This window comes from Haliotis asinina, chromosome 1 (assembly GCF_037392515.1).
Source record: "Haliotis asinina isolate JCU_RB_2024 chromosome 1, JCU_Hal_asi_v2, whole genome shotgun sequence".
In the NCBI taxonomy this organism is placed as follows: domain Eukaryota; kingdom Metazoa; phylum Mollusca; class Gastropoda; order Lepetellida; family Haliotidae; genus Haliotis; species Haliotis asinina.
The window spans coordinates 100,622,363-100,740,046 of NC_090280.1; the positions used below are offsets into that span (position 1 = coordinate 100,622,363).

Sequence of the window (117,684 nt, forward strand, 5' to 3'; positions counted from 1 at the left end):
TGTTTATCCGTCTTGCATTTGATTGGACGGTCATTGGTCGCTGAAAAGTTGCCTGACGTGACCTTCTACTAGGTTTTGTTAGACTCAGTGGTGGAGTGTAACGAAATACACTGAGATTAAGTTTACTTAGACTGGGGGCCCGTTTCACAAAACTCTCATAAGCCTAAGATCTCGTAACTTTTCTCGTCGCATTTGTACCTGGTATACTGTAACATAGGACGTGCAACTGCTACGAGAAAAGTTACGAGATCTTAGGCTTATGAGAGTTTTGTGAAACAGGACACAGGTCTTCACAGATGCCCTTACTCAGTGATATTCTTGTGGTCTCACAGTATAAAACAGCTTTGACCATACTAATACACACACCTCACACACAACTCTCACACAACTCACACACATACAGGCATACACTCCCTTATTTATCATCCAAGACCGTGTTCCACAGGAGATATCGCTTTTGTGAGATCAGTCGATATCTCCAAGGAGATATTGTTTTGACAGTAGATTTTGTACTATGTCCTGACAATGCTATGATGTCACGAAGTTGATGATGTCACATTGCTACACTACAGATCTATGGTAGTGCTGTGTTCAGAGATGTATATTTTCCATTGAAAACTAATGAAGAATGATTTTGGATGATAAATAGAATCTCAAACTTGTGTCTGCTGATATCAGTTATATCAACACTTGTTGATAAAGGTAAAAATATTTGTTACTTTAACAACTCATGTTAAGAAATGATCTGTAGAATTTGTTGTAATTTTATTTGTTTATTTGTTAAGTTTTGTTAAGTTTTGAACTATAAGCTGATGTGTGAAGACAAACTGAAGACATTTTTGTTCAAAAGGTATTGTAATTTTTTTGTTGGTAGTCTAAAATGTCTTCAGCCCCATAAATGACTAATGAGTATGTTTATGACACAACTGTCTAGTGATAGTAGGTTATTCAGTGTATTGACAATGTACAAATTATTTTCCAAACTTGTTCCAAGAGTACATAATGTACAAACCAATGCTCTAGATCTGTGCCAATGACAGAGACGCATATTGCATATCCTGAATCTCCGGTGACTCTTGACTGCAAATTTCTCTGTGTTTTTTTTTTTGGAAATAACATCTGAGAGTTTGTTAAAATCAAGTATTTATTGATGGAAATAATTCACTTCTTTATGTGAGAACACAACGTTTCGGAGTTAATGCTTACTCCTTCATCAGGTGATGAAGGAGTAAGCATTAACTCCGAAACGTTGTGTTCTCACATAAAGAAGTTGATATCCATAAAAATCTTCATTCTTATGTATTTTCATTTCTAAATGACATTCAAAGAATTGATACCCTGGATGCATCTACGGCTAAACCCGATAAATTTTTCACCTCCCTTGGCTGGCTTTTTATCCAATCAGGTGTGTATGCTGGGAAGTTGAGCGAACCAATCACAACACACTTTCGCTTTTTAAATTATCTAACCGATTAAACTTGGCAACACGAACCATGCACAAATTCTCTGAAAGAGGCAGAAGGAGTTCTTGCATGTATTTGTTTAAATTTTCGAAACTATCAATGTGTCTGTATGATTTCTGCTAAATCTGAGTCGCACTGAGAACAAACCTTCGCAGTTTCAACCGCTATCTTTATTGACACTTTCAAGTTCAGTTGTAACGGCGGCTCAGAATGCGAGCCAGCCAAGGGAGGTAAAAACTTTATCAGGTTTAGCCATAGATGCATCCAGGGTATAGTGGAGACTTATCGGAACGTATACCCTGGAGATATCGAGAATGCATTCTACCTATATGGTGTCAACCAAGTCAGCGTGCTTTAAGATCAGTTTTATAACCAGGATCTTCATGGGTGGACTGAAAGGTCATATTTAGTGAACTTATGACACGTTCTCATGTGCCTGTCTGTTAAAGGTTTACCTCTTTATCTCGGAAATACAAGGTCTAGGGGTTTAAACTGTGTATAATTATCCAAGCTGTACACTGACCTGTACACAACATTCCAATATAGCATTGCTTTCACTGTTGAGTAGCTGTTCATACACACATATTGTCATCCTTCCTGGGAGAGTGTAAGGTTAACACTCCTGAAAACATTAAGGTGGTGGATGTACATGTATTTGCTGGAAACATTTTACATCACATGAGAATCTTCTCCTGTGCACTGAGGCCCCATTCTCATCCCATAGAGGTTACTAGTCAAACCTTCCTACGAACCTCTGTTCTAACGTGGCCATATTTCATGGTTCTCATACGATCCCCTTGTGGCAAAAAATCGCAACACAAATTATCTCCCCTTTTCCTATCCAATCTGACTTTGATTCAGCATGACTAATACAGGCAAAAATCGTACAACAAACAACCCTATTCCACCGGGGAGTTCTGTTGATGTGACACACAAGACATTTAATGGCCAGTTTGTCTGTTGTCAACAAGGGCAGTGAAGATGAATGAGTTCTGGCTAGAAGAAACATTTGCGCATCGCACTAGGGAAGAAGTTCTAGTTTTGCCAAAGCACACAGAAATTACAGAGGCCTTATGAACAATCATTTTTGAAACACTGCTGATTGTTCAACTAAATCTGAGTGCAAACGATCACAAATCCTGAGCACTTGCACCATGAAAGGGCCGTATTTGAACACAGGTTGGTAGGAAGATATGACAAGTAACGTCTGTATGAGGAGAATGCTTAGGTCCAGGTATTGTGAAATATACATGTAGAATGCCCTCCTTAACACAATAAAGTATGATTTAATCATTTTTATAATCAATATTCTTGTTCATCGACCATATTTCCAATTACCAATCCTTTCAGCCTGTGCTAATGACACCCCATAGACTTTCCAATGTGGCTGTTACACAACAGTTATGTGCAAATACAAAGTAACAGATCTTCAAGAAGGAACTCTTTATTAAAAATCTATGAAATGTTCTATGGTAAATCTGCTTGTATACAAAAACGTATCAAACTAAGATATCCAAAAAGCCATTCCTTAGCTTTAAGTTTGGTTCACAGATAAAGTATTCGCTGTCATGTTTTCACTGAAATAACCACCATTGTCATACCTATGTCAAAAATAAAATGCTTTGCTATCAATGAACTTATTGTGAAATATGAAAACAATCACATACTAACTAAGGGTGGTGGGATAGGCTTGTGGTTTTGAGTGTTACCTCGTCACACCTTGGTTCAATTTTCAATACTCACCCCAAACAAACGCTTTCAAAGTGGATGAGTGAGTTAGGAGATAAACATACTGTGTTGGGAAATCAGAGGTATATAATGAAATTATAATAGCTCTAAATTTGATTTAAAACCGAACGCGTAGCGTGAGGTTTTAAATACAAAATTTAGAACTATTATAATTTCGTTGTGTACCGCTGATTTTCCAACACAATACATTTATCTCCATTCTACCATAACCGTGTTATTCTGATTTTAAACAAGTACATGATGTGCTTGAAAATCAGAGGTATATAACGTAATTATATGCCTCTGGATGACTTTGATTAACCAATCACAATCCAGTATTCACTGAAGTCATGGTAGAATGTGGATTTACGACAGTTTTAGCAATATTCCAGCACCATTAATGCATTGGCCAATAGAGATGGGCTTCTCATCTTGTTCCCAGCAGGGATCAAACCCATGTCTAAGGCACAATGAGCGAACACCTTAACCACAAGGCTATCCCACTGTCATTCTCAGTGACAAAAGCAGGCTGAAACTACCTGATACTCATCACTATGTTCTCAGGGGCTGATATCTGGCCTCATATCTAGTTTACAAGTATCAGTTTATGTATTGTAGTGAGTGAGTGAATCTTGACAAGGTGAGATGAATTACTTCTTCGTTTCCCCTTGCATGTTTCTTGGTCAACATCAAGAGGCAAATGGCCATTTGATTTTTATCCATCAGTATCTTCAGAGTTTATATATCACGCAAGTGATTCAAACTAGTTGATCACACTGGCAGATTATGATGGGTGTGCCCTCCCATTTGCCTATTTATAAAACTACCAATAAACTTGCGTGAAAATGATCTGTGCATCGCCCAGGACTACTGTAAATGATGATATTGATTATCACATGCTTTTTCCATAGGAATCCATTACCGTCTTACCCATGAATACATAGGTGCAGTTTGCACTGTAGTAGCTACTGAGAGTCTGTCAATTGAACTACAGCCTGTTACCAGAAGAGCACTTCAGTTACTGCATTTGTGTATCATAATTTCTTGTGTCTAATCCTCGTGGCTTGCTGGATTAAATATTGATTCAGTCTAACAACAGCTGAGAAAAAAACATGCAGACAGCTGGGCTGGTATGACTTAAATGAGTTACACACAAATGTATTTAATTGTTAGAGTAGAATAGGCCTGAAGGGTGGTGGCGTAGCCTGGTGATTGAAGTGTTCAGTCATCAACCCGACGACCCGGGTTGTATTCCCCATAGAAGGTGTGAACCTATTTCTGGGATCCCCTGCTCTGATAGTACTGGAATATAAGCCAATGGTTCTCTAGTACTGTAGAATAATCTTGACAGATTACATGTTTCCTCCCCACATTTATCCATTTTATATAACATCTTGTTTGAAATGACTTGCTGATTTGTGACAAATGAGGAATGGAGACCAATGTGCTCAAATGATGAAGAGTGCTTAAAGCTGTACAACATGATGAAGTATTATCAGAAGATGAAATGTACTTTAGTTTACCAGGCGTAACATGATTTTCACTCACTCACTACAGCTGCACAGTTAATAGAGAAACATAGTGCACCATACAATTCTAAGATTAAGTCCTTAGAGAAGGCTTCACGTTGACACACTGACTGACCTTCTTGCACCATCAATGTCTGACCAATCAGTCCCAAACAACAACACTCATTCTTGTGTCCCTCTTAATAGGACCACAATGGTAACTCTACGACCATAAAATGGTACAAACACATGATGCAACCACATTTAACAAGAAAACTACCATCAAAGAGCACTTAATTGAGACTCCTTTCTGCCTCATGACAAAAGTCACAAACAATATGTCACAAACAAACAGAAACTCAAAACACCTAACAACGGAAATATTACTGTACTGGGATTCAAGATTGATTGAATCCTGCTCCTGATCCTCCTTTATCGGGGGACTTTATCTCTACAGGGATTCAAGATCGAATCCTGTTCCAGATCATCCTAGTTTATCAGGGGACTATATCTCTATTCAGTCATGACAGATACAGTAAACTTTGCTTGTAACTCATAACAAACTGAAAGAACCATGTGTTTCTGTGCCAGGCACTTGCAGCATATTGTAATGACCTATGGTTGTAAGCAACTAAAATGTATGTCATTCCTTGAGTTTGTTACAACTGTGGTCCACCATCACTGCTTTGTTTCCAACATTCAAAAATTCTAAATATAACCAGCCAATCAAATCACATATATAAGCAAGAGTATTTGTGTTCAGTGATACAATGCAATGGAGACCGTGATGATTTTATACAGATCTGCTCTGAAACCAGTGGACACATGCTTTTGTCAAGAGGTAATGAAGACAGATAGGAAGATTTACATCACACCAACATCACGGAAGGTACTGGTAGTATAAATGGTCTTGTAACCTTCCCAGCACACTTCTTCCAACTTTGAAAGTAATCAAATAAGTATATACACAATATCATAAATTGGGCAGATTCTTCTTGATGAGTTCAAGCATTGCAGCCAACACTAATACAAATGGATATGGTCAATCATCAAAATATGCTCAATAATTTGTCAACTCCATAAAGTAAGTTGTTCTACTCTAATACTATGCCAAAGATCAGGAAACACATCTATAGTAGGTCATGCCAGGTAAACATCCTCTGTCAGTAAATAATGTAATTGAGTGGACAGAGCTTTCTGTCTGACACTGTATTACACAGACCATCATACGTATTTTTAGTTCAATACATCAGGTCCAAATGCAACAGTATGTTTTATATGTTCTGCATACCTTTTTCACATAGCAAAATGATTGAATCTAACTCGAAATGTCACCAATGAAACTTCTGGATCAAGGATACTGTGACCTCTACAGTATCACCTATCAAGTGCCCCTTTGTGATCCCAAACTAAACAAAATAGAATACTATTTGACACAAAACAACTTCCATACATCAATTATAACATTTCAAAGGTAAGATTTTGGACACTCTTTGGGTGTTGTTCAACAATGTGTAAATTTACCTGCTCACAGAACCAACTACTGCAGATGACTGACAAAGTATAAAATGGAAATCAAGGTGCATTACAGAATTCACCACACAATATTGCTATCGTAAGATTACATTAGTATGTAATAAATTAGAATGGCAATTACAGATTTCCAACATAGCTTTTAGGTGGCCATTCTGAAACAGCTTGACACAGAACATCATTGGTAGGAACAGCCATGTGAAATATCACTGCTGAATTGGGACTCTGAGTATACATACCATCCATCAAAAAGCTTAAACTCACAAAACACCCACTGTGTGTCACGTCTATAAATATGGTTACATCAAAAATGAATTTCTCAACTGACATGGATGAACCAACTGCCAACTAGTGGTGGGAATCAGTTGTGATATCAGAATCAATCATCGATTACAATCAGATCAACCCAACCAATCAATCATCAGTTGATAATGGGTTAAATTAAATCACAAGAATAACCTCTAAGTACTAAATACATTACACAATATCATGTGTTTGTTACCGTCTCAGACTTCTAAGGTAAGAAAGTACAATTCAGAGACAGATGGTTCAACATGAAGAGGTACACAAAAGAAAATAAAAATAATGTTCTTTCATGGTTTATCATTTATCATCAAGAGCCTCAATTATCAACCATTCAGCACCAAAAAGACCTAAACAGACAGCCTTTAAAAGACTTATCAAAAGGGAGAGTTTTCATCAATTTCTTTTTTAGGCCATCATCTCACTTTGCACAAGTACAAAGCGAAAACTATATCATAGGATTGTGTAATTTTACTCAGAGGTTTTTTGCTCTAAAAATGCAACCTATGTCTACAATCAAGACTAAGGTTATACCCTCATGAACATAGTAAACTGAAGTTGTATGCGCATAGAATGAGGTCAAAAGCACGTCAGTTTGTGTTGATGGCCAACTCCAATATATATGACAGCAGGCAAAACAAAGAACATAGACAAATCAATTTTCTGCCAACTACATTTCGTTTCAAGGCATGGGTACACACGAAATGATTATGATTTCTGTGAACAATGCAGACAGAAGTTGTAATTCTTGGTAACTTCCAGTTGTCTAGAGTTGTGTATTCCGTACTGTTTTCAAAAGAATTATTAGGGACAATCAATTATGAAATTCTGCAATTGATTATGGAAAGGGTAACCAATCAAATATTGATAGTAATTGATAATCAGAACACCATTACTGCCAACTTTATGCAGGTGAACTGCGTGAGGATCATGCATTAAATTACCAGAAAGCATGAGCAAATATCAAGCACGTCAACAGCTGCATTTTGGTGTAACGTTTTGCTAAGAATTTGCAAATTACTGAATTCATAACATACAAATTTGTTTTACAACATGTCAGTTCATACGTAAACAGTACGTTTAAATGGAATGGAATATTTTGAAAAATTTAGTTTAGCAGAAGTAAGTGGCTACATTTACACTAGTGAGTCTAAACCTATGATTGGTAGTACATATAAAGTGCAAGAAAAGCTGTCTGACAGAATTCAGAAGAATGTTTCTAACATAAAAGTCACATAAGGCTTGAAAATAGAAATATTTAGGTCTGACAATAGCTACACATAAACCTGAGTCCCTTATCATGCTCAACAGATCTCTGACTGGCATTCTAAAAGTTGGGTAGCTCCATAAAAATAACCTTCATCCTTCATGTTGGACACAAAAAGTTGAGTAATTCCTGTCAACAGATTTATCAGTATGGTTTCACTGGTGACAGTATGAAAATTCATGGTCACACTGGGGTGTTAGTACTGGTGGGAACAAATGGCTTCTAAGGAAGAGTAACAGACTGATGAAGAGTAACACACAGCCTTGCCAGACACACAGGGCTTGACGTAAGCTTGTGTCAGTCTGGTGAGCAAAAAATCAAATAACTGTCTCCAAATGATCTTACTCAATATTTACTCATGGAAACAAATAAGGAAACACATGGAAGTGTTTCTTTATTCTTTTCCTGGTTTCTTCACCAGATATGTAATGCATGGTGGGTGAAATTCTGGAAATATATACAGGAACATTTGTACTGTCATGAGTTCCCTCACTTGTTTCCATGAGTAGACAAAAGGAAACATTTCAGAGCCACACCATCTTTAACATTTTAAAACAGAGAAACTTGTAAGAAACTTCCACTAACATGTCATTAACAAGTCTTTTGCTAATATAAGATTAAATGTATGACATTAGCAAAACAGGTTTGCTGGCAGATTGAGTTGTACCACAAGATCACTGATACATCAATGAAGATCTACGTGACAATATCTGACATTAAACAATCACTCTTCCACAAAGAGTTTTTGACAAATACAGATAACACACAAAATCATGTTAATTTTCAACTTCGGGAATGTTCATTATATATAGATGGGGTGGGTGGGAGGGTGATTGATTTGATTTTGTACATAATATGCAAGGGTGTCAGTGTGTGGGGGTGTCACTCTGACTATAAATTGGTGTGGGGTTAAGGGTAGGGGTGACCATATGTCCATATGCATTGTACATGCTTCTCAATAAATATCATCATCACCCTTATAGCCATTAATTATGAAAGAGTCACTTATGTTGGAGTACTCACTGGATTACCTCTAGTATGCTGACAAGGTGCTCAGTGAAGTGGGGCTCACAATACAACAAATATACCATGAAACTGCTTAGTTCTGGACCACAATAATCCGGAAACCAGAAAATTATTTTTCACATAGACAAACAAAATGCAATAAAGAGGTAATTTTACTATATTTCACCTTGATCCATGTCATCTGGAATGACGCTGCATTGGGATAGAAACTGCCACTTGTCCATGAGTTCAAGACAAGCAAGAAATCCAGATGAATTGTTTTTCTGTCCCCTAAATCACCTGGGACTTGTCCAGTCGAGTCTGTGGACTAGCTGGATGCGACCAATGTTGCCTACCTCTGCTGTACTAAGTTTCAGTTAATGCACATGCAGCCATCTCTGTGTATATCCAACTTTGCGTAACTGGTGAAAGCATCTCCACATTCACACACAAAGTGCTTGGCCACCACACAATGCTGTTGTAGCTCTGTAACCTTGGCGAAGTACAAGTTGCAGTGAGAGCACTTCAGCCACACCTGATGGCCGATCTTATGCTGGTCCAGTAGTTTCTGAGTCCTGTACCTCTCACCACAGATCTCACACCTGACATACTTGGATGGGCCAACTGTATCTTCCACTAAGTGTCTACATTCATGTAGTTCTAGGTCACCCTCATTTGTAAATACTCTCTGACAAACTCTGCAATGTTTCTTGAACCCAACATTGATAATGGTTTTCTTACTATAGTTCCTGGCTCTGTTCTTCTGGTTACGTGCATGCTGCTTGAGATGACCAGTAGCAACGGTCTCTGAAGCAAATGTCTTGTAACAGAGTGAGCAGACAAATCTTCCCTGCCTGGATTTCTCATCTCTGTCTGCTGGCCTGTCACAAGCTTTCAATGACATCCTTCGCACACCTTTGCACATGCTGTCACCATTATCCAAATAATCCTTAAAATGTGTTTTTTCTTCTTGTCCTCTTTGAAATCTCACTTGTTCTGGCACATACAATTCCTTCCTGGTCTTATACAACATTGGCTTCTTCCTGTTAACCTCGGATGATGATAAGTCTATCTGTCCTGAACTTCTTGAACATTCAAAAATGTCCTTGTGACTGTGATCTTCATGAGTTCTGAGATCATCAGAAATCTGTTTATCACTGATTTCACCTGCACATTCATTTGCTGCATCTTGTTTGCGTTTTCGCCATCTCTCACTGACATCAGATGGCATCAGCTGGAAGTTAAACATATCCCAGCTTTGCTTTGGCTTGCATACTGTTTTCATCCTACATTTAGTACTTGCTGCAATTCTATTCTTACCAAGTTTACTGTTTAGGAAGTTCTTCCTTTCAGCTCTTGCAGAATCCATGATATCAAACCTTTCATGTAACAGTTCTGAACAAATCTGTGGCTTTTGGGACCTTGTGCTGTTATCTTGTGTAATTCTTCTTCTGGAGACGTTTAATGCTTCTTCTTTCTGACTGTGTGGATCATAAACCATGCTACTGTCGCTGTAAATGTCAGTCTGAGGCATGAACTCATCATCACTCCAAACCAGGTCTGGATGTCTGGAGACATCACTCATGATTAAGTCTGTATCCAAGGAACAATCCTGGACCACAGCAAACTTTGTATACCCGGACTCGCTCAACTCTTCATCCTCACGTGAGTCAGTGTCGGACCGTTCTAGCAGTGTTCTGGAAAGTTTATTAATATCAGACAATGAAACATTCGAGTCTCGGATATTCATGGATTCATTTTCTGTACTCTCTTGGTTGCTGTTGTCCAGTTTTTGTTTAGCCTGGCTCATCTCTGATACATTTATGGAAGTTTGACACAACTTTGTACATTCAGTTTCAGTGGGAGCCTCTGCTACATCAGACATCACTTGACTTTGTTGCTCCTCATACAATTCAGCTATACAAAGATTACCCTTATCTTCTTCATACTCAGAAAAAAGTACATAATCATCATGATGTTCATCTTCAACTGATAGTCTTTCATTTTCACTTGTATCACACAGTTCTGATATCATTTTATCATCAGAACTAAGAACATCATTAGAGAGATAAGTTTGATCCAACGAGACACCAGTTCCAGATTCATTATCTGCACACATAGTGTCATTATCAACATACACATCTGTCATACATTTATCTCTTCTACCACTTCTTATGAAACCTTGATCCTTGTGAAATTTGCCTTTGTTGTTTTCAGATGTCCCATAACAGGGCAGAGTTGCTGCTTCTGTGTGAGCATCAGCTGCAACATATACTTTAGAGGCATTGTCTACATCAGCCGCTTCCACAAAAACACCTGCCACAGATGCACTGGTCACAGAAGCACCTGCCACAGATGCACTGGTTGCAGAAGCATCTCCCATGGGTGCACCTGCAGATGCTTCTGGGGAACAGCTCTTGAAGGTCAGCTCCTTCTGAACCTTATTTTCACGTTCCACAGCAATGTTAGGTCTCTGGATGTTAGTTTTCTGACTGCAAGCAGCAGCTGAGGCTGGTATTGACAACTGCTGTCTGTTCATGCTGGTCAAATATGAGTGATTCATTGTTTTCATTGGGTGAGGACCTGAAGAAAGTGACTTTTTATGACAGTGTTTCTTTAGCACTGATGAGCCATTTCCAGTGTCATGTATCCGTTCATGCTTCCTGCGATTCCCAGATGAAGAAAACGACTTGTTACAAATGCGGCAATCAAGACTAGTCCCTGTGAAATGGCTCCTCACGTGTTTGAATGCACCAATCCAGGACAGGATCATCTTTGAACAAATGCGACACTCCCAACCCTTCTCAGTCTTAATAATGTAGTCACGGACAGTCACATTTGCTGGGACCATGGTTGACACTGTCAGGTCAACACATCCATACTGCTCATTTCCTCCATGGTTCTGCACATCACTTTTTGGTGGGTGCATATCATGCTGAACGTCATCAGTCATTGCTTGGCAGGTGTCATGTGCCATGTCATCACTGGTTGGTTGGTGAATATCATGCTGCATGTCATCACCAGTTGGTTGGTTGATGTCATGCACAATGAGATCATTGGTTGGTTGGTGAATGTCATGTTGCATGTTATCACCAGTTGGTTGTACATCATGACGTAACACTCCATCCTGCCCTTGTCTTGGAGCACTGCAGTGTTCTGGAAGCAAGTCCTCATGACAGTATCCACCTTCTCCCAGAGAACACTTGAGACGATGATGCACTTCTGCATTGTGTCTGCCTCTAAACCGCACAAGGCATGACTTACACCTGTACCAACTACCAACTTGAATGAAGCCATCTTCCACTGACCTCAGACCATTTTGAATTTCAGTACCCAGTCCCAGGCCATTTCCCGGAACCGTCTTGTCAACTGGTTGTGAATGTGAATGCAATTGCATTTGTTTTCTGCCTTGCAACTTCTGACCACAGACTTTACAACTGTACCAAGTTCCAACTTTAACAAAATCCAAACATGGTGGACTAGGGTCAGGACACACTGTTTTTTCATCATCAGGATTCACAACCTTCAGATCATGAGAGTGATTCTTCACTTGTTCCTTCCCCCGCAAGTTTTCACCACAGGTTTTGCACCTATGCCAAGTACCAACTCTTAGGAAATTTGATTCCAATCCAGTGACAATGTGAATTTCCTGTTCTTCGGATTTCTTAATTTCATGAGCATGGGAGTGATTTTTCAGCTGTTCTTTCCCTCGCAAGTTCTTACCACAGATTTTACACCTATGCCAACTTCCAACAGTAAGAAATTCAGATTCCAGACAAGAGGTATTAAGAGATACCAGTTCCCCAGTGTCAGTCTCCTTACTGTTCTGTTCATGAGAATGTTTCTTAATCTGTTCTTTCCCTCGCAAGTTCTGTCCACAGATTTCACACTTGTACCATGAGCCATCCTGGAGGAAGACCAAGGAAAGTTGGCTCATGGCATCACCATACACCTGTGTTTTACTACAAGGCTGATGATCTGAAAGCGTCCCCAATTCATCATTTCCTTCTATTGTCTGTCCTTTAGGAGCAATGTCATCACCCTCCTCACAAATCTTACCTTGCTCCTGTACAAGTCTGTGTTCACTGCTCTGTACATCGACACTACCTTGCTCCGACAGATTTGTCTTCCTTTGTTGACTTTGACACCTTCTCATGTGCTTATCTAAAAATAACCTTCGCTGGAAGTGCTTGTGACACAGTGTGCATGTATGATCGGACTTCTTTTCAAAAGATTGCCTATCAGTCTCAGCACTGGGACAGGACTGGCATTCCAAGGTATGTAATTGGATTCTTTTCTTCCCCTTAAATGTGTATTGACAGCCAGAACATCGATACCAAGAGCACTGTTTCAAGTGGGATATCCTTTGCCACAATGCTACACTATCTTGCGGTGCTTTCACACACAAACGAATATGTTGCAAAAACCTTTTCCTTCCTCTAAAGTGCCTACAACAATGTTTACATTTATACCAAGATCGATTTTTTGTGTCGTTGGCCTCATATGCACTGAGACTTGTTTGCAACGCCATCACAGTGGGAGTGGTGATCTGTTTTTCACCTTTACATTTACTATAATGTCTTTGTAGTTTCTTTCTACCCTCGACCTTGAGACCGCAAAGGTCACATTGATGCCAAATTTGATTAGAACTGACAACTGACTCAACATCCTGATTTTCAACTGGACATTCTGGTGAAAGATGAGGCATGGCTTCATCAGAGACTATGCTGTCCACTGATCCTTTACATTGTTCAGATTTAGCAAAGTGTGTGATTTCGGGCATGCTTGGCTTGATCTCACGTGCTTCATTAAAGCCTTGATGTTTCAGTCGAACGTGTTCCTGTAGCTGTGACCTTCCTTTGAAAATATGATCACAGCTCTGACAAGTGAACCAAGGTCCTAGTCTAAGATGTTTAATTTCTGTGTTGGATTTTACAACAGAACTGCTACACTGACTTGTGGAATCAGCAAACACAGCACTGCATGGAGGAATTGATGAACAAATTTTCATAGTTTTGGCCATGTTCCTTATTCTTGTCTGGCCTTTGTGGGCAGAGAAACCATGTTGGCTGAGGCTTTTCTTTCCTTTAACTCTCTCTCCACCCTTGAACCTAGATGTGTTTCTCGTAACCACTGTCTTAGTCTTCATGAAACTTTTGTGGAGGAGCTTCATGTGAGACCTCAACTGTGCCTTACCTCTCACCTTCTGTCCACAGTCTGAGCAATGGAACCATCCTGAATATTTTATTGCATCAGAAGACCTGACGGCAGACGACACCGTGAACCTGCTGCAGCTGGTACTAGGTCTATGTCTTGTAACCTCTGTGCCATCACCATGCTTAGCAGCAGGCATACCATCACCTGATGTCAATCTTTCCATATTGGCTTCAACATGTGAAAAAGTATTAAGTGGATCACTTGTGTTAGCAGCAGATGTACCAATCCCTTCACTGCAATCCTTTACAGTCGCCATATTGACTGACTGTATATCAATCTGCTGCACTCTTGTCCCTGTGGCACCTGGGAGATGGTCGGTGTCGAGATTTAAGCCATCCATCTCAATGACATTATCATCTGCACGTCTGAGTTCCAGGTTCCAAGACATCATATGTCTGATATGGTCTCAGTCCTCAACACCATCCAACAAATCAGTCCTTAGTGGGGGAAATTTTCCTTGGTGGTGAGCAGAAACTTGAGACCAAACCTGGTTTTTTCCTGCTGTGAAAACTGTAGCCGCTACTGTAAGCTGTAAGGCTCCCTCAGGACCTGCAAAATATATAACACTGAGCTAGTTACTTTGGTTGTTACATCATACGGGGTGCGATTTGGGGCCTGCACTCGATGCAACCTGGCTAATGGGCCATCCTGTTACTGAAGGCAACCAGCACCAGCGATGTATAACATGCACCAGTACAAAGTATAAATAGCAAATTCATGTACACTGTCATGTAATACAGTATTTCAGAAACAAGCAACAATACAGGTACTAACGAACCGGATGTTCGAGCTATCTAGTCAGCTACATTTTAACATCACACTGACGTGTTTCAGTCTTACACTAAGTCACAGTGATAATAACTGGGGGAAGCGAGTTTAGTTTTACTCCGCACTCAGCAATATTCCAGATATAAGGCAGTCGTCTGTACATCTTCGATCGAGTCTGGACCAGACAATCCAGTGATTAACAGCATCAGAATTGATCTGCACATTTGGGATCCAATGACATGTCAACCAAGTCAGTGAGTCTGACCACCCAATCCCATTAGTCGCTTCTTATGACAAGCATGGTCGCCTTTTATGTCAAGAATGGGTTGCTGTAGGCCTATTCTAGCCCAGACCTTAGCCGGTCGATAACTGGGTGCAACCATCATGGAGGTGTACATTAAGAATACTGAAATGTTGCATATGAACACATCTTGTAGCAATGAAACTTCATGTAATGCATTACCATCACTTGATGCATGTTCAGCCAGAAGTCAAGTGGGTGACTAACGCAATTAAAGTAAGCAGACCCACAAAAATGCCTGAAAGCAAACAAATAAATCCATATTAAGTGATCGGAGATAAATACATACACAGACAAAATGGAGAAATGTGGTTGGTTGCTTGCTTGCAGTTGGTTGTTGCCATGGTTACCATTAGCTGATATTTCCGCATGCTGACATCCTTGAATATTGCCAAAAACGCTATTTTCAGCAACTGTTTACACACTGTTGTGACATTCTCCATGTGCATCACCCGGAAGTGAGCGTGGGGAAAAAAGCATTTGGAATCGCTCGGGTACAAACCGTTGCATGCCTAAAAGTTTAAAAGGTATGTTTGAATGTCCACTTTTGCGATTTGGTAAGCTGTGTTCCGATTGGTCAATCTCAAAAGGTTACCTGATGTGACCTCCTATTAGGTTTTGTTAGACCCAGTGTAGGAGTGTAACAAATAACACTGGGGACAGTTTACTTAGCAGCAAGTCTGCTATTAGCATGATATGGAAGAGGACGTGCATGTGCGTGCCCATTTTACCCACCCACACACATCCATCAGCGTTAACTCACTCTTCATCATGGATGTAAACCATCTTTGTGGTGTTTACAATTTATGTTACATTTTCTAACACCCACTCAAGTGGAATAAAAGGCAAGAAAAATCAACTCTAGTCTAGCCAGTGCCACTGTAATTTTCTCATGTAATCATCAGATGATAGTTCGTCTCAGTGTTATGACCAACAGGGTTTCAGACAAGCAGGGAAAGGTCTTTCTGACAACTTGCAATATTATACTGCATAGTACTTTGAAGGGCATTTAGAAGTGGAATGCAAAAGTAAAGCAAGACTTATGGATGTCAATTACGTTATTGTGAATAACACAACATTTTAGAGTTTATGTCTGCTCCTTCATCAGTTGAATCCTGCTTTTCTTATACTATGTAATAGTTGATATATATCATGCATTTATCCATGCACGTTGCATGCTCAAAGCATTGACATATTACCCTTGGTCCATGAGTACAGAACACTAACTATGAAGAATAGAATCGGTCACATGTTACAAACATAATAGAAGTCAGATGTCTGGTCCACATGACCACAGGTTAACCATGTCAGCAAATCAGACAATATTATCTACAGGATGTCTCTATGCCCAGCAACACAAAGACACTGTAATCTTCATACCTTCGTAGAAAACTGAATAACAAACCAAAAAAGTGAGTTTAGTTTCATGCCTCATTCACCAATATTCAAGCTATATGGTGGCGGCCTGTAAAGAATCGAGTGTGGACCAGACAATCCAGTGATCAACAGCATAAGCAACAATCTGCGCAGTTGGGAACAGATGACATCTGCCATCCAAATCAGAGTGTCTGACCACACAATCCCGTTAGTTGCTTCTTACGACAAGCATGGGTTACTAAAGGCCAATATTCTAACCCAAACATTCCCAGGTACGAGCCAGAAAATACAATTCAGATGGTACATAATGTCTGATGATAACTGATCTCAGACTAAACATGTTCACTGGATGCCTATGAAGGGATTCTGTGTATTTTTACCGGTGATTGAAATAATTATTCAACTCAACCTGACAGCCTGGTTGGTGGTCCATCTTTCTTAAATCAATATATGACATGACAATTAAAATGGAAAGATCTTCCAGAGAGCATACTGAAAGTAGGTCAAAATTTAAAAATTCAGCCAGACAATCGGGCTGGTGGAGAAAATTTCCAGGCAGACCGACTCAAAATTTACTGGCCACGGGCAGTCGGGCAGGTCATTATTTCGATCACTGCATTTACTGTTCACAATACCAATGTTCACCGATAGCTTCAGGGGTAGTTTTGTACGCCCGAATCAACAATGAAAAACACATCAGTTTGACTGTATGTCTTTATTGTACAACCTTTGTTATGATAAACAAATTCATTTCTAGTAGGTCTCGCCTAACACAGTAGAGTGAGTATAGTGCTAAACACAAATGGTAACAATTATAGCCTATAATAAGCATTTCAATGTTTTCAAGTTTGAGCATGTTTCCCTGTGGTTTAAACCTATACACAGGTGAGGTGTGCCCCATTTGCCTTATTAAACTGTCTTTCAATTCAAAGCAATGTCAGTCCCATAATGAAATCGTGCCATTGAGTAAAGAAGTATGTTATGAAAGCTCAAGGTTAAACGTATGGATGGTGGCAGCCCATTAACCATACATTTTTTATAGCCAGATTTGAATTTCCCACTGTATCAGTTAAGTGGCCAGAGGTAGTGCATTCCCATAGAAACAAGCCAGTGGGTGCGTTAAAAGTTTTATTCTGGGTTTTAGATTTCAGGCAGGATGTGAAAATGACCCCTTTGCCTAACCCAATGCTGTGCAGGGATAGGTTTGTACACTTACTGATAGTGACATCAACATGCTGAAGATCTTATTCTCAGAAAAATAAGCAAAATGTGAAAATTCATCTATGCTAATCAATTTAATCTCTTTTGTCATCAAAATATGTAGTCAAACGGTTGTTGGCCATTCACCACTAGGTACATTTTTATTCTGGTTGTATATTCCAAGGTTATCCTTTGACAGGCACCTAGAGCCTATACCAGTCCTGTAACTCATGGGCAGACAACATCTACACGGCTGAGCATTAACGACTGGCCTGGGAGACAAATCAGAAACAGATGGTTTTTTTTTCGTTTTTTTTAGGTTTACACCCTAGTTGTTCACTTAAGCTTTACTGATCAGACAGGTTAGTTTGCAGCCCTTATTTCTATATCATTTCTAAAGCATACAATTTCTTATACTTTAATCCTATGTCACTTCGCACAGAGCATCATGAACATCGCTTGCACTGTGATGTTCACTAATTTTCAGATACCCAAGTTTATTTTTGAGCCAAGCTTAATTTGTGCGATCATGATGCAAATATTTCTGGTGCCAATCGATAATGAATCATACTTTCTAACATTAAGTACTGACTAAAATGAGCACGCGTCTGACTGCAAGCGAAAGTCCCAAACTAAAAATTTATTTCTTAATTATTACCCCACTGTACCATCATCTATAATCTACTTTTGGTTAGTTTGGACATTGACCTTGACCTCGTAATCTATAGTTTCTTTGGTCGCACACTTTCTGGCGCAAGAAAATGTTGTCAGCCACTCATTGTTTCAGGGAAGGCTATGTATTTGTACACTCCTTCATAATTAAACACTTACACACAACGTACAGCTTCCAATCTCAGCGCGTGTTATTGAAACTGCTTCTTCTGATCTTGTCAGATTCACTCCAGCACCACGTGTGCCACCTCACAATATCACTTCAACAGCGAGAGGAATCGCTTAGTGGCACTAATGCTGGCCATTAATTGCTCAATACGTAATTCGGAGCTTCTGGTCCCGTTCCCTCGTACAATAGTAAATGATTTGCTGATTCGTTAACAATATGGCTTAAATGATCATAATGATTTCAGTTAAAGTAGTTACTATGACAGTTTTGCAATTTAGGGTGATGGAATTTACTTAAGGTGTTCGTGGTGAGGGGAGCTAGATTAATATGGGATTGGGTGTAGAAAGATAAGAGATCAATGTTCAATCACTAGATTGTATGGTACCTTATTTACATACAACCGTCATACAGTCCCGAATTGGTGAGTGTTTGTTAAGAATATGCAGAAGAGGTTCAGAGTGACAATTGCATACGCACATCATATGGTCGCTACTGCTTGAAGACATGAGGTACAAACAAAATATGCAGTACTGTGACTATTATCAATACCCGCCCTATACATTCGCAGAAATTTGCCCTTGTAGTGTTTATTTGTAGTGCAAACCAACCCCGCTTCTCGCTAATACCTTGGTCAAAGCAGTGTACACACCTGTGCAATGAAATAAGCTGGTATTTTCACATAGAATGCCTAGCCATGCATGCTCATTAGCTTTGGCTCAGACCTTGTATTCATCGTTCATTGTCAATTAATGAGACAATAAAAAATATTTTATTCACTGAAATATTGGCGCCATCATAGGACGGGAGGTAAACATATTTCACCGACTGTCATCCCAATATGCAGACTGGAAGTTCGCAGACGCCTAGATAAAAACTATATCATTTAAGGTTCAACGAACAGATTAGCTACAACCTTTTACTTACACGTAATGAAATAGCCCAAATGAAAAAGCAAGATAAAGCCCTCTCGTCAAATGAACCGGAGTTGGCGGCATCAGATTGAACACATTGTCAAAAAGACACCCAAAATGAATGGTACATTTAAGAAATTACAGTTCCTGCAGAACATACTTTTTCCTCAGGATTTACACCCACCTGTAGTAGGCAACCTAACAAGCCGTTACTGTGAGACTCCGATCATTTTATCCAACCATGCATTACAAGACTGGGGTACTAGGCCAATGTAATCTTATATTCCATCAGCAGTTAAAATGTGGAATAATATTCCCCGCTATTAGATACTGCGACTCAATGACATCATTTAAGTCTTATATCCACGTGCAAGAAAAATGGGCACCTAAATATAATTCATATGGAACAGGGAAGTTAAGCGGTTTTGCACACTAGATTAAGATATAGGCTATGATGAGAACACTTAATTGTCATTTATTATGGAATAAATGTTGAAAGTGACGCATCGTGTCAGTGTTTCCATGGATGTAAGAATGTCCACTGTATTCTACTCTAAGGCGCCCTGTAATATCCTGCTCTAAGTACCACTGCTCTGCACATACTGTACGTTCTGGATACCTCACATTTCGATGACGGCTAGTCATCAAGTCAAGTCAGAGCCAGAACATTCAGTAATTAATATTATTCCTGCTCAGATATCGAGGATGCCTATGCTTGGAAGAGGCGACAAACGGAATCGGGTGGACAGGCTCGCAGACTTGGCTGACACGTCATCGTATACGAATTGCATAGATTGATTGTCATGCTGTTGACCATTTGATTGTCTGGTCCAGAATGGATTATTTACAAACCGTCGCCATATTGCTGGAATATTGGCGAGTGCGGCGTCACACAACAACCAACCAATCCTACCATGTGCACATATATGTGTTTGGTAATCCTTTGTTGTTTTTCTTCTGCATTCGAATACATACTGATGATGTTACCGATGCGGTGTGTCATGTTGACAATCTATCATTATATGGGATTGTCATTATCACTGAAATGTAATCATAAAATTAAGTCCTCTTTTGTCATAATAACTCTCCGTCTGAAATAGATTTTTACTGTCCGTCCCATAAACGTGTTCAGGAGCTCTTTATAAGTCTTTACTCTTATGTGGAATCGCACACATATCTGCTTTTGAGCTTCCAGAACAATAACTCTTACACTGCATAAGCACATGAGTTCATGTCATGTAACATCCCCACTACGATATATTTTGTCAATATTAGTCTTTGAGACGCCCCCTTAAAGTATTGCACAAGGGACATCACTCTGACACATTCTAGTACTTGTTTCCCTCAAAACGTAAAGAGTGCCAAACATGGCTGACAACAGGTAGGATGTGTCCGGAAATTTATGTCACAATATCTATTTACATAATTAACTCGAATTCTGTATACACAAAGGGGTGACCGTATGACACACCTTGGTCCTTTATAAAACCAAGCGATGAGTTCAATGTATATTTGTTTGGTCAAATATTGATTCCAAACACGTCTGTTGTTGAAATAGTTCAATATCTCCCGTCTGTTTCAGTCATTGACTGAGTGAGATGGCAGTTAAGAGACTTTGATTTTCCAATATATGAACGCAGTAACTATTTTTAACATTTTCCTTGTATGAAAAATATTATCTTTTAAATGAGTTTCTAGCGACTGTGTGACAAGGTATAACAACGACCCCAACGTCCTTTTTAAGGAAATAGAAGAAGCATTAGAAAGCTCAGTAAACATGGTAAAAAGATGAAGGTTAACATCTAAGTGTAACATAGCTACAGTTTTTTCATAATGTATTAGAAATTTCTTAATTATTCATTCACTGGCATCATTGTTAGAATATGTTTATTGTTAAAATATATCTGATGTTGATCCTGTAAAGCTGTATACGTTCACTGTGTCACAGTCAGTCAGTGATTTGAGCCATTCTACTAGTCAAAAGCTTGAGACTAGACAACAGACAAGTTATATGTATTGCTGTTTGATAGCAGATATGGGAAATTGGCAATTGTCTTGTTAGTCTGCTTTCTTTGGCTGTCACTACACCTACACCCCCTGTTCTTTGTAATCTAACACATTTGCTTTGATGGTAGATTTGGATGAATATCTCCAAACAAGAAACCAATTTATTGTTTTCTCTTGAAGTCACGAACTTTTTTTCAACTAAACTGTGTCAAGGTGGTTTGAAGGATCATGTTCGAATCGTCACACATCATGATCATCAACCTGTTTTCACACTATGTCATAATTCACAGAAGAAAGTCCTGCAAGTGACTGCAGTGACTGAGATGACATGTATGTGGTGCATTGTTAGATTAGTCACCTCTGTCTGAGAGGAATAGCTAGGGGCACAAACGTAGTAAGAACGAAGATGACTTTTGTTCAGCAACACATTCATGAACACCCCTGAGGCATCTGACATGTCCACCGAGATCTAGAGATCAGGGATCGTCCAGTAATCAGAGGTACTCAGTTTGCAGACTTAAATCCCCACAAGACACTAGATTTGGGGTTAAAATCCTTTTCTGTCTGATTTTACGTCTGTCAGCATCATATGTGTGTTTCAGTGTGTGAAATTAACGCTAGGCCTGTAATCCCTGGCAAGTAGAAGTTTAACAGGTCCACTAAATGTTAAGTATTGATGGATAAGTAAATATACAAGTGTTATTTTGTACCACTGAAGTATAAACATGACTACATTAATTCACATATTATGCTTGAATATTGCTAAAAGTGGCATAAAACTAAACTCATTCAATCACTACTGTGGTGTAGTGGGAAATCTTGAAAGGTTCCTTTCCCTGGTATTTGAGGGTTGCACCAAAATGTACGGAACATGCTTTGAATCATGATTTCCTGGGGAGTTTACCTGGCATGCCCTGATATGACTGGAATACTTGTCAAACTGGTATCAAAACCCACCTCACACAATATCACCGGTGCAGTCTAAACTCTTGGAAGATCCTCTCGATATTGTGACAGAAATGTTCAAATGCATTAGTCAGACAAAGCATCGAGTCAGGTACTGTCACTATTGGGAGCTGCAACATCAACTGGAGACCTGTTTCTGTTCATTTGTTGTTTTGTTTAATATGTTATGTTTTAGAATTGGTCCCTACTAACCCGAGGTTTGTGTTAATATTATGGACAGCACGATGGATGGACTAGTCATTGTCAGTATTGATTGCATGTCATAGTAACCCATAGGTGAAGGATGGTGCTCATAATGTCAACCACTGGATTGTCTGGTCCAGATTGAATTATTTGCAGCTACTGTCATAAGCTGGATTTGTCCTGAATGCTGTATGTAAGAACAAGTGGTAAGGTGTTTGTATCAAGTTACAATAAGTGACTCCATCTGATTTAGGATTTAGAGAGCATGTTCTGCTGTGACATGTTTCCTCATAATGACCCGCCACAATACAGACATTCAAAAGTTGCTCAGGTGTCTGTCTTTGTGTTTTCAGAGGGATGCGGTTTCCTGGTCATCAGCAGCCAGGCCCAGGTAGGTGTGGTCACTGTGTTCAGCTGCTCAGTCTAACCAGCTGCAATAGGAAGTAAAGGGATTTTTGTGGTCATATGAATATTTATTACCTATGAGCAGGGCTTCAGATAAGGGCTGTATCGGCATATGTATGGATAAAAAATATGCATGATGCGGTAGGAAAAAAATCAGAAAACATAGCAGATACACACCACAACAATGGTGTATGGTCTCAGAATTTATCTGAGAAAAGTATTGCTTTATTGTTTGCACATGAGCAGCAAATAATGTTGTAGTGCATCTATGAAACCACAGGCACACTGTAGCGCAAATGGGGTTGCGCAGCGCAGAGAATCTGACCATTACTCATATATGCGAGCGAAGCGAGCAAAGGTTGGCAACGCACTTCCCTCGCTTCGGTTCAAAAAATATTTTTCATGCCAAAAGAAAATCTCGCCACCATCACAGGTACTCTCCCACTTCCTCATTAGGTTGTGCTCTTAGATTTCCAATGCCATATTTAATAATTACTCATGTGAAATATGTTTTATTCAACTCATGGTACATCAGACCGTTCTTCGCCTCCATTACCCCTGCCAGCTTCCGCTTCAAAGCAGTGAAGGAACAGGTTATTATTCCATATGGAATACATAAAAAGTTACCTCCCGTGCTTCATACGCCTACTATGCTAGAAGTGTGTTTATTGTAGAATAAATGTTACAAAAGATCTAACAATTTGACACTTATGACAAATACAGTCTGACAGAATCATGATACAATTAGGCAATAATGTATATCTTCATAATTTCTGCTTATTCTTGTTCCTTCACTCCGTTGAGCCGGAAGCTGGCAGGGGTAATGGAGGCGAAGAACGAACTGAATACCACGAGTGGCGCTTAAAATGTTGAATAAAACATATTTCATGTGAGTAATTATTGAGTATGGTGTTGGAAATCTAAGAGCACAACCTAGTGAGGAAATGGGAGTGTACGTTTGATGGTGGCAAGATTTTGTTTTGATACAAAAAATACTCTTTAAACCGAAGCGAGGGAAGTGCGTTACCAACCTTTGTTCGCTTCGCAGGCATACATGAAGACTGATAATTTTTCACTATGCAGCGCAACCACATTTGCGCTACAGTTTGCCTGTCATGAAACGTAACATGAGAATACTTACAGGCCAATAAATTCCATTCAGTATTCTAACTTTTCCCAGTACCCTTATGTTGGAAAAATGACTCGTAGGTACTCCTCATGTTGGAAAATTATCTGGATCCCTGCTACGAGGACAAAACTATTGGGGTTCACATTTTTCAACTGATGCCCTAGGGCAAAATATCCCTTTGTCATGGTGATGTGACATCATGAACAATGCCATGACATCACATTCTTCACCCAGTCTACGTTTGAAAGAAGATTTGGACTCATTTTCCTCAATTGGATGATTTAGCTTAGGTGATGATTTAATGAGCAGAATATTATATTTGTGCCCATACCATACTATGTTTACAACACTCATGCCTAAATATCGTTATATCTCTTGCTCTCGCTTGGGAAATACCAAAGTCAAGGCACTCTTGTCATAAACCTAGTATGACATTGGCACTCATATAGTATTTTCTACATGGTGAATCCCTTATAATACAGTGATACTGGAAAGTGCTGGGAGATTAGAATGTGGTGGGGGACAGCCTCCGTGGCGTAATGATTAGAGCATCTACCTGGAGAGTGAATGGTCACGTGTTTTATCCCTGACCGTGTCATACCAAAAGACATGAAAATACAATGGAAGCCCTCTAAACTGACGATTGTTAGACCTGATATGGAGGGCTTGTCGGTTTAGAGGAATTTTTCCTTTTCAACCTCAGAATGATCTTCCGTTTGCTGTAAAGTACGACTGAGCATCATGTTGATAGTCATCATATTCTTTATTCATAAATCTAGCTTGCTTGACAGATCTAACCATCCTGACAACTTGAGTGACTTTCAAATTGTGATACGACAATTAATTTGTAATACAAGTGACACATGCCACTCACCAATTTACCTCACCCATTAAGACCTAATCCGTATCCATACTCTTTCCATCAGGAAACATCAATGACCTTAATGCCGATAGTAATTCACTGTGTTGTTAATACGCGTTCAGCCAATCAGTCAGTCAACAGGAGAGCTGAGATACCAGATTCCGGTTTAGAGAACATTGAGGACTGTACACACGGTCATTAGGTGGTCCTTCCTGTGCCGAAATAGGGAATAGACTGATGCTGGATTAGAGGGCATGTAACTGAAAAGAAAATTAACTTATTTTTCCTTATCCTGACTCATGCTTATTGCTTATCGATCTCCTCTTCCTTAGCAAAGGTAGTGGAATACCTGAAATCCCTTGAAGTCCCCTTCTAAAAGAAGTGAACATAAAATACACTCACCCACATGTTGCCTCCCCTTTTCCCGTGCAAACGGTCAGCTGACTGACCATGCTTGTCACTCTCTCCTTATCGCCCGTCGAAGGCGGCTGGAGTTACCTGGAGTCTCCACTACGAAGTTTTTCAACTATTTCGGTCCTTTAACTATATTTATGTCGTATGCGGTATTTGGTTTATGTATATGTATCACAATTTGTTTAGTTGTGATTATTGGATGTTGATATAGCACATATTTCGTCAATCGAGACTTAGTCTCCGTTGATGAAATCATGTTTACAGTGTAGATTACGTCTGTCAGCGGTTGACCTGCATTTAGTTTCTCCGGGGTGTATGCCCTTATGTTCTTCCACTATTTGCTGTGAATTTTACAGAAATGTATCTGTTTCAGAACTTATTGTATAAATTCGTTCTTTTCACAGGCGTGTGAGGGACAGACAATGCCGACTTTCATTAGTCATGTCTAATCGGATGATTTAGATTTGGGTAACCGTTTTTTCATGAACCAGCGAGTCATCCCCTAGAACACAGAAGAGTACTTCATCGGAAACGGGGCCGTTGCAGTCTAAGGAGTCTAGATCACCATCGTCGTTGAAGACGAAGTCATCTGCAATGAAGCCATTGCAGAATCAACATTCTTCAACGAAGAAGTCCTGTGGTGATGGGATCGTCCCTCTACAGGAACAACATATCTACGATGAGTCGCCGTTGATGCTACTACATTTCAAGCAACATAGACTTCGTCAGCAGCCTTGGTCATCGCAGTAGACATCTCTATGATGGACTCAACACAGCTGTTCGACACGGACGCCTTCATGCAGCATGAGCTTGGAAAGGTCATGTTGATGAAGAACGAAGACTGCAGTCTTCAACTATGTTGACAGCTGCTCCTATATTGGCCACGACTACTCAGAATTCACATCATGGATCATGACTTAGTCTCACCATCCAAGGACCGCAACTAACCCAACACTTATAGGATGAGGAAGGAGGACATGCGTTGACGTTTCCGATGATAGCGCTAATGACTGAGAAGTTATCTACAGCATTCAAGTCAGCATCCAAGTTTCCACGACAACATATGCCACCTTTCAACGCTCGTCGCTCGTTGACAACGGTGCTCAAGCAGACAAGTCAGCGTTGCACTAACAAGTCCAAGTTCTCCAGAGTCCAGCAAATGAGAGATAAGAAGTTTAATACCGGAGCGTCCAGGAGGTAAACATTGAAGATCAGGGTCGGAACAATTGGAGTTTTCCACCCTCAGCCGTTCCCATACAACCGTCTCCAGTGGGTGAATGTCTTCAACTTGACTGGAAGAAGCAGGGAATTCTCAAAATACATCACAGAGATTCTTCGAGATGACTGCAACATACCACTGCAAACTACACCTCCAATCACAAGAGATGACGGTATTATCTTCGGCGGAAAAATTCCGACACACCTACCTGGAAGACAAATCTACATCAGCTTCAAGTGGCGGAAGTTTTTTCGCGCACTTTACTCATATAGACACATGCTCGCCAAACAGCATGGTTACGGATAAGCCTTTGTCAAGCCAATGATTAGAGCAAGTTCTACTCTCTCCGTTATCACTACATTGGTGATAATGTCTACTCGATCTGCTCATGTCACCTCAGGATATGATCAGACAAAGACGCCTACTACTACGTCTATGACAGTGGTTCCTGATCATGGTTTCATGTCCTGACCGGTTTATTACGCTGGACATCTTGAGACCATACCTGCTATGGTATACCCGCCAGTCAATGTCTGCGCAGGAACTTACACATTAGAGCCGGTATTCAACAACCATCTTTAGGGAGACATATCTCTCCAAGGATGGAGTGCCCATCTAAACAACAAGGTTGCAGTAGGATTCTGGAAGAAGGAAGATCGAGCTCTTCACATCAACCAGTTGGAGATGAAAGTGGTGATGCATGTTATCCATCATTGGTCGACAACACTGATAGACAAGCTACTGATGATCCACATGGACAACTCAACAGTGGCTTTCTACATAAACAAGCAAGGGTCAATGAGATCTCCTTCTCTACTACACCTGACGTATTTACTCTATGACGTGGTCGACAGTCTGAATCTCCAAATAAAAGTATCTCACATACCAGGAGCCTGCAACACCACTTCAGATGCCTTATCTCACCCTCTTCGTCTATCACCAACAGAGTATATGCTGCATCGAGAGATGTTTCAACTAATCAGCTGGAGGTTCCGATCACTGCAAATAGACTTATTTACAACAATGTTTAACTAACAGACAGCAACCTTTGTGTCACCAGTACCAGATCTGTTAACTTAGGCATCAGACACTCTCAACATCTCGTGGGAAGGATTAAAGGCATTCACATTTCCCCCTCCAGTGCAGCTACCAAGCGTCATCGAGAAAATCAGACAGCTGCCAAGGTCAACCAAACAGACAGTTAAACATGCCTGCCTTGTCTTCAATACTTGGACCTCATGACTACTGAGACAGCTGAAGGTAACATATCTGCAGATAGCAGAATATTTATGTCTCTTACGACATCCCAGAGCTCTGAAAGGCTCTACATTATCTACATACTTGGCAGCTCTCAGTTCAGTTGTCACCATGGAAACGGGAACCAAGCTGACTAAAGTACCCGAGCTACTTGCCTTCCTACACTCCTTCAAGTTGGAAGATCAACAGCATGGGATCAAAACATCGTACTTCAACATCTCACAAGTGATGGGTGCGTTGATCAGACCTCATTTGAACTGCTAATTCAGGAGACGCTGTTTTTTACTTGCCTTAGCTACAACAGCACGCATGTCAGAAATTCATGCTCTAGACTTCAACCGCATGAGGTTTGATGCAAATTATCAACAGACAGTCCATCCGGATCTACGATGGGATTTTATTACAAAAAATCAACTGCCAGGTCAGCAGGATAGACAATTCCACATACCAGCATTATCTTCAATCCTGGAACCTCATGATATTCAGGATTTATTATTATGTCCAGTTAGAGCATTGAAGATATACCAGGTCTATGTACCAGGTTCAGAAGGCAATGTTTCAAGCGTCTGTTTATCCCTATATCTACTGAGACAACCACGAAAATATCCCGCAACACTATCTCAGTGTAGATCAGAGCTGTTATGTTGAGAGCCTATAAAGCAGCAGGACTGGAACCTCTACAAGTTTCCAACCCACACGAAGTCAGAGCCTTGGCCTCTACAACAGCGCTACATGGGAATTGCTCGCTATCAACTATAATGGATGGCTTCTTTTGGACGTCAAACATGGTGTTTGCCAGCCATTATCTACGAGACATAGCCAGGGAGGACGTGTCTGGCACTCATCAGTTTGGGCCTCTTGTCGTTGCTCAGCAACTAACAGACGCCTTAAACAGATTAGCATGAGTGATTAGGAGCCTATACTCGTAATGAAGATACTTGTACATGAAGAGGGGTCGCAACTAGTCTTGATTACAATATCTTGACATTTAGTTGCATCAGAAACTAGCAGAATGCTAGTTACTTTTGATGTCACCACATTCCAGTCAACGAAGCCTTCTGCTGAAGACAAGTTTGACTGGATGTGATCCTCCAGAATCTACAATGAATATTAGAAGAGCAGAACTGCATTATTGCCGTTTCAAGTTCCCGTTGGGGGTGGAAAATTATTGGACGTAATTTTGACAGCCAGCAGAATCCATCGTGGCCTGATCCACCGCGATTTCTGTCGGATTCTGTAAGCAATAAGCATGAGTCAGGATATGGAAAAATATGTATTTTTATGAATAAAATTGATATTTTATACTTATCCTGACTCATGACGAAAAGCCCTCCCAGACGCCTCTCACAGACACGCTGAATTCCTATAATTCCTACCCGTGAAGGTCCCGGGGTAGAATAGGCCTTCAGCAACCCATGCTTGCCATAAAAGGCGACTCAGCTTGTCGTAAGAGGTGACTAACGGGATCGGGTGGTCAGGCTCGCTGACTTGGTTGACACATGTCATCGGTTCCCAATTGCGCAGATCGATGCTCATGTTGTTGGTCACTGGATTGTCTGGTCCAGACTCGATTATTTACAGACCGCCGCCATATAGCTGGAATATTGCGGAGTGCGGCGTAAAACTAAACTCACTCACTCACTTACTCACTCTTATAATTCTCGTGTCGGGCTATTTACAAGGAGAGAGTAACAAGAATGGTCGATCAGCTGACCGTTTTCGCGGGAAAGGGAGAGGCTACACGTGGGTGAGTGTATTTTACGTTCGCTTCTTTTGGAAGAGAACTTCAAGGGATTTCAGGTATTCCATTACCTTCGCCAGGGGAGAGGATATAAGCAATAAGCATGAGTCAGGATAAGTATAAAATATCAATTTTATTCAGAAAATTACATGTTTATGCAGAGACCAAATCCTAGTGCTGATATTGAGAGCATGCCAGATTTGGGGGCTGCCAGCTCCGAGGGCTTCCATTTCATGATATGTGCTGGTCCCTGCCTAGTGCTTGGCATTAATGGGTACAACAAGGACTGGTCACCTTTGAGTCAGCATAAAGTGTCTGACTAGAGTGTTCATGCTTAACTGGCGCATGATATCTCAGTGAACTAGCATGTGGGAGGATGTTACTTCTCATATTACACTTCCAGATATATTTGGTTTATAGTCCGGCAGAACGTTAACATGACCTTGCAATTTAGGTCCCACAATAGTTTTTGTATGATTCCATTCCAACAGGCACTATAGATGAATAAAGTATCGGATGCCACCTTGGCACCCTTGAGGGTTTTGAAAAAATGGGGTTTTTTGAAAGAATTTCCCTCTTTTGATAATCGGCTATATTTGGATGGTTACAAAGAAACACATCATGAGCTTTACAGTGATTAAATATATTATATATACTTGGTATACAACATGTTATCACAACTGTTACTTAGTACAGTATTAAAACGGAATTATGGGATATTTTTTAAAAAACTCGTTTATCCAGACAATATTAAATAACACATTTTACTCTTAAATAATGTTCTAAAAGTAGATGAAAGAAATTATTTTGTTGTGAACTTCTGATATGAAGGTTGTTTACTTCTTCTAGGAAAACAGGGCAAGGAAACTTATTACAGAGAACATTTCAGATGTTAAGAAATCAATTGTATGGAGAAAAGAGTGTTATGGCATATTCAGGTTAATTTACTATTATTGTTTCATATAACCTCATGCCTGAATTAGGAATGTGATTATAAATTTGAAATCCATGCCCACATTGTATGATATATAAAGAATGATTGTTACTTAAAATGCTAGCAAGGTGAAGAACTTGCATCATAGTTACGCAAATCAATTGGAGTCTTTACCCATGAGTGAGAGTCACAGGCGAAGTCTGTTTTAGTCTCTTGGTTAAATGGATTAAAAATGTCAGTCACTTTCATGGAGCACTCTCGGTGCAGCTCTGGTGTGCTGGTTATAGCAGTCATCACACCCTGCACATTCACAGAACATTGTACAAGGAAGTCGAGCAGCAGCACATCCACACTTAGCTGAGGTACAGTTTTCACAACAACATTTCAACAGTTTGAGAATATAGTCGTAAGCCGATGGGGTTCCTTGTGGTAGCAGCACTGGAAGCAAAGTCTGGTTTAGAGTGTCTTTCATCCAGCCATGCTTGAGAGGATCTCTTGTTGGAGGATCTTTATCTAAAGCATGTTTCCAGATGCAGGTCTGCAGGTGTGCCCTCAGTGCATTCTGCACAAATGCCTTCTGAGTAGGCGGCAGTGACATAATCTTCACAGATGAGAGAGCATTTCTTCTTCCAACTTTCGATTTCCACACCTTGAATCGAAGCTCATGCATTGAAGAAGCAGAGTGTCCATAACATGCCGACAGAAATGACACAGACTCTTGTATGATTTCTTCAATGGAAGCAGACAGATCCCCAACATGACGAAGATGGTAATTACCTTTCAACAATTTCACAGCAGTAGATTTTCCAATACCCCAACACTGAGCCACTGTCACATCCTGTAAGAGCATGAGCTGCAAGAAGATTGGGAACAATGGCAGAATATTTCTCAGCTGTGGCTTTAATGTCAATGCACTTCTTGTTCACTGATGATGTTGACTCCATGCATAGATGACACGTTAATTGTTGACACAGGTAGAAATGTAGCAGCAGCACGAATACATCAGTATCATCACAAATCACTGTTATAGATGAATTGGGAAGTGACTCTGCAACAGATACCACTTGCTGTATGATGATAACATCAGCCTCTTCATGGGTTGTCCTGAGATCATGTCGATGAATCAATAAGCCATTGTTGACCTCCACTGGTACCAGGGACCTTCCCGTTAAAACTAGCTTGTGTGTGCAGACTTTCAGTGATTCTCTCATCTCTTGGAGACAGTCTACTACAAGATCTATCAGCTGAACTTTGTTTAAAGTAACTGTGAGTAGAATTTTCTGTGATGGGAGGGGCATGGATAGATAAATCCTGTGTTGTCTGTTGACTACTTTGTCCCGTGATGATCTAGTGATACCTTTGATGCTATATTCAAAGTACCTGTCAAATATAAGGTATACATCAGCTTCTTTCATTTTCTTCATTATGTATGACACAACGTTGTCAATGAAATCTTTTACTTTTCCATCTTTTGGCCAGTGAACCACCCACAACATTGCAGACCCATCAATGATAATGCTTTTTTGGTCCAAGGGAAGACTTTCTGATAGTTCAACCTGCAAATTGTTCTTCAAATTAGATTAGTTTGTGGCTGTTCTCATGACACCTTCATCCGTAAACATAGAAGTAGGTACTGGTGCCAACTCAAATGTTAAGACTTGGGCAATGTTGAATTTCTCTCCCTGCGGCTTGAAGTCCAATGATTCTGGAGTAGAAAAGATTTGTATCATACAGATTTGAAGATCCAACCTAAACATGATTCTTCAAGACGGCCATAGTTTTTATCTTCTTTGACAAAGGTCTATGGAATCCATCTGGCCATGACCTTTCAAATATCTCCATTTCTTCCTGTCCTATTTCCAATCCCTTATCAGCATTCACAGAACTGTCTGCATATCTGCCACTCACAACCTGCAACAGTTTGTCTGTGGAGAGCTGTGACACATCTAATGGATCACTTGACTCTTGGAGTTTCTGTCGAATGTTTTTTCGATCTTTTGCATCTGCTGAGATTCGGCCCTTCATTTCTTCTTTATGAATTTGATCAGTTGATTTATCCTTGTTTGTCTTATCAAAGATGTCATTTGACACAACACTGCAAGTATGAAGACTCAAGGCCCATGTCTTCAAAGTGTTTGGCTTTAAGGTGATTCCAATGATGCCATCTGGACCCTTTCCATATTTCATGAAAGTCGTCTCAATCATCATGTCTGTCCATATCCCATTCCATGTCCCAGGTGTATGACGTGTGACATGTTCCCCTTTTAGAAATTTCTCAAGCAGTTCTGGATTGAGATCTTCTGCTGTTCTAAGATAATACAGGCCCTAACGTGCATAGTTCTGATGTCCAGCTGCAAAGAAATAGGGCATCATCAGCTTAACTGCAAGCAAATGGAGTGGCCAATCTGCTTCTTTTTCAGCTCTGACAAACTGTAGCATCAGTGACACTGGCTTGATCAGCATATCCAACCACATTCGCGTTGTTCTGGCTTGTCTTGCCCTGTGTTCCAAGATGTTAAATAAGTCACCTGGTGTGGATACCTCTGTTACTACGTTCCGTAATAGTTCTTCAACTAGAATTCTTAAGGCTCGTAAATTTTGAGGATATCTCTTTCCTGACAACATGTTTGCTACATCCCCAAAAGAGCTCTCCATAATGTCTGACAGTCCACTTCCAGCCATCAGTGTGCCAACACATCCAAAAAAGTTCATAAGGAAATGCATTCCTCCGAGGCGCAGAAAAAATGGCTGAATCTTTCTGGGTATGCCCATGTTATGTGAACTGCAACCATGTAAAGTTGTTGATCACATGTGAAAACAACAACGTCTTGTCCAACTTGTTTTGTTAGTATGTCAGCTTCCTTCATAGCCGTTAACATGGTGTCAGGATCAGCTGGTTTCATGTCTATCAAAGGAGTGTAGACTGAAGTTGTTTTTGATCTGACTGTGTGACCTTCCCTTCTATTCAGTGCGCTATTATAGCCATTCCATTCTGTCGGATTTTGCTAGCATCAATAATAGATGTGATGCGCTGTGCAGTTGAATTAGTTGTCAATTTCTGATTTGGGGTACTACAGCAACCAACTATCTTAAATATACATTCTTCAACACCAGTCTGAAATTAAAGAAAAAAATGCTATATTATTTCTCTTAAAATGCACAAAAATATAATTTGAACTTTTGAAGGGAAGTTGAACAGAGTATGTTGAAAGGTCCTACACAATGAAAACAAATGTTTACTAAAAACATTAGCATTATATTATAGCACCTTGCTGGGTTCTTTTTGTAGAAAGCAAAATGGTTCCTTTAAGGTTGATTTAAATCATTGTAATGGTTGTTGATCACAGGAAAGTAGTATCTTCGATTCAGTACTATCATTGTGATGCTTCTTATTTATCACTTTACAGAAAAAAATAGTTACAAACTTTTTCATAATAGAATAGTCAATTGAGTCTTTGGCTGCATGAATAGTTGCTCAGAAAGTAGTACACCCAGTTTTCATCAAACTATCAATTCAAGTGAATGGGGACTTTTCTTCTATGAGAATCTTTGAACATTGTTTGCAAACATGAAGATATGAATGCATATATATGTGGTTCTGGTAAATTTCAACATCAAAGAAGTTTAATGCAGCTTTCAACTGATAGTGATGCTAAGCCTAGCAGACGATGCTTCACAAGTTCACATCATTTTATCATAATTATTTTTTATCACATATCTTTGATACAATTACACTGTTTTACAGTGTTGTACATGTTATGAATTGGTTGGACAACAAAAATGAGTTACCATTGTGACATAATATTTGTGCAGATGATGTTACAACTGGGTAGCTAATGTAAACAGACTTCACAGGAAGTTCTCCATTTTGCCCTACTTACCTAACTACTTATTGTGCCACCACATGGCCCTCTGTTGGCACTTGAGTTGTCAGGGGCTGCATCTTCAAACATGTTTTATTCAAAACCCTCAAGGGTGCCAAGTTGTCATCCGGCTGTTTCATGATCTACATATATTAAACTTATAAAACCAGCAATAAAATACTGTGGGACCTAAAATGCAAGGTTAGGACTGAAAATTGCATTCAGCTACCGGACTATTATGGATTACAGTTTGTGTACTGGACAAAATAAGTTAGGGATATTGATATTTGTTTTGATTGATATTTTATCAGTGTGTCATTGAGTCGATAAATCATTATACCTAAGTTCAACATGTACATTTTTATATTCCTAACTATTTTTTTTTCAAGTATATTTTGTTTGTTATGAAGTTTTTGTTTGCATTTCCTAATACACTTAAACTCTGTTTATCCGAATGTTTTGGTTACACTTGGAAATCGTCTGGATAGCGAGATGTTCAGTTAACTGGATCAGGCAAAACAAACTGTGAAAATTGAGTGAAATCGAGTTGTGAAAATTTGTATAGGTATGTATGTCAGTAAATCAGTAGTCAGTAGTAATAACAGTGAATCATCATAACATATAAGTGTATTGATTTTAAAGTTGCATTTCTTGCGAACATTTGACATTGTGTTGAAGTAAACTTCTGGCCGGTATCACATGACTTAGATCACGTGGCAGGCTATTTTTAACTTACATTGCGATCGATAGTAGTGGTCGATTGTTAAGTGTTATACATATATATACACAATATAATCACAGTGTATTGAACCACAATCCTATTAAACATGTGTTTTTGTTATTGATTAGATGTTCTCACACCCTCTAAATCCTAATTAGCAAGTGAAGTGTGTGACATGCACGTCCACACAGATCTTTCCATCTGGATAAAAGGATAATTTTTGAATGGAAATCTATGATAATGGTTTGAAAATTCTCAGTCCGGGTCCGGAAGCACTGGGCCAGGTTTAGCAAGTACAATTAATGAACGTAAGTTTTGTTTCCCATAAAAATCATTCGGAAGGCTATGTTTCTCAATATGCAAGGTCTGAGTAAACAGGCTTTCACTACACATGAGCAAATAATTCCATAGCACTCCATTTCTTGGTTTGCAGTTGCCTAATATCACTGGAACCATTGTTGTAAACTTTTTTGACATCCTTTTGTTTTAACTGTAGTATTTCAAGGCAGAATTGTGCTTTATTACACTTTACATGTATTTTATAAATCAAAAGCTTGATATTATTAGGTTTGCCTATCAACAGACAAATCTGGGGCTTTCAAATACGGAGACAGAACTGAGACTACCAACTCAGTCGCCTGACATCATGGTGTAGTAAGACTGAAATGACTTGCTGCGTCAGCCATATTTATGAAGTACAGTTTGCTCAACCCCTATGTATAGTGTAGTATAGCACACTTCACCCACAACTATTATAGTTAAGGCATGAGGAGGGCATGCATTGTAGGAATTGTGAATTTAGCCATGTTGCTGCTGAATTGTGAGTCAAACTGAGACATTTTATATAAAAAACACAAATGTAATGCCTCCCCCACTGATGTTGTTATTGTCAGCCGAGTAAAGCAGCTACAGACAGAGCAATGAGCTTCGGAATAGTTTATAGGAGGTGTATGAGGTGACGACAACACACATGCATTGTGATGTCTGCTACCAACTTACGTGTACTTCTAATAATGAAGGTGCTGATTAGAATGGTCTAGTGACATCAAAATGATGTGATTTTTTTTAGTGTTATTTTAGGACCTGTTTCAACATGTATGTGTGATATTAACGGTATATAAACTGAAAAGGTCTGTGAACTTGATCATCCAATTTTGTGAGTTTCTTTCAGTTCCTGGCTATGGAATGATGCCCAACATGGGAGGGCAGTATGTAGGGATGCAGCCTGGCGGATATCCCATGATGCAACATCAGATGATGGCTGCCCCCGGTGTCATGCCGCAGATGTTCCCAATGCAGGTCAGTGTAACAATGGAGGTACAGTCAGTGTAGCAATGGATGTACAGTCAGTGTAACAGTGGAGGTACAGTCGGTGTAACAGTGTAGGTACAGTCAGTGTAACAGTGGAGGTAGTCAGTGTAACAGTGTAGGTACAGTCAGTGTAACAATGAAGGTACAGTCAGTGTAACAATGGAGGTACAATATAACAATGGAAGTACAGTCAGTGTAATAATGGAGGTACAGTCAGTGTAACAATGGAGGTACAGTCAGTGTAATAATGAAGGTACAGTCAGTGTAATAATGGAGGTACAGTCAGTGTAACAATGGAGGTACAGTGTAACAGTGGAGGTACAGTGTAACAGTGGAGATACAGTCAGTGTAACAATGGAGGTACAGTCAATGTCTCTGTAACACATGTCCGTCAGATTCTCAATTTGAATGAAAACCCCGGTTTAATTTATAGACTGCATCTAATTTGATGCTAAAATAAGAAGCATTCTTTTTCCTAAGTTATACTTCACACCATAAGCTTGTGGAAGTTTGCCCAAATGTCAGTGTTGTTTTTGTAACTGTTAGGATGATTTTAAAATATTTATTTCATCAGCAAACACAGCAACTTTCAAACAGGATATAGATAGATTAATGCCTCTGCCTTCACTTGACTGTGTATTTTATTCTTGAAAATGGTCAGGTGATGTGGTCTTGAAAATGCATGCTTGATAGGTGCATTAATGCAAGTAGAATGATTGAAGGCCATTTGTTACTCCTATATGACACAGATTTGACCACTTGCCAGTTTAGTACAGTTTATTATTTAATATGATACTCATGAATCATAATTGGACAAGATGATTCCATTATTGAAAGAAGTGAGGAATGAGCAGTATCTCAGACGATACTTTGTAGACAAGACCTGGTCGCCCTGAAAACAGTTGTGTCAGAACCTAACATTATAGGTAGCAGGGCATGAAGTCATTCCACAAATCACATCCTTGCCTTGCTGATGGGGTGTGGACAAGGCATCCGAGGACAAGGACTTTGGATCAGAAGATCTGTGGGCTCGAATGCCAGCGTGGTCCTCGAAAACTTTATTGCAGCTACATATATATGTTTCATTTTTTAATTTTAGTATGAAAACACTGTAAATTAGAAAACCCTGCATGATTATATAATATGATGTGATTCACTTGACCTGGATTAATTGTCGATTTTGCAGCAGATGGGAATGAGAGGAGTTGCCCCTCCTCCCTACACCCCACAGATGGCGCAGAACTTCCGGATGAGGTATGTACAGGTCTCCCACATGGGCAGGGTTGTCTGTTAGACATGAGCACAGATGACAACATCTATGATTTTATTGTAGTTGCAAGGAATTTTAGCTTGTAACCAGGCCAATACAACTGCACTAGAAATTCTATGAAATTTTACAAAAATTCATTAATATTCAGATATATAGACCAAAACATGTTTTTTCGTCAATTAAATACAATTTTGTAAAAAGAGACTATATGAAATGTAATGCTGATAATTTGGAAATCTTCTGTTTGGGGGGACGTGAAACAAAGGTTCCACTCTTGATTAGTGTCATTATCAGAATCTATCTTGAGTTTAAGTATTTAGTTGACTACTAAATTTATGGTCAACATACTAATTGTTTTTCCTTGTAAATACTATTTGCTACACTTTTGAGTTGGCATGGTCGCCTGGTCACTTGAGGCTCCTAGATTTATGCCGAGTTGCGTTCCTTTGTTCCGATGTGTAGGTCTAATGGCCAACTTCTGAATTTTGTGACTTATGCTTGATTTGTCACTTATCACACATGCTATATAGACAGTCATTTTAAGATGAAAATATGCATGATTTTTCAGAACCCCAAAAATGCTACTTACAAATGTATTCTGATGTATATTAGAGGTGACTATTGAGACAGAAACAACTATTGCAATACCAATAATCTGTTACAACATACTGTTCTCGTAGTGTATCACGACCATCTATAGCAATACTATTGCAATAGGGATTTTTCTCTAAGAATTGTCTCATTTGAGGTCATTTCAAAATGAATGTATAGTTTATATGAAATAAATACAAGCTGTTGTATTTTGAGTCTTTTTTCGTAACTGACAAAAAAAATCTTGAAACCCAGATCAAGTTTGTTTTAAGAGGTAACAGGGGCAGATAACTATCAATAAAAGTGAACAAATGAGGTACTTCCTGTATTTTGTGCTGCACATTTATCAATGGAAGTCAATTATTAAGCAATGGTAGTCACACTTTCTATTGATGCATTGACAGTTTTTCATTTCTACCACTGATTAATTGCTATCTGACATTCCATAGATGCAATCCATCGATAGTTTGTTTGATGATTACTGCCTTAATATATACACGCACAAATTTCAAATGTTGCATACGTTGTATATATTGTATATATCTGTCAAGTAATGAGAGCTATGTGTAGAGCCTTCAGTCACTGACACTGGAATCATGATCCATATCATATTTCAACCATTTTCCTAGTTTTGTTACAAAAGTTGTTACCTGGTTACCAAGGTACAGTGAAACCCTGATAAGTAACCTACTCATAACTGGCAATCCTAGATAGTAAACATTTTTCTCTGGTTCATTACCATCATTACTTATCATTATTTCATATTGGATAAGTGAAATCGAATAAGTGGCAATTTCATTTAAGTAAACCTTTCTCAGCTGTTCCTTCAGACATGTTATAACAGAAACATCGAAGTGGCAATACTTCGAACAGTCCTGGTGGATTGGCTCAGCAGCAGTTAACATGTTTTACCTGGCATCACCCGCCACTAAAATAGCAGATGTTATCAACGTAAAATTTGAAATTAAACATCACCAGACAAGATTACATACCATTTCAGTCCTAATTTGTTTATGTCAGGCATTGTATTATATGCAGGGATTGCGATTACCATGTGTATTTGTCTAGTACAGAACTATAGCTGTTAATAACAATCAGCTGTGCACAGATCCCTGGTGATCTACTGGTGATTTAGTGAAAACATGCCCCTTAATACAACGGGTTATAGCTAAAACGGCGCCACAGCAGAATGGCACCTAAATCGTTTGGTGAAAATGGCACCATATTGGCGAAAATGGCTACTGATTGATGGGCTAAAACGGCACCATATATAAAATATTGTTGTATGACTTTATTGTTATGTTGACTTTATTGTTCTATTTTTTTTATTGCTTAAATGTTTAACTGTTTTATTTCATTTTACATCAAGTTATCAAGCATTCTTTTGGGTTGTTTGGTGGTCCTGAATAGATACAAATAGGCCGGTACCACAAACTCGATGAGTCCATAAATCACACTGGTCGCAAGACACAGCATGTTGGTTTCTTCGCACAGTCTTATTGCATACAATACAGTGGTGAGACATTGTGATGAATGTGTAATGGGTACATTTCTTTCTTTTAAGTACGGTTTCATTTTGACGCTGAGTTTGAGTGAATCCAGTTGAGTAAGTGTACTTAAAACATTGAAGGGTGCGATGTTGTGACTTTCCAGTTACTGTCGGCAGAGTAGACTCATTTATTATCTAAACATACTGCAATCCGCTTGGGTATGGGAAGCAGTTTCCCATCACTGTTGGCAGAATAGACGCATTGATCATCTAAACATACTGCAATCCGCTTGGGTATGGGAAGCAAATTCCAATGCTTGCAGTATAACAATAGTTATGGTGGGTGTTCTGTTACTTTGTCGGTGACATGGTTGGGTGAATGTTGATGGGCATACTTACCTAGACGCATTTATTATCTAAACATACTGCAATCTGCTTGGGTATAGGAAGCACTTTCCCATCACTGTCGGTAGAGTAGACGCATTTATTATCTAAACATACTGCAATCCGCTTGGGCATGGGAAGCACTTTCCCATCACTGTCGGTAGAGTAGACGCATTTATTATCTAAACATACTGCAATCCGCTTGGGTATGGGAAGCATTTTCCCATCACTGTCGGTAGAGTAGACGCATTTATTATCTGAACATACTGCTATCCGCTTGGGTATGGGAAGCACTTTCCCATCACTGTCGGTAGAGTAGACGCATTTATTATCTGAACATACTGCTATCCGCTTGGGTATGGGAAGCACTTTCCATTCACCGTCGGCAGAGTAGACGCATTTATTATCTAAACATACTGCAATCCGCTTGGGTATGGGAAGCATTTTCCAATCACTGTCGGTAGAGTAGACGCATTTATTATCTAAACATACTGCAATCCGCTTGGGCATGGGAAGCACTTTCCAATCACTGTCGGTAGAGTAGACGCATTTATTATCTGAACATACTGCAATCCGCTTGGGTATGGGAAGCATTTTCCCATCACTGTCGGTAGAGTAGACGCATTTATTATCTAAACATACTGCAATCCGCTTGGACATGGGAAGCACTTTCCCATCACTGTCGGTAGAGTAGACGCATTTATTATCTGAACATACTGCAGTCCGCTTGGGTATGGGAAGCATTTTCCCATCACTGTCGGTAGAGTAGACGCATTTATTATCTAAACATACTGCTATCCGCTTGGGTATGGGAAGCACTTTCCCATCACTGTCGGTAGAGTAGACGCATTTATTATCTGAACATACTGCAGTCCGCTTGGGTATGGGAAGCATTTTCCCATCACTGTCGGTAGAGTAGACGCATTTATTATCTAAACATACTGCTATCCGCTTGGGTATGGGAAGCACTTTCCCATCACTGTTGGTAGAGTAGACGCATTTATTATCTGAACATACTGCAGTCCGCTTGGGTATGGGAAGCATTTTCCCATCACTGTCGGTAGAGTAGACGCATTTATTATCTAAACATACTGCAGTCCGCTTGGGCATGGGAAGCACTTTCCCATCACTGTCGGTAGAGTAGACGCATTTATTATCTAAACATACTGCAGTCCGCTTGGGCATGGGAAGCACTTTCCCATCACTGTCGGTAGAGTAGACGCATTTATTATCTAAACATACTGCAATCCGCTTGGGTATGGGAAGCACTTTCCCATCACTGTCGGTAGAGTAGACGCATTTATTATCTAAACATACTGCAATCCGCTTGGGTATGGGAGGCACTTTCCAATCACTGTCGGTAGAGTAGACGCATTTATTATCTAAACATACTGCTATCCGCTTGGGTATGGGAAGCATTTTCCCATCACTGTCGGTAGAGTAGACGCATTTATTATCTAAACATACTGCAATCCGCTTGGGTATGGGAGGCACTTTCCAATCACTGTCGGTAGAGTAGACGCATTTGTTATCTAAACATACTGCAGTCCGCTTGGGTATGGGAAGCACTTTCCCATCACTGTCGGTAGAGTAGACGCATTTATTATCTGAACATACTGCAATCCGCTTGGGCATGGGAAGCACTTTCCAATCACTGTCGGTAGAGTAGACGCATTTATTATCTAAACATACTGCAATCCGCTTGGGCATGGGAAGCACTTTCCCATCACTGTCGGCAGAGTAGACGCATTTATTATCTGAACATACTGCAATCCGCTTGGGCATGGGAAGCACTTTCCCATCACTGTCGGTAGAGTAGACGCATTTATTATCTAAACATACTGCAGTCCGCTTGGGCATGGGAAGCACTTTCCCATCACTGTCGGTAGAGTAGACGCATTTATTATCTGAACATACTGCAGTCCGCTTGGGTGTGGGAAGCACTTTCCCATCACTGTCGGTAGAGTAGACGCATTTATTATCTGAACATACTGCAGTCCGCTTGGGCATGGGAAGCACTTTCCAATCACTGTCGGTAGAGTAGACGCATTTATTATCTGAACATACTGCTATCCGCTTGGGTATGGGAAGCACTTTCCCATCACTGTCGGTAGAGTAGACGCATTTATTATCTGAACATACTGCAGTCCGCTTGGGCATGGGAAGCACTTTCCCATCACTGTCGGTAGAGTAGACGCATTTATTATCTAAACATACTGCAGTCCGCTTGGGCATGGGAAGCACTTTCCCATCACTGTCGGTAGAGTAGACGCATTTATTATCTGAACATACTGCAGTCCGCTTGGGTGTGGGAAGCACTTTCCCATCACTGTCGGTAGAGTAGACGCATTTATTATCTAAACATACTGCAGTCCGCTTGGGCATGGGAAGCACTTTCCAATCACTGTCGGTAGAGTAGACGCATTTATTATCTGAACATACTGCTATCCGCTTGGGTATGGGAAGCACTTTCCAATCACTGTCGGTAGAGTAGACGCATTTATTATCTGAACATACTGTAGTCCGCTTGGGCATGGGAAGCACTTTCCAATCACTGTCGGTAGAGTAGACGCATGTATTATCTGAACATACTACAGTCCGCTTGGGTATGGGAAGCACTTTCCCATCACTGTCGGTAGAGTAGACGCATGTATTATCTGAACATACTGCAGTCCGCTTGGGTATGGGAAGCACTTTCCAATCACTGTCGGTAGAGTAGACGCATTTATTATCTAAACATACTGCAATCCGCTTGGGTATGGGAAGCACTTTCCAATCACTGTCGGTAGAGTAGATGCATTTATTATCTAAACATACTGCAATCCGCTTGGGTGTGGGAAGCACTTTCCAATCACTGTCGGTAGAGTAGACGCATTTATTATCTAAACATACTGCAATCCGCTTGGGTATGGGAAGCATTTTCCAATCACTGTCGGTAGAGTAGATGCATTTATTATCTAAACATACTGCAATCCGCTTGGGTGTGGGAAGCACTTTCCAATCACTGTCGGTAGAGTAGACGCATTTATTATCTAAACATACTGCAATCTGCTTGGGTATGGGAAGCACTTTCCAATCACTGTCGGTAGAGTAGATGCATTTATTATCTAAACATACTGCAATCCGCTTGGGTATGGGAAGCACTTTCCAATCACTGTCGGTAGAGTAGATGCATTTATTATCTAAACATACTGCAATCCGCTTGGATGTGGGAAGCACTTTCCAATCACTGTCGGTAGAGTAGACGCATTTATTATCTAAACATACTGCAATCTGCTTGGGTATGGGAAGCACTTTCCAATCACTGTCGGTAGAGTAGACGCATTTATTATCTGAACATACTGCAATCCGCTTGGGTGTGGGAAGCATTTTCCAATCACTGTCGGTAGAGTAGATGCATTTATTATCTAAACATACTGCAATCCGCTTGGGTGTGGGAAGCACTTTCCAATCACTGTCGGTAGAGTAGATGCATTTATTATCTAAACATACTGCAATCCGCTTGGGTATGGGAAGCACTTTCCAATCACTGTCGGTAGAGTAGATGCATTTATTATCTAAACATACTGCAATCCGCTTGGGTGTGGGAAGCACTTTCCAATCACTGTCGGTAGAGTAGACGCATTTATTATCTAAACATACTGCAATCCGCTTGGGCATGGGAAGCATTTTCCAATCACTGTCGGTAGAGTAGACGCATTTATTATCTAAACATACTGCAATCCGCTTGGGCATGGGAAGCACTTTCCAATCACTGTCGGTAGAGTAGACGCATTGATCATCTAAACATACTGCAATCCGCTTGGGTATGGGAAGCACTTTCCAATCACTGTCGGCAGAATAGACGCATTGATCATCTAAACATACTGCAAGCCACTTGGGTATGGGAAGCAAATTCCAATGCTTGCAGTATAACAATAGTTATGGTGGGTGTTCTGTTACTTTGTCGGTGACATGGCTTGGGTGAATGTTGATGGGCATACTTACCTAGTAAATTTTTTGTTATTAATATTTCAGCAAAACACTAAAGTCTACTTACCTAATATATGTGTTTTTATTTCACAAAGTCTACTTGATAAACACTAAAGTGATCATATTAATGTTCATCCAATGTTCACAAAACACTAAAGTCATCCTATCAATGTTCATCCTTTTCAAATTTTATATGGTGCCGTTTTCACTCTAACATTTGTGGCCATTTGTGGCCGTTTTTGCCAAGTGGAGGTTCCACTGTGTCCAAATTGTGCTGTTTTCGCCAGGTGCCGTTTCGCTTTGATGACGTTTTAGCTTGCACCCAATACAACAGCAGGAAATTTTTCATAATCCTGACTCATGCTTATTATGCATATCTCCTCCCTTAATGCGAAGATAGTGGAACACTTGAAATCCCTTGAAGTTACCTTCTAAATGAAGCGAACATACAATACACCCATTGGAAGCCTCCCTTTCACACCAATACGGTCATATGACCAGCCATGCTTGCCACTCTCACCTTCATTGCCAGAGGAGGATGGTTGGAGGCACTTTGGGTCCAGATATGGCGATAGGTTTTTGCTTCCATTTTGGTCCTATAATATAAATTGTGTGTATTTGGTTTTTGGATTGTGATTACTATCATTATTATGTAAAACTATTGTTGAATTTATTAATTTTCATGTGTTTTGGACACATTTTCTTCAACTTAGACTTGGTTTCCGTTGATGAAATCGTGTTCCCAGTGTAAACTACGGCTGTTGGTGGTTGATCCGCATGTAGTATGTCCTTCATGCAAACCTATTTGATCTTGCACTGTTTACTGTGAACTTTGCAAGAATTTATCTGATTCAGAATTTGCATTATATTTATATACTGTTCCAAAACGTGCAAAGGACAAACAACCTAGGCTGTTGCTAGTCATGTCTAAATCGGTTGATTCTTCCTCTTGTAATCACATGTTGATAACAGTTGATATCCTCCGGGACATTACCATAGAGGACGTTACTGGCATTCACCTGTTTGGGCCACTTGTTACACAACAACCAATGGTTCTGCAAAGGCGCTGAGTTTCACTTGCACTTTTATCAGTTGACTTTTCGGGATCAAGACACTCTACAGAGTATAATGGTTGAGAGTCCATGGGGATGTCTTGAACAGGCTAGCATGAGTGATTATGACCCTGTACTTGAAGATACTTACACATGAAGAAGGGTGGTGACTGGTCTTGATAGAAATATTGACAAACAGTTGCATTAGACACTAGCAGAATGCTAGCTTCCAGTCAATGAATGATAATAAATAATAAATGCTTCAAAGAGACAAGTTTGACGGTATGTGATCCACCCATCTCACAGATAAATACTGGTGGAACAGGACCAAACTACCTCTGTAATAGTTCCCAAAAGTGGGGAAGTACTGGACATACTTGTAATATGACAGTCATCAGATTCCAGCGTGGCTTGACTCACCACTGTTTCCATCGGATTTTGTAAGCATAATAAGCATGAGTCAGGATAAGGGAAAATATGTATTTTTTTTATTAAATTGACATTTCATGCTTATCCTTACTCATGGTGTCAAGCCCTCCCAACCACCCTTCTCAGGCACGCTGAATTCACTGTAATTCTCGTGTCGGGCTCATGAGATTCATAGAGAGTGGCAAGCATGGCTGGTCATGTGATTATTGGCGGGAAAGGGAGGCTCCCTATGGGTGAATGTATTGTATGTCCGCTTCAATTAGAAGGGAACTTCAAGTGATTTCAAGTGTTTCACTATCTTCGCATAGTGGAGGGCGATAAGCATAATAAGCATGATTCACGATAAGTGTGAACTATAATTTTCTTTCAGAAAATCACATTATTCTTATCTGTATAGAAATAAATGAACGGATCAGGTTTCTTTGATACAATGGGGTTATGATGTCTATTTACTTTACTTGGAAATCTGATACAACTTGCTTTGATGGATAAGTTGCAATATGGATAAGCAGCAACTTTTGACATGGTCCCTTGGAGTTTTACTTATCTGTGTTTCACTGTACTATTTCCTTCACTATGTGTCAGAAGTGGTGCAGTGTCGACACGCCCCAAGAAGGAGTTGAGTGAGAAGGAGCGACAGTTCCAGGTACAGCAGCAGCGTCTCAAGCAGTTCGGGAAACCCGGTGCCATCACTGCTGATGCTGACAGACTTATTGCCAACATGTTTGGAGGGGAGAAGCCCAAGACTAGAATGTCCCCTAAACCTCAGCAACCAAGTGAGACACCAATATTCTGGATTTGATCCTTTATCTTTCATCCCCTGCTGTGATATTGCTGGAACGTTACCAAAAACAGTGTGAACTCACTCACTCTAATGTAGTGTTTTTCATCTAAGATGGGAACAATTTACTCATCAGTTTTGCCAAAATAATTTCATCAGGATAAACTTAGCACCTAACTTTCTTAACAAGTGTTTCCAAGGAAGATGTTTGGAAACCATTTTTTCAATCAAACACAGCATTCCATAATGTTTCATTGCAGCCCCTAAGTCAACTGAGGACGACGGATTTGGTGACTTCATGCAGGGACCGTCTCTCCCATCTGGACAGTCATCAATGGCCACACCACCAGCTAACCTAGCTCCAGCAGATGGTGGCCAGCTTGGCCCAAGCATGATTCCTCCCGGCCCAAGCATGCTTCCACCTGGCCCAAGCATTCAACCGCCTGGCTCTAGCAGTGACATGATTTCAAGTGGAACAGCAGGGTCAAAGTCTGAAAAGAAGCTAAAGGAGGAAAAAAAGGGTGATTTTAAAATGTTAATTTCATGGCTAAATACAAATTGGAGGGCAGAGATGATGCATAGAACTGTGATGTTGGATCTTGTGGACAAGCTCGTGACAAAGTCATGATCCTTCATCTACAATGTGAAGAGTTGCATAGTCATGTGGTGTTACAGTACAGTACCACTGACTGACTGACTGACTGACTGTGACTGACTGTGACTGACTGTGACCAACTGACTCAGTGACTCTGACTGACTGACTCACTGACTGACTGACTGACTGACTCACTCACTCACTCACTGACTGACTGACTCACTCACTCACTCACTCACTCACTCACTCACTCACTCACTCACTCATATTGAATACAGGGATCAAGACATGAATATGTACATGGGTTGGCTCATTTTGTATTTTATTATGAAGATGATCAGGCTCTCTGTCTTGGTTGACACATGTCACCATATCACAGCTGTGTGGGTAGATGATCATTCTGTTGTTCATTGGATTGTCAGGTCCAGACTCAGTTATTTACCGAATGCCACCATATACCTGGATTATTTACAACAAACAAACCAAACCCAGTGTATGAGTGATGTGTGACTGCCCTAATTGCGACCTCCCTGTCTACAGCCCCTGACCTGATGGCCATGATGATGGAATGCTCCGACCTGAACGCCCCCCAGAAAGCCAAGCAGTTCCACAAACCGTCCCTGAAGGAGGTCCACATAGAACATCACACAAACGTCTCCTCATTCCACCAGAGTGGCTCCTCACGGCAGTGGACAGGCCATGACAATCTGGAGGGACTCTTTGCTACAGAACGTGAGGCAACAAACATTTCTCATATTGATTTTGTATCCATATTATTGCCAGGATATCCTGTTGAAACCACTTCCAGATGGGTAGTGATCCCCGGCAGCCTCTGCGTTACATTAGAGGCAATTGTTTAGGTTAGGTGTCAGCCTGAATTGTCTGACATACTCTACTGACATGAATCAGTGCTCATTATCTCAATTGTTGATTTTCCTAATACAGGCTGAAAGGTTTGTATGCTGCTCTTTTGAAGTTGGAATAGGAATTGAACAGTAGACACAAATGAAAAGATGGAAAGGGCTACAAAGACTGAAATACCAAGTGGGCTCCTTTAGTGAGACAGAAATGTATTGAGAAAGCAAATTCTACAGAGTCTGTTTTCAGGTGTGAGATCCAGGATAACGCAGTGTGAACAGAAATCGTTGTTGGGGTTAATGTCACTCAGAGAAACTTTGTGGGGGAGAAGGGTGGTTGTGTACCCCCACACCCCACTCAATTTCCACCCCTTTTTTTGAATGATACATACAAATATGTTCATGGGTGTAATATTGAAAATTCATCTGCAGCCAAAGAGTTTAAATGATTATATATATGACAACTTAAATTAGCCTCCAACTTTCAGCTCCTCCTCCAGCTCCGGTTGCCAAGACGACCAAGAGACGTCACTCATCTGGGGCAGGTAAAACTGTGGTGGCCAAGACAAGCGCTGGTTTACCTGTGTGGTGTGAGCTACCTGACGATCAGCTTCCCCCTCTCTACAGACAGGTGATGGAGGCAGCCACAGTGTGAGTAGGACTGATTACATAGCACCTTTCGGGATCTTCATCTCTTTGATTATAAGATTATACGAAGAACGGTGAACTTCAAAATAACAAGTAATTTTTCCTTACCACTGTGCTTCTGTTAAAGATGTCAATAGAGAACTACATGGCAGTATTTTCAACAACCTTTTAAACCATTGAAAAAGTCAGACCATGAGTTTTATACACTTTAAGCAATATTACATCCCCCTCCCATAAAACCATGGGTCTAAAAATAACAAAAAGCAGATATTGTTGGGTAGACAGTATTCATTGCCAGAATGTAGTTTTCTGAATAAAATTGATATTTGATACTTATTCTGACTTATGTTTGATTGCTTATCTCCTCTTCCTTTTATGGGAGGGGGATGGTGTTGGGGATAGCCCAATGGTTAAGGTTTTCGTTCACACACTGAAGACCTGGGTTCAATTTCCCAAGTGGGTACAGTCTGTGAAGCCCATTTCTGGTGTCCCCTTGCCATGATATTTCTGGAATTTTGCTTAAAGTGTACAAGACTGAACTCACAGTCTGACTTTTTCAGTGGTTTAAAAGGTTGTTGAAAATACTGCCATGTAGTTCTCTATCTTTAACAGAGGTACAGTGGTTGGAGGAGCAGAGAAAACAGACACATGCTATACAACAGCACAGGGAATGACAGCATAGCAGGGGTTTTCTCATAACTATTTGTGCAGAAAGCCAGTAATAGTACTGATTATGTTATGTTCTCTGTGTAGTAACCATCTCTCACGCCTTCCTTACAGAGATGGAAAGATTGAAACAGATCGTGTTTATCCAATTCTCATGCTGAGCGGCCTGCCCCGGGAAATGCTGGGTTTGATCTGGCAGATGGCCAACAAGGACACTCCAGGGCAGCTGTCAAAACCAGAACTGTTTGCCATACTGGCCATTATTGCTCTCACACAAGTAAGCCATATGATTATATGAAGACATATTTGTCTTTTATGTCAAATATGTCAAATATGTCAAATATGTCAAACATCATCATCATCATCATCATATTTATATAGTACACATATCCATGTCACTAGCATATGCTCAAGGCGCTTCTTTTTCCCTTTGATCACTGGATGTCAATCTCTGTGGCACATTGTATCATTAGTGTCAACTCTTTGGGGATCATACAACTTCTGCAGCCACTAGGTGGCCCGAGTTATTGTGTTTATCTCATCCTCATGAGTTACCCATTCACAGCCGGGTGGACTTGGATACATTGTCGCAATACATTGTGCATTTGTGCTGCATGTTGCTGTACCTGCAATTATGTGTTTGCACATGTTCATTTGGTCATTATCTGGTCATATACCTATGGATTCGTGGGTTCTTTCAAGTGCAGAGAGTTGACAAAGTTGACTCTAAGGTTTTTACACCTGGTCACACCTCAAGCTGGATCACTAGCATAGGGCCTTAGCCAGTTCACCCACCACTCCCAATATCAACACAAGTTAATAAAAACCTGAAGATTGCTGAATATATTCAACAGTGTTCCTTTGTTTATGTTTGTAACTTTTCGTAACTAGTGTACCAAATACTGCAATGTAAGTTCTACTGCTTGTTTCTTCTTTTTTAACAACAATTGAACATACTCCTTCCCCACTGGCGACAATCTGGAGTAGACAATCTGCTTGTCATAAAAGGTGGCTAACACTAGTAGCAGAGTCAGATAATCAGACTCCCATATTTGGTACATATCGTATTCCTGTTGTGTAGAACAATGCTCATACTGTTGATGAATGGATTGTTTGGCCCAGACTTGATTATTTACAGACAGCTGGAATATTGTTGAGTGTGGCGTTAAACAACAAACAAACAGAATAAACACAAGTCTCTCCCACTCTTTGTCAGCTGCACAGGACAGTTGTCTGCTTGCAGGTGTTGTTCTTAATTTTTTAGTTTAAGATAACCAATAAAAAGTTATAGAATCATTTGCAATGTATTTATTGATGTATCATCGGACAGAAGTAGCTGATTGTTTCCAATGTGGTTTCTCTTTCAGAACAACTACACAGTTGCCTCTCTGGACATCCTCTTGAGGTGTCCTCAGCCACCAGTGCCATTCCTTGGTCCACAGTCAGTTGCCATGCCAACACAACCAGCAGCCAATCAGGGTCAGGCTCCAGTGGTAGGTCAACCAATGGGACCACACATTCCTGGTAACCAGCCAACAGTGGCGCCCAATGGCGAGTCCATGATGAACAATACTCAAGGACAATGGATGGACCATCAACCAGTGACTCACAATGCAGCCACAATTCCTCATACAAGTTAGTCAGATTCATTGTTCAAAGTTTGAGATAATGTTGTTAAGTGTCTGTTGATTTGGTATATATAAAAGATCTTAATGACAAAGTTGCACTCTTAGAGAATGCCATGTTGATCATGTTTAACTTCAAACAATGACTGAGATTATAAAGCTTTATGTAAATCTGACGTTGTTGTCCTGACACATATTTTCTGCTTGTCTCTCTCTTAGTCTGAGAAACAGTGGAAACTTTCTGTGATATGTTCCCGAGAAACAGTTAAAACATGTCATCTGGACATACCCTTCCACTTTATCTGGGGTTAAGAAGCAATTATTTTGAGTCAGGATAATTATAGAATATTAATACCCTAGGAAATAAATGTTTGTTAAAAACATTCTTCACAGAGTTGATAGAAATTTATCCACACATTGAACATGGAAAGACTTGTAATATGTTGCTATGACAATGACAGTTGTACCACTATTTTGTTTCAGATGTTTCAGCTCAAGGAGGTCCTGCCATGCTTCCTCCTAACCACTTGGGTCCTCCCATTGGTTTCCAGCAACCTCCACCACCATACCAAGCCCCGCCTCAACAAGCCCCACCCCCACAGCCTGTCCCCACTGTCCCTGTGGCAGATGATGATTTTGCTGATTTTCAGACAGCACCTGTGTCTTCACAGCCTGTCAAAAAGGAGACAGGTAGGTTGTGCTGGAAGGTGACATTGGGTTGGAGGTTCAGAGGGTTTGAACCTTTAGAAAATGACTAAAGACCATATTGAAGCTAATGTTTTGCATTGACAGGGCCAAGAGTGGGTTCATGAGGTTTGAACCTCACTTTGAAAATTCCCCGATGTTCCTATGGGTAAAGTCTGTAGGACAGATGTGACCTCCATGATGTATCATACTGCTCTGTATTATCTCTGTTTCAAATCTATGGGCCAGCGAATAGAGTGTTTGCCTTGACTGCAGGTCTATGGTTCAAGTCTGTGTGTGTCAAACCTGGTGTCTTTTGAAGATAGTATTTGTTTACTTGCCTAGCACTTGACGTAATGACTGGACACTTTGGATTCACCTTTTTAGTGACTAAGAAGGGTATCCATGTCACAATGTGCGTTATATTTCACAGGATGAGCATGGTAAAACTAGGTTAGTTGCAATATGTACAGACTCCCACTAATGCCTGTGATCTAAATAAACACTAACATATTCCACTAGACCTCAGAGGAAACCCAGCTAGCATTATTGTAGAACATGATGAGAATGCTTTGAATATGTTCATAGGGGAATAATGGAACTTCAAGTACATACAGGGATGAGAAATTTCCGCGGATCCGCGGAAATCCGCGTTTTTTTACATCCCCAGGGTCATTTTTCTGAAACGTCTAAATATATATACAGTGTTAATATTGATTTTAGAAGCCATATTTAGTGTGTAAAATGCCAAAATCCCAGGAGCTTCCGGGGGCCTTCGCCCCCCTGGGCCCCCAACCAGGCTCCGCCCTGGACCTGGCTGGCCCCCAGACCCCCGACTAGTTTTCAGCTGTAAATGAAAATTTCCATTCTCATCCCTGTACATAGGATTAACATCAAGTGTTTGCAATCTCATTGAAATCGGCACTTTTACTCCCGTTCCACTTTGATGTATAGATCTCATAGATCCTTCACAGGAAGTTGAGACAGTTGATGCTTGTCAACAACCTAGCAGCATTGCTTCCAGATTGTTGTATGGGAGGCCAAAGCATTCTACATATCTGATTTTTTCTGAAAACAGTATTAAACATCATGTACTGAATGGAGTCTATGCCTTCTTTCTTTGTCTTCATTGAGCAGTGAAAGCTGAAACATGGAAGCCTTCTTACGAACCATGCACCATACGTTCCACAGTGTCAGAGACATTGTCAGATATTGGTGTAGAGAGATATAAGGGGATGTAGTGATCTTGATGTGATTGATTTGCTGTAACATTTGGTTAGAAATAACACCAAGGGACCATCGTTAACCACATTTTGTGTAAGATGCACAGTAAGTACCTGGGCTCCCCGAATAAGTTTGTTAATTCATCAGTGTGTTCTAAGCATGTTCGTACTAACATAGTTTATTGTGTGTGGCGTGGTGTTTTGTTACACAAGGTTTTTGTTTCCAGATGACAGTTATGGCGACTTCATTGGTGGTTCACCTGCAGTATTACCAACACCACCTCCCCTCAAGGAAGAAAAACCACCGTAAGTATTAGAAGTCCAGCCAGTGACTTGTATCTGGTTTTAGATCATCGTTTAATATCATCAGCTCACACATGTGAGATCCCTTAAGTCTTTTTTTGACAGATACATTGCACTAAGTGGCTTACGACCACCTTAGTGCTATGCGAAAATACACCCTGGAATTTACATTAATGAGGATCATACTCCAGGTGACCAGAAACTTGTCACGGATTTGAGTACCTTTTGTTCTTAGTCTGTTTCTCAGTAGTGCCGGTATTGGCGTACAACATACGACACGATGCGTCACAATACTAAAATTGTAGTCCTGAAGCTGCAGTACAATGTGAATCCTGTTATATTAAGTGTCGATACAATGTGTATCATAATACCAAAATCTGTAATTCTAACACCAACTGTGAAACACCTTAAGATCAAAACAAAACCAATTTTAGATAATATCCTCAAATTCTGCCAGCGTTGTTTAATGTCCGTTTGGAAACAAGATAATTAATTTTATATAGAGAGTTTATGAATGTTAATAATATGCGAACGCCTTGTCTGACACAGTTCTTGATGCAAGAACTTCTGAGAAAACGTTTTCTGATGAAATGGAAATATGTAACCATATATTTTATGCATGGATCATGATTAAGTCTTGTTTTGACAGATATCGTTGTGAGAGTCTTTTTTCTGTAAATTGTATTATTGATTAAGTAATAATTATTATGGGTCATATTCAAGTTAAACATCAATGGATCATGGCCCACTTGAAGTATAGCAATTAGACGGCAGTGTAAAACTTTGATTCACTGTATTGGCGGCCCATGAATTGATGCATTGATGCATATCAATGAAATGTCACACCACTATTTCTCAGGTTGCTAGCTCAGTCCTTACACTTGGTAGTTTTGCATCTCAGTAAACATCTAAGACCTTTGTACATTTTGGCTTCCTTCCTGATGAAGCTGACATACTTGAATGTGACAGAAATATTACTCAGTGTGCACATGAACCACTGTCACTTGTTCGAACTTATTTAGACCAGCTACGTTTGAAACTTCGGCCTTTGAAGTTCCATGAAGTTTATGCTTCAAAACCCTGTATCCAGACTCACTGCTTATTCTCGGAGCACTACTAAAATACCAGTAATTGCTGCCATTTTCAGGATGTTCTTTTTCAAGCAAACTGACCAAACCACAATTGCCAAAGATGAAAAATAGATCCTTGGTACACAGTTTTATGTGTTGTACCCATATAGGAGATGTACATATCTTTACCTAGGTATGTATCTATAATGTAGGGCGAACATCTTTAACTTCTAGGCTTCATCACGCTGCTGAATGAGTCAGTGAGTGAGTGAGTTTAGTTTTACGCCCCACTTAGCAAATATTCCAGCTATATGGTGGCAGTCTCTAAATAAACGAGTCTGCACAAGACAATCCAGTGATCAACAGCATGAGCATTGATCTGCGCAATTGGAACTGATGACGTGTCAACCAAGATAGTGAGTCTGACCACTCCATCCCAATTGTCGCCTCTTTCGACAAACAAAATCGCCTTTTATGGCAAGCATGGGTTGCTGAAGGCCCATTCTACCTTCATGGGTCTCATGATGCAGCTGTTGAATGGAGGTACCTCATCCCTTCTAAACATCATTATGGTGGCAAGTGAAACTGGTACTTCCATGAAATCCCCTAAAAGTCATTGTCAACTAATAACTGGCTTTATTTCCATAGTTACATCATATCAGCTCCAAAGCTGGACCCAGAGATGGAGACAATATCACCGGATGACAAGTACAACTCCAATGTCAGGAGCTTCTTCTGCAGCAGCGATTCCTCCACCGGTCAGTGACAAGCTACTAAGACCCTCTTGTACTGACTGTCCTTGTACTTGGAGTCTTCTGTGTTAACAACCCTTAAACCTGGTACTTCCCCAGTGGTCTGGTTGGTATTGACCTCCCCTGCTCAGAGCCTAATCTGTTCTTGGAACCTCTTGTATTTGAAGCCTCCTTTGTGCACAACCCTTGTTACTGGTACTGCCCAAATTTCTGATGGTCAGTTACCTCCCTTACCTTCCTCCTTTACTCTGACAATCCTGTATGTAAAATCACCCATATTCAGAACTATGTGGCACAGACACATGCAGAATGGAAATGACAATTCAAGTAAGTCATAGCTATCCCTAGTGGTATGCTTAAAGAGTTATCCCCCTTACCTGTGACGGCACCGCATAGTTGTTGAAAACATCCCATAAGCTAAGTTAGTTTGAAATCCATTTCCGGTGTCCCCCTGGTGTGATGGTGCTGGAAAATTGCTGAAAGCGGTATAGACCATATTTACTCATTCACAAACTCCCTGGCACTGAGAGACTCCCATTTTTAGAGCTTCCTTTCTTGCAACCTGCATTGATAGAGCATCACAGTAAACTGTCTACAGTGAAATTATCACAAGTCCCCATAGAAATCTCCATTTAAGGGGCATGTTAAGCAGTCCCCCTTGTCACTACCCAAGACACCTGCCCTGTCCCTCAGGGAATCAGCTGGATAGAGACAAAACAGCGAGTCCATAAGTGTGATCCGAATGACCAAACCGACCAGTATGTTATACATAGATTCAGGAAAGAATTCTCTGATCCACAATATTTGTTTTTTCTCTTAACCTGGACTAAAATCTAAGAAATTTTCTTTAGAGACTTATAGTTAGTGGTAGAAATCTTTTACCAGCTTTGTGCAGCCCAAACTGTTTCCTTCAGGCACAAATATAGGCCAGGACTTGCATCGTCATCATTTGAACATTCCAATTGTTGTTGATGAAATGTTAATGAGCTCTTCCAGACATACTAAACAACTAAACAGAAGCAGTGGGAAAAGCCTGCTCAGATACTGCAACAGACTAGACACAGTTATGTCCTTCTGGCCATGACTTTATTCTTTTAGGTTATTTACTTTTCCCTGAGGAACTTTTTGTGAAATGCTTTGTCACTTTTACATTGATGACTTGTTTTTTTCAAACTTTTGCTGTTATTTTTTATTCTTGTATTTTCAAGGTAGACTTAGTCAGGAACCAAAATATTTTTTATTTCTTGTCATAGAAACCATCTTTATTGCCTTACTTAGTGGTTATCAGTCCATACATCAATAACGTAGACATCACGGAAAGTGTAGTGCTTTTAAACTGTAACTTTGTATTAAATGATACCAGCTGTTATTTCTCTAACTACTGCTCAAAGTTTGGTGATGATGTGTGTCTGCCAAGTATTACTTTCTTTAGCTGTTAACTCAGCCATTTCTGCGTGCTTCATTAGGGACCATGATAAGCAGATTCCATTTTTTGTGCAATTTAACATATAATACATTTATTGGCTTAGTTTGATTTTTTTAAGCGTTGATCTTTGACCTTTATGTACCTCAGTTTTCTCAAGTGGGTATTTTTTATTTTCTTGTTACTTTTCAGAAACTGCAAGCCTATTACATATGAATGAACTAAGGTGTGATGTGTTTAAAAAATTGTAATATTACTTTTCAAAATTGCCAGTAACTTGAAATTTGTATGCCAGTATTTTAGAAGTTTGGTGATTTAATGGGATGGGAGGTTGGGCATTGATTTTCCACAAACATTAACAATACACAGATGTTGTCAAAAGTCAGTGTTTTCAGATGTGAACTTGAAATAGGACTCTGTTGCTTACAATCCTCGAACAAACAAGTGTGACAACTTCTTTATCTTATGTTCTAACATTCTATATCTGAAAAATATTTCTCTAAAATTTCAAGTTTAGCTGGACTGAGAGTAAATATTATGTCACAAGCTCATTAATTTGTCCGTGACCTCTGGTTTTGTAGGACCAAATAACAACTCAAATGTAGTTTTGTAAGCTTGTAAGTATTGTCATTGATGATCAGCCAACTATTGATCTGACTTCGAGAGTAATAACCCTTTGTCAAAGGGAGGCTACTCAAGTCGTGATGTTTGTTTGAAGTCTGCCTGGTCAGTTCACATTATTGTAAGTTTACAAGTCGCAGTCACACATCCCACTCAGACACAAGTCATCAAAGGTGATGCGCTTCTCTGTTCAGCATTGCTTCCCTTGGGTGCATTATTATAGATTTTCTACCATGTTTGTCGTCATCATCATTATCATCATCATCATCATCATCATCATCATCATCATCATCTTGGGTCATGAGAATTATCGTCAGGAGTGGCTTAATGGGTAAACCCATCATGCTTACAAGACTAAACTTAGATTACTGAATATGTTTCCTTTTGTTGCTGTACCAGGTAGTGTTGACAATTTTTTATGAATATGGACACTGACTGTGCAAACAAAGGAATTAACAGTTTCATATAAACATCATCAGTTATTAAAAAAGGCACATTTCACAAAAACACAATGGTTAAAGTCTATGTGTTTCTGTCTAGATGCCTGATTTTGTCTGTTGGCAACATTTTAAATTTTATTTAATCTTGACATTGGCCGATTGAGCTTAGTCACCAGATGTATCTTTTGCTACTTAATTACTTGCTTATTCAAACTAACTGCTTGTTGAAGTTGATCCAGTAGTCTGTATTTATGAGAAATCTAGTCGCTCTTTAGAATGAGTAGTTGAGCCAATAATCTTCAAAGGATTAGCTTTGAGATGAATATAGAAACAAATATTCCCAGTAAACAGCGAAGCCTCAGCTTTGATTAGTGATTTTTTACTGTCACTTGATAAATTTTCTTCAGCAAACATCAGCAACTGTATTGTAAGATCTTCAGTCTGAACTTGTGTAATTTTGCTGATGAAATTGATTGATATAGATATTAATAAAAGTTAATGGCTACGGTAACACATGATCACTTTGGACATAACTCTTCATTGCAAAAAAATTGGGGAGGGGGGAGTGGTTAAAGCATTTGCTTGTCATGCTATGAACCTGGGTTAGATTCCCCACATGGGTGCAATGTGTAAAACCCATTTCTGGTGTCTCCTGCCGTGATATTGCTAGAATATTGCTAAAAGCGGCGTAAAACCCAACTCATTCACTCATACTATGACAAACCATGACTGGCAGTTTCATTGTATTCTATGACAGCTCCCTCGGCTAATTTGATTTCCTTTGTTGAGTGTAACTTTATTTGCACTGTTTCAGCCCATCCCTCTAAGCACGACTCAGATCCGAAAGGTACTGCATGTTAATTATCTCCCTTGTTCCCTCCAGGTGTTCCGACTGGGTGCTTTGTTTGTGTTGCCCGATGATGTTTTGTCATGTTTTGGCTTCTGAAAGTGAGCATGTCATCACATATGTTTATTTCAGTGGTTAAGGATGAAGATGCTGCCCTCACATGTGACATATGTCTTTTATTTGGTTTAGAAATTATTGGAAAAGTACTTGTTTTTGTATATGGGCCATAGCAAGTTTTAAACTTACTGCCCAAATTGCAATCTTTTCCTTAGTTCATATTTAAATACAACCTTCCTCTTTAGTACAAATCATCCTTTTTAATGCATTCAGGTTTAGAAGGAAGAAGGAAATGGGAATGAACTTCAGTTTTACAGAGAGGCGGTGTGGTAGCCTAGTGGTTGGAAGACCCAGGCTTGAGTCCATAGATGGGTACAATGTGTGAAGCCCATGGTGTTCCCCACAGCAATATTGATGAAATATTGCTACTACCAGCAGTGTAACACTTAACTCACTCACACATTTTCATAGGTATAGATGTGTCGAATACAGCTTAGACAACTGCATATATTACACAATTTGAATTTGGATTTTTAGAGAAATGGGAAGTAAATTGTTGTTAATGTTAATTATGAATTTGAACCTTGTTGGAATACTAGATAAGAATCGGTTCCTTTTTGCAAATGCTATCTTACTAGACATGTCATCTTGCTCAGTATAGCTGCTCACTGTTATCAGTCACTGGATTGGTCCAGATCTGATTATTTAGGAGCTGCTGTGTGACAGCTGAAATCAAACGATCAAATTTATGATGAACAAATGTGACATATTAGATACTGATACTTTCTAGTGATCTGAAAAAAAACGATTAGAACATCATGATGTATTGGTATTGTTTGAAATAATACTTTCTGCATGTCTATTCTTAACTCTGGTGACAAATTTCCTTTTATTCTGGTCAGGATCATAAAAATGATATTATTTATAAAAAGGGAATGGATTTGAAATAATGAACCCAACATTCTAACAATTTTTAACAGGTTAAGGAAGTAATATATGTAATCACAATGCATGCATGTAATACTGATATGTGTTACAGTACAATTGTTTGGATTCTTTGAAAAGTGCGTATACTGTTACCTTTTAATCATGACTAATGGTTAAGTTTGACGAGTACACGAAGAAACCCTCCAACTGAATATTCACCTGCTGCAAGTGCCTGTATCCTCCTAACTAAATAACAGAGGTACATTTTCTTGCATGAACATTACATTACCAGTGGACTGTTTTAAAATTAGCATGTTTTTCAGATTTCCTTGCTTGAATATGCTACAGTTGTGTGTTTTTCATGTTTTGTAGGTGTAGTTAAAGACTGGATTGTTGAGTTTAGTTTCTCTTGGGTTTGATCATTGAATATGTTGACATTGCCAGTAGTTTAAGTTCTTTAACTGATGGCAACTTGTAATGTTTGAATTGACATATCAGCGGTTTCACCTGTGAACTATTTAAAGTTTGACTTTTAGAGGTCATAAATGTCTGCAAATTGTTGTCAAACCAATGACAGTTCGGGATAGAAGGGGCACAGGGTATACTAGTGGTTAAAGAGTTTGCTCATCATACTGAAGACCTGTGTTTGATTTACCTCATGGATACAATGTCTGAAATGCCTTTCTAGTGTTCTTAGCTGTAATATTGCTAAAAGCAGCGTAGAACAAAATTCACTCACTCAATATCAAGGTTAGACACAAGTACAAGTCTCGGTCTCTGAGTAGTGAGAAAATCTGGCAGATCTAGTTTTCTCTCCAGTGCTACAGTGACATCTGCCTCAGTTTTCACTCAAGCCCGATTATCATGCCTGTCACACACCCTCACTCATTTCTCTGACACCCACCCCCTTCCCATCCACCCCCCTGTCCCCATTGTCACTCTCACCCCGTCCTGATGACCACCTCCTTCCTCGTCGTCCCAACCCCATTTCCCCACCCATGCCTCACCTCTATCCGCGTAGCCCCACCTCTATCCATGTAGCCCCACCTCTATCCATGTAGCCCCACCTCTATCCGTGTAGCCCCACCTCTATCCATGTAGCCCCACCTCTATCCATGTAGCCCCACCTCTATCCGCGTAGCCCCACCTCTATCCATGTAGCCCCATCTGTATCTCTGTAGCCCACCTTTATTCACATAGCCACATCCATATCCCTGAACTCAAGGTCCAAGTGAAGCCCATCCCTATCCCCATTATACCACACTACCTTCGTCCCCAAACTCTCTTCTAGTCCTACTACCCCAATCCCCATTACTTCACCCAACAGCTCCTGTCCCCAATCTCCACCCCATCACACCACTCCTGTTCCTATCCCAGCCCCTCCCAACACCTCCCCCACTCCATTATCCATCACCCAACCCAAATCCCCACCCCATCAACCCACTCATATATTCCCATTCCAGCTCCTTTAACCTCCTTCTGTCCTTATCACCCAACCCTCTCCCCATCCCCCAATCCCCACCCCATCCCCTTCGTTTTTATCCCACATCAAGCTGACACCCTATAGCTCACTATACTGTTCGCAGCATTTGAACCGCTCACTCACTTTTATCCAGTTCTTATCCCTATCTTGCCATGGTTAATACTCACTATGAAAACAAGGTGCCAACACAAACCTGCAGCATGTAGAAAGATGTTTGTCGGTATGATCCACACTCCCATGCTTTTTGCACAGGTACCATGAACAGTAATTACTGGTTCTTATCTTGAACAATGTGTTCGTTTGCATGAAGCTTGGATTATGTTCTGTTACGCTTGAGGTCCTTGGGTTCAACACATTCTGCAGCAAACAATCCCGAATACTTTCATGAAATAGATAATTACCATATTTATTGTCATTTTCATCATTTTCACATGAACGCTATTTTCTTTTAAGAACTATTTAAAACAATATGTTCAAATTATTTATTTGGCAGTTAAGAAATTCAGAACATTTTGTGTTACAGTTTTATTTTCTGACCTAACTGATGAGGAATTATCATAACCTAGGGGTTGGGTGTGAGCACCCCTACTTTTTTCAGACGACTAATAAGCTGACTGCTTCTGACTTTGATACAATGATGTGCAGACTGTCTATGGAGACCTTTTAGCTGCAAGCCAACTGAACTGGTCATTTATTAAAACATAATGTGTCACATACTGCAAAGTATTCTAACATGCCATGTCCCTCTTGTGTTACATATAGATATAGCTAATAAACCAGGCCCACAGTTTCTTTCAGTATGTGCAGAGATGACTAAATTATGCTCCAGATAATTATTAATCCAGTTTAGATAGTCCTTATTGAATTGAAGGGTTGTCTAGACAGTTTTGAATACTTCAGGTATCAGCAAGGAAGATCTAGGTAGGAGACAGTTTTGTCCTCTCTAATATACAAACTCTGAAGACTAGTGAAAGAAGGTTTCTACAAGTCTTTCAAATAACTAATGTCAAATAGCTACTGACTCTTATACTGAAATTTTCAAGATTAGGAACAACTACTCAGTACATAAATGAGAAAGATGTGTATTTATTATTTCATACACATTCCATCATTATTAGCAGACATGAAAAAAACTGATTAATTTTCTCTATTTGCCATGCTAATAGAATGTGTTTTACAAATTTTGGTTGTAAAATGTGGTCCCTAGTACACTGAAGTTTAAATGCTTTCAGTCACTTGTTTTTGCCCGTTCTGACACAGATGACGAATGACCTAAAATATTACAGCATTCCATATTATACAGGATGTGGATGCTGTTACTGCCTTAAGATGTATTGTTTCCTTAAAATGATGTGTATATTTGAGGAACGGAAAATCTTTATGCATAGCATGAGAAACGAGAGAAATACATGTTAGATGTTTAGCCGTTAGTAAGTTTTTCCTCTAAACAATTCAAACTTTTTTACTCATATCCATAGTATTTCGTAGGTTTTGTCAGCACTTCCTTCCTCCACCAATGATAAACCCAAAAGTTATATTTTTCCACAACCTTGCATAAAAGAATTATTTGAGCTGTTTTTAAGAAACAAATTTTGCGCATTGACGCACGAAACTAAAGAAATTCTCATGCTGCAAATAGTTCGCATAGTAGAAAAATGGTCAGATTCTTAACAAGAAGGCAACAAGGTTATATGCTGGTACAATTCTTCATGATGAAGATGGAAGGACGGATGGACAGATGGACAGACAGACAGACTTTATTTGGCTCAATTGACTCTAGCACCTGTATGACTGTTACTAAGCTTCATCTGCCTTATGCCTCCAGGACACAGCACTCCCAGCCTGGAGGATGAGGACTACACTGACTGCCGGGACAGTAGTCAGGTCAGTACCTCGGAGCAGTCAGAAAATGAAGACATCCGAGCATTTGAGTCCTACGTGGAGGAGTTCCATCGTAAGAAAGAACTTAGAGAAAACCAGAGTCCTAAGCACAGATCTCTTGCTCCTCAAACAAGTCATATTGTGCAGCCTCAGCCAAAAATCCCAGTTTTACCTTTACCATCCATGCCGCCTTCATCACAAGCACCAAGACCCACAGGTTTGGATGACTTCACAGATTTTAAGTCTGCATCTGGTGGGTCCAGTTTGTTCAGACCTGTTTCAAAGAATGTATACGCAACTCAGGCAGCCCATGCAGAGAAGACCGTGACTGCAGCAGCTGAGAAGCTGGCCAGTGAAACAGAGTTCACTGACTTCCAAGAAGCTCCTCCAGTGGGTGAAAGAGGAGGTACAGTGGGTTCTTCTGATGCTGACTTGATGGGGGAGGAGGACAAGTACAATGCACTTCGGGTCCTCTGCATTGATGACGTTTCTGAAAAAGTTCAGTCAGAACCTCTGCCAAAGCAGGAGGACTTTGCCAACTTTGATGAACAAGCGGAAGACTGGTCTGGGTTTACGGAAGCTCCTTCAGAGTCCACTGATAAAGATGTTGGCAGAGGCCAGTCTTCAGCTTCTATTGATAATGCCTCAATACTAAGTTTGTTTGGTTCTGAACGAGGGGAGGACAAGGGAGAAGAATGGGCTGACTTTGAAGCTGCAAGTGTGCCTGCACCTGTGGAGGAAAGACCAGCTATTAATGAAAGCTGGTCATCTTTTACTGATGGTGGGTCAAGTGTTGTTGGAACTGATGCAGGTTTAGACAAGAAGGCCACTTTGCCAGTTTCTTCTGATTTCCAGCAAGGTTTTACTGCGGTTTTAAAAACTGATAATGACTGGGGTGGATTTGCTCAGTCAGACATTCCAGGTACTGAAGTTCCAGAAATACAAAGTGACTGGTCAGACTTTCATACTGTACAAGATAATTCCAATATACTGACTGTTAAGAAAGAAAACTTACAAACTATGGAAGTGCTAGGTGTGTTCAAAGTTAGGGATGAACCAAATGCCAGTTACAAGTTATCAAAAGACTCTTCAAAAACATCAGTGCGTATGCCTTCCCTTGAATCTGATATTGATGATGACCGCATTCCTCCTCCTATGGATCAAATAGATGATGAGGATGACAGTAATGCATTCTCAAGGGGGTATGACCTTGATGACATGGTTCGTCATACAGCTGTCACCACAGCTTACAACATGTATGTAGTGACATCTCATCACTACAGTGCTTCAAAGTACAAACAGGAGACCAAGACAACAGACTCCTTACGCAGTAGTGAAGAAAGGGGCCACAGCATGTCTCCTGATATCCAGCTGACGGAGACAGACAGCTCCTCTTCCAAGGACATGGACAGCTGGGGATGGAAGGACAAGTGTCAGGGGGTTCGAGAAGACTCACAGTCAATTTCTAGTCTGGAGTTTCCTAGTGCAAAGGGTGTGTCAGCTCAGAAGGACTCTGACAATGGTGGCACTGATAGTCAGTCTGTGTCCAGTGTGGAGTTTGGGAACTTTGAGGGGTCATCCCGTGCTGCGGCCAATGTGGAGTCTAAGTCAGTGGACAGTCTCGAGCTGTATAAGAAGGATGAGGGGTTCCTGGAGGAAGGACAGCAGAACGGGGATAGCCAAGGTAAGTTGCCAGGATGTTCATAGTATATTGAAACTGTATAATAGATTGCTAAATGCAACAGGCTCTTATCAGTCTATGCTCATCTTAAAGATCAGTAGGTCATGCTTGGTGACTTCGCATATGGTATCATAGTACCCTGATATAGCTCCTAATATCAACCACTTGATTTTCTAGTCCACTTGATTATTTACAGGCCAATGTCACATAGCAGGAACATTCCTGAGTGCAGGTGTAAACAAAAGAAATAAACCAGAAGGCATACGTGAAGTAACAACCACAGTGTTCCGGATTGTCAATACCATAAACCCATTTGTCACTTAAGTTTCATTCTGATCAGGACTCTGTGCTAACATTATATGTCCAGTCAGCTACACTGATCTTTCAAAATGGCAACAGATTTCAGTGCCCTAAGTACTTGTATTATTTGTGATGGCTAGCTTTCAGTGTAAGTATGGGTATCCTCTGTGATACATGTATTTAATGTGTATGTATTTAGTATTCCTGTTAATGCACAAGACATTTTACGTGTTAAAACTAAGGATCAGTTACATCAGTCTGTTGGAATGAAATATTCCAAGGAATGAATTGTTCTGAAATGCCATGATGATGTAAGGACTTTTCAGATATTGTTTAGAAGTGTTATTTTGATTAGCAATCAGTGGCTGGCTGGAGGTGACCTTACATCTCAAATAAAGCTTTGATGACAAATAATTCTAGGATATCTATCTAAATATGCTTGACAGTGATTAGGTTTGTTAAAGCACAGTTGTGGAGACATTTATTGATGTCACAGGTTGATTACTGCCTCCATCACTGAAGTCCTATGAGTTTCTCAAGTCTGTGAATTAGAAGCACCCATAATTTCATGATGAGCAGAAATATACTGACTCTAGAATACCTGATCAGTCTAACAGTACTTGGAAATGTATTGCAGGTCCCTCCTTTCTTCGAAGACATCTCTTGTGGCTGTTAGACCAATGAGCATTATTCATTATTCATCTATGACTACTAGCTGGTACTGACTGTCATGAGATGTTGTCCTGTACTGCAGGTGTTGGCCAGCCGGTAATGGCACAGACACTGCTGGTGGGGGGCGGCGAGATGCGAGCACTGGCTGACCGGTACAACATCGATGGGGAGACACATGTGAGTCATCCACTGTCCATCTGTGTTAGATTGTAGCTACATCCAGTTTGTTGAGGTATACTGTGGATTGTTCTCCATAAACCATTATGTGGCCAACTTACTCTATGGCCACCAAATATTTTTGGAGCTGCTCTAAAGCATTATGATTTAATGATACTGAATTTGGGAGGATGAAAATAGGGAACTAATACTGATATATCCTAAAACCCTTAATTTGTTTTAGCTTGCGATTGGTCCTAATGGCAAGCGATTTGCTCAATATTAAATAAAATGTGTCAAATTACGATTTTTAAGGAAACTAATGCATAGTAAAAATTGTTTGCAATGAGAGTGTGTGTTAATCAATCTCTGTGACAAAGCAGGACTTTCCCACTGCAGTGATTATCATTTCCCTCTGATGGTTGGCCCCATATTTGACTGAAACATGTGTCCTTAACTTATATGTTTATATGTTTTTCTCTAAGTCCTTAAAAATTGTTTATTTATCCTTGAAAGGCCCTTAAAGAACTTAAATGTGATGGCTAATAATCTGTTTAATCCATTCGGATCCTGTAGTTGGTCTGTCTGCTCTATTCTGATGTTCACGCAAAGTCCCATGATTAGCTGACTAGTATGTGAAGTTCTGTCTTACAACATTAGAACGATCAAACCAATCTCACTTGTGAAGAGTTATTCATGTCACTGAATCTGTGGTAAACTTGGTCAGTGGTATATCCATGCTTGTGGGTTTTGTCGTTCACCCACAGTCACAATTAATTGTCAACAACCCATGCTGGTCATTATAGACAACTAAAGTGACGGTATGGTCAGGGTTGTTGACACAACATCGTATCCAGTCTGCATAAATTGATGCTCATGATGTCAGTCATAGTCTGGACCAAATGAAATATTTACCGATTGCCACCATACAACTGGAATATTGATTTGTGGGTCTTTAATCTAAAACAATAAACACTTGGTTTCACCAAGTGAAATACTAAACTAATTCTTGTTGGTTTCACCAATGTGTTCAACATTTGTAGTGACAATTTGGGTTTTCCTTCCACAAGATGACTTGCTGTAACTAAACTGTTTTCAATGCAGTATTGTATGAGATGTTCAGATGCAGATTTCTGGTCCTCAGGGGAGCAACAACCACGAGTACCAGTGGGAGCGTTGTTTTGACAACTGTTGTCGGATGATCAAAGATGCCAACAACATCTTCAACTCTGTGAGTAGGTCAGCGGTCTGTAACGAGGTCATCAAGTCATCCCAGGGGTCAGAGTATGTCAACGGAATCATTGAAATCTACCGCGTGTCTTGTCGAATCATGGCTGCCATGACAGGTTCAGGTGAGACCGCTGACTTGATTAGATAGAAGAATAGTTTAGTGTAATTCTTGCCCCTTTGTTGTTAGGTGTAACCATAGTAGCTGTTGTCACAATTGTCACTCTGATACGTGAGACCTGTATTATGATGGGTGTAACATTGTAGTCAAGCATGTAACAGTGTGCCTGTGTTATAGTCTAGCATGTAACAGTGTACCTGTGTTATAGTTGAGCATGTAACAGTGTACCTGTGTTATACTCAAGCATGTATCAGTGTACCTGTGTTAACATCAAGCATGCAAAAGTGTACCTGTGTTATACTCAAGCATGCAACAGTGTACCTTGTAACAGTGTACCTGTGTTATAGTCGAGCATGTAAAGTGTAACTGTGTTATAAGCTAGCATGTACCAGTGTACCCGTGTCATAGTCTAGCATGTAACAGTGTACCTGTGTTAAAGTCGAGCATGTATCAGTGTACCTTTGTTAACATCAGGCATGTAACAGTGTACCTGTGTTAAAGTCAAGCATGTAACCGTGTACCTGTGTTAAAGTCAAGCATGTATCAGTGTACCTTTGTTAACATCAGGCATGTAACAGTATACCTGTGTTAAAGTCAAGCATGTATCAGTGTACCTGTGTTATCATCAAGCATGTAACAGTGTACCTGTGTTAAAGTCAAGCATGTAACCGTGTACCTGTGTTAAAGTCAAGCATGTATCAGTGTACCTATGTTAACATCAGGCTTGTAACAGTGTACCTGTGTTATAGTCGAGCATGTACAGTGTAACTGTGTTATAAGCTAGCATGTACCAGTGTACCTGTGTTAAAGTCGAGCGTGTATCAGTGCTCCTGCTTTACAGTCAAGGACATTACAGTGTTCCTGTGTTACAGTCAAGCACATAACAGTGTTCCTGTACTGTTGTTCCAGGTATTAAGACCGCATCCCTGGAGCGGCTCCTGAAGGACATTGACCTTGCCTGGAACAACCTGACAGCTTTCTTTGTTGGCGCTTCAGTACTGGTCAGTAGCTTGAAATTTTGTGAGATACACAAAACCTTCAAGATGAAATTCAAAGTTTAAAAAATAAACAGCTGTCGTCTGGAGTATAATCAGCAAACCTGAGATGTATGACTTTCATGTTTGAAAGGTCAAGGTCATATACAGAATTATTAAGCTTAGAGGTATTTTTCAGTCTTTTACTGTTTTTGATCCTAAATGCCAACACAATCAGTGGATGAACTCTAAGCCAAGAACCCAGCCAGAAAATGTTACTAGTCTCAAGTGGATGTAACCAGACCAGACAAACCAAAGAATATTACTGGCACATGTTTTCTAAAGTTTTTACCAGACCATCAGGTTGGCTAGCTGTAACCATCTGTCAAAAATGTAGCCCATCTCGGGCGGTCAGATGTGCCTCATTTCATACGCTGACACAATGTGTGTATCATTCTTTATCTATGAAATTGTGTGGCTTGTGGACACATTATTTCGTTGACTCATGTTAACACTCTGTTTCACAGCCAGAACCAACTACCCTCAACTTCTTTCATGCGATCATCAAATCTGACAGTGAAGTGGCTCAACACAGTGCATGTGGTGTCTGTCTCCTGGATGTCGATGCCCGCTCCAAGGCATTCCAGCAGAATGAAGAGACAGCCAAGTTGACGTACGGTGGCCGGCAGTATCATGCTCCCTGTGCCAACTTCTGGATCAACTGTGTAGACTCAACATTACCTGCCCTAAAGCTTCCTGAACTCTTATAACACTGACATTAAGACAACTGTTATGACATGTCTTGTTATAACACTGACTTTGGAACTGTTATAACACAAGTCTTTTAAAGGTGTTATGACACTGACTTATGGACAACTGTTATAACACAAGTCTTGCATAAATGTTATAACACTGAATTTAGGAGAAGTGTTATAACACAAGTCTTGTATAAATGTTATAACACTGAATTTAGGAGAATGCCAATGCCAAGAACATTTTCAAAAATTTCAGGATGTGAATTGGAACATAAGCCCTAGAGACCAAATGCAGATCTGATCTTGCATGACAAATCAAATGGCTGATATCTGATGCCAGAAGTTGTTTGTTCATGTTGACAAATGAGGTCAGACGTAGCATGGCTGATCAAGGGAGGTAAAGCTGTTTCTCAAATTCCATGATTTTTGTAGTAAATAAAAAAGTATTTATTACCTAATTGTTTTAGTGGAACTGTGAGATTGTGAGCCATTTGCAAGTTGTAAGTTAATTATTATGTGAGCAGATGATGTTTAAGTCATAGACAAGCATATCAAAGCATTATGTCCTGTAAATCAAATTCAGACGATAGAATCTCTTGTTATATGGGGCATTTGAGTAGTCTTATGGTTGCCATCCTCACGCTAAAGTCCTGGGCTTGATTCTCAGTGTGGAAACTGTCCATGAAGCACTTTTAAGGTGTCATTGGTTGTCATAGTATAAAAAGTCGCATAACACCTGATTCACTGATTCAGTTGGTAAAATGGGACTAGACAACATTTCTTATAGTTCCTGTAAAATATTGATAATTATTGCATAACTGCATCATTGAGTGGATGGCTGTTCATTTAATGATTTTTCAGAAAAGTTTACTAAGATAGCAATTGTGAAAGAATTTTTAAGTTTAGCTAATTTGTATCTAAAGTGGGAAAATTCAAAGGCTCCCAATTTCTCAAAATTTAATGCAATAAAAATATGAAGGAAGTCAGATTTTGAACAAAAGCTTGATTTTTTCTCTATCTGCCCGCCAAAGGCACTTGGTTTGCAACCACAGATAATCCTTGTACAGGATCCAGTAATTAGTTGCATTTTGTTTTAGGTCTTAGGGCATTGTGCAAATGATAGTCATAGTTCTGATCATGGTGATATGTCTGTTATTGCTTTTGTTTATAAGGTGTTGATAATATTGATTGTAATGTCAGGATTTATGTATAATCTGTTGTATGTTGACAGGAAGGACATTATCATTGGTCAAACAGTGTACATACAACTAGGTGTGTTGTAAATATATATACAGGCAGGTGATCATTCCTAGACTGTCAAGTATCTTCACTCTCTGCGAACTGGTCAGTGAAACGGCATGTATATTTTTATGTTGTCCATTGAAAGCTGAAATATACTGAGGGACAAAAATAAGGGATTACATGAAAGAACAGGTGATCCTTTATTGTTTTCCAAGGTTTCCTAACAATCTTTCTATCACATAGCTTGTGAAGAATCCTGTAAAAAATAAATGAACACTTGTTCTTTCATGTGATCGCTTATTATTTTCCCTCAGTATATTTTGATCATACTGTGTTAAATTTAAAGTCTGTTAGTCAAAGCTCTTGAAATGACTTTGTTTTATTGAAGTATGCTTAGTGATTGTATGACATTATGTAGTTTTGAAGGTGCGATATTGAGTTTTGAAACTATATATTACTTAATGAGTTTGTTTTGCTTGAAATTTTTCTCATTAACTGAAAACAGCAATATTTTATTTCAATCCAGTTGGTATTGTGTCACTAACTCATACCTCATGTGCAAACAATCAACATTTCTTCCTTTTTATGAATTAGTCCAGACCGATTGTATTAGTTCAATTATTTTCAGTTCAAACTGTTTTGTGAAAGAAAATGGCTAAACTTCCTTGATGTGAAAACTCATCCGTATCAGAAATAATCCTCTAATGTACACTCGCAAAGACAGCATTTTCTATCAAGAATGTTTCAGTATGTTCTGGTCACAACCAAACAGTCTGTTCTAACTGATGGATAGCAGGGATGGCAGTTTCCCACGAACCCATGGAAATTGGTGGATCCCATACCCCCAGTTGATTTTAAGGTGAAATCACTGTCATCTGTTGCCATTCCTGGAATAAGAGTAATCTTTCTTACTGACTGGACACACTTGTATAACCACGGAAGCTCTTATATGGTGTTGCTGGAAATGATACAATGGTTGGAACACAGCGGCACCACATCACTTCCTTGGTTTATCTGAGACGACTAGCGGGATCAGATGGTTATACTTGCTGACATCAGTTTGATGCTCATGCTGTTGATCACTGGATTGTCTGACCCAGGCTTGATTATTTTCAGATTGCTGATATATAGCTGGAATGTTGCTGAGTGCATCAAAACTAACTCACTCACTCACTCACTCATCAATGGTTAGAACACAGTGGCGACACACCAGCATCAGTTCCTGGGTTGGTCTGTTAATGGTGTCAGTGGAGGATAGAGGAAATGTTAATGAGGATAACAATAATAATATCCCATGTCAAAGGGCAAGCTGTCAAGTTTCAGTCCCAACTCTCTGGCGAGACTTTATTGTAGTGTTTGGAGACCAATGAAGTATCAGTGGCAGTGATGATATAACATTCCATGAAAACAAACGGAAAAAACATTCCAAAAGTGTGTTTGAACTTTTGGCTGTGTGAAATTGGGTTTTATGTGACATGGTCACATATCTTGGATGGTTAAGTCATTCAGAATGATATACCACTACATTTTTGTTTATTTGTGTTTATTTATTATGTTTTGTCCACATTGTTATATGTGCTTGTTGACTTCCCCAATCGAATTGTGAACAAAATATTGTTTGAGCTATCTCAGATAGGATGCAAATGATACGTAAGGGCTAAGTGAAAATGTGGGGTCATTTGTACCTAGATTTAATATGCATTACACTGTTAGTGTGTAAGGTTACTGAATAGACACTTTAGTGTGTTAAGAAGTTACAAGAAAGCTCCATGCAGGAGATACTGGGTACATTTACTGGGGCTTAAACTCCTGAACATAATGCATCTGACACTTCTGATATTGACATAGCCCGGAACAAACATATACTTGCCCAGTTCAGAATGAAATAAGTCTTTGTTGCAACTCCGTGTAGCTGCAAGATAGCTGATGTGGTGTTCAGCACTGACCACTCACCCTGTCTGTTTTCTGGAAACTGAGGAAGCAGTTACTGTGAAGTGAATGTTGGTGTAAAGAGAGAATGAAATGAATCCTATAACGTCAGAGGTTCTAGTCTCTCATAATGTAGAATCCATCTTTCTAGGACTTCTCTGAGTGGCATTAAGAGGTGGTTGGATGAACAGGAGCGATGGTTATAGATAGACAACTTCTTTATTGCAGTGGATACGATGTTTCTATGTAGATGCCAGCGCAGTTATGCAAAGATGTTACAGTTATGGAACAATGATAGCGTCTACACCGAAACGCACTGGTCACTCAATCATTTATCTTTCCTTGAGATGGTGTGTAGTCAACATGTACGTCACAGAAGAACATGTACGCCATAAGTAAAGCTGTTTCATAAGAAAACGTATGGCATAGAGAAACGTACTTCATGGCGGAACGTTGACAGGTTTCCTTTATCATCTAAGCTGTAATCTCACAAAAGTTTCAGAACGCCTTTGAATAAAGATGTTTGCCCATACAACCAATATGGATGAATAAATAACGTTATGAACGACTGTATTGTGTGTTTTATTCAATCAAAATACCAGATCAGCAGTACCAAAGAAACTCATGATGAAGTACTTCTTGAATGATTCTGACCATGTTTTAGAACACCCCAGATGAAATACCATAGTAGCTGGGGTATGCAGTTCACTCGAAAGCAAATCAGACTAATGCACCCAATCTTCAAGTTCATGGCCACTCTCACCAATCTCACCAACAGAAGGCAGATGTACTTTGCTTGACTGAAATTGTTAGTACGACACATACTGGGACGCGGAGGGGAAAGAATGCAAACGCCCTAGAAAGCTTTTCGTTCCCAACTTGTCATGGTGTGGTTGTCGACTTCGACAATCCTATTGTACCTTCATGTGATTATGATGCAAAGAGATCAACTTTTAAGAGTGGGGACCTCAATATATACTACCGGAACTATAGACACCCCTAAAGATTTTGAAATGTGCGGCATTGAGTTGGTATAAATTTGCAGTGGGTTCATTGTTTTTCTTTTAAATGCTGCTTCATGTTTTCTTTCAAAGGCCAAAGAGGACATATATGTTCAACTGTACTTGACAATCTTTGGACCAGAAAAGCAGCACCTTATAATTACAAACATAATACTTATTATAGAACATTCAGCAAGAGCCAAGCTCATCAAAAGCAGGATGTATACATTAACGTCCATTGCAGATATTGTACGCTTTGACCTTTTATATGTGCCATATTGACATTATAAAGATAGTCAAGCATATGGTCAAACAATTTGTTAATATGTAAAATATTGATTCAAACAAGTAAATTCAGATTGTAAGAGCACAATATTGTTTGGGAAATGCTTGTGACAGGTCAAAACGTGCACGCTAATGAAGAACTATCTTTGTCGGTAGCCATGTTTATATGCAAGTCATTTCCATGGCAGGAACTTCATTTCACGAGCTGAAATTATTTGCAAATCAGATTGTCCTGTGTTGGCGCCAACATTCTGGAAGCGTTGCGTCCCCCCACCTCTTGAAAGGTCAACAGAACCGATATTGCGTGTCTGTTGACCTATGTGCACACTCTGTACCGGGTCCACTTGAATATTCCCATTTATTGCTGAGAAGGGATCTACTTGAAATGTCGGTGCACTCTGAATAAATGTCCCACTCGTCTGATGCTGATCAAACTGGGATTGCTGTTGCCCAAAATTATTACCTAATCCTTGATGGGCCATGTTTTGGGACTGACCAAACGGCAGTGATTGCATATGACCTTGACCCATGCTCTCATGACCTTGTCCAGTATTCCCCAGACTTTGACCGGTATGACCTAGACCTTGTCCCATGTTTCCTTGACCTTGATCCATTATTCTGTGACCTTGATCCAAAGGTCCCTGACCTTGAACCATACCGCCAATACCTTGGCCGTGACCTACTCCGTGTGAATGTCCTTGGCCCATACCAACTTGATCCACGTGAACCCCTTGAAGGTTCACGTTGACACCTTCCAGATGACCAACCTGCACACCTTGTCCTTGGAGGAGTCCTGGCTGGACACCCTGGACTGGAAGTGGCCCTGCTTGCTGAAACTGATTTTGCCTTGGTGGTGAGACAGTGGTTGCAGACGCAGCGGTCAGGTCATGCATGAGGTCGTTAATTTCCATGAGGGTTTCGTTGAAGTGAAAGGACCATTGTGGGTATCGAAGTAATTCATCTGAAAATGATCAGAATAATACTGATGATGATGACGACAACTATGATAGTGATGGTGGTGATTTGTGTTTTTCCTGCCACACTGCAGGTATATTACCGGCAAAAAATAAGATCTTGACCTGCCAGTCCATTGACTAATTCCATCTGCACAACACGGATTCGATATCATGAACCAAGTCAGCGGATCCACATCTAGATCCCGTTAGTCATCTCACATGACAAGGAGGGGATGCTAAAGATGATTTCAGACGTATTATATAGATTACCAGCAAAATGACGGATGTGAGTGATGTAAAGAAGTGCGTGACTGAGTTTAAGTTAACGCTGGAAATAGACACGTGGGAAATAGAACACGTGTCTTCGGCGTGGCGAGCGAACGCTGCAACCACTAGGCTACGCCACCACCCCACATTTAAAAGATGTAAGTGTCTGTGATCAAACGTACGTCTGTATTGATTACGACTACCCCAAACTTGGTTACACAAAGACACTCCCCGGGGAGGACGAGCTGACTGGCAAGATGACTGTATACACGTATACATACCTATGAGAAACTGAGGTACACTTGGGTGGAACTCTGATGAAATGAAATATAAAAAAATGGATGATAATGCAAAGATATTACTGATATATTCATTTCACTCTTAAACGTCAGTAAGTCCAATGTGCACTTAGTGATCAAAACATGTCATAAACTTATAGATACACATGTGTCAACATTTTAGATTTTGATTTGTTTTCATTAGGAACAGTCTTTGTATTCCACCGTTGAACGATAAATCTATCTATCTATCTATCTATCTATCTATCTATCTATCTATCTATCTATCTATCTATCTATCTATCTATCTATCTGTTAGGAGTCACAGGCATCCCCATACAAACAACAATGTAAGTGAGATCTCTTGATGTAGGTACGCAAGATAAACAATAGATGATCCCCAAACACTATGGATTCTGTGACAACAAATTTGATAATTTCAACAATATATTGACACACACTTAAGAAATGTTTCAGAACGCTTTTGTCATCTTCCAAGGTTTTTCAAAAAGTATGTTTCATTTTTGAAAAGGGTGACCCATCTCCCATTTATGTGGATTTATCGTTTGTTTGTACAGGGGAGCTGATTCAAATTAAGATTAGGGGTAAACTGCACTTTACCCCTAAACTTTTGCCAGTAAACACGAAAATGACCTCTAAATTCGTCTAAAATGCCTCCTAACGGAGATCAGCCCGCTCTCGCGTGCTTTTCTTTTATATATGACGCGCTGCGCGCGTCGCTTACTGCCATGGGCAGTAAGCTCGCGCCGAAGGCGCGTACACGTTACTATAGAATACATTCTACTTCCGGGTGACTGCCGAAGGCAGGGACCCGTAAACTGCAGGTGTCCCAAGATTAGTTTCCAAGCTGAGTCACTAAACTGATTTCCCTGTCGTTCGAGGCATCCTTCTGTGCGCTTACACAGGCAGTGGTCAAACGGATGTGATTTTAATCTGAATAACGTTACGTTCCGTTCTAGGAGAGCAGGCGTGGCTTGCTGAATTGGAAATGTAATGAAACACGGATGCATATTGTGCATGATAATGTCTATGATAAGAAACCCTCTGGTGGTAGCTGTGGATTTAAGATTTTGGAGAGTTTTTTCACGTCACGAACGAAATGCACATATTCAGTTTTCATCCATCTACGGGAACCAGTGGATAATATGTTCAGTGTCGCCCTACAGCAAGCTTAATGACCACTGCCTGTTCGACGTTAAGATGACCAGGCACAAACAGAGATGCTAAGTCGTGTTTACTTGCAGTCGTGAATGCAGCCCTATGGGCTGACTTAAATAGCATCTAGAAGCCCTACCATACACTTACCTTATGTTTCCACTTCAACGGTTTTAGTTTCTTTGTTAGAAAGTAACAAAGTTTGATTAATACCTACAATCATGTAATAGTTTGGTAACATCACGCAAAACGAAATAGCAGCACATACTATATTGGACGTTGTGATCTCATTGTGACCGTGGCGTCACAATCAAATGACGTCACAATTCTGTAAATGAGCTAAGCTGTTATCAGCACGTGTCATTGTTTCGTCACTGCTCAATTACCATATCGTGTTCAATCTAGCAGACAAAGTGTCTACCGGAGGTTCGTATTTGATCCCTGTCCGTGCCATACCAAAACGAGGTTAAACTTTGCTAGTTGTTGTTACCGTTCCTTGTGCTCAGTATATTTTGGGTAAAACAAGGTGATGATGTCTGAGTCAGTATAATGCATAGCCTGAAAGGTCTTCTGAGAACACTGCCCTTTCATGCAGACTTGTCGACACAGTTGTGTTAATAAGGATAAGTGATGGTGATTCCAGACGTCTGCAATCTTGAAACACACACATCGGTCCGTTGCCTGGATCTGAACGCACATTCGGTACTGACCTAGATGGTGCCATATCAAAGTCTCCCAATGCATGCATGAGGCTTTGAGCGTACACTAAAACGTATCATGATTTGAAATCTTCTGATTTTAGGACAAATAGAACCACATGGTTCTAATGTGGTTATGCAAATTGAATGTTGCATGTAACACGGTAACATGAAAACAAAAGATGACCTACCTAGTACTTGCACCTCGTTGTTACCATGTGAGGTCTGGAGCCCTTGAGGAGGCCCATTCATCTGAAATATTGTGTCAGAAATATAGATAAGCACGGATAACTGGGTGTTGAGATGACAGTCAACAAACCAAACGTAATCTGGTGGTCGAGCTTTGTTGACTTGCCTGGTCCATGTCATCGTATCCATACCGAGTCGGTTGATGCTTGTCACGCCGGTCACTGGATTTTCTGATCCAGACTTGGTTACTTTTCTGCTGTCAAAGACCTGGTATATTGCTGAGTTATGCGTTTAATCACAGAGACAAGACAGGTAAGCACAGGGGGTCGGGCCGACAGAAAACATGTAAACATGACACAGGACGACCCGTGTACATGCAGTATCCAAGTCGTTTGTTAGTTTGATAGTCGATCTGTATGTATCAATATGTTAGTCCCTTTGATAGTCAACTTGAACATGTGAAAATACCTGTCGGGGCGATAGTCGACCTAGAAATATCAATATATTAGTTTGGGTGATAGTCATCCTGTATATATCAATATGGCAGGGTGATAGTCAGCATGTATACATTAGTATATTAGTCAATGCAATAGTCGATCGTGATGTTCCATTACACGTGATAGATGTATGTACGGTAATAGCTCGTCTCTTTGAACATGTGATGTATGTAAAGGGTTGTTGGTTCCCCAGTACACGTAATGTATGTGATTAAGGTTGTTGGTCCACCAGTGCACGTGGTGTATATAGGGTTGTTGTAACACCAGTACACGTGATGTATGTAAATAAGGGTATTGATCCACCAATACACGTGATGTATGTAAATAAGGGTATTGATCCACCAATACACGTGATGTATGTAAATAAGGGTATTGATCCACCAATACACGTGATGTATATAAATAAGGGTATTGATCCACCGATACACGTCATGTATGTAAATAAGGGTATTGATCCACCAATACACGTGATGTATGTAAATAAGGGTATTGATCCACCAATACACGTGATGTATGTAAATAAAGGTATTGATCCACCAATACACGTGATGTATGTAAATAAGGGTATTGGTCCACCAGTACATGTGATATATGTAAATAAGGGTATTGATCCACCAATACACGTGATGTATGTAAATAAGGGTATTGATCCACCAATACACGTGATGTATGTAAATAACGTTGTTGGTCCACAGTACACGTTGTTGTGAAAACGACACAAGTTATAGGGGCCGTTCAAAAGTTTTGGCCAGGGGCGGATGAGGGTGATTTAGGGGGTTTGGGGTGGGGTGGATTACCCCCATTTTCCTCTTGGTGGGTCATTAATTTTGTACAGGTATGTGCCAGAGTGTCACTTACTTTGTACATACATTTTAGGAGGGGATTCTTCACACTCAACATGCTTATCCATAAAAAGGCGTCATCATCACCCATCTTGCCATAAATTATGAACGGCCCCTACGGTTAATGGTTCACCTAATTTGATCACAGCATGTCTGTTTACTGAGGGAGGATAACCCGACGTAATGGGTTTTCCACATCATGGTTTTCTGATCTGCATACATAAGACAGTCGACTTGGCCACCTGTGATCCGTCAGAGACAGAAAAAAGTGTTCAAGAGCAAAGGCGGGATTTGTTTACATCGCATCATAGTTCCATTTGGCCATATGCCAACATTCTACAAAAACACAACAGAAAATACCGACATCAATCATCTTTAGAGTTATCCCCTTTCATATGCAGACGACACACTGTGACGTCATGTAGGTGAGTTTTTGTAATTCATCGTAAATTGTGATTGTATTTTGTGCATGTACATTGTCTTCTAATCTGACCTCGCTAGTAAGGACAACATTTGAGTGAGGGCCATAGACTTGAATGTCCTTTCATGACATTATGTTCGACGTTGCCAAAATAACCCTGCTGTATCGGGTGATGCTCGCGTATATTTTCCAATATCTGGTGTTTGCAAATGCCAGGTGGTACGATAAGGCATTTGTGTAACTTTAGAATATAACATTCCGAATTTCGGATATATAGTAAGCAAAACAAAGCACTACAACGACATTACAAAATAAAAGTTATTTAGTTTCTTCTGAAAATGAGATATTTGCTCAATATTCTGGCCACCATTACATGTTACATTGAAAAGTTGACCTATGTAACTTTACCTCATTGACTGTGCATTGCAACATTTTATTTACCTCATGTATGTCAAATTGTGTATATCTATGCTGACGTAAACGACAAACCAAACTGTAAATGTGCAAACATGCATTGCAAAATAGTTGTATAACTGGAATAGACTCTAATACATTATTAAATAAGTTTTAGATGCTAATATGGCTTCACTGTTCATGGTGAATATCAAGGGTTGTGTTGTGAGACATTGTCATGAAAAATTACACATAGGGATATAAACAACTGTATGGTCGCTAGTTACTCTGGGATTATATATCTGAAATGTTGTTGATAAAACGAAATTGGTGTTTCAGTGTTGGTGTCGGATGTCATGTCGCTCTATTATTGCAATACAAAAATTACTAAAAGTTTGTGTCCACGCAAGGCAATGTTATAGCGCTGATCACTTATGAGACAACAAAAAGACAGAGACAACATGACATGATCTAATATACATGTGCCTATAGCGTCACATCTTGGAAGAATTACAAGACGATGGTGTGACATACGGGTACAATGTACCGTCATCGTCGATAAATCACATGGAGGACGAAAATGACATGGAACCCTCACATGACGATGTATCACTATCGTCGAACAATCACATGACGATATAAGCCTATCGTCGAACAATCACAAGAGGAGGTAATGCAATCGTCCAACAATCACATGAAGATGTATTCCTATCGTCGAACAATCACATCACGATGTAATACGTTGGTCGAACAATCACATGGCGATAAAACCCTATCGTCCAACAATCACATTAAGAGGTAATACAATCGTCCAACAATCACATGACTATATAATACAAACATCGAACAATAACATGACAATGTAATACAATCACCGAACAATCACATGACGATATAACCCTATCGCCGAACAATCACATGAAGAGGTAGTACAACCGTCCAGCAATCACATGACGCTATATTCCTATCGTCGAACAATCACATGGCGATATAATCCTATCGTCGAACAATCACATGACTCTACTAAGTGCTGGTCGGTATTATGACGTGATGTGCACACCGTTCATGTAGTCGTGAACATAGTCTGTCCTAAAACATTTTACTAAACAAAACATAGTATAGACGCAGCTCGCACACAAAGCCAACAAACATGTAACATGATCACATGGTGGTTTATTACAGCCGATGTTACAACCTGAATACATTGTCACCCGAGCTACAAATTTACAACATTAATGCATTGGCGTGCGTGTAAGTAATATATAACACTATCATAGGTAACCTTAGTGTCTCTAACACGTATCTTTGAGAATTATCACAAAACAATTGAAAGAGGCACTCTCCTCAATATTCGAATGATCAATGTCTGTATGCAACAAAAGAAATTAAATGGGACAAAATATGGTGTGCTTTAAAATGAATCTGACGCATAAAAGTACAAATGTTATCAAAACTTTTGGGGCCTGGGTGCAATTGTACAAAACAACCTTTGCGCTAAGGTAATCCTGAGTCCCATGCCTTAGCATAGACTTACGATAGTCTAAGCGGTAAGGTTGTTTTGTACATCGGCATTCACAACATTGACAACTTTAGCCCCAAGAAACGACTATGTTTCCTGTACCAAATGAATCGCTATCGATTGTGCTATTTCGTGTTTGGGTTTGTTGTTCCACCAGAATCAACTCAGTAGAGTATTTTCTGTCCAGCAGTGTGTTCTCTAGTTTCGATTCAGACACATCAGTCGATGTAAAGAGAGGAGGTTCGCTTTAGAGCCAATTCCATGGTCATTGAGCATAGATTATGAAACAGAGTTTGACATACAACCTCCAAAGCATTATGGCAGCAGAGCAACAACACCTGACACTGATACAGCCACAACAAACACATGTGTATAAAGGCGTGGACATGAAATGTAACATTATATGGTTCAGTACAGATGTTCTCAGAAAGCGGTCACGGACAGAGCATATGTTGGAACCTAACTTGCACTGTCACTAGGCAAACGTTACTCAGTCAACGGTGCAACGGCTGCAAGTAAGGTAAAATTAAATATGAAATATTGCATATCATTGAATAATCCTTTGTCTATAATGATTTACCCTTGTAGGTTTCCTTACAGGCAAAAGAAAGTTATGACATGCACCAATTGGCATTATGTTGAATAAAGTTCGAAAGATGCGGACGAGGGAAGGTATGCATTGGTGTTTCATATTTAGTAATCTTTACACCGCTTTTATAATAATGTGACCACATAACATATATACTTGATACTGCTTAATATTTTGTTCTCATTTGGGGAACTAAACCCGCGATGACAGGCGAAATCTTTCTCCACTAAGCTATCCTAGTGTCAACTCTCTCTGTTGCCAGGCAACCGAACTCTGACTACCCTATAGGCAAAAGTAAAAGCTACTCCCAAATACAGATGATCACAAATCATTTCGCCAGAATTGTTTGTTTGTTTATCTTGTTTGTGTTTCTCAACTGTAGAACACATTTAGCTTCATTTCACCAATTTGTCACTTCGGACTGACAGATCTTTATCGTAATGCATGTAACTACTAAAATGACTTCCTTTTGCCTTTCGTTTCTGTGTACATTTGCATTCTCTACAGATAGGTCTTCTTTGATGTAGACTGTGTTAGACGTTGAGTAAAGTATGTAGGAAGCATCTTAGGGTTAATCTGTCATTGAAAGAATGGTTGTCAGGGAAACCCGTTTGTTTTGTGGAGTGTGTGGAAAATTGAAATCGAAACAAAAGAAAACACAAAATAGTTCAAAACACCATACACGCAAACTCCCGACTAAAAGGTTAAAACTGGCTCCCTCTACTACTACTGATGTTCTATCACCACTTACGTATCATCATAGCCAAAAGTCCTGTTACTCACTGTGTTCTGATAACATTTACTCTATCCCCATCATTTCGATTTAAAGATTTTCTAAAACAGCATACAGGATTGGCGGTACGGAATTACTTATAGTCATCACAATATCTTATACAAGGCTACATATTTGTAGAAATCTGTAAACGGTGGTAAAGCGTGTTCAGTAGGAAACTTGTGCAAAGGACACAGAAGTATGGCTTTTACCACTGCCTCTGCACTTGTCTTTGTTTTATGTTAGACTCTGTTCGTCGAATATGTCCATTTGATGCACGACGGAGTTGACTGGGACCACGATGAGTGTTTGCCAGACTTTGTCTTCTTTGTTGAATAGGACTAAAAGACCGCCTTTGCACCAGTGTTGTATGTGGTTTTCGCGAATCCCATACTTGGGTGTTCTTGTTTGCTATCTGAAAACTGTGGGATTGAGATTTGAGCTTGCCTTTCTTGTTTTTGGACTCATGGCTGTTTGCCACTAGATTGCTCATGATACGGTTCTGCTGATTGATAATTAGGTTGATGTGCACAGGATTTGTTTTGTTTTGAAACCGTGACCTTCGTTTCAACACCTTTGGCAGGTTTTGAACTCTTGAACCCGGAAGTGGAGATCTTGAGGGTAAGCGTGTTGTTCTATAGGTATTTTGAACGAGTTTGGCGCGTCTGTTCAGGCGAGCACGGAAAGGATAACTGCCTTTGGTGAGTACCTGGCGATTCTGTCTTAGACGAGCTGCTGTGAGACTTTGCCCGTTACGAGATGCGGGTTTTGGTCGTTTCACGTTCCATGTTGGTTTTCCTGGTCTAGGTGAGTTTAAAACCACGGATTTAGTCCGTGGAATGTAATTTGTACGTCTTGAACTGAACACGTTATTCAATGACCTTTGTTGATTTGGCTTCTGTCCATGTGATTTGATGGTACTAGGTGCCCTCATTGATGGTCTATGCTGCAACAGGCTTTGTTTCTGTCTAAACACAGCATCAATATGCTGAACAGACTTTGTAGGTTTATTTAACTTATATGACTCTCTTTGCTGCATTTGGCTTTGTTCTCGGGGTTGCAGTATGAGCGAAGAATGAAGAGGCTGAACAGATGTTCTGGGTGTATTCAATCTCATTGAGGCTCGTTGTTCCATTTGACCTTGTTTTTGCGGTTGCGACCTGAACGAAGCATCAATAGGTTGAACAGATTTTCTATGTGTATTTAATCTAAATGAGGTTCGTTGTTGCATTTGACTGTGTTTTTGTGGTTGCTGTCTAAATTCAGCATCAGCAGGATGGGGAGATTTCCTAGGTGTATCTAATGCAATCCCAATGCTATTTCTCAGTGGCAAATTCATTCTGGATTTCCTTTGTGATATTCTTTGATTTGTCGTTGGCACCCTGAAGTGCTTGTCTATGGCATTGGTGTTGCGTTGATGAAACATGCCCGTACGTTTTTGTGGAATGGGAGCGCTGAGCATTTCACTGAGTTGTTGCATTCCCTCTCCATAGGACAGACCACTCAAACCCTCTTCTGATGGGAAAGGAATCCTTGATGGTCCTTCACCTTGAAGGTCTGAACCATGGAATGGAACGGCAGACTCTTGCCCATATAACATGCCTTGGTGTCCAAATTGTTTATCCTCTGGCATCAGAAATGTGGTCGGTGACTGACTGGGCAGTCTGAGATCTCCGAATGTTTGTATTTGCGTTTTCCCCGGACTTGGTTGCATTTGTGCCGAGTCTTTAAAGTTATCTGTTGCAGGAAGTTGCATATTGAAGTCTGACTGATAGGTACGGGGGCTTGAGTCTAGAATCTCCAGAGCTGCATTAGGGCTTTCTCCATGAAAAGACATTGGGAAACTTCCACTTTCATAACTGTATGCTTCGGAATACCCGGTATTCTTAACAGGGTTTGATGATGGTTTCAGTTTGCCGTGGAGAGACCATCGTTTTCCAGCCCTTGAAGAGAAATCAAAAAGCCCTTGTTCGTTGAAGGGCGCAAATTTAATGGCTTCTTGGTTTTGAACAGAGACTGTCGTGTCAATGGTCATATCTCTTACAGCTGATGCAGGTTGGCCACTAACAACAAAAGGCTCAACAAGCGGATCTATTTGTGCCTGATCGACTGGACCAGGCATATCTAGGATTTGTGCATCACCAACAGGTATTCCATCTTGACCCACAGTTTTAGAAGCTGATGATCCAATTGTCACAGGTGACAGAGGAGGACCGATACCAATTTCACTTGGGACCTGAATGCCTGTGGCGATGCTAGATGTGGGGCCATCAAGCACTTGTATCGATTGTCCTGTATTGTCAGGAACATGACCTCTTCCAAAAGCATTTTGGGAATTTAACCCATTAGGGCCAGATGTTTGCGTCGATACGGATTGGGCACTCCCCAAATGAACACGGTTGAGAATAGGACCTGGTTGAGGAACCGTGACCTCACGAGAATTAACAACTTCACCGGCTGTTTGTATATTACTGTTGATTGTTGCATCTTGAACGAGAAGGACACTTCCAGACTGCCCTGGGTTTGGAACTGAATTGAAGTTATTATTACCGGATGTTTGAGAAGATCCCAGTTGTACACTGGGGGCTTCACGAGAATTTACAACCACACCCGCTGCTTGAGCATTATTATTAATAGTTGCATCTTGAATTACAAGGACATCTCCTGGACTTGTAACTGGTACCGATTGTGGACTTCCTGATTGCGAATTACCACTATTCATGTCAAGAATATTTGCAGGGACACTATTTGTCAGTTGTAAATCGGACCCTGGCATCTGTCCAGTAGCTGCATGGTCAGACACTATTATGGGCTGTGCAATGTTGCCTGAAATAACTGATGAAGAGGAAGCTGAAGCGGAACCTAACTCTACTATTTCAGTCCTTGCTGGTGTGTTTGTGGCATGGGCCAGTTTCTTTATGGATGACGATGTAGTTTCTTTATTGACAGCCTCTGAAGACGCTTGGGACCCCAAATCAATTAAATGATTGGCCTGAACTGTCTGTGGGAGTACCTTTTTTACTGGAAGTGATGTGGTTGGCTGTAGTAATGGGTCAAGGTGGATATTCTTTTGCAGTGACGTCCCAGAGGACTTTGATTGGACGTCAAGTGGCTGTTGATTAACAGCAAATGATTGGGTAGATGTTTTACTGCTTTGAGGTTTGTTATCAACAAGGACTTCTGTTGTAGCTGGGCTAATATGCCTACTTGTTATCAGCTTATCAAGGGGTGCTTGCCTCTTAGTGATCATCGCAGGAGAAGAAATCGATGAACTTTCAACAAAAGTCTGCATGTTAGTGATAGCTGGGTTATCAGCAATACGTTGAAGTAATGGTTGCACTTGTGACTGCTTTCCTGTAGAACTTGTGGGTATTTGTATTGTAGGGGAGGTGACACTTGACGAATTGCTGAGAGTTGGGATTTCTAAAATGATTTCATTTGTAGACATTTGTTTAGTAGCAACAGCAGAGCTTCTGGAAGTCTGATTTGAGGAAGTACTTCCTGAAGGCACTTTTATATGTTGAACTGGAGTGGAAGAATTGATGGGATTGGAATGCGTTTGTGTAGATGGTGTCGTGTTTACATATGATGTCATGCTGACAGGTGTAAGTGTTTGATCAGAAGAGGACACAGCAATGGACACGCTGTTTGAGGAAGCAGACTGGTTTGAACTAGGTGTTGTAGGATATTTAATAGATAGTTTTCCAGAAGGTGTAACAACAGTGGAATTCGCATCAGTTGTCAGCATTCTTCTAAGAAGGGAGATTATAGATGTCAACTGTGGTAAAACTGAATATGAATTAAGAGTTTGATTGGAATCGAGTGACAAAGCGTTATCGTTGGTATTTCCTCGTGATGCAACCGCCGGCAGGGCACCTGCTGTTAACTGCTGCACAGGGGTAAAGGTAGAAGAGGGAATGCTTGTTTGTTTAAAATCTAGTGCTTGTGCAGCCAAACCATGTAGAGGACCCCTTAGCGTTCCTGTGTTAAGTGTTTGTACAATACCAGTTGGTGTTTGCCTTGTAGAGGTACTGTGGATTTGCTGCAATCCTTGAACAGATACATTTTGGCTTGTGGATGCCGTATGGTTAGATGATGTGTTTCCAGTAATAAAAGTTGGGAGAACCTGAATTGATCCTTGGTTTCTGGGCAGAGTCATTTTCGTTACATTGTTTCCTATAGAGGTCGGTGGAACTTCAAGTGATCCTTGGTTTCCAGATAGAGTCTGCTTTGTTACCGTTTTTCCTTTGGAAGTCGATGGAACTTCAAGTGGTCCTTTGTTTCCAGATAGAGTCTGCTTTGTTACCGTTTTTCCTGTAGAGGTTGGTGGAACATCAAGTGATCCTTGGTTTCCAGATAGAGTCTGCTTTGTTACCGTTTTTCCTGTAGAGGTTGGTGGAACTTCAAGTGGTCCTTGGTTTCCAGATAGAGTCTGCTTTGTTACGGTTTTTCCTGTAGAGGTCGATGGAACTTCAAGTGGTCCTTGGTTTCCAGATAGAGTCTGCTTTGTTACGGTTTTTCCTGTAGAGGTTGGTGGAACATCAAGTGATCCTTGGTTTCCAGATAGAGTCTGCTTTGTTACGGTTTTTCCTGTAGAGGTTGGTGGAACTTCAAGTGATCCTTGGTTTCCAGATAGAGTCTGCTTTGTTACCGTTTTTCCTGTAGAGGTTGGTGGAACATCAAGTGATCCTTGGTTTCCAGATAGAGTCTGATTTGCTACGGTTTTTCCTGTAGAGGTTGGTGGAACTTCAAGTGATCCTTGGTTTCCAGATAGAGTCTGCTTTGGTACGTTTTTTCCTGTAGAAGTCGATGGAACTTCACGTGGTCCTTGGTTTCCAGATAGAGTCTGCTTTGTTACGGTTTTTCCTGTAGAGGCTGGTGGAACTTCAAGTGATCCTTGGTTTCCAGATAGAGTCTGCTTTGTTACCGTTTTTCCTGTAGAGGTTGGTGGAACATCAAGTGATCCTTGGTTTCCAGATAGAGTCTGCTTTGTTACGTTTTTTCCTGTAGAAGTCGATGGAACTTCACGTGGTCCTTGGTTTCCAGATAGAGTCTGCTTTGTTACGGTTTTTCCTGTAGAGGTTGGTGGAACTTCAAGTGATCCTTGGTTTCCAGATAGAGTCTGCTTTGTTACGGTTTTTCCTGTAGAGGTCGGTGGAACATCAAGTGATCTTTGGTTTCCAGATAGAGTCTGCTTTGTTACGGTTTTTCCTGTAGAGGTTGGTGGAACATCAAGTGATCCTTTGTTTCCAGATAGAGTCTGCTTTGTTACGGTTTTTCCTGTAGAGGTTGGTGGAACATCAAGTGATCCTTGGTTTCCAGATAGAGTCTGCTTTGTTACCGTTTTTCCTGTAGAGGTTGGTGGAACTTCAAGTGATCCTTTGTTTCCAGATAGAGTCTGCTTTGTTACGTTTTTTCCTGTAGAAGTCGATGGAACTTCACGTGGTCCTTGGATTCCAGATAGAGTCTGCTTTGTTACGGTTTTTCCTGTAGAGGTTGGTGGAACTTCAAGTGATCCTTGGTTTCCAGATAGAGTCTGCTTTGTTACGGTTTTTCCTGTAGAGGTCGGTGGAACATCAAGTGATCTTTGGTTTCCAGATAGAGTCTGCTTTGTTACCGTTGTTCCATTAGAGGTACGTGGAGCATCAAGCGATACTTGGTTTCCTAGTAGAGTCTGCTTTGTCACTGATTTCTCAGCAGCTGTTAACAGAAAATCAGGAGATCCGTGGCTTGTAAATGCATTGTGTTTAGTTACATTTATTCCAGGAGAGGTTGAGTGGGCTTCAAGAGATCCTTGGTTTGTATGAATGCTTTGTTTCGATACAGTCCTTTCGCTTAACGTTGGAGCATCAGTAAACTCTCGCTTGGCAAGTACCGTTTGTTTTAACACTGTTTGCCTGGTAGCAGAATAAGCTTTAGGATATGCCTCATGTGGTATTTTGGTAGGTTCCACAATGGTTTGCTTTGAGGAAGTAGCAGACGATGCGACAACAACAGCATTAGTTGTAGTAGCAGCAGCAGCAGTGGTGGTGGTAGTATTTGTGGTAGTAGTAGTAGTAGTAGTAGTAGTAGTAGTAGCAGCAGCAGCAGCAGTAGTGACTGCATCCTGAAGTAAATGGGCCTCAGGTAGAAGTGCGGACTGGCGTTTTAGTCCAGCCTGTCTGGGTGTCACAAAGAGGGCATAAGCAGATCCTTGCTGTTCCAATATCGGCTTTACAGCTTGTCGTGGAGTGACACTAGTTGCAGTAGATCTAATGTTTGGTGTGTCAGTTACAGACAGTGGACCATTTGGAAGAACATTATTCCACTGTGTAGTTTGGAAATCTTTTGACCTTGAACCAGCCTGGAAAGATCTGATATGTGATGTTTGATGTAAGCCAGGTGCTTTTGCTATAGCATCCTGAGTAACCTTCTCAGGTATGGGTGCGTTAGTGAGAGGAGGAATTTGGCTGCGAATTCTAACTTCGGGGGTCCTAACTTGGCCCCCTTTGTCTAGCACAGGCTTCATACTGATATCATATCTATTATGGGTTTCAGTCCATGTCTTTAGCAAACCCCTCTTTTCGTGGGGAAGACGGTTTGACAAAAGGGATACTGCATTGTCTAAAATCTGGTTTTCTGAAATACTGTGACCCTCATGATTAGGTGTTACATAATTTCTGCCTACCGACATTGGAACAGGGCGATGAACAGATAATTCCTTTATGAATGAATTATCTCCTGCCCCGTTAGTTATTATGGGATCTTTGAGAATGATTTGTGGATTTCCACTTATCATAGAATGCTTTTGGACATCTGTTTGTACATTCTGGTCTAGAACTCTTTCTGATTCCATGGGAGATGTGTTTGAAGGGCCTGATGCAGATGTAGATAATGATGAGATTGTAGTTATTGCTGGTGTGTGTGCACGTGGGGGCATAACAGTCATGGGTGATTGCTTTGTTCTCTGGGTAACTGAAGGAGTCGTCGTTATTGTACGTGAAACCTTTGTTGACTGCTCTTTCCTTAAACTGTCTGATGATTTAGTGTTAACGCTTGTGGCGGAAGAGAACACTTGTCCCATTGGCCGTGCTATTAAGGGGTCCGTATTAGCGGATGTTGACGGAAACCGTCTCACTATGGGATCCCTGCTTACCATAGGTGTTCTTCTAGCATTATTTAAACGTAGTTGCCTTCGTGTAAAGAGGCTCTTTATGGGAATGTTTTGTGAGATAAGATTATCAAAAGAGCGTTCTGATTTCACCTTACCTGGCCCTGCTAGTGCGGCACGCTTTGAGCGATGTTCTGCTTTCTTCATTTCATTAACATTCAAGAGATTCCTTTTGGATATTTGCTCAGCTTCTGAAGCACTATTTTTACTACCCTGATAATATAAATTATTGTCCTTCGCAGTCTTAATATTTACAACAGGGATCATGTCCTTTATTTCGGCGTGCATAAGGAAATGTCCATACTTCGTTGGTTCTTTGATCGCTTTATTGCCGTCACCTACATCGCGCAAACGTTTTTCAGTATCCTGGAGTATGAGGAGAGGATTTAAAACCTCGGATGATTTTCCTGGACTTTTCCAGTCTCTTCCTTTCAACGGATTCGCCCAATCACGGTTGGCACCTGTAGTGGAGTCCAAAGGATGAGATTTCAGTATAAATTCGTTTGCTTGTGCAAGTGCGTGTGCAGTGCTCCGAGAATCCAGTGGCAGTGCTGAGAGTCCAGATGGGTGCTCAGTAGGAGGAACAGACAAGGTGGTGTGGTCACTAACAAACACAGTAGTTGGTGTTACACGTGAGGCATGCGTCAGGGGAAGAGTAACAGATATAGGATTAGTAACAGATACATCAACAGGCAATATTCTTACGTTAAGTGTTAGGTTGTACGGGTGCACGTGTACATCTAGGCTACGTTCAATAGCATGTTTCAAAGCGACATTTCTATCAAACGGTACCGTGGATCCCTGTGCTGGTGCTCCGGCTCCTCCAAAGACCCGTGGATCTTGGTATTGTGATGGTGCTGTACCCTGGTTGCCTGTGGGTGGCATAGATACTATTATTTCGTGTATCTGACCAGTGCCACCTGTTTGGCTGCTGACGATTTGACGAATCTGGTCCATCACCGCAGGAGTACCTACTAGCTGCTGAAGCTCTGCTTGGGTCATTGCGCCATGTGGACCATTAGGATCCAACTGTACTTGTATCTCTGTCAGCTGAAGAAACACAAGAAGGAATGGTGTTACTAAACATAGCACCAATTACGTGGTTCAGTTTTTTCGTTTGTGCATCGTCTATATAAAGCATAATTTCTTAATTAAGGTCAAACCATGAATGTTCTGAATGTTTTCGCCTGATATGGAGGGGTAGTTCAGCGGTTACCGCGTTCGCTAGCAACGCCAAGGACCCAGGTTCGATTCCCACATGGATACATTGGGTAAAGCAAATTCTGGTGTCCACCGTTGTGATATTGCTGGACTGTTGTAAAATACGTCCAAGATCAATCTCGTTCATTTACTGATACGTGAACTTGCAATCCACACCATGTGGAAGTACCTTGACAGGCTATCCATACATGCGTCCATACGATCCACACTGTAGATGTTACAGCAAGGATAATGAGCTTAGCGTACTAAACTACCCACCCGAAATAGCCGTTGAGAAACATTTTCAGCCTCAAATTGTGGAGTCAGTAACAAACATCAGTATCTTGTGTTAGACTTTCTATATTCAGGATGCATTGTAGCATATATATTCACACACATACATACACACACACATACGTGCGCAGCTGTACTTAGCTGAAACGTTTGTTATGGCAGAGTGAGTGAGTGAGTGAGTGGTTTATCGCTGCTTCGATCAGGTATCGGGTATATCACGACATGTCAACCGTATATAAGAGTACCAGAGAGGTGAAAGTGAAGGTGAATTCGTCTACTTGATATATAGAAGCACAAGCATCGATATGGTGCTGAGAAACTTAGGCGTATAATCGGAACCAGCCGGGATTCGAACCACGATCAAAGGCTTCTAGCACATCCAAGGGATGAAACTGCTTCCCGCTCTTTAGTCGACACCCAATGTCATCTCTTGACAGAAGCAAATCTAAACGGATATCGTGGCGGGTTTCAGCTTTTGTAAAATACATCAGAGATTATAGTATCACCAACCTGTTCTCCGTTTGGTCCAATCCTCTGTGTCTGTATGACTTGAAGGTCAAGATGATCTGGTGGTCGTGCTGCACCTGTACCTCCTGGTGCAGTTCCTCCTGGTGAAGTTCCTCCTGGTGCAGTTCCTCCTGATGCAGTTCCTACTGGTGCGGTTCCGCCCACCTGGCCGTGGTTGACACCATGGGGACTACCGTGCTGGCTGGTATGTTGAGTGTTATGCCCAGATCCTGTACCTCCACCGTTACCCTGGACCTGACCAGGGGGGCCTAAGTTGACCGGTCCTGTATAACATTCAACACCATTGCAAATATAAGCTGGATGGAAATACTCCACCATAAAGCGTGGTACGTGTACTTTGCAAGAATGGTGTTAAAACTAATTGCTAATTTACTACCGAAAACAAAGTGACAATCACATGAACAGAGAATTATCTCATAACACCACTCACATGAAATTTGTGCACAAAATGGTTTCCACTTGGAGTAAAAGGCTAAATAGTGGGGAATATTAGATATATGGATCGCTGAAAATATGATATGGTACATTCGTGAAAAGTGTACTGTCAACATCTGCACCACGGAAATACTAAAGCTTTGCATACACATCCATATAACATAACAACCAGCAGCAATGGTCTTGCAATAACACGATAATGATCTGATATACTGAAAGATAGTATATCTGGTCTTTCAGAGTGCATCAGCATTAAATATCTACTGCGGTATCTTCTGGTGTATTCTTGGCTACCATCCTCCTGCCCTGTTTCCAGGAAGCCAATACGGTTTGACACATTAAATCAGCTATATCAAGAGCGTGCTCTGTCTGAAACATCTATGGCAATGACACTCGCCTTGTTGCTGAAACTGTGGAACTCCGTGAGAATGTCCTTTTGCCTGCAGGCCCAGTTGTTCTGGGGTCAGGGCATTTGGCGACAAACCCTTGCTTTGAAGCCATCGTTGAAGAGTCTTGTTGAACAAAGCGTCAACATTTATCTGTGACAATCTTTGTGATATAAAGTCATTTTGCCTGGGGGCGCTGTCGAGTTGCAAGCGTGACTGTTGTATATATTGGGGATCTGCATAGCGCAGGATGTTACTGTTAATGACACGATCGAAATGGGGTTGAGTGGGTCGGTAGTTGTCCATGAGGAACACTTCAATAGGTATATTTTTCATCGGGGAGTGGTGGATGTTTGAAAAGCCATGACCTCCTTGACCTCCGTGACCTCCGTGACCTCCATGGCCATGGGAATCGTGAGACTCGTAGAGACGTCTGAGCATTTGGATCTAAAACAAATACCAATTACATTGTTCGAATATTTTCCAATTTACATCTCCGAATTTCACAAATATGTGAAAAAAAGGATCTCCAAATCAGATTAGCCTTTATCGAACTATTGAAATAGTGCTGCATGTACTGGTGTCCCCAAAACTAAACAACGCCTGACACTTCACTTATGTCTCTCTAACAATGATAACCTTTTACGCCCCAATCAGAAGTGACGTTGAAAGGTCAAATATTGCACAAAATGTACGATTATTGAAATACCAGTATATATTTATAAACAACGTTTTAGATTTGCCTGGGGTGCTACAGAAACAGTTGTAAAAGAGTATGTTATGGATGAAGTGTGACATTTATAAGAGTGTTTGTTTCGTACCATGTCAAAACCTGACAATAAGATAGTATGCTACGATGTAATCGATCACTTATGATCGGACCATTGCTGCTACATCACTATATCATTTATCACTTCTTGCCCTTGCATAAACGTGTGGGTAAACGAAGTACACGCCCATATATCATGGCAACAGAGGAGAATTCGATGTTGATGTACATGAGATTTCTCTGCAATGTTTCGGCATGTGCGGTACACCTAGTAACGATTTGTCTCGTTGCCAGTTTAAATTTGTCCTATCATTTGCCCGTCCTTTCATATACGTCAAATATATCGTAAGGTTTACAGTTTAATGTCTTCAAACTTAAGATTGATTGAGTGACTGTTTAGTACTGCATTGGGGTTTTGGGGTCATAAGCTACTTGTGGCCCTGTGTTTGCATTTAGTCCTGAGACGAGCCAACTGTACAGAGAGGTACAGAGAGGTTTTAGTAAGACATGTTCTTTCGATAACAAAAACAAGGGCCTTCACCTGTTCGCCTAATGAACCCTTTCAATATCATTTCCATAGCACATATACACCGAACACTTACAAAATCCAAATAATTGAGCTAAAAACAGTAGCTACAAGTTTAAAAACAAATCCTACATACTACAAATCATCTCTAGTTTCTTTAGCATCACAAATGCTCTACATCCAAGCTTGATACTGTTGCTAGCAATGTTCTTTTTCTTGTATTGGCAGAAACGTGGAACGTGAAATTAGTGAAACCAAATATATTTTTGCAAGCATTTCAAGAATGTATTTTGTCCTATGCATTATTCGGCGATAGGCTGAAAGAGGGTAAGATTCTTTATGGATAGCAACTTCTTTATTGATTGATTGGCATTATTAGAAGCCGGTAAGTGATGAGAGGGTAAGATTCTTTATGGATAACAACTTCTTTATTGCATATGATGCAACGTTTCGGTATGGATCCTTATGCCGTTGTCAAGCAAGAGTGGAGTAATACATCACAGAACAGACTTATGTCTCAAATCAGGAGACACAAGCGCTCAATCAACAGAGATCAGGGATATCTCATCCCAACTGCATACAATGAACTTATAAAAATAACAGATTAGAGCTCACCAGCCACCATTACTAATTACCCTATCAGCCATGTATACTTTGTCACAGCTACAGCCACTATTGGCTTCCTCTTATTGTCTCATCATTACTACCACCCATTGTTGTTGTCGTTAATCCCCCACCTTTGATTCATACCTACATGTTGTTATTACTTTATCCCTGTCCATGTATATAAGTCTGTTCTGTGATGTATTACTCCACTCTTGCTTGACAACGGTATAAGGATCTATACCGAAACGTCGCATCATATGCAATAAAGAAGTTGTTATCCATAAAGAATCTTACCCTCTCATCACTTACCGGCTTCTAATAATGCCAATCAAACATATGATAGGCTGAAAGTTAAATTAAAGATCAATATACAAAATATTCATCTAAACATCATATGATTTGTCGTATTCACAAATCAACATGTGAGGCCACAATCCCCTAAGCACAGACTTTGGTTGGTTGATCTTTAGAGAAGGATTAAGGTTTGGTGGATTTAAAAATGGAAATGAACACTAATGATAACGACGTCTGCCTCTCCAAATGTCATGTAACTCAATAATGATTGATGTATGGCAGAGGAAAAAAGACAGGCTAAAGCTTGTTCCGATTTGAATTATTTGGACAACATTATTTCACAAAAGAAAAGGATAAACAAAAATATACTGACGAAAAGAAGTTTGTGATAACTTAATAACTTGATATACCGCACATACAGAAACTCCTCACGAAAACTATTCCCGCAAATTTAAGGTCCGAAAGGTTTAGGTTGTGTCAAACATACTTTTGTTGCTGTGATACTGAATGCGGAGTCAAAAGCATTTATAATCATGATGTCGTCATAATAGTATTATCGAAATTTCGCCTGGATCTTCAAAGATGTTTCGTGCTTTCTATCTACTGTTTAACAGATTGGATACCATTTTGTAAGGGAGAATATACAGCTGTGTTCCCTAAAGTTGTACGAAACAAAACCTTCACTCATTTGAGTGAGTATAGTTTTAGGCACTTTTGCAATAGTCCAGATTTATCACCAGAAATGGGCCTCACAGATTGCGCCCAGGTGGGGAATCGAACTCGGGTCTTCAGCGTGACGAGAAAACACCTTAACCACTGGGCTACCCCACTGCTCCAAAGTGTTGTTATGTAGGTGTTAAAGTTGTTTTACCTGGTAAGGAGAGATGTATTGGACGTCCTCAAACAACGTCCACATGACGCTTTGATGACAAGGGGGTGTGGTCAGGCTACCATAGTAGCGGTAGTAACGCGTCGTATCAGCGGGCAGCAGTCCCAGGAGATTCAAGGACTGCAGATCGGTAAAGTTACCTGGAACAACACATTGTTGTTATTGATACAACCATAACTGTGCACATAATACCCAAGTTGTTGGGTTGTACGATTCATGAGTCTCACCACTTGTATTTTTCTTGTAAGAACAGACACATCGTGTGGTCTTTAGCAATCCATGTTTCTCCTAATAGGCGAGACAGTATCGGGTTTCAATGCTTACAGACTTGGTTGACAAGTCATGGTATCGCAATTGCGTAGACCGAAGCTCGTGATATCAATCACAAGATTATCTGGTCCAGGTTCAGATATTTGCATATCGCCGTCACGTAGCTAGGTTGTGGTGGAGCGCGGCGTGAAACGATAAACAAACTTTATTCTGAATTATAATTGTTTAGCATGTTTTTCAAGTAACCAAAACCAAGAGACTGAGGACGTATTCTGTGAAGAATGGTGTATTGCAATTGTTAAAAATCCACTCTTATCTCATCCAGTACAGATTATTTGCACTGGTCCTATTCTGGGTGAATATGGCATAGTCTATATAGGCCAGTCCAGTGCATTTGTCCAGTAACGGCTTTTACTCTGGCCGATATGGCTTAGAAGCTCAGTTCGGTCAAATATTTATATCCTTCCATTGCAAGGTTGGGCTTAACGTAACCATGTATTCATCCATCTGTTTGTGTGTGGCTTATGTCTCCTTCCAGCAGACAGCACTCGTTCACAAATGTCCCCACAATACTTTGAGACTGTACCTCCCGTCTCTTCTCTACCAACACAGACCCAGATAAATCGGCAATATTGGACCCATACTGTCCCAGTGATAATTCACCGGCAGGTATTGGACCACATATGTCAGTTCAGCCCTGGGAATTGTTGTCTTCGTAACTGTGTCAACTATGGTCCTGTACAAGCTAACCTTTAACTATTCCGACACATTCGGCTCAGTTTCGAATTTCATGCCGGTACAGCTGTTATGCCGGGGTGGCCCAATTATGTAATGCGTGTTTACTATTAGTACGTGCCAGATACGTTTATCTGTGGTAATGCATGAAAAATGACACTCGCTTCGATTTAAATTATGTTTCTCCTAAACCTTGGGTAAAGACATTTTGTCTCTGAAGACACTGGAAGAAAGAATGGATCCTTCCGAGCGTTGAATGTCGAGTTTAAGGTTCACCACCAGTCAGAGACGAACAGTTTAACGTCTCCAAAACAGGAGATATAATATACAGTAACAGGCAAACATCTAGACCACTACCAGACGGACCAAACAATAAATAACCAGTTATTATCCTAATCTGATCAGAAAGAGAATGCTAACCGTATTAGAACATTCGATAAAGGTGTACATGTGGCTAGTTCAGCACTGTCTTTGAAGTCATCGAACATCAGGTTCCCCTGATTTGTCACCATCAGAATGCAACCACTCAGCAAACTTATAAGGGGCTGTCAGGGCAACGTTCATTCAAAGACTTACCAGCATACTTTGCTCGAACCAGTCCTTCCTCAATGGGTCTGAAGTAAGGGTTTTCCCTCTGCAAATACAAATATAGTTCCGTCAGCGAATTTGCCAACGTTACAGAGGAATTTGACATTGGACATTGACTCAGGAGTGTATTGTAAAAGCATAACCATCATTTCGTGAAATCATGCAGTAGGAAGGTAGGAAGTTCCAATACGGGGAGGGGTGCGCCAACAGACTGCTTTGTGTATATATTGTTACGTTGCATAGCGCTGTGCGTTAAAGACACAACAAAGACCATTCAACTCAGATTGAGTATGTTTTTGGTAGTTGAGCACCTACTTTAACCCGCGGAACATTTAATCTGTATCCATGGCCAAGATACTGTTCCTGAAAGAGTATAGGGGGTACATGTAGGTGAAAACAATTGTTAGTATTAGGCAGACGAATGTTTATTACACGTACATGAAAACAATGGTTAGCGTATGTAGGTAGAAAAATGGTTGGTATATGTAGGTGAAAACAATGGTTAGTCTATGGAGACTGAAAGAACAGGCCCCCCTACGTTATTGAAGGAATTACAGCAAATTTGAAGGAATTGCATTTCCCACTCGCGAAACAGTTGCAGTGATATCGGTAGTTTAGCGGTAATAACATAAACACAACGCCCCTGTCGGAAGCAATGTCGGTAATACTTGAAACAAGATCGGCCATCGTCGGAGATTCCTCGGCTCCGTTCCGCGATTTGTCGGTCGCGTCCTGAAACTCACACATCAAAATGTGGCGTCACTAGGAAGGGCCCGTCTCGGTGAGTTTTGTTTTCAGTTTCTAGTGATTGCATTTTTATAATTATCCATCTTTGACCACCCCTGTTGAATGCGTCTAGGTATGAGGAGTTGTCAGAGCCATAGATTTTTTTGTATGGAAAGATCGTCACTGCAAAAGCGCGTCACAAGTCATGCTCCTGGGTGTTGTTTACGTCTCAACATCGGAAGCCTCCGGGGACTTGACTTCTGACGCTCTTTTGCAGTGACAATCTTTCCCTACAAAAAAATAATCTATGGCTCTGACAACTCCTCATACCTAGACACATTCAACACGGCGGCGCTGCAAGAAAGAGTGTTAAATGTTGGTGAAAACAAGTAAGTAGATGCAGGTAACAGGAATGGTTGTTACTTAACGGTGAAACCAATCATAAGTAATTGTTGGTGAAAAGAATGATTGGTATATATTGTTCAAAACAATGACTAGTATATGTATGTGAACGAATGGTTGTTACACGTTTTGGAAAACAGTGGTTAGTTTGGTGGGTGAAAATATTATTGATACATGTAGGTGAGAAGAATGGTAAGTATGTGGAGGTTGAAGAATGGCTGCTACATGTGGTTAGCAAATGTATGGAAAGGAATGCTGTTGGTAACAATGGCTAGTGTATGTTGGTAAAAGTGTGGATGCTATATTGAGGTGAAAACAATGACCAGCATATGCGAGTAAACGAATGGCTGGGTCGTTATGTAGCTAACACGAATGATTGGTATTATGTTTCCATTAAAAACGTTTTCTGTCTTACTCACAGCTATGTCAAAAAACGTCCCAAGCACAGCAAGACCGTCTCTGAACCTCATGGCGTTTGACAAGCTTCCATATTTGGTGGCATAACTTACGATGTGCATCTGTATGAAAGCAGAGGTAGATGTTATTGATACATCAAGGCAGGAACAGCACAAATAGCACGTGTGACATCTGTGCCAGACACAGAACACTTACTGTTTGTGTCAAGAAGGCAACAAGATGTCAGTACGTAACATTGTGTGTAATTACTTCGACAATACCCGGATACCATTAACGCAAAATGGTATATTCACACGCAACGCTCTTATGTGGATATTACGTCATCAACAGAACAATATATTATCAATTACATAATATGTTTAACCCTTCCTTTGTTACTAGCAACGCCTGCAATTGTGTTCCAGAGTCTCAGATTGTCGCTGATAATACCGCTCAAAGGTTCGTCTGGTACTGGTTGGACTGTACTATTTAGTGACGGAAGTCACTTCCTTGGGTTTGTGTTTATGAGGGTGGCTTAAAACAACCGAAGAACAAATCATATAACACCATGGCCACGTATGTCTGTGTGGGGCCATGTCTTTCTGTGTGGTTTCGTTTAGAACAAAATTATTGAGAACCTCCCATGATCAAACGAAAAAGGAACGCCATTTCCTCTTACCTCCAAAGGATATTTTCTGCCATTGATGGAGTGTTCCGAACCGAGGTTGTTGGAGCTGCCCCAGTGGAAGTGTAGCTCAGCGGTGTTGTACTGACCGTCAAGGCCGCCTCCCTCCACGGACATGTTACCAAATATAGATATACTTGCTGGAAGTAACACACAAGTTGAATTACATGATATGAAAAAAGGTTACCTGTGTTTGAAAATTAATGTTTGACCATTTGTGTTAATATATATTTGCATTCATGTCCAGAATCTGTAAATGCCTTTAGTCTTTCAGGATACGACAATGACCCTCTGAATAACAGTACCGTGTCTTTTGAGCTTATCTATGAGTAAGGAAGCTCCTTTCATAACTATAACAGTACCTTATCCATCAGTAAGGAAGCTCCTTTCATAACTATAACAGTACCGTGTCTTTTGAGCTTATCTATCAGTAAGGAAGCTCCTTTCATAACTATAACAGTACCGTGTCTTTTGAGCTTATCTATCAGGAAGGAAGTTTCTTTCATAACTATAACAGTACCTCATCTATCAGGAAGGAAGATCCTTTCATAACTATCACAGTACCTTATCTATCAGTAAGGAAGTTCCTTTCATAACTATAACAGTACCGTGTCTTTTGAGCTTATCTATCAGGAAGGAAGTTCCTGTCATTACTATAACAGTACCTTATCTATCAGTAAGGAAGCTCCTTTCATAACTATAACAGTACCGTGTCTTTTGAGCTTATCTATCAGTAAGGAAGTTCCTTTCATTACTATAACAATACCGTGTCTTTTGAGCTTATCTATCAATAAGGAAGTTCCTGTCATTACTATAACAGTACCGTGTCTTTTGAGCTTATCTATCAGTAAGGAAGTTCCTTTCATTACTATAACAATACCGTGTTTTTTGAGCTTATCTATCAGTAAGGAAGTTCCTTTCATAACTATAACAGTACCGTGTCTTTTGAGCTTATCTATCAGTAAGGAAGTTCCTTTCATTACTATAACAATACCGTGTTTTTTGAGCTTATCTATCAGTAAGGAAGTTCCTGTCATTACTATAACAGTACCGTGTCTTTTGAGCTTATCTATCAGTAAGGAAGTTCCTGTCATTACTATAACAGTACCGTGTCTTTTGAGCTTATCTATCAGTAAGGAAGTTCCTGTCATTACTATAACAGTACCGTGTCTTTTGAGCTTATCTATCAGTAAGGAAGTTCCTTTCATAACTATAACAGTACCGTGTCTTTTGAGCTTATCTATCATTAAGGAAATTCCTTTCATTACTATAACAATACCGTGTCTTTTGAGCTTATCTATCAATAAGGAAGTTCATTTCATTACTATAACAATACCGTGTCTTTTGAGCTTATCTATCAGTAAGGAAATTCCTTTCATAACTATAACACAACCAGGCCCATTGTCATATGAGTCAAACAAAGAACACGGCCAATATGAAGATGAAGTTAAGGATGACTATTTCTCTGGGGGAACTAAGAATTACTCAATTTTCAGATCCTTTCTGTCAGTATCGTACTTTTGCTAAGATGTTCGATAAAGTTTGCAAAACGTTACTTTCACTTTGATAGCTGCTCAAAGTGGCTTAGGGGATAAACCCACAAGATGAATGTGTGTGTGATTGTGCGTTTGTACATCAAGCAGTATCACAAGACACAAGAAAAGGTTTTCACTTTCTCTTTAGAAACATTTCACTAAATAGCTGGTTAACTCTTTCATTAGTCTTTAAAATGTAGTTGAACGCACTGCGAGCATTTTAAACACTTGGTTGTTCATTACTACCTGTGTGACCATTGTTAGTGAGCCTGAAGGCAGTCCTTAAGCCATCGAAGTTGTTGAACCTGAAGCGAGGTAGCTCCTGGTATATGATATTCCGATCTTGAATATTCACGGGTGACTGCCTCGTACCGCTACACGTCGGATATAGCAGCGACCAGTTTCCCGGGCCTGATAAAGAAACATTCGAAATAGTCATTATCTATAATTGTGGAGCTTTTGAACTGCGCATAGAGAGAAGTTATGGTCGTTTCCACATTCTTACTCCTTCATCAGGTGACAAGAACGGCTGATCAAGTGGATGTAATCGTGATGAAGGAGTAAGAATACATTCCGCAACTTCTTGTACATCAAAATACAGGCGGTCATTATTGCCATTATAGTCTTTATTATTTAAGCATACTGAAAAACGGAGAATTGTAACTTTGTATATCTTGTGTCGCATATATGTACATCCGTGCATAAAATAAGTAGCACTAGGCATTTTAAAATGATTTTTTTGTCTGAAATGAAATTTTAAACTCTTTATAACCTTTATAATTTGATAGAGCAAACATTAGACATTTCAAAAACATAATTAAACAATTACCATGTACTTTAATTAGGACAATTGCCATTGTTCAAAAATATGTTTTTCGAAAAGTTAAAGTGATAATTGATTGTTATTTGGCCTATATATTCATTATTTACTGTGAATGGATGAAAGTTCGTAAAGTAAGATTTAGGAAAATTTACATAGTAAAACGTAAAATTATAAAATGCCGTAAAGGCTGAAAGAAAGAAACCGATTTTCAGTTGTAATTATCAATATCCAACAGAAGTTTGTATTCAATACAATAAACTCAAAATCATAAAAGATGTATTCAAAAGTCTTTTTAATGTTTAATGTCTTTTTAATTATTAGAGACAAGTCATGTTGAAATTGTGATCCACGTTTGTAGATTAAGTTACTAAGTAACATTTCATGAAACGACTGAAATATTTTGATTGCTGTTGCACAAAATGACGCGAAATGGCTGACTCCCTGAGTTATTTCACGAAATGCCTGAAATTTCTAGTCGATTCGAGAAATGACTGATTTCACAATCTGACTGTAACACATGCACACAAATTGAAATTGAATACTTTGCTATCTTACCTCGTGCATTTTGAAGGTATGATGTACGATAGCAAAATATGCTTGTTTTAATCAGTATTTCATTCAATTCAGTTTCTGTCTTGGAGAGTCACCATAAACATACATGAACTGTTTATCAGCAGTATCGCATCTATGTGCCTCCGCTGACATAGACAAATGATGAATGATTGGACAAAAATTACCTGACTCGCCCTTGTAGCTCCAGTGATGGCTGAGATCACCGCCCCCATTTCCGCCTGGAATATTTAGAATTGAACACAGATCAAGTTATTTGTATTTCAATAATTGAAAATCATATCATCAATGAGAATGCTGCACATATAAAGACGTTGTTTGAAGTTGAACGTCAACCTGCCTTACATGTTCCTCCAAGGGAACATTACTCTGATCTCTTAATCCGTTTGGTTGCCGTTGGGTTATTTTATGTACAGCATAAACTGACACGTAGATAATTAAATCAACTGTAATGCAGATCACCACGGCGCCTGTAAACTCATCATGCCAAGAATATGAGCATTTGGTACTTCTACGGTAATAATAAGTGAAATTTATTACCATATCGCAATACAAGAGGATTATATCATTGTCCGCCGCCTTTGACAACGACGCCTAATACATAATGTTAATCCCCAGTGATGCGGGCGTTTGTAGTTTATGATGGTAAGGCTGGATACATGTAAGGTTTGCTGTCAAATAATAAACTTCCTCGTAATCGATGAATTCCCTTTCTGCGTAGAAGGTTTGATGGGAACATCTCTTTTATTCTCCACCTTTGAAAAATATATCATTTGGACTAATGTGTCTTAATCATGTGCCTTACCACAGATGAAATAGAATGCGTCTTTTATTCGTATCATACGATCCCGGGGTTTGGCACTTGCATGTTTTCATGATTGGTGCCACCGGACAGGCAGGATACATTTCACATTTTGCTTACATTTTAGCGAACACCTTGAATCATCCTTATTTTGATAATGAATCATAAAGAAATATTCAAGAGAAAGTGGGATCTGTACAATCGACTTGTGTGTGATTCCTCGTGGATGTGAAGAGAGTTTTGTCAACTGAACGGCATGTTTGCAACATGTATAAGTTCTCTTTGAATGAAGCGCTGATGTACCAGAGAGATGAAGAAATATTGTATACATCTTTGACGAGCGCTACGTGTAAAACATTGTATGAAATGGTTACATATTTGTGTTTATTTGATGCCGGTTTCATTGTTGTGGTTTCACGTCATTTTGAAAGGGTTGCGGTAGCCAAGTAATGTTTGGATAACATGTGTGACTTTTTCAATCCCCTTTTGAACAGCTTACCCGTCAGTTTATGTAGATGGAACAGATGTGTGTGAGATGTGCATTTGTTCCTATATTGTCCTAATATAGAGGCGAGCTGGAAAAGCCTGTTCACATGTAGTAAATGTAAATGTAAATGTAAATGTCAAACTTTTATGGGACAAATGAGTGAATTTGATGTGAAACAGGCATTTGTAGATATACAAACATTGACATACACGGATGTTGGTTAATGTCAGAACTAAAGAGGACAACATAACTGACATATTATCTCGGTGACGCAATGCGTAAGTGTCACTTCAAGCTAGCTGGAGTTCCGTCGGTAATATGCATGGCTTAGTTTGTTAAAGTCTCACTTCTGTCACGCGTGACAAGTCATTTATCACACGAACACCATGCCTAAAGGGCACTCTGAGTTTGTTCACTTTTCCCTAGAACAACACACGTATACAGAACTTCGATTTCCCAAGGGTTTGTCGCACTTAATCTAAGCTATGTCATTCTATTTCAGTATTGTATTCACTATATTTTTTCGTATAAATATAGATGGTGACAAAAAGTGATATGTGTACTTGTGCTTCACTGAATGAAGGACATAACGTTAAAACAGCATTTCAGTTGTGTCATGGCGTTCCAACTAATACAAAAGAAAATCAACACCTTGTGAAATTTGACGGGTACAGGTATGTCACTCACAAAACAAAGATCATGGTCACAACAAATCATGTATTTGAACTCATATTCAGCGGATTCTGTCATGGCTGAGGCGCTCCAGTTCGTTGGGCCACCAGTACGTTCTGTTAAGGAGCGGCTGGGTAGCCGAGTGGTAAATGTGTTCACTTGTCTAGTCAAATACCCGGGTTCTAGTCTCCACATGGGTACATGGTATGAAGTTCATCTCTGGTGTCCGTGACAATTGCTGCGATATTGCTAAATCGGCATGAAACTTTACTCACTCAACGGTAAACATGCAGAGAACTCACTTAGTTCAACAAACTGTTACAACACACGATCCACAAAAACAACAAACTTCATTCTCCTGAGCGTCAATATAGAGAACACTAAACTGAACTGGTGGATATAACGAACTGTTTTGCGGGTCCAATCCATTTTCAGTCGAACAACTACACTTAAAAGGAACTAACATTGGTTCCCCCTTTGAGTTCATTACAACTGTGGTATACTGTGTTAAGTTAAACACGTCTATTAGTTAATAGCATACAACTGTTTATAAAACTTGAGTTCGTTTGCACGATACTATGATTTACAGAAATGAAAAACGGTGATGCATATCAAGCGGAACATACACCTACGGCTAAAAGAAAGTATACATTTCAAACTTTAATCTGTCTCACAAATTACACAAGTTAGCAAATATTACCAGACGGAAACTGGACGCGGCCAAACGACCACGACTATGAAAAAACTGACACACAGAATCGGGGCTCATCTAAACACGTGATACGTGACTAGCAACGATTATCCGACTTTCGACGTTGGGCGCACCACGATCGTCAGCAACATCACAGTTCGTAAGGGTGGCTCAAAACATGTTCTCGATGAATATGAAAGCTTGACCGTCACTGAAACCCGAGAAGCTTTCTCATTTATGAACATTGATTAACCGTAATCCAAATATCCTGTAACATCAACTTTACAAGGGAACTAAATTCCATGTTTACCTCAACGGTACTTCAGTTCAGGAAAGACTATAGCCATATTACCCTAAAAACTCCTTGATAACCCAGTAGTCATAAGATGTTGAGATTTTCGTGTCTTTTTACGATGAGTTGATATATTGAAAAGAAATGACAAAATAAATTAATGTAGTATACAAAGTCAGAAATGTTTTATATTCGTTTCTCAACTGTTCCACGTCAGGACAGTGATGACTAGAACATGGGTCAAGAGTGCTGAAGAATAATGTGGTGACATTTGTCCCATGCTTTTAAAGTTTTGCGTGAACCACCTTATAATGCTATTGTGCATAATCGGATCACTTTGGTTGAAGATCTCCTAGCATAAATTGTGCTGTAAGACGGACCTACGATACCTTCCTTTTTTCGGCATAGTCTTCTCTATGCTTTTTTGACTTCAACATTCTAGAAATCTATTGTTCAGTAAAAGCCAATCCAATCTTTTTACGTGGATAGTGCCCCCCCCCCCTCCCCCCCTTGTTTATTTGTTACGTATAACAGCTTCAATCGGTTTCTCCCGTTACTAGAAACATTGAACTGTTTCCGTTAGCTACGATTCTCACAACGATGACATGTGTTCAAAGTCTAAATCGATACGAACGACGACCTAAAGCAAACACAGACAGCAGTGTATATATTTCTAATTTAGTTAAGGAATTTTGCATGTGTGAATATATAACGTAGATATAATTTCACGCCACATACATTTTCCAGTATTCTAGCAACTACATTTGAGTTTCAGAGCAATAGCACACCTACATTTTGAGGCAATGACAGACCCACATTTTGCAGCAATATCAGAAATACATTTTGCAGCAATAACAGAACTACATTTTGACGCAATTCAAGCACTTAATTTTGCGGCAATAACATTTTGGATCAGTTACAGAACTGCATTTTCCAGTATTTTCCAACAGATCTATACATTTGGAGCAATAACAGAACTATATTTTGCAACGATAAGAGAAGTACATTTTCAGCAACAAGAGACATAACAGAGCTATATTTTACAGCAATGACAGAACCAAATTTCGCAGCAATAACACGCCTACATTTTGCAGCAATAATATACCTATATTTTGCAATATTGACAAAAGCACGTTTTCAGCAATAAGAGACCTAACAGAGCTATACCTTGTAACAATGACAGAACTAAATTTTGCAACAACTAAAATTAGCGGCAACAACACACCTACATTTAGCATCATTAACAGAACTATATTTTGTAGCATGAACAGAACTGCAGTTAGAGAAATTACCTTTACTTGAACAAGATTTTGAGAGCGTCCTCAGTTTACTGCCTGGATGATGTCCATTATTCTTCGTGTCATAAAACTGTCGACATTAGCAGGCTTTGCACCTTCATGGCATGCACACGCGATGTCACAAAATGTATTCCTTGTGTAAAATGATATCAGTATTTGCCTCTCCTCGTTCGCATCTGTTCAAACTGTTCGAACGCACAGAAACTATTTGATATTCCCATGTAAATATTGATTACACGTGTAATCTACCCGGTGGCGCAATTTTAAGACGTGAAGGAAGACGATTTTGTAACGTTTGGTACTAATGTAATTCAAGGTAAGATAATTATGAAATCACACGCAGAACTGTACTAACGGACAAAACTTAAATGCAGATTTTGACCAATATCTAATTACAAGATCCACACAAATACATGTTCGCGATAGTAAGGTCTGACAAAAGGAAAGGGTGTTATTATTCAAAAACTCATATTTGACGTGAGTCTCAAGTCAGAGGCACTTGAGTTGATGTCAGAAATGTCATGCAAGAGGTTTCCCAACAATCATATCATTCAAACAGTGCGTAGTTATCACTATGGGCATTTGTATCTGCAACGACAAAAAACAATTTAAAAGTTCTTACCCGTAGGTGACTCCCCATAAAGGAGGGTAGACAGCAGTAGATGCAGGAATTGTTGGGCCATCACCACGGACTGACAAGCTGCAGTACAGGCTATCGCTTTCTTACGTTATGACGAACACGATTTACTGCCACTCAAGATTGTGTCGTCGGTAAAGCATATATCAAACACTTGCCTGTTTTACAGTACGGAACGCCGTTCTGGTTCTCTAATCAGTTGTTTAAAGAGGGCCTTTATTGAACACGAAATTGTATTGGGAAACAGGGATGTCCTGGCGTGACAAAAAATGACTTCATAAACGTGTCACGCCTGAGGGAATGTTCCGAAGGCGCCGTTGTCACGCTTCAGCGAACAACACCTATGTCTTAAGTCTCTTTGGAGAGAATTTGACAGCCTGCGATGAAGCAGTTGTAAGACGATGGCTTCGAATATTACGCTAGTATAAGGGAAGAATAAGGAGGATTACATCCGTGCTGAACATTTGTTCGATTCTTCAGAGGCGTATTTAATTCTTGTGGTAAGAAAGACCAAACACGGAGGGATGTGATCACCCCTGAATTCAGAATACACCTCAACAAAAAAGTCTAAAACTTAAATTCAATACACTCTTCCTGAGACGAATATTAACTACTAAAATGGGTGATTATGGTTGTGTTCCAACACTCTTCCTGAGACGAATATTAACTACTAAAATAGGTGAGTATGGTTATGTTCCATCATCACACCAAAACGGACTTCGCACATTGTACCAATGTGGGGAATCGAACACGGGCCTGATCACCAATAGAATGCGTTCCAATGCCGACTCCTTGTGCGCGATCCGAAATTCCACTGATAAACAGAATATCGAGACTTTTACATTTATTTCACATACGTATTTGCTATTTATACTTTGCATCTGTATATCAAATGGGTTCAAATGGAGTCTGATTACCTTCTAGTTCTATTCTGACACTTGAGTCTAATTACCTTCTAATTCTAATCTGATGCTTTAATCTAATGAGCTTCTAGTTCTATTCTGATACTTAAGTCTAATTACCATCTCAATGAACTTTGAACTATGAGTGCCATAAGTGGACTGACATCTTGAAAACTGTGGTGAAACTTGAAGCACATTAATCAGTCAGTATTTGACCTCATGATTACGGGTTTTCAGCACGCTTCGGAGATGCATTTCTGCAGACTTCAGTTGCCCGTGTCCTCTTTTCAACACGAAGTGTTTAAATTCAAATTAACTTCTCTTTGTGTCTTAATGTCCGTACAAGCCTCCTAAAAGTTACGATTAATAGTTTAGAGAATGAATATTTGGGTTTGACAATCCACATCATAATCGTCCAATGAATTGTTTAGTAAAGAGTGCAATGAGGAGAGTATTTTATCAAATATCCAAGACACGACAATAAGTTCCCAAAGAAAAGGTGATCGTTTGAATGTGGGGTAAAGTTATCCGTATTCAACTATTGATCATGTAGATACAGTAGGAGTAAGAAAGTTCGCAAGGTAACGGGAGTAGCCATTTCGAAAAGAAAAAATGGTGCTGATGACATCTCCATGTGTACTTCATTCATCATGAGAGCTGGCATACAGTCCCGAATTCCGGAATCGTCGGTCGACAGGCGCGCCAAATTTCGGTTCGGGTTTTACTGATGCCTGATATCTAGCTTTGTGTTCAGGACGCCAAGAGCATGGGCATAAACGGCAGCCAAAGTCGCGGTCAAGTTTAGACAGGAATAAATTAACACATGTTGAAGGCTTCACGGCATTTTAAACCATCCCCGAGAGAGGGGACATAGATGTGGGCAATAAAGCCCTGTGTGTGAGTATGGTTTTACGCTTCTTTTCGCAGACTGTCAACATCACGTTGAGGACACCAGAAATTGGTTACACACATTGTACTCATTACGTGTGTGAAACTTGAGGCGACGTGCTAACGTTTAAATCAGGATGCCTCACACATCGAGTTCCGTAAGAACTGACGCTAGTATAATCTGCAAATACGGATATGTAAACGTAAACAAAACTAGTACACTGTTTACTGATTTTTAGGCTGGGGCACATAAAATAAACTTTTTTGACGAATGACTTCATCAACAATGATAATAACTTCAGGAACACATAAGGAATCGAGTGGTCCAGGCGTTGTAATTCGCTGTACTACGTGTTCACACAATGATTACATACCCGAATGGGTTATGAAAAAGCGGGTGAATGACTGAAACCCAGAAGTCCCGTACACAATATCCATAACAGTTTGTAGTCAAATGACAAAAGCCTCTAAGCGACCGTTTGATGTTTAGCGCGGCACCAGCTGGCATGCAAATGTATATATCTGGCTAATCGAACCATCTCGCAGTGTCTGATATTATGAGTTTTGATCCACACCCACAGTTATTTTTGTTTTTAATTTTTGACGTCGCACTTGACTGCATTCCAGCAATGTAAGGTTGACTTGTAACAGAGTTTATACCATGCGGATCAGTGACTGATTCTACGTGGTCGAGTCTGTCGGGGTACGCTGAAGCTCAGCCAACCAATCTATATGTCGCATCATACCAACATCAAAGAGTGTTCGTGACCAATTCCACCCCAGATTCCCTACATGGGACAAGGCGACACAGCAGTGGGTTTTCAAGGACAGGTATAACGAATAGATAGTGTCATATTATCAGACATTTGTGTTGAACTATGGTTTGCCATGATGCAAGACGCTCCCTGTCTCCTGACGCCAACTGTTCTTAATGATATATCAATTAAGTCAATAAATGTATCATTTGCCATTTCACACACATCTATATAAATTAATTATGGGGTATGACAATACTTTGCTTAAAGCTGTGCGCTTTGTTCGCGAAATCATTGAAGTATAGGTGATGATTGACAAAAATAGACGATATCAGTCCACGAATGCACCATTATCCATCCGACATTCATCTATAACAATCAATTATAGGGTACGACAATTCTTTATTAAAAACTTTGCTCATTATTCCGCAAATCGGTTTCCAGCCTGAATAGGTTTTTGAGGCGCCTATTTGAAACATAAATGATACATTAATGCTACATAAGCAGATTAACAAAATGTCATTGTAATAAAAGGTCGGGAACCCTATCCATAAACGTTCGCAGTACTATGCCATTCGCAAAAATACTATTCGTAGGTTTTTGGTAAAGTATAGATTTACGATAGGTCGTAACGTTACAAACGCTTTGTGAATCTGGACTCTGACATTTCTCAGGAAACAGATGCCATGTGCCATCAGCTTTCAAGAACACACATTGCCTTCTTCAAATGAGAATGAATTAGATGTTTCGGCTGTCTGTTGTTTCTTGGAGTCAAGACTTGTCCATGCTGGCAAATCGCCAGTCTAAAGTGGAATCTGCTTCAGCAAGAGGTGGAAAGTATCTCCAGTGGGAACTCGTACAACCTAGAAGCGTCCTGAAACCTTTGTCCCCCAGTACCTGGCTCTGGCTTTGTGACGATGGGTAATAAAAACAATAACACCCCTATCCGAAAGCACCCTCTGATAAACGCACAGTCTGTTAGACCAGACAATCCGGGACCAGATTATCAGGGATACACTCGTTTCCTGTAACGTGTCAGTATTTTCCTTTCTAGTTATAACATGTTTGAAGCTCTCTCTCCCTCTCTTTACCTGTTGACCTCACCTGTTCACTGGCAAGGGAGCGAACGTTACATCACCTCAGGTAGGAGAGCTTGTATTGTAAGCACCTGCAATTCGATATTTTTAATGAGAGCCAGTTTTGCCAGTTTTGGTCACCATTCCTGAGACAATATCAAGTCACTTGCAAACGCAAATTGTGTATGGTACATTCGTTGTGAAAGCTTTCACACGTTGTCAAACAAAATGTCAACTGTTGAGAAAGACTTACGAACGTTAGTTGCTGAAAATGCTAGTCTCAAGGAGAAAGTAGCCGGACTCGAACAAAAGATACATTTCTTAGAAAGTAATCAGAAAAGAAACAATTTAATCTTCTTTAGTCTTGACGAATTAGCAAATGAAAGCCCTGCTGAAACAGAGGACAAACTAGACAATATTATGTCGGAAAAGAAGAAGCTAAGTGTTAATAAGCATAAATTCTCAGAGAGATAATGCACTTTAAATCTGTTTATCCCGATTCCCATATTATCATTATGGGTGATCCCAATGCTCATACACACACTCCGGGCTACATAATCAACGATAATGTTAAACACCTGCCTCACATGGACACCACTGTGTTAACAGGCTCCTCCAGCGACTCTGTCATAAACAAGAGAGCTAATGAATTACTAGAATTTGTAAACTGTCAGGCCCCAGGACCTGTAACGGAAGAATCGGAGGAGACTCTGGAATCGGTAAAATGACATGCCTTGTGAACGAAGCACAACGTGTCTTAGATAATGTGTTAGCTTAACAACATATACTATGTCTAGTCAAGGAATCCTCTGTTGTCGACCAAGTGCAATCTAATCACCTGCCAATATCATTTCCGTTATTTCTACCATGCCATAACTCTTCAGAAGAAAATTCTTCATTATTATCTAAATGCAGATTGTACTGGAAAGGTGACATCAAGGATGATTACAGGCACAGATGGTACGCTGAATCACAGGAAAACGGGCAAGAGTTCGATGGCATTCTATGATCTCTAAATGTAAACACTGCTGTCTCTATGTTTTCTAACATCGTGAAATCATGTGCGTTGGCTGCAGCAAGTCCCTCTCTGGCTCTGCTAACACTCGGGACTAGAAGGGAGGCAATTGGTACGAAGCGAATGTGAATGCACACGTGCAACAGCGCGTGGGAGGCTGAGCGTTCCACGCGACGCCATGTTCCAGAAACGTTCATGGAAAATCATTAAGGCAACATGACAGTAGAACATTTTGGTCTCTTGTGTCAAGAAAATCAATGACCTTTTCCAAAAATATAAGTATAAATGAATGGACTAATCATTTTAAAGGTTTGTTCCAGGAAAGCAAAATTTGTGTAAACGTTACTGATTTTTTTCAAAATTGTCGATGGCTTTGTTGATTCAATTGACGAGGATTTTATCAACACGGCAGGTGATAGGACTATTACTTGAAATGAAGTGTTGTCTGCCATTGACCCAATGAAACCTGGCAATGGACAAGGATTTGATGGTAACTTTTTAAACTTGCTCCGTTAGAATGCATTGACATGTTACTAGAGTTATACAATATTAAACCGGTATTTACCCTGAGCAATGAACTTCTGGGGTTATTCTTCCGTTTTACAAGAAGGGCAGTATGAATGAAGCTAGTAACTTGATGCATATAACTCTTCTTGATGTGACTGGTAAAATCTTTGCAAAAATAATATACAATAGACTCTTGGTGTAGTCTACGGAGGAGAATGTTATTGTACTAGAACAAGCTGGTTTGCGTCAAGTTTTCAAACAACCGATAATATATCCATTATTGATACTCTAATCCAGAAATACTTGTCGCAAGTATTGGTAGATGTGTTTGTGCGTTTGCTGATCTAAAAGCAGCATTTGATTCAGTCTATAGTAAAGGTTTATAATTTAAACTCTTGATCTTTAACCCAGAAAACCCTTTTCCAACAGGTTTGGAAGGTATTGCAGTTGCTTATGTCAAAATTAGGTAAATTCACATTCCTTCCAAGGGACAATGCTGAACATATTTTCGATACTAAAGTTCTCTCTAATCCTACTTACGCCTCCGAAGTTTGGGGATTCAGGTCATCAACGAATATTGAAGGTATTCATGATAGATTTTGTAAATCAATATTATCGTCAAAAAGAGGTACTCCAATGTTGTTCGCGCGAGGTATTTAGGTAGGCATAATATTAAACTCTTTTACGATATCAAAATAATCAAGTTTTGGCTACGGTTACTGTCGCAAGCCGACAATCGAAAAGCTGAAAATGGCAAGTCTTGTTTGGCATTAAAAATTAAATCACTATTGTCTATTTATGGCTTCGGTGAAGCTTGACATAAACAAGGTGTTGGAAATAGTGTTTTATTTCTCTCTCAGTTTAAGGAGAGGTGTATTGATATTAACCAACACTGTTGGAGTGCAGATTTAGACTATTTTGCGAAGTTGGATTGCTACACAACACGTTATAACCAGTTTAGTTATTCAAACATATCCGAAAGTGTAACAGTTAAAGCCTATATTACATATTTCATCCTATTTTGGTGTTCAAATCAGGAGTTAATAATTAACGTGGGCATGAGGTGGAATATCCCTAGATCAGAAAGGTTTGTCCATTCAGTATTGTCACAAATATTGAAGCCGAGCACCATTTTTGTGCCCATAGTATCATAACTAAAGATATACACTTCTTCCAAAATATTACTGTGAATATCAAAGTCTGGACAAGATGCCAGTATTATTCCTCAAAAAGGTGTGATTTATAAAAAAAACCTCTTTCATTTCTTTAAATGTTCTTTAAAGATGACCCTCTTAGATAAACATTTCTAAAGCATTTATCTTGTAAAAGCATATATTCATGTACCAATACATTTGTTATAATTGTTAGCCATCTATTCAAGATGTCGGTACCCAAGAAATATCTGTGCCATAACACCTGTATCATGAGCCTGTGGCCCCGTTAGGAAATATCATCCACACGTTACCTTCCTTATCCCGCCACTAATTTTACTACCTTAGCATCGTTAGGCCCGCGAATTGTACTAGCCTACCCCTGCTACTCCCCCAACAGGCATGTCTAGATTACTTCAGCAATGTTTAAATATCATTCTGTCATTCAAACCGTTTTGGAGAAACTCATATTGCCTTAACAGGCCAAGAGGTGAGGAGAATCAGGTTGAAGAGTGAGGAAAAAGCTCGCAAGGATCCTACGTCTTTCAGAACTTAATGGGGAACCTGGTTAGAATTCGTAAATGTCCAAATGCTGCATGTTTCTTCCGATGAGTCATTAGGTCTACCGACATTGATTTGTGGTAGATTTCAGAACTTCCTGAAGTAGTGCCAATCACAAGTGTGACGGATACAAGCCTAAAGCCCTGCCTGCCATTTCCTTCAATCAAATTAACACTGAGATGAATGCAACAGAAAGAGCTTTCACATTCAGAAAGGGAGGCATCGTAATACTGGCAATGACTTGACTTTATCGGGGTACCTGCATATCACAGCAGTGAGTGAGTGAGTGAGTGAGTGGATTACTGAGGGTGTTCACATTTGGCATGTGTAATAAAAAATTCAATCAGCATTAAACCGACATACACTTGAAATAGCTGGGACATCATTCACCTATCCGTGAAATCGATATGTGGTGTGATGACTCAACGCAGGAATCACTAAGCTACACGCCATTCTCTCTAAAAACTGATTACACCAACATGCAATCACACAGGCAATCTGTGTCGTTATTTTAGGTATATTACTACACGATCAAGAGAGAAAAACAGTTTAAAACATTCTATTGAATCACAACTGGTTCAATAAATGCTGGTGTTTGGCAACAGTTCAAGGCACTTACACAGCTAGGCCGCTGCCTTCTGATGGTCAAAATCAGATTCCTCGGGAACTGATGTGCTAAAATCCTACGCGAGTTTATATCAGCTGTATAAACACAGAAAAAAAACTGATTGTAAACAGAAACAACATCAAACGTTCTCCCAAAAGCGACAGGTTTTAAAATTATCCGATAATCATTAAACATCATTTAAAATTTTCTCTCAGCCACTGAAACATAAATCGATTAAAAAATGATACAAAAACATGTGTCGACAGTTATGCGAATATAAATTTTATGTATTTCATTATGATGTGTGTAGGAAGTGCAGATGACAAATGTGACATTTCCTGATGCTATTTTCATTACGTTAGATCACAAATCTAATAAAGGTAAAGCATGCTTGAAAGGTAAGTGATCTGAAATGGTGAATGAGTGTACCCAGATTGGATTTTATAGTTTGGGCATATACTAAACCTTTTTATTTATTCCGTAAAGTGTTACAGGACAGACGAGTTACAATATATATTTTCCAGATAAATGCTGGAAGCCTGTATACTGTTTTCCCTTCTCTTTTTGACGCCGCATTACACACACAGCACAAACAGTTGTGTTTTCGCAAAGATGGGGAGGAGAGATAAGGAGAGAAAGAGAGATAAGGAAAGATGAGACAGTGCAGAGAAACTCGCTATGTCAATTTGTTGGTTTAATCATTTAGACAAAAGACATAACCATTTTCCTTTGAAATCTGAATGATCTTTACAAAAAAAATTTTTTCCCGCAACAATAGTAATGTTTTATTAAATAAAGAAGTTGTTCGAACTTTACTTCTGCAGATGTGTGTCTTGTTGTATTGATGCTTCTTGCCTCAGAGCCCCCAAATAGAACTTTGTGATATCTATACAGAGGCGAGTGAAAGTCTTCAAATTGTACCAGTTTGCAAACTGAAAGATAAGATGTTTTCTCACATGAGAAGAATAAGTGCTCGAGTGTTTCTATTTCTCTACCACATAAAGTTCAAAGATTATCCATAATAATACCAATTTTGCAAAGTTGAGACTATTCTGTGGATTATTTTGAATTGAAAGTTCTTAGCTTTACTCTTTATGGTAACAACCATCACTGCAAAACAATCAGCAAGATCAGTGTCGGGTAGAACGGTATTAAGCTTAGATTTCCACTCGAGTTGAAGATTATCCAATGATATTGCGCGATTGTCACATAGCTGAGTATAGACAAGTTTACAGTCAGCTGATTTACATATTTGTTTAAGGGTAGTTCAGTCAGTATCGACTAGTTCATCACAACGAGGCGTTGTCTTAGCAAGATTTAGGTATTGGTTAGGCATGTAATTTAAACATCGGAAATAGGGGAGACATGTGTTATGAAGATTGATTTCGTCTATTAGTATTGGAAACGTTTTCACATCACCGGTATCTATTACAATATCTCGTATAGTTTTCATTTTTTTCATACCATGAAGGGAATAAACCTACATCAGTATATGGTACAAAATTCAAAATTGGTAGACCTATAAGGTCCCTAATGCATTCAATATGTGTTTTACTGATACAAGTATAGCATATTACAATATCTTTCCAAAACAAATTTTTAATATTTTTGGAGTAGGATAAAGGTTAATCTCTTTGGAAGTTAAAGAGATCGATGTCCTAAAAGGCGACAGTGATTGAAGTATTAAGTGATGTCATAATCCCTTTGCCTTGAGAGTCTACTGATCCATTTAATCTTCAAATAGGTGCAGAAAGATATGATATATATCTTTTCAAACCCCCTTTTCATAGTCATTTATTAACATATTTCTTTTTAATTTAATCAGTTTTGCCGCCGCAGATAAATTTGAAAAGGATGGTGTTCAAACTTTTGAAGAACGCTTAGATGGGTTGAGAAGCCCCTTGAAATGGTGTTTAAAATCGGGGATAATCTGCGATTTAATGATCTTAATTCTACCTCTACCTTCTACAGTTAAAGATCTGTTTGACCATGACAATAGTATTTTTCTGATTTTAGAGCATTGTTGTGAAATCATTTCATGTCAGTTGAAAAAGTAAAACCTTGGATTTTGAATGGTTCTTTCGACCAACGAAGAGATGTATGCGGACCGAGTTGCTCATTAGAATTTCGCTTGGGGCCGAATCATATCCCATTTGAGACTTAAACCAAACACGGTAGCAATTTTTTAACAACATGGATAAGTTCGGCTAATCCTTTTTCTGATCCTTCAAGTGTAAAGTTGGTATCATCTGCGTACTGAAAAATGAGGTATTCCACATCCCTGATTATAACTCCTTTTATATTCGTATTTGCTCTAATTGCAACAAAGATGTACCGGGCGACCGGGTCACCTTGACGACAACCACGCTCTGCAGTGAAAATGTCTGAAAATGTACTCGAATTGGTAACAGAGCTACAGATATTTGTTTGGAAAGGTTTAATCCAATTTCTAAGCACGGGACCACAATTGAAGGCTTCCAAAGTTTTGTCAATGCAGTCGATTGCATATGCATATACTAAACACCAAAAGAACCGTTACCCTCCTTCCTTAATGACGGAGGTACCTATCTTCAATTATCATGTCTGATAACCATCATACGGTTTCATCTGAGGACGTTAGCAACAGCACTGAATGTCAACACTATCTGCACCATTCCAATGGCTCTTTCTCTCTCTTCAGATATTAATCGTGGCACATTTCTCCTACTTGTGAAACATATCATGCATTCTAGTTTCTCTTTATACCACATAGAATCATTTTACATTTGAAATGGATGCAAATACTGCATGCATATTGCTACGGTTTGACGACTGATATTGCTACAGTAGACAGAAAATGGAAACAATGCTACCTTGCAAGCAGAAATATTAACAAACACAATTTTATATGTTCCTGAACACTTTCTCACAATATCAAAGACACGTTGTACTTATTTCACTAATGGAAAATAGCAGAAATCGTTTTAGAAGACTGAAATCAAAGACAAGAATCTTTTACAATTATGTACACTTTACAGCAGTTCTTTCTTGTTTCATTAGTTGTAAAAATGGTAACTTTAAATATACTTTTATAATTTATTTTTTTATTCTATTTCAGAAATTCATAAAGGTAAGGAAGTAACGTTTCTTACGTATTTTGATGTGAATAGACAGGAATACTGATTTGGGCATTTATTGGTGTCGTGTAGGTGTATTCTTTTCAACCCAAATCTATTTCTGTCGGAAAACGTCGTATATATCCGATAATTGTTTGTCTTACATGATTAAATCGAGATATAGAACTGCGTGTGGCATGTTGAAAATATAATTGTTCGGCACCTCTAGACAAACGTGACCTGTACTTTTAACATTAGAGGGTGCATTGAAGTGTTAGAATGGGTCTCAGCCAATCAGAATCTGTCATTCTTGTGTGAGGTAAGATCAACGGTTTAAGACATCTCAACGAAGACCCCCAACACGTCTCGGCACAAGGAAGCAATCATAAAGGTATACGACTACATTATTGTCTGTTTACATATACAACATTCCCCATTCATGTTAACGTCCTATGCTGTCAAATTCAGTGAACACGTGACTGCGGAATGTTGTGTTTTCAAGGAAAAATCGATGTGGGAACTTATACGAGCTGCAAGTCAAAGCAGAAAAGTTCCGAATCCGACAGAAGGCTAAAAAAATGCTTATCACAAACTGGTGACAGGTGCAAATGCCAACTCACAAGGAGTTAAAAAAAGTGTTTAAACAATCTGCATATGAGCAAAGATTAAACTGGATATTACAAAGATGTTTTGGAAGGTCCGGACGGATCGGTTGTCACACTCAATGATACATGATCCGGATGTACTTTACGTTACCCGGACAGTCTCTCACGTGACGGCCTCGTTTCATTCATATTGGGTGTCATATAACGTCTGATCCGTTATAATTTGCCGCTAGGCACCTGTACCTGTATTACTTATATTTTTATTAATTCCGTTATTGATCAAAGTAACAACAACGATTATTATCTCTACATCTAAGGGCTGGACGGTTTTGTGGTGTATGAATGCGTGAACAAGCTCATGTTGTTAATCCTGTTTATATTTTTACTGACAT

At 39.9% G+C, this 117,684-nt stretch overlaps 4 protein-coding genes across 5 annotated transcripts; 1 reads left to right on the top strand and 3 right to left on the bottom strand.

Annotated features, from left to right (window-relative positions):
- Positions 1-9,180: 9,180 nt before the first annotated feature.
- LOC137277571 (uncharacterized) lies at positions 9,181-14,412 on the bottom strand. Its single transcript, XM_067809368.1, has 2 exons — positions 11,901-14,412; positions 9,181-11,762 (listed from the first exon to the last, which is right to left on the bottom strand). Exons 1-2 carry the CDS (start codon positions 14,410-14,412, stop codon positions 9,181-9,183), a joined length of 5,094 nt encoding a protein of 1,697 aa, XP_067665469.1.
- A 6,356-nt stretch (positions 14,413-20,768) lies between these two features.
- LOC137256739 (synergin gamma-like) lies at positions 20,769-72,130 on the top strand. 2 transcript variants are annotated; one of them, XM_067794564.1, is made up of 19 exons: positions 20,769-20,803; positions 22,932-22,969; positions 36,295-36,422; positions 37,621-37,688; positions 46,207-46,397; positions 46,663-46,923; positions 47,538-47,729; positions 48,343-48,505; positions 49,283-49,445; positions 50,536-50,803; positions 51,277-51,483; positions 52,928-53,006; positions 54,722-54,831; positions 58,124-58,156; positions 62,449-64,188; positions 65,240-65,334; positions 66,458-66,665; positions 67,571-67,662; positions 68,163-72,130. In XM_067794564.1, exons 1-19 carry the CDS (start codon positions 20,790-20,792, stop codon positions 68,403-68,405), a joined length of 4,293 nt encoding a protein of 1,430 aa, XP_067650665.1. In that variant the 5' UTR covers positions 20,769-20,789; the 3' UTR covers positions 68,406-72,130. The 2 variants fall into 2 exon arrangements, with proteins under 2 accessions (XP_067650665.1, XP_067650666.1); XM_067794565.1 differs by lacking the exon at positions 58,124-58,156.
- LOC137256765 (uncharacterized) lies at positions 72,128-106,261 on the bottom strand. Its single transcript, XM_067794566.1, has 13 exons — positions 106,116-106,261; positions 101,419-101,472; positions 100,105-100,269; positions 98,318-98,463; positions 97,662-97,760; positions 96,103-96,160; positions 94,504-94,661; positions 91,449-91,884; positions 90,599-90,879; positions 89,387-89,644; positions 76,414-76,474; positions 74,352-74,384; positions 72,128-73,808 (listed from the first exon to the last, which is right to left on the bottom strand). Exons 1-13 carry the CDS (start codon positions 106,174-106,176, stop codon positions 73,021-73,023), a joined length of 2,598 nt encoding a protein of 865 aa, XP_067650667.1. The 5' UTR covers positions 106,177-106,261; the 3' UTR covers positions 72,128-73,020.
- Positions 77,469-88,741, bottom strand: LOC137258729 (mucin-2-like). Its single transcript, XM_067796425.1, has 2 exons — positions 88,693-88,741; positions 77,469-87,144 (listed from the first exon to the last, which is right to left on the bottom strand). Exons 1-2 carry the CDS (start codon positions 88,739-88,741, stop codon positions 81,653-81,655), a joined length of 5,541 nt encoding a protein of 1,846 aa, XP_067652526.1. The 3' UTR covers positions 77,469-81,652.
- Positions 106,262-117,684: the final 11,423 nt, after the last annotated feature.

What these genes read in the sequence shown, in the direction of transcription:
- LOC137277571 (XM_067809368.1), bottom strand. Translation starts at nt 14,412, where the DNA reads ATGTCTTGGAACCTGGAACTCAGACGTGCAGATGATAATGTCATTGAG. An exon ending in TCATGATGTACAACCAACTG is followed by an intron (nt 11,763 to 11,900) that starts GTGATAACATGC and finishes ACACCTGCCAAG; the next exon opens with CAATGACTGATGACGTTCAG.
- LOC137256739 (XM_067794564.1), top strand. An exon ending in GCTAAAGGAGGAAAAAAAGG is followed by an intron (nt 46,924 to 47,537) that starts GTGATTTTAAAA and finishes CCCTGTCTACAG; the next exon opens with CCCCTGACCTGATGGCCATG. An exon ending in GGGACTCTTTGCTACAGAAC is followed by an intron (nt 47,730 to 48,342) that starts GTGAGGCAACAA and finishes TCCAACTTTCAG; the next exon opens with CTCCTCCTCCAGCTCCGGTT.
- LOC137258729 (XM_067796425.1), bottom strand. Translation starts at nt 88,741, where the DNA reads ATGAAGAAAGCAGAACATCGCTCAAAGCGTGCCGCACTAGCAGGGCCA. An exon ending in TGCCGCACTAGCAGGGCCAG is followed by an intron (nt 87,145 to 88,692) that starts GTAAGGTGAAAT and finishes TTCTGTTAACAG; the next exon opens with CTGCTGAGAAATCAGTGACA.
- LOC137256765 (XM_067794566.1), bottom strand. Translation starts at nt 106,176, where the DNA reads ATGGCCCAACAATTCCTGCATCTACTGCTGTCTACCCTCCTTTATGGG. An exon ending in GCAGAAAATATCCTTTGGAG is followed by an intron (nt 97,761 to 98,317) that starts GTAAGAGGAAAT and finishes GCTTTCATACAG; the next exon opens with ATGCACATCGTAAGTTATGC. An exon ending in TTGGACCAAACGGAGAACAG is followed by an intron (nt 89,645 to 90,598) that starts GTTGGTGATACT and finishes GTGTTTCTTCAG; the next exon opens with CTGACAGAGATACAAGTACA.